The sequence below is a fragment of the Micromys minutus genome (genome assembly GCF_963924665.1).
Source record: "Micromys minutus genome assembly, chromosome: 3".
Taxonomy (NCBI): domain Eukaryota; kingdom Metazoa; phylum Chordata; class Mammalia; order Rodentia; family Muridae; genus Micromys; species Micromys minutus.
Genome location: NC_137972.1, coordinates 92625264 through 92741261, shown reverse-complemented (window position 1 = coordinate 92741261; position 115998 = coordinate 92625264). Strand labels below are relative to the sequence as shown.

At 51.3% G+C, this 115998-nt stretch overlaps 1 protein-coding gene across 1 annotated transcript; it reads right to left on the bottom strand.

The window, feature by feature from the left end:
• Positions 1–5460: 5460 nt before the first annotated feature.
• On the bottom strand, positions 5461–106557 carry TTC7A (tetratricopeptide repeat domain 7A). The gene is made up of 20 exons (XM_080913916.1): positions 106118–106557; positions 98702–98865; positions 95913–96081; positions 81804–81934; positions 80193–80308; positions 68634–68712; positions 67761–67918; positions 67171–67234; positions 58183–58320; positions 57576–57659; positions 53123–53227; positions 47415–47532; positions 46841–46898; positions 45677–45749; positions 40718–40878; positions 28625–28741; positions 26273–26367; positions 24813–24947; positions 17812–18014; positions 5461–7232 (listed from the first exon to the last, which is right to left on the bottom strand). Exons 1-20 carry the CDS (start codon positions 106302–106304, stop codon positions 7011–7013), a joined length of 2577 nt encoding a protein of 858 aa, XP_080770042.1. The 5' UTR covers positions 106305–106557; the 3' UTR covers positions 5461–7010.
• Between the last annotated feature and the right edge of the window lie 9441 nt (positions 106558–115998).

The window sequence follows — 115998 nt, the reverse complement described above, 5'->3', positions numbered from 1 at the left end:
TGCTAAGGGAAACCAGGCTTGAGAAGGAGTCTAGGAAGCTGGGGGAGGTGTGCCAAGGACCTCTAGCTCCCTGGGATCCGGGGCTTCGAGACTGTCCTCATGCAGGTGACAGCCGTAATCTGAAGACCAACCCTTGTTTTTGAAACATGCCAGATCACTGCTGGTGTGCAGAAGAGGATTGTGACCTGCCACATGTGTTCAGTGGAGGGAGAAAGCAGGAGAGCCAAGCTCCAACACACGCAAATGGGAAGCCCAGCCAGGACCCAAGGGAGCCAGGAGCCTAGGGTGGGCAGGGAGACTGGAGAAGCCAGGCAGGGGCAAAGACCACCATCAGCGGAATAAACATTTGCTGAGGGGACAGAGGAAGAGTGTCCCTGCAAGAGTGAAGGGGGAGGGGGCACGGGAGGGACACGGATGCCAGAAGGTAAGACAGTGAGGGGGTTCTCTCCCAGGTCCAGGCGGATCACCAAATAGGTCGAAGACCTCAGAGAGAAAGAATAGTCCAGGGTTTTGATAAACAATTAAGAAAATCAAAACAACAAAAACCCTACCTGTTTGCTTTGATATGTTTAAAAAGTAAAAGGCACATTGACTCTCCGGAATTAGAAGCCCCTACAATGTGGTCTTCCTGTCTTCACCTTTGTGGAGGAAACTGCCGTCCACCCTGCAAAGCAGTTCTGGGCTTGTGACACAGCAGAGTTCCTTGCCTGCTTGGAGCAGAGCATGGTGACAGTGCAGGAGTGCAGGAGTTTCAAGGTTTGTTTGTTTGTGACTTTTTTTTTTTTTTTTTTTTTTTGAAACAGGGTCTCACTGTGTGGCCCTGGCTGTCCTGAAACTTGCTTTGTAGACCAGGCTGGCCTCAAACTCAGAGATCTACCTGCCTCTGCCTCCCTGGTGCTGGGATAAAGGTGTACGCCGCCACCACTACCCAGGAGTTTTATTCTCCAAATGGGCCAAAGTTCCTGTGTGATAGTTTTGAGATGAGGAAAGAGTGGATAGACCTGGTTTGACATTGAGTCTGATGACAAAAAACTACAAAAACACCCAGGAGGCAGAGGCAGATGGGTCTCAGGGCCAGCCTGGACTGCAGAGCAGGTCCTAGGACAGCCAGGGCTACACAGAGCAACCCTGTCTTGGAAACAAAACAAAATAAAAAGCGTTGAGGTTGGGTATGAGATCTGACATTGACACTTAGCAGCTAAGAGCATCCTGTGTATCATATGACATGTCTAAGGCTGACTTATGCTCTGTGCAGACACCATAAATCTATGGGGCACTATGAATCCTGGGATGGTCCCCACTCCGTCCTAACCCATCTTAAATTCCTGAGGGATTCTCCAAGGTCTTAAGAAAGTAATCCTGCTCCCCCTCCTCCCGTCCTCCATCTGCCGTGACTAGGACTTCCCTAGGTCCTTGTCCTGGTTCCCCTGAGCAGCTCTCTTCTCCTCCACCCCACCCTCCAGCTGCTCTGTGAATTTGGCTCCAACCAAAGGGCTTATGTCTTCTTGGCTGCAAACCTCTCCCACTGTGTCCATGTGAAGTTTCCTCTTCATTAGGCAGAGGGTGTCAAAAGTCAGAGCGCTGATGTGGGCAGTCTGGCCCCTTTCTTACTTTCCCACCCCTGTCCTGCCCCTGCTCCTTGGACCCACAGATGTCCTGCTGCAGTGGCTGTGTGGCAGGTGTGAGCACTGTGGCTAAGGACCACAGGTTGGCTGAGTGACCAGACCTCATCACCTACGGCAGTGTGTGTGTGTGTGTGTGTGTGTGTGTGTGTGTGTGTGTTTGTGTGTGTAGCTTTTCTAGTCATCTGTCTGTGGACACTAGGATTGCTTCCGTGATTTAGCTTCTGTAAACACAAATGTCTAGATATCTCTTTTGAGGACTCAACTTCTAATTCTTTGGGGAATCCCAGTAGAGCTGAAGGTTATATTTTTCATTTTTTACACTGCTGATGTCTTCTGTATCAGATTTTTAATATTCATGAGGTAGTCTTTTTTCCTGTTGTCTGGACCCTGATAGCCACGCCCAGGAAATCAGTCTTCAGAACATGTGTCCTAGAGCTTTTCCCCTGCTTCTTCTTCTGGGACTTTTAACATTTTAGGTCTTACAGTTAGGTCTTTGATATTAATTCTTGCCTAATTTCGAGTATGATTTTAGGCAGGAGTCCGGCTTCATTCATTTGCATGCGGATCCATGTTTGTCAGAAGGTCTGCCCTTTCCCTACTGAGTGGTCTCGGTATCCTTTTCCAGTCATTTGGAGGATGAGCAGAGGACTCTCTGGAGCAGTACATCAAAGGTAAGACAGTGAACTGTTTTTGGTTTGAAAGATGCACAAAGTGTAAGGGTATACGGCAGAGTATAAGTCCCCACACACGCAACCTCAGATGCCTTACAACCAAGCACATGGTTTGAAGGGGAAGGATGGGCATCTGAGAACAAGAGGGATGATGTTCTGCCCCTGGATAGGTTCCCTTATGTGCGAGTGCGCTGTCCGTCTGTGGAGCTGCACGTGCATCCACCACAGCCCATCCTGTCAGCTGGGCAGTGGGGTCTGTTTGTCCCCAGCTGCCTGGCATCTTGTTTGCATCATCACGGTCCCTGCTCAAGGAACCTCCTCTGGCTTCAGAGGGCTTGGGGGATGGGTGCCGTGGAACCTGTTGAGTTCCCTTCTTGCTAGCCAGCCTGGTGACTCTGGTAGCATTTTGGTGGCTTCTAGGTACTCAAGGCCCCTGGACTGGTGTAGTCTTCCCTGGGACACAGTCAGAGAATACCTCTATGGCACCAGCGTTCAGGACCCCACTGTCCTTCTGCTGTGGCAATGAGAAGTTACGTGTGTCTCTATCCTCAGGGGACAGAGCACAGACCCTGTATTCTCAGGCCCTGCTATACAGCAAGCAAGTGTGGGTAGGACATGGTCTTTTTCTCAGGGACAGAGTACCCTTACCAAGGCTGTGGACTACCAAAGGGGCCATCAGCAGTTGACCGGGAGCCCAGTGTCATGTGCATGGCCCAGTGCTGGCACAGATACGTTAAGGCATGTCAGTGTGACTTTCATCCCAAGGGAAGACACAGGAGAGAGGCTCCCATCAATGACAAAGAGGAAGGTGGCTGTGTCCTTCTGTCTGCCCCTCCGGAGGGATTCATCCTGTACCATTAAACAGAAGGAAGGACCGGCCCGTGGAGCATCTCCAAAGGGACTGAATTCTTGTTACATAGGCTGCTATATTTTGTGTCCTGAGACCTAAGGCTTTTGTCATAACTGACTGGGTCAAAGTAATGCACATCCCCAAGGAAGGCAGTCTATAGGATGCCAAGTGATCCATGCAAGTGGGCTCAAGTGGACCTTCCTGCTCAAGAACCAATCGCTCTTTTACTTTGTAGAGAACAGGCAGAGAGGTTAAGCAACTTGCTCGAGGCCATAGAACCTCCGATGAAATTCTTTACAATTAAAGACAGATTCAGAGGATCCGGCAGACAGCAGGGACTTTGCAGGCACCTCCCTAGGCTCCCAGAATCCTTGGCTCAGCACTGTGGGGCTGCTCAGCGGGAGGAAGTTAGCAGGTGGAGTGGACAAATGGGAGGCCTGTTTAATGTGAGGCTTCCGAGGCCAAGAAAGATTTGCATGTTGATATTTGAGCAGCAGGCCAGGGAACTTGTTCAACAGTGAGCTCAGTACCCCACAAAAAAAAGTTGGAATACTGGCAACTGAAATTCCATTCATATTCGTGTCTGCCGATTAACACTGTTACTTCATATGTGTGTGTGTGTGTGTGTGTGTGTGTGTGTGCGCGCGTGAGCGTACATACGTGTTGTGTATGCTTCTGATAATGGTGTGTGGGTTAGAGGGTCATCGTGAGGGAACACAAAGCAGCCCCAAGCCTTGTCCCCAGACTTAAGCCCTTATACAGGCACAGTGGGGTTCAGAACGAAGCTGGCTTTCTTGTTCTGCAATGAGGGCTTGTGAACAGTCTGTGGACTGGAACAGGGTGGGGTTGAGTGGAAATACCAGGATTCATGGAGTCTCCACTGCTGGACCCTACAACATTTGACAACACTTGACTAGTTGCAGGTCTGCTGAACCGGAGACCGAGTCTCTCCCAGTCGGGCAGACACCGTCATTGTGTCTGGTGTGCCTCTGACAGTCTTAAAGGGAGAACATTGAGGGCCTAGGTGTGTAACAACAGGAAAGCAACGGTCAGTTACTAGAATGTGTGTGCTGCCTGAGGAAGAGGTGACAGCTAAGGAAGCTGCCCGGGAGCTAGGTAGAGCAGTGCATGTCTAATCCCAGCACTTGGGAGAGACAGACAAGTGGACGGAGAATCCAAGGCCATCCTTGGCTACATCCTGATTTCAAGGCCTGGGGTGGGGGTGGGGTGTCCCATGAAATCCTGCTTTGCAAATAAGTGGAGGAGGGCTAGGGATGTAGTTCAGTGGTAAAAGGCACAGTCTCACTATTCTTAGGGCCCTGGGTTCAATGTGCATCCCCACTTCTTCTGAAGGAACAAACCAACCAACCAAACGGTTGGGCTCCCCACAAAGCTCCTAGTCTCCCAATGTCAGGTCACATGGGTAAAGGTAGAGAACAGCAGAGGGCTCTGGAGGAGACCAGCTCTAAATGCTGGGGGAAGTCACAGAATGGCTGTCCTCAAAGTGTGGGGGCTGCCACTCTGGGAGTGTAGGAGTCAATCCCTTGGGGGGGGGGTTCACTGACATAATAGAGCTTCTGTTAACTTACATCAATTTTTGAAAAGATTTGGTTCAAGGTCTGTATAATTATACGATCATAATTGCTAACCTACAATCACCTCAGTGCACTGCTATGGGCTTCTTAGCACAGGCCCACCTGGCCGTGGTCCAGTCATCCCACTGTGGCCTAAGCCATGGACACCACAAAGTCACACCAAGCAACAGATCTCACGTGGGAGAATTATGGGGGAGCAGAACACAGAGGCTGCCTCTGGGTGAGGGTGGAGGGAAGAGAGCAAAGGGAGGGGGAGGGGCTGACCTTTCATAAGGGGTCACGCACAGGGGGAGGAATATGTCTTATCTCGGCAGCTAGTGATGACTTGTCCTGTTGTCACTGGGTCTCTGGGGCAGACAGTGGAGATGTCTGACTGCTAACACCCCCAGTCCTCAAGGTTTGCTAGTGAGCAGGCTTATTTGAAAGACAGGCCATAGGCCAGGCCCAGCTCTTGGAGCAGGCCCAGAATCCTCTGCCTCCTCTGAGAACCTCCAGTCTCACTGCTCCCCCGATAGAACTCTACCTTCTCGGAGGCTCTTTCTTCCTCACTCTTCTCCCACTCTTCCTCAGCCCTCGCAGGTTCCTGCCTCCCGGTTTCTCCTCTGACATGATCTCTCCTCCAGGACCTGGGTCACCGCTCTATGCTGAGCACCAAGTAAATGAGCACACTTTTCAGACAGTCCTGTTTCCCCTTCACGGGTCTTTTATTCAATTTCCAAAGTCACTGTCAAGTATTGGGCCTGTCTCCCATGGCCTCCAAAGAGGAAATGCATCTGCTGTCTTTCTTTCTCACTGCCAAGACTGACCACCAAGGTATATGGATAGTATCTGCTTTTTTTCTTTTTAAACTCTAACAGAATTCCATAAAAATATAGATCTCCAGCATATCTATATTTATATACACATATACACATAGAGACCCTTCAACAAAGGGCAGGGTAAGTCAGTAAGTACACCATGGAGCCAGGCTCCAATGGCTTTCTCCTTCCAAGGAGGCTGTGGTCGGCCATGGTAAACCTGAGCAGCTCTCAACCCCTTTTTACACATTCTAACTCAAGAACAAGGTGGACCTGGAGGAGATTCCACCTAGAGAGTGGGGAAGACAGAGAGGATCTCTGCTGGGCCCTGGAGCTTGGCTTCCTGAGGGATACTTGGTTGATGAGCCAGGGAGGGACATCCGCCCAGCGTCCTGACAAACAGAGCGCATGGGCACAGAAAGATGAGGTTCTTCTTCCATGTCTGCCAAGCACGGCTTCTGTGGCAATCTGGGTGGGGGGAGGGGCGGCACAATAGGCCAAGCTGGGGCTTTGGGTCACTCAGCAGAGCCTAAGGTGAAAACTGGGCAGTGGGTGATCAGGTGTACTGGGCTGAGGCCTATACACAGTCACTTGGATGTCACTCACCAAGTGGACAGGGCCTGCACGGTAGGAAAGCCTGAGGGACTGTGTTTCAAGGCACCAGAAACGGCTGGGTCAGAACCCTGTCCCGTATTCTAAGGCCCATCCTAGAGGCCACTGGCAGAGGGCCCACACAGTGGCTGGGACGTCTCTAGGGAGATGACAGTGAATGAAAATGGAACCCGGACGAACTGTGTGCAGAGGCCTGACACGATCCCCAAAGGCACTTGGTGGTACGGAGAAAGCAGGTGTAGCCCCTGGAAACTTCTCCATAAAGGAAACATCAACAGCTAATTCCGTCTGACAGGAGCCCAGGAGCCCACTGTCCTCCCTGTGTCTGGGACCCCAAGCTGTGCCCGTCCTGGGCAAGGCTTCAAGCTTGCACTGCCCTGAGATTGGTTGGGGGAAATGTATCCAGGTTCTCTCCAGCATCCCTGCTCACAGCTCTGCGAAGTCGCTTAGATCCAAGCCAGTTTGTCTCCCGAGGCACCAAGAAAGGCATCCAGAAAAGTCTGGCCAGCCAGAGGATGGCTGACAAGCAAGTTCATCTCTATAGTACACAAACTCAAGATTGGTTCACCCCAAAGCAGGAAATCCAGGGGGCCTGGATGGGGCTTGGCTCCAAGACACACCTTTTATCTAAAAGGCCCTCAGCAACAGTCAGCTTCCAGGAAAGGAAGGCATTTGCTTTCGATGCAAATCTTTTCCTCCTGGCTTCAGATGGGAGCTCAGGGCCAGCTGGGCCTGCAGGGTGTGGAGTGTGGGGGAGAAGTGGTACTGAGGCCCGCGGGAGTGTTCCCTGAGGCCCCACATCTGGATGCATGCCCTTCCCTGCCCCCGGCCTGTGGGCAGCCCGCGGCTGCTGCAGAGGCTCACAGTTCTCTGGCAATGATGGAGAAGGGAAGCACAGGGCTGCTGGCTTCCAGCTCCAAGGCGGTGAGGAAACAGTCAACTGCAGCTTCGTTCTGGCCTTGGTCCTGCAGCACCTCCCCCAGGCCCTGCCATGCGTCATGGTAGGTGCTCTGCCTTTCCACGGCATCCCGCAACACCTTCTGGGCCAGGCTTTTGTGGCCCAGCTGACTCAGCATCAGACCCTAGAAGTGAAGCAAAGGACAAGGTTTTAGGCCACAGGGGCAGGAGGAGCTTAGCAACCAGGATGCGAGCAGCAGTAGCTTCCTCTGGACACCAGGCCTGGCTGGGCCACAGACAAACGACCCTGCCCTGTGCTCATGCAAAACCTATCTGTCCCAGCCCAAGTCCACTTTAACCCCGTAGGAGCTAGGTTCCTCTTCTCTTCAAAAGACGGGCCTTCAAGTCTAGACCTGACTTTGAACGGCCCCGTATGGGGAATTCTGAGCCCTCTGTTCACTCTTCATCAAATGGAAGAAAAAAAATAACGCATTTTATCAGGGCATGACCATCTAAGCCGGGTAGCAGCAATGCGTCAGTGGATGCAAAGCGGTTTAAGACCGCTCCAGCCGGAAGCATGCTCCCTGCAGCGGGGAGCTGCCCCTCGCTCCAGCGGGCAATGAGAGCAAGAAGGCTATCTAGTTATGTGACAAAGAGGGGGCTTCTCTGCCTGCCCCAGCAGCCTGTCTTCCGGGGGACTGCTGGGTCCTGAGACCAAGCACCCAGCAGAACCAATCCTGGCAGGTGGAGACCCAGGAAGGCGAGGGCCAGGGTGCAGAGCAGTTGCTGAGAGACTGAGTCAGAAGAGGCTCAGGGATCAAGGACCCTGGATGCCCCAGGTCAGGAGGCGGGAAGTATGGCAGCTTAGCTCAAAGGACAGTTTCAGGAGAACTGGAGGTGCCAGGAATTGTCACAAAGGGGGTGGGAAGTGAGACCGGCAGCCTTGAGTATCCCCTTCCTCCACACCGGGGACAAGGGAAGGCTTCAGGTCCCAGAAAGGCTGCTCTGTACCATTCTACTGACTTGTCACTTCTCAGCATCCCAAGAGCGCAGGTAAATCTTTAACTCTGACTTCCTGGGTAGACAGGGCACCAGGGTGGGGGCAGGGAGCTGTCTTTGTGCTTGAAGCCCCCTCTCCGCAGCCCGCCCACTGATGGCCATGTACATTTTTAGCTGGATTATTTTCCTCCTCCCCAAACTCCCTAGAGTTAGGCCCTTGGTTGCTATGGAGACGCACCAGGAAAGATGTACATGGCTGACTTCATAAAAACTAAGAGCGCTTGGAACATGACCAATTAGGCACGAAAGATGGTGCTGCGGAGCACTGCGAAGAAAAGGCTCTGTCTCTAGAGGTGCTGGCTGGAGGTCCTGGGGCCAGAAAGCAGGAACAACGACTTCTAGAGTAGCACCCTCCTGTGACCCTAAGTATAGACACGCCTCGAGGAGCTGAGGCTGGAGAACAGCAGGTGGGGGCAGGGAGGAGCCTCACGCAGGGCTCGGACTAGATGCTCACAGCAGTGCTGACTCAGGGTTACCAGAACCAGGGGCAGTTCTCGTCTGTCTGGCCAGCAGTGCCCAGGCCACACAGGTCTGCTCACATGGCCAGGGCAGGGAAGGGACTAGCCGACGGCTGCCAGACACCAAAATGAAGTACCAAAAAAAGGGAGCTCTGAAGCCTTTGAAAGCGGCTCACAGGGGGTGACTGAGGCTAGAGATGGCCGGCAGGGCCCATGGAAGGGGCAGGGTAGGTCTACTTGCTTCTTTCTCTGAGATTTCTTTCTGGTGCTTCCTTCCACCAGAAGCTTTACTGGCAAGAAGAGTCTGTTGCAGGGGAGTCCAACCCCACCCCCATCTCTAGCTGAGTCTAGTGCAAACCTGTCATTCTCGTCACTTGGGAGGCCAAGGCAGGAGGATTGCAGGTCGAAGGCCTGCCTGGGCCACAGAATCCCTGGCTAGCCTGGGGAACTTAGTGAAACTATATCGAAATTAAGAGAGAGCAGGGGTGTAGCCCGGTGGTATATCACTTGCCGGCTTACATTCAATCTTAGGGTGACAGAGAAGGTCTGGGTTTTGGGAGGAGCCAGGTTCTGCAGGCTGAACGTGTGTCTCAGTAGCGGACAAAGGCCAGGACTTAGCAGCCAAAAGGTCTAGCTGGGTTGAACTCCAGCTCTGACACTGATATGTCCTGTGACCCTAGCAAACGGCCACTGGTCTCTGAGCTGATACCCTTATCTGTAAACTGGGGGGTGGGGGGAGTCCTTCCACACAGGGCTGCTGAGAATTCTAGAAGGATGGATCTGGATGTAGCCTGACACACAGCAGGCGGCTAGCAAACGGTCACCTCTCTTGGAGGAGCACAGACAGAGGTGTGGGGGCAGGGAGAGGCCAGCACTGTCCACTTCCTTAGAGGGAGGGGGATGGCGGGGTCCTCTGTGAGGAAGGCTATTTGGTAGGGCTGGCTCATGTCCCCCTGCCCCAACATGCTGACCTTAGAACCTGAAAGAAGACACCAGGCCAGGCTGGGGTCAGGCTAAGGCCTGGAGGCCCAGGGCCTGTAACAGGATCTGTGGCCACCTGCCCCTGACACCAGCCGCATTTGTGTTTGGTAGCAACCCTGTGCTGTTTGCTGCCTAACAACTGGGTGGGACCCAAGCACAGGAAGATGCAAGGTCTCACCTGCTGTCCCCAGCCTGGCGCTGTCCCCAGGGTCCATCAGCACCCTCCTGAGGCTTCACTGACTGTAAGAACAGGTCTCCAGGGAGACAGTGGGAACACAGAGCTGGTCTCCCTGCTATTCACATGTCCCTGCAGAGTCCCCCCCACCCCCCGCCTGTCCCTCATCTGCTGGGAGGGATCTAGTCCTGTGAAGAGGCCCTTAACTTCCGCCCCTTCATCTTGGTGCCATGACAGGGCTGCCCGTTCTCAGGGATTTGGTAGCCGTGTAAAAGTTATCTGTGAGCATGGAGCACTGGTTGCAAGGTTCACTTGGGCTAGAGACAGCCACTACTGGGGTTTCTGGGAGGGACAGGACAATGGTCAAAGTCTCCAGAAATCTCCATCTCTAGTCCCTCTTTCTCAGCTCTCAGAGGGGCCTCTGCCTACACTGCTCTTTCGGGGCTCCGTTCTTCCAGGAAGCCTTCCCCGAGTTCCGCAAACCTCAAGAGACGCCACCTCCACATCATATTTGGTTTCTGTGGGGCTCTTGTGGACCTTCCCTGACCTGTGCTGACACACAAGGCCACGGACACCTGGCTCTGCCTTAAGGGCTTCCTGGCTGGACTTGCTGCCTCAGGGAGCTCAGGAGGCCTACAAGGCCCACGAAGCAGGTAGTCTGAGGAGCCTGTAGTTTGCTGAGGTCTGGAGACTGAGGGTCCAGGCATTTCCTATTAGGAGTTAGTTGTCTGTTGAGCTACAGGTAGGACTGTGGCTTCAGCTGGATATGGAGAGGAAGAAAGGGCCTGGCTCGCCCTTTCTTATGTTTGCCTTTAAAACCAGCTCACCCCATTAATTCAGTGCTCCTTGGTTTCCTAGCTGGCACAACAGGAAGGGTGGGTGGGGCCTTAGGGCGCCCACCCCGGGAAGTGGCACTTAGTGCTAGGCTAGCTGTAGGCCCAGCTGAGTGCTCCTCCCCACCCCTGCCCTTAAGTATTTATAGAAGTTATTTTGGGAATTTTCTTTCTGAGCTCCAGGCACATTCCTGGGATCTGTAACAGCCTTTCCAGCTGGGAAGCTGGGAATCATCTGCGAGGCTCTGGAGACTGCAGGTCCCTGGAGGCCCTTTGAAGAGCCCGGGGCAAGGTTGGGGGAGCATTGCACTGGATGGGTCTTCTTCAGGCAAATCTGGGGAGACTGCATGCTTCTAGGCCAGTGCTGGCTCCAGATTTGCTCAGGTGTGTCACCAGCCTGGACACACTCTTCGAGTGACATGCCCATTCTAGAACACAGCTGCTAGAGTCACCGGCAAAGAGCATAAGTTCTTCCAGATCCACCTAATATGCTAGCCTGTCATCTCTTGAAGAGGCCCCTGCTGAGAAGGTACCTAGAGTCACTAGACCAGCCTTGTAGGGGTCTTCTAAGAGTACTGGCGGCTGTCTGTCCCTCCGTGTCACCAAACCTACCCCCATTCCTTTCTCTTCCTGGGTCTCTGGGAAACAGCACAATCGTGCTCCCTGATTGGCTGGGGTTATCTGTCTTCAGAGGGGTCTCTAGGGCTAAGAGGCCAAAAGCACCGGAGTTCCCATAGCAGGTTCCGTCTCCACGGCTTACAGAGGACCAGGAAGTGAAGCCTTTGCAGCCCCACCTCTGGCCGAGGCTAGCCTTGACTCACCCTCTGGAGGCTGGGTCCACCTAAGTCTCAGGGTTAGCGTATGAGGCTCATGTTTAGTGGAGAGATCATTTAAGAAATGGCCACTTAAGGAATGGGTGGCTCGTGGGACAAGGGGCTAAGGGCCGCACCCTGGGGAAACCTCTAGACACAGCCTTTCCCATTCCTGGATTCTGGGGCTCCTCAAAGCATCTGTGCACAGCTGTCAGTGTGATCTGAACCTGTGCCCAGCCAGGCGGGAAATTCTGAACACTGGCCTGTCGCCTAGCAATGCCAGAACTCTCCCCTCCCCCATCTGTGTGCCACACGGAGCATGTCTCCAGGGAGAAGTGGAAAGAAACTCAACCAAATCACTTCATCGTGGATCAAATGGTCAGGACAGTTCCACTGGAGCTTGTCTGGCAGACAGAAGCTTCAGACCATTGCTACCCTAAGTGTTCCCTTCATAGTATCTCCCTCCCCGATCCTCCCATTCTCTCTCCCCATCCTCCCCATCTCTCTCCCCATCCTCCCATCTCCCTCCACCATCCTCCCCATCTCTCTCCCCCATCCTCCCATTTCTCTCCCCGATCCTCCCCATCTCTCTCCCCATCCTCCCCTTCTCTCTACCCATCCTCCCATCTCCCTCCACCATCCTCCCCATCTCTCTCCCCATCTCTCTCCCCATCTCTCTCCCCATCCTCCCATCTCCCTCCCTATCCTCCCCATTTCTCTCCCCCATCCTCCCCATCTCTCTCTCTCATCCTCCCCTTTCTCGGCGAAGGATAGATTTCTGGCCTTCCTGCTCCCCCAGCTGCCTGCGCTTCTCAAAGCCTCCTCTGCAGCCTGGCTAATGAGCAAGCATCAAACCACATAAAACTGCTTTGTCCCCTGAGATTCAGGACACACTCAGCAGAGGCAGATGGGTCTGGTCTGTGTCAGGGGCCCTGAGGCTTGGCTGCTTTGTATGCCATTGCTGTGTGGAACATTAGAGAGTCTTCACAAATCACCGGGCACCGAGCTTCACTTCTCGCCTCTTAGGACACTCATTCTTCCTCTGTAATGTCATCAAACAGATGGTGACCAACCTGGCAGGGTTGCAGCCCAGAGTGCAGGGCCAGCAGGGCCAGCAGAGTGCCTCGCCAAAGCCTGCCACCACAGCACCGCTTCAGCTACCTGAGATCAGTGAGACAAGACTGCAAATCCCTCTCTTCCCTCTGGATCCTCTTGGGAGCAGCCACTCCTCCCTTAGCTGAGGTCAGCACCAGGATTTTGCACTATATTCACGAGGTCGCACCCACAAGCAGGGGATCCCATGTCCTTGGCCACCTTTCTCTGGGGGCCTTGCAAAGAGCCTCTGGGCTTGGTTCAGGGTCCCCACCTCCCTCTGCAAACCAAGGGCAGTTGAACATGCAGCAGGAGCTCTGCTTCAAGGAGAGAAAGGTAGACAGCTTTAGCCACTAGCCCATAAAGCTACATGACTAGTTAACCGCACTCTAACAGTAGCCCTGTGCACTTGGCATAGCCACCCCCATTTTACAGACAGGGATTCTGAACCTCTGAAAGGCAGAGGGATCTTGGCCAAGGTTAAACAGTGAAGTGGACCTCACGTGTAGGCCAGGTGGGCTGGAAAGGCACACGTAACTTCAGGTTGGCGCTCCCTGCGCCAGCTCCTACGCTGGGTTGCTAACCAGTGCTAGAAGCAGTCCCAAAGGGAATTCTGACCTCGCTGGGTCAGTCTTTCTCTTCCTCCCTGTTTCCTCAACTCCCCGCTGATCATAAACTTTCCCTGTTTGTGCCAAAGACTCCTGTCCCCTTACTGATGCAATGTGGCCCAAAACAAGTCTACCTGGCTGAAGGTGGGGCTTGAGCTTAGGCTGCTTGTTGCTGCTAGACGGTCTGTCACTATAGTGACAGAAGTACCCCACACTCTTTCTCATGGCTTTCAGTTCATCTGAACCCGAAAACACGCTTTGAAGTCACAAGGATCAAATTATTATTCCGCTTGACATAAGGGGGAAAAAACCAACCCTAGCCCATCCAGTGACACAACGCTCAAACTCTCTCATAATTTGTGGGTACTCAAGGCTGGCCCCCGCTGTCTGTCTGTCACCTCTAGAATCTAGTACCGCTTCTCAGGACTGGGATGGCTGGGTGGGGATGTTATACAGGCCTTTAGAACCAAAGTCCACCTCTCTGGCCTCAGAAACAAGTCCTATGGGACTCTGGGAGCACCTGAGGGCTCCACCCAGAGCCCAGTCCTCAGAACTGTAGGTCGGGGATGAATGTGGTTGCTGTACACTGCCTTAATGACGGGATCCATGAGGAGAGTAGCTGAAGCCAGGCTACCGAGGAGAAAGCGGGGGTAACAGTGCTGCCTTCCCACCTGTCCAGGGCACGTGGAAGAAGAGATAACCTCAGAGACTGCATACCTAGGAACTAGACTGTGAGCCAAAGCTGCTACACACAGAAGGGTTGCCCACTGTGGCTGTGGTGCCCAAGGGGAAGAGGTTCTGGGAGAACCTGCAGCTTATAATAATAAAAGAATGCATCCTTGGGAAGACAGGGCAGGCACTGCCCACAAATACCCTGCATGCCCATGAACACACACTCACGGCTGGGAGCCTCAGGAGCAGACAGAGACACATCCACATCCTTACCCTTTAGGCAAGCCAAGGGTGAGGGGAATGAGCCCATCTTGGGCTAGATTCTTCTCTAGTGCAGCTAACGGGGTGCAGAACATGTTACCCCGGATATGCCTCCCTGGTAAAAAAGGCTATTCTGAGCTAAAGGCAACTGAAAAGAAGCAGGCACAAGGAAACTCTGTCTTCTGCCTATTTGCCTAAAAGCAGTGAAACTTAAAGACCTCCTTCATCTCTGTCGAGAGACAAAGGCTGGTTACAGAAAACAAGTTCAGGTCCTTATGCGCCCCTAGGACACACAGAATTCCACTAGTGAGCCTCTGTCCCATTTGTCCTCTCAAGTCTGTGTCCCCGAAGACTCAAAGTCCTCCCCCACTGTCTCTCACCTCTCTGGACACTTGTTTTCTGTTGAAGACTGTCCGGGTGGAGTCCCAGACGGCCTGTGCAATCCACCGATTTCCCACGAACTCACTCGCTCACGACCCTTTGCTTCCTCTCTTATTCACTTGCCTTTAGTGTGGTGGGGGTGACTGACAGCAACTCAGAAATATGGAAAGGAAATGACCTTTTCTTTCATTACGCTGGGAAACTGAGTCAAGCTTCTTAGCTTCAAGAACAACCAACGCCCACCCCGTTCAGGTGCCAACACAGGAAAACCCTCCTGGAAGAGCTCTCACTGACGCGGCCGTCCTTCGCCCACTGCCTTGGCTCCTACATTCCCTTTTTTATTGGGGATGTCCAGCGCTCCTCAGAAGTTCTGGGACAGAGATGTAGGGCAAGTCTGGGGTCCCTTCCTGCCGTCCCCGAAGAGCAACAGTCCTCTATGATACTGTTAAAGACCCTACTCATGTTCTATGGGCAGGCAACATTAGGCTACCTGCTCAGATCCTTCTGACAACACAGAGTCCCAAGGACTGCAGCTCAGAGGGTCTTAGGTGGCGAAGGTCTGAGCCTGCCTGGCAGACACGCGACCACCTGCTCCTGTCATGTGATTTCCCTGCAGAAACTACAGAGTGTGGCACAGGAGACAACCTCCAGGTCTGAGGGATCACGGGTCATCTTGCTCTGGACTTGGCTGTGGGCACTGTAGAGGGCTGCTGTTGTTGTTTTTTGTGTGTGTGTGTGTGGTTTTGTTGTTGTTACTAGATTTCTGTTGTTTTTCCGGCACAGAAGCATGAAGGAGTATTGGAGGGTGGGGCTGGAATCAGGAAGGGCTTTCCCTTCACATCCAGGGAGAGCTGCACCTGCCTTAGAAAGCTTTGCAGCCTTTGGCTCCCAGCGAGCTTTCCCCTTCTGCTGTTTGCCAGCCCCACCCTGTGACTGCAGGCTCAAACCCAGCCCCCACACAGTACCCTGGGAATATCCCCACCCTCCCCTTTCCAGACCCCAGGGAGGGGGACTTCCCCATGACATCAGAGAAACTTTCCATCCTGGGCTTGTATGTGGCTGAGATCCCACAGGGAAGGACAGCTCCCCTCTGTACCTATTACCTCTACCTGAGGCATTACGGTTCAGTGGTGTCCTGTAGCTCCCATGTCTCCCTAGCAACCTGCCTCGGTAATGACTTCATGGGGACCAGCATCCACCTATCTTCTTTTCTTTGGATATTTCTCTAAGGATGTACCTATCCCAGAAGACACGAGATGATGCCCCCTCGTTCTCCACGGATGCTTTCACAGTGAGTTCTCGGTATGAATACCAAGCTGACTCAACCTCCTGGAATATTAAGAAAGATCCCAATCTTCACTCAAGCCTGGGGGGTGCTATGATTTCAATGCCTGGCGGCGAAGGGGCCCAGACGACAGTGGTCTTATGCTAGCTGGTCTCCTTTCCTACGTGGGCATTATCTCATTTGATAGAAAAACACTATAGCCTTGGGAAATTTATCATCCACTAATAAAATGGATGATAATGGAACAATGGAAGTTAACTCTTGTCCCGTGTCACTCAAGTCAACCAGAGCCTGAGCCAGGATGAGAGCTCCGATGTCCTGAGTCACAGGCCAGCAACACAAGGGAGACATTTAGATGAGGGGAACACTTGAGATCGGCATGCTAAAGCGTTCACACGTCTTTAGGAAAGTATGCGTAGTGAGTCTTCTCCAGGCCATTTGCTACTCTTTATGCTGGCAGGAACAAAGCCTGTGGAAAAGGCATAGGCTGCCCACTCAGGAGCCGACTGCCCCTCTGGCTGCTGGTGACTGAGAGTGGGCACCCCAGGAGGAGAGAAGGGACCGTTTCAGTAACATCTGCAGGGAGCTACTCTCAACAGTTATTCGGTTACCATAGAAACCCATGGTTGGAAACTGCCTCAATTTCAAGAAAATAGCTACAAACAATAATGAGCATAAATGAAAAAATGGGCCGCTGTTACTTCAAAATTGTACTTGTTACTGGGTTTGGAGGTTGGGGCTGCAGGCTCAGATCCACAAATAATGGCTGCCCAGTCCTCCTTAACAATCCCGTCTTCTAGATACAACCTCTAGTGAGGCACTAACCTGCAAATCCAATGGCTGAAACGCAGGAGGAAGGAGAAGGTGTGCCTTGTGATAAACCAGCCACTAGCTGGGTTGACCACAGGACAGGAGGGAGCCATGGAAAGGGACAGGGTGTGACATCGTGGCTTACAATTTTTTTTTTCTCCTTAGCTGGGGCTCAAAATGCACAGAGCCTAAGAAGAAACCTGGCAGCAGAAATGGGAACTGAGCAGGTTTGGTTCTGTTTTCAGGAACTAGTGGGTTACGAAGGATATAAAGATGCTTTGGTCCAGTTTCTACTGGGGTCGGGTTCCTATCCTCTCAAGTGATTCCTGAGCCTGTGCCTAACCTCCTCAAACCCAACTTGAAATCCATGGCTTCCTGTCAGAGATTAATAAGATCTCTCTGGTAACGGAGACCCCCGACCACACGGAACCCTTCCCATCCTGTGTTCTCCAGGGCCAGATGTTAGGGGTGCTACAAGAGTCATTCTCAAGATTAGGGGGTGTCAGTCTTCGGTGGTCCTTCAGGGACCACTCTATGTGTCCTAATCTCTGTTCTCTGGAAGCAGAAAGGAAAACGGGGGTGAAAGATCACATGTAGAAGAAACACCATCAGTACTTCCCTGACAATAGCATCTTTACTAAGAGATAAGCAAACTCAAGGGTCGGAGACAGGCTCGGCTGCCCATGATTACCCATGGTCAGAATGAGGGCTTCTCAGCTGCCCAACCTCCCACAGGTGAGGGCCTGTCACTGTGTCCTTGGTGCTCAAGTCCTATGTCCATGTCCTAGAACTGGGGTCTGGTGAGCCCTTTTACAACCCAGGGGCCATTCTCAGTGTACACTCATGTCAGACCTGACACGGTCACCTCTGAGAACCTTGATTCCCTTAGGCAAACCGAGCTCCCCTGGAAAGGAAGAGGCAGCCCAGTGACTGGATCTCATACAAGGTGTTTCTGGAATGGCCTAGAGTCTGGATTAGCTCCCAGGGTAAGGCTTTAACAAGTAGCCATAGAATTTTGGGATTACATCACACACAGAACTTCACAGCAACATGAAAGTCACAAAAAAAAAAAAAAAAAAAAAAGCTAACCATCCCTTCCAGATTTTTCTTTCCCCAATCAATTCAGACTCCAATGAGAGGGAAACAACTCATACCTACAAGACACATACTGACAGATGTCTCTCATAGCAGAGCTGGCAGGAAGCCACCTCCTAGAGATGCCTGGAAGTAGCATCAGCACAGCATCAGCACAGCATCAGCACAGCATCAGCCGGGTGTGCTGGAATAAAGGGTGAGGGGGATGTGAAGGGAGGTCGTGGGAGGGGAGTGTGGCTTACCAGGCTGTGCATGATGCACACACCGTCCGGGTTTACAGTAAGCGCCTCCTTGTACAGCTGCTTCGCCTCTTCAAAGCTGCCCTTCACCTGAGCCAGCCGCCCTCGCATGTAGAGCACCGAGTGAGAGGTGGGAAAGAGGACAGCAGCCTCCTGGATGCAGAAACCTGCTTCCTTGAGTTGTCTCTGCTCCATGAACAGCTCAGCTGTGAAAACAGAGGGGTGAAGTGTGAGTGGGGGGAAGTCACAGGCAGGGTGCTGTCAGTGGGCACCGTCAGTCACCACGCTGGGGATTCACACAAACTGCTTTAGTCAATGCCATAGAAACTCTGGAGAACGTACTTCCACCATCCCAGAACAGAAACCTGGAACAGGGGCTGGAGAGATGGCTCAGCGGTTAAGTGCACTGGCTGATCTCCCAGAGGTCCTGAGTTCAATTCCCAGCACCCACATGGTGGCTCACAACCATCTGGAATGGGATCCGATGCCCTCTTCTGGTGTGTCTGAGACAGCTACACTGTACTCAAATAAATAAAATAAATAAATAAATCTTTAAAAAAAGAAGAATTCACATGTATTTAAAAACAAGTCTCAAGCAGAAAAAAGAAAAGAAGAGAACCCGGAACAGCAGAGGAGCGAGTAACTGACAGGGTCAGTGTGTCAGGCTGTCTGACTTCAGACCTGGGGGGCGGGCGGTGGGGAATGGCGTGGCCCAGCGTTGAATGCTTGCTTGTGTGTCTTTGACGCGTTTCGGTGTCTGTCTGCTTCTCTGGGTAACTTTTCTGGAGGTCCCTTAGTCACATTACCCGAGGGGTTTACTAGGCCCGGGCATGATCAGGATGGAGTGGGGGTGTTTGAAACCCCAGAGGAACCAAGCCCTGGGAAGAATGGAGGGAGAACTCCGGGGACTCTCCTGAGGCCCACAAAGTGACAACCAAGAGGTAACAATGGCATGGGTAAGACCTGTACTAGGGAGGCCAACTTGGGCAAACCCCAAATTCACAAGCTATTTTGTCTCATTAGTTCTGAGAAGCAGTCTTAGAGGAAGGGTGTGTAATTAGGCTCTTCCCTCTGTTTCGTTAAGCTGAGGGGGGAGGAAGGACACCACAGAGCTGGCCTTCCCTCCCCCTCAGCTTCACTCTCAAGCTCACATATGCATGCACACTCACACACACATACACACTTGCACACACACACTCACACACTCACACATACACACACACATACACACACACATACACACACTCATACACACACTCACACACATACACACACTCATACACACACTCACACACACATACACTCACACACTCACACATACACACACTCACACATACACACACATATACTCACACATACACACACTCATACACACACTCATACACACACACACACACACACACACACACACACACACACACACACACACCTTTTGGCCAGCAGGCAGCTTCAGATTATCCCGAGATGCAGATGTATGGGAAAAGGTACAGTTTCTCCCATTTCTGGGCAGCCCACAGAACTGCGCATTTCAGCCCCACACCGGTGGCACAGGCGCTCGCCCACCACAGACACTTTTAGAAAAGCTGCTCGCTGGCCCACTCCACTCTGCCTTTCTTTCCAAGCAGCCCCCAGAGCTCGGCTGCCCCCTCCCGGAGCTGGTGCCCAGGCGGAAGTCACAGAAGGATGGTAACACAGATGGGGCGCGCGGGAGGCCAGCAGAGTCTGGCTTGTGACTCTGCCAAGAGCTTTTCCTAGCACGGGCTGAACGCTGGGGTTACACCAGTTCAGAGCATGTCTGGGGTGGGGAAGGCAACCGACATTTCCAATGGAAACTCCCAGGAAGAGGTGGACAGACCTGCTCCGCCAATCCCTTCTGCCTGTCAGGAAGGCCTTGACTGTGGTGCAGAGCAGCAGGGCTTCTTAGCAGGAATGCTACCTAACGTGCTCTGTAATCCAAGCAGCTTGCCTCATCCAAACGTTACAGAGAGCATTTGGAGCACTTTCAGCTAACCGGTGCTAAGGAGCTGGATAATCTGAGAAAGGAAACCAGAGGAACCACATTCCCATACCATGGCTAGAGAGACAGGTAGACACTCAAGGGTCCTATCCTTAGAGACAGAGAAACACCAGGGCCTCACAGGGCGGGCGGGGCTGGCCAGAGGTCGTGGATTTGGCTGAATCCCTCTCAGCTCTCCTTATTTACTGTCCTGCTGAGCTGCCTCTGGGGCCTTTGAACAGTCTGTATTCATAGCTGAGTGTACACTGGGCAACCACCGACCACGTGTCCTGTCCCGTAAGGAAAGTGAACGAGGGAAGCAGCGATGGTAACCAAGCCACTAAAACACCTGAGAGGGTAGGGAAACCACAGGCACCATTTCTGGGTGTCACAGGTACGGTGTGGGCCGGGTGGTGCCATACTGGTCAGGGAGGTTTTCCTACAGGAGTCCACAGTTAAGTAAGCAGAGAGAAGAAGGGCCAGGCTGCAGCAGGCTCTACTGTGGCGGGTCTCCAGGGGAATGGTGGGAGGCTTGGTGCAGGGTGGATGCCCACACCGCACATGCCAGCACCAGTGGTGGTGGCTCTCTGTGGACAGGAGCTCTGAGGATCCAGGGTCAGACTCACGGTGCCTAGATCTTTCTCTCTCAGCAGCCCCAGCCAGCCCTGTCATGCCTCATTAAGCTGTTTACAATTTGCTGCCCTGTCCTCCAAGTCCTCAGGAGACTGTCCGTGGTCCCTGCCTTGGGTGTGTTCACATCAACAGATTTCAATTAGAGGGAGTGCTAGGGACCCTGGGGCTTTCAGAAGCCACTCAGTAAGGAACGCTCCTTGAGAAGTGGGCCGCCCTGCTCTCTTCTGGGTCTTTGGCAGGAAGCCAGGTGACACAGCCCAAAGCCAGAGAGGCAGGTCTCCTGAGGGCTCTGGCCATGCTGTGAACAGCCCCTTACGTACAGGTCCTTGGCGAAGCCTCAAATGTGACAATGGCTACCCGGGTTCTGGAGGCTTCACTACAGCACGTTTCGGAACCTCAGTGCCCATGGGCAGGTGCCCCAGCGACTGCCTGCTGTTTTACCAAACATGGTGTTCTTAGCCAGCCAGCCAGCCAGCCAGCCAACCGCAACTGCAGCAGGAGCCTGGTGGCATGGTGCCCACCACCGCCTGGATCCTCTTCCTACAGGCCTGGCTGCCAGGCCCACCAATGCCTACACCCATGTGCTCCCTTGGCTAGAGCTGGACTAGTTAGTACTCACCACTACGAGCTTAGGCTTATCTGGGGCAGCTAGCACACCTCCGTTCTTCCCTCCTCCCCCAGCTCCTCCCTCTCTTTGCTCCCATCTCATCACCCGTCCTCCCTGCCTCCCTCTTACCCTCCTCTTCATCCTGTTTCTGGTCTTCCTTTCAGCTCCAAGGCTCTCTCTGCTCCCTCCCCTCTGTTCTCTCCACGGGGTACAAATGGAAAACATCTGCTCCCTGGAGCTTTGCAAGCTTCCCTTCTATTCTTCCTCTCAGAGACATCTGATCTAACCCTGCACCCAGTCTTGGCGGCTCAGTTAACTCTCATTTAGCGCCCACTGCCACACTCGTGTGCAACACTGAGGCTCCCACTGCCACACTCGTGTGCAACAATGAGGCTCCCATCGCCACACTCGTGTGCAACAGTGAGTGTCCTGGCCTCAGGCTGGCCTGGTGGTCTGTGCCTTCCCACGTGAGACCCTGCCAAGGCTCCAGAAAAGGGAAGCATTTAGGAAGGGCCTGGGGACAGGAGAGAAAACAACAGGGTTCTCAACCTATGGGTCACAACCCCTTTGAAAGTTGAATGATTCCTTCCACAGGTCCTGTATCAGGCATTTACATTACAAATCACAACAGCAGCAACGTTACAGTTAGTAATGAAATAACTTTATGGTTGGGGTCACCACAAAGTGAAGAGTTCTATCAAAGAGTCACAGGATTACGACGGTTGAGAGCGACTGATCTAAAAAGGAGCTCCGCTGGCTGGTCTTGACAACCACAGCGAGGCGGTTTAATCCATCTCAAAGGAGGTCCGTATGGCTTGCCACAAAGCAGGCCCTGAGGAGGTATCAGATGCTCAGAATAAGGATAGAAATGTGTGAGTAGGATAGAGAAAGGCCGGAGGTCACGTGCCCCTCCAACACTGAGTTCCAGAAAGCATGGCAGGGGTGGGGCGGGCAGGCAGGGCCCAGGACTCCACTAGTCCTGACCGTAGGGGGAGGGGAGCACGTGGAGATGCCTTCCAAGACACCGACGCCAAGAGGAACCAGCAGGGTAGGAGCCTGGCAGAGAGCCAAGGAAGACAGGCAAAGAATGAAGAGCGAAGATGGTTCAAGGGAGCTGAGGGCCACAGGAGCAGGCGGCTCTTGTGGCCTTTTCTGCTCTGTGCTCTCAGCCTGGCCCTGCCCTAAGAGGCAGGAGCCTTCTAAGACCAATTCAGACACACACCCCGGTGGCATGACTGAGCGGGGACTGCAGAGCAGGCTGGCCTCAAACACAGAGAGCCTAGGTCACTCAGGAGTCCTTGAATCTCCAGGGCCGGGGAAGTCTGTTTCCATACCCCTCTCTGTCAGAGATGATATCAAGTAGTGAGGTGTGTGTGTGCCTGTGTGTGTTTGTATGAGTGTGTGTGCATGCCTGTTTGTGCATATGTGTGCATGTGTTTGTGTGCATGTGTGTGTGCATGTGTGCATGTGTGTGTGTGCTCACGTGTTTGTGTTGCTCTCAGTGTCCCTCTTTACACTGAAGATTCTGTAATACCCATGGGTCTGGGGGCAGGATTCCCATTCTCATGGACTCACTGCCCAGGAAGCAAGATCTCTACAGCCTCTGGGCAAACTCTCCCTGAGTTCGGGAGACTTGAGGGAGAGGAAAGAGTAAGTCTGGAGAGAAGGACGTGCTTTCCCAGCCGGAGCTGTCTCACAGTGGAACTTATTGGCCAGACTGGGCTGCAATCTATCCCTAACCAAACTTAGGTGGTTAGCTCCCCCAGAAACGATGAAGGATCCTCTTCTTTCCTGTTCACGCACAGCTTCTTTCAGGATCATTACCATTGTGGAGGGGTTACTGAATGCTTAGCCTGGGTCGGATGGGACAGTTTGAGAAGGTGTGCCCATGGCGGGCTGGTCCTGGCAGCTTTTCTTCCAACAAGGACTCAGGAGATGCTGGTGAAGATGGCAGCCAGGGGACAGGACACAAAGGGGTCCCAACATGCTCACAATGAGACCTAGGACACCTTCTCTTACTCCCTTCTTGAGCATGAAAGATGTACATTGGTAAGGCACCAGAACAAGCAGGATAGTGCCAGAGCCCATTGCAGTTAGGGGCAGTCAAGTAACGAAGCCCTGGCCATGAATCACGACGTAAGGGGATGTGTGCAAACTCTAGTCCTTACAGAAAGAGGGTGCTTTCCCCTCCAGTTTATCTTGGGTCTCAGAATGTTGCAAGGGGCCACTGTGAGCCACATAGACGTGAGCAATGCCCTAGGGAGGGCAGAGCGCCTCCTACGGCTGTTGTTTCTGCGCTGTTGAGATAGGCTTCTCTCTTGTATACGACATACATCCAAGTACAAATTCAAGACACATCGGTAAAACAGGAGGCCTAGGGGTCATGGACACAGCCCTTGAAGCTGGTGCCGGCCCCAGCATGGGTGTAGTTTTCTGCCCTAGGGTGTTATGTCTCTCGGAAAGCTAGTGTGACTCCATGGCTTCCTGAGGGAACAGAAGCATCTCTGCTCTTGTGCCTGTGCGTCCTCTGATAGTCCTCTTCCAACTGTGCTCTCCCAGCTCCTCACACGGCCCAAGAAATTCTGACACGTTAATCGGGGTAACATGTGCATGATCACAATGCTGTCCTGTATGGGCTTTCCGTGAAGTCTGGGCCAGTATCGTTTTCTCCACATTTAGAATCCAGGACAGGAAAAGTGGGCGCAAGCTGCAAACTACTGTGCCCGTATGTGGAAGCATGCCGGGAGTAACCTTGGGGTCTCAGTAGTGAGCATCCCGACGCTGGCTTGCCAGGGAACTGGCCATCTGCTCTCTGCTGCTTTCTACTCTATACCCCATCCTTGGGGATTACAGCCCAGCCCTGTGAGGTCTGGGGCGAAAGTGAGACTAACTCAGAGGAAATGGGGTCCAGTCTTGGCCATTTTGGACCAAGGCAGGCGGCCTGCAGAGGTTCGGGTCTCTCATCCTCCTCTCTTCTGCCACAGACATCTTATTCTACTGGTTTTTAAAAAAAGATTTATTTATCTATTAGATATAAGTACACTGTAGCTGTCTTCATCTACATCTTGATTTTCTTTCCCCTGGAATCCACCACACCACGGGCAGTTGCCGAACACTTTCCAGCGAGCCAGTCATTTGCATGTCTGCGCCAGGCACAGTCTGTGGGTGCTTCTCAGCCTCTGGCCCACCGTGACCCCAGAGACGGCTCCAGAAGCCGTGGAATATCTATGGAACACCCACTATGTGCCCCACCAATTGCTCCCACGTGAGTCATTTCAGACTGGGGCTAGCCAATTGTCAGGCAGTACAGGACTCCAATCTGGGTGACCCAAGCCAGGGCTTCCGGAAAACGATCCCTTCAGCAGTCCTTTGCTTGTGGGAACAGTGCTGACCCCACCCTGTCCCCGTCTCATTAGCCCTCGGAATTGTTTTATCCACACCTCTCCCGACCAAGCACTCTCCCCGCTGGGCAAAGATGGAAACCTATAGCCAGGCAGATAACACAAGCAGAAACCTCAGAGACAGGGAGGTGGGTGGTTTTGTTCTTCTGAAGCATGCCTCTCAGTCTGACGATCCTGGGCACCAGGACAAGATCCCAGTGTCTGAGTTCTGACCACGCACCTTCTCTAAGGGTAGGACGAGCTTAAGGAGGAAGGAGAGTGAACGGTAGAACGATAGAACTCAAGTGTAAGCCACATCAGAAATCGCCACCCCCATGCCACACAGGTGAGCATTCTTGGGAACAACAGCTGGGCAGGGGACACTCACCAGCCTGCAGCCAGATCTGTTCCAGTGTGGTCCACAGCTGCATGGGGCCCTGCTTTAGGACTGAGGTTGTTATGGTTAGTTCCGACATGGCCTCCTCCAGCCTTGAGGCAGCAATAGATGATGCCCGTCTAGAACCTGCAGAGCAAGAGAGCACAGGTTTGAGCGGAAGTCAGGATGTCACATGCTGCAGTCAGTGTCCAGCCAGCATCCAGACAGGGCATCCAGAGCAGTGCAGGGCAGCTGCCAAAAACGAAACAACCAAACCAAAAAACCAGCTCACAGACCCACGAGAGAGGACCTTCTGCCCACTCCTCTCTACAGCTGGGCAAGCTAGCTTCTTCAGGGGTAATTTAGTAAAATCCCACTGAGAATTTATCCCCAGGGAAAATAACCACAGTGTCAGCAAAGACGCTCATGTGACTCCCCCTTTACTATGGCAAACAGGAAATTACCGAAATGTTCAACAATAGGGGCTGGTTAAACTTAAGTGGAAGTGTAGTCACACAAGGCTCTGAAGACACTGCAGCTACATATTTAAGTGGCCCCAGTATGCGCAGGTAGATGCAGACCAGCTCTCACAGAACACACACCTCTTCTTAGGTTAAGATCCCTCTCATTGAAGCCTCGAAGCAAGAGATAATCGGGAGATGGCTCAGGCTAACCTACACCGACAGGGAACCTCTCCTGCTGTGGCTGTGGATGGAATGGACCCTGCTCTGGATACTGCCGACATTTAAAATTCCCATGCGGGTGAAACACATCACTTTCTCTTTCTCAGAGGCAATGGAGGCTCCAATAAACCCAGGAGGCCTCGGGACAAACCACAGACAACTTCCGGTTATGAGACAAGCACACAGGAAGTCCTAATAACTGGATACAATTCTCTCTCTAATTGCAAGGAAACTTGTGCCCTTCTTTGGGTTCGGTGGTTCCCCCAACTGCTGAGCACCCCTGCTCTACGTGTCTCTGGGGTCCCTCACAGCTTGGCTCCTGTCCCTGAAGTATGGGGATAAAAGAGCAATTTTACCGAGTCGACTCCACTTGCACTCTGGCAAATTTCTTCGTGTCTTTGAGGAATGTGCTCTGCTTGAAGCAGGCCCTGGCCTTAAAGGTGTACGTAATTCTTAAGGGTGTACGTTTGTAATTCTTGAACTCTTTCAAATTTCACCAGCCCTGGACTCTGGGATGAGTTCTTGTTTCAGTCAACCCAGCTTCAAACGGAAATGACCTCGGCCCATTCCTTTCTGTTTGACTCCTGAGCCGGACACTGGGCAGACACTGGCCTCTGGCCTTGGTGTAAGGGGCAGCCGGCTCTGCCCACACCAACTTCCTGTTCCACTCTCCTCTTCATTATGCCTAGGAGGTGGGGACCTCCTTTCTGTTGCCCACAACGGGTGACCACCACCGATCTGTGGCCCAGCTGCCAACCCCACCCAGAGCCAAATCAACCCTGATCTTACCAGAGTCTGCATCATGGGCGTCTGGTAAAGTCAGGTGAATACCATTCTGTTTCTTCACCGTGAGGCCTTCAAAGTTGCTGTCCCTCTCCAGACCCCTGAAAGACAAAGGGGGAAAGAGCTCCAGGACCAGCAGGGGCTGAGAGGAAACCCAGGCTCAGAGACTGAGTTCGGGCTCAAGAAAGGGAACCAAGCTAGAATAGCAGGGAAGGGCAGAGACAAGCAGGACAGACAGACCAGCATGGGTCCTGTACCACTCTGTTTGATGGAAGGACCCCCCCCAATGTCGGTGCCTCCTTGAAAGTGAGACCTCCAGGAACCGGCACTGTGGGCTTCTACAGACAGCCTGGGTGGTGCTGCCCTCTGCAAAGGAATCCTCAGACTGCCACCCCCCAAAGCCCTGGTTAGAGAGGATGGAGGGACAGACAACACACCTGGTGATCCCCTGTTCTTCCTCATCCATCTCCCTGAGTCCAGGGTCTCCCACCTGCTGAGAACTTTCTCTTTGCTCAGAGTAGGAGTAGGGGTGGGGAGGGGCAGAAAGGAGGCCCTTGCTCAGAAAGGCAGTAGTTGTCACTCTCTTAGACGGCCCCTTCGCACCGCCAAGGAAGCCAGTTGCACGTGGCATGGGCAGGGGGTGGGAGGACTGAAGAGAGCCAGAAGGTATGTTCTCTTTGGAGGTATACCAAGATGCTGGCTCCACAAATGTTCCCACAGCCCAGGGTATCTTTGTTGTCCTGACTCACACTGGCCCTGACGTGGTTTGTCACCATGACAAGGCTCACAAGGCCGCTGACTGGCACCTGTGCAGGAGCCAACTTCAGGCTCACTTCCATGTAGGTGCCCATCAAACTTGTTCTCAAGAGAGATCCTTTCCTAAGACACGGAAACAGCCCATCATGGGGGACTGTGCTGCATAGTTTAAGGCTAGCGAGTCGCATGTTACTTTGAAGATCCCTGGACCAGAGGGGAGACTGGCCAAGCTAAGCAAGTCATTGAGACTGTTATGGAAAAGGCTGAGTGGCTTCTGGGTGGCGGGTGGTAGCTTCATGAAGGAGGGACTGGGGGCAATGAGGACATGAGTGTGGTTTGAACAGAACCCAGGGGTGTTGGGTGGGATGGCGCAGGCTGGCTAGGGTGAGTGGGCAGACCAGACCCTCAGACTCTAGATTTCGGTTTTAGTTTATGATTGTCCAAAATTAGACTTTTACAAGCCCTGGGGTCTGGCTTACAGCTCTAGGTTTCAAAGAAAAGCCTTTCCTGTCTCCTGAGGCAGCCAGGAGGGACTGGATCCAGGCTTGTGGGGCAAGTAGCAACCTGGCTGAGTCCTGCTGAATATTGGGGTGAGAGAGTTATGGAAGTTTTCCTACATTATGAACCTGAGCGGCCTCTCCGGACAGAATGGAGTGTGTGTGTGTGTGTGTGTGTGTGTGTGTGTGTGTGTGTGTGTGAGTGTGTGTGTGTGTGTGTGTGAGTGTGTGTGTGTGTGTGTGAGTGTGTGTGTGTGTGTGAGTGTGTGTGTGTGTGTGTGTGTGTGTGATGACTTGGGACATCAGCTCAATTGTCCCTATCCCTATGAGAACACCTGGCAGCTCCACAGCTCCTCTGAGCCAAAGCTACCCCCCTAAGGGACCTTGTCTAGACTGACCACTTGGACGTGCAGTCTACTCGCCTGGCAGATAGGAACAGCAGGTTCCAGGGCAAGCCCCGTGCAAACTGGGCCAGTCTGTGTACCTGTTCTAGCTGCTACAGCCAGAGGGTCTGAAAGCAAAACCCATTTGCATACAAATACCTCAAGGATGATCCTTGGCCTTCCAGTGCCTACCACCAGGGACTGTCTCTACTCCCTCTGTGAAAAAATCCACCTGCACAGCTTTCTGGAAGTTTCTACCTGCTCTGGAATCTCCCAGGCCGATTGGCCTGCAAAGAGAGGGCTGACTCAGGTTTCTCCACTCCTTCTTACTCTCCTGGGTCTCCTCTGATTTCACTAGGAGAGAGGGCTCTCAGAGGCAGCGGTTCTCAGCGTGGGGGTCACATAACAGACAAGTGACCGGCACATTAGATAAGGGCTGAGGCCATCTCTGATAACGGAGATGTACATGGCTGGCGCAGGACCAGACGTAAGCAAGGAGCGCACGGCCTCTCTCAGATGCCGTCTTCTACCTGGGTCTGTGTGTGGGTCCAGAGGACTGCCAGGAGACTCAAACCAAACTGTGAACAAGCCCTAAACACTGAGTTCCACATCTCCGTTCAAACCACCAACCACATTTTGTGGGTACTGTGGCCTTTCAGGCCACCACCCGCCAACTCTGCCCGGTATCCTGAGCAAGCCAAGAGGCAACGGCAGCCACTTACCCCAGCTGAGAGAAGTTGTAGAGGGTCTGCCACAGGCGCAGCATTTGCCTGCAGGTCACCAGGGCTTCCTCCGGGCCTTTCAGCACCTGCTCCAGCTTCACCTTGGTGAACATCAGGCTGTGGGAAGGAGAGCTGTAGTCAGCAGGCCCTGGAGAGGCTTCCCTCCAAGGGTGGCTTCGGGGATTCTGCACCACCTGCTCACCTTCACAGCCCTTAGAAGGCACAGCCTCCACCACAACCACCAGATGCTAGCCTTTTCTCTGTGCCTCAGTTTCTCATCTTTACAGCCAAACATGAGATACCTCCCCGCCTCGATCATACGGCATCTCACCACCTCCTAAAGCAGTCGACTGACTCGCAGCTCTGCCTGGTGTATTCTTTACAAGCTCAGCAAGTAACACCTTGAGTCCTACTAACACACGGCCAGGATTTATACTTCTGTGCCCCAGAGCGCACAGGATCAAGCCTCAGCAAGAGTCACAATTGGAAAGCAGCCTCTTATCCTGTCTCACGTGTGTCTTGCATATATGTCTGGGCCATGTTCCTGTAGTCAGAAGGCAGCTTTCAATCAATACACAGAACACATCCGTGGAGACCAGAGCATTTAACCCAGATCATTAGTACTCTTGTTCACTAAAGGGGTAGGGAGGGCCGGGAAGCCTTGCAGAGTTAAGTGCTAGTCCTTTCTTGTCGGGGAGTCTGCCTTTGCTGGGAGAGGGGGCAGGCAGCAGGTGTATGGGTGTCAGAGATCAACACACTGGCAATATATTTTATACAGCTGCTACCTAGACAGCCTTTGCTGAGCCCTGAGCCTCTGTGACACAAGGCTGTGGCCTAGTCCTCAGGGGCCCTGAGGCCCTGTGACCCACCTTACTCCTGCTGAGAGAGTCAGTGGTGGGAACCATCGGGCCAAAAACTTGACAACGAACATGGCTCATGTGGCCACACAGGCCTGCTCGGGGGAGGAAGAGCTGCACCGTGAGCCCCACTTGAGGTGCCCAACCTTACTTTTCTCTGTGCTGAGACTTGGGCCACCACGGCCACTCTCTGGGCCTTTTACAACTCCTTTTAAACTGTGACTTGGTAGATGATAATGAAGGAAGTGAAATTTACCCTAGTGTGCTGTTCAGAAGAGGGTCTGGGTTCTGGGCACTCCCTGGGTTTTTCCCTCACTCTTTCTCAAAAATGCCTTTTGTGTTGCTGCGTTAGCGTCCACCCCCTCCCTGCCCTGGCCTCCCCTGTCCATCATATGCCCCCTCCCCTCTCCAAATGCCCCCTCCCCTCTCCATCTGCCCCTTCCTTTCTCCATCTGCCCCCTCCCCTCTCCATCTGCCCCTCCCCTCTCCGTCTGCCCCTCCCCTCTCCATCTGCCCCCTCCCCTCTCCATCTGCCCCTCCCCTCTCCATCTGCCCCTCCCCTCTCCATCTGCCCCCTCCCCTCTCCATCTGCCCCCTCCCCGCCGCACCCTCCCCTCTCTGTCTGCCCCCTCCCCTCTCCACCTGCCCCTCCCCCCTCTGTCTGCCCCCTCCCCTCTCCATCTGCCCCCTCCCAGCCGCAGCCTCCCCGCTCTGCCCATCAGCCTGGACTTATTTCTGATAGGCTCTCATGCAGCTGAGGAACTCACAATATGGCTGGGAATGCCCTGCCTCTCGGATCCTCTACCCGTACCTACCACAGCTGCTGTGATTGCAGGTGTGTGATGCCCCTATGAACAGAAACTTCCAAAGAGAGTTGTGAGGCAAGAGCCCTGGAAAGGGGCCTGTCTGCAGAGAGGACTAGCCGATTAGAATCAGCACTGTGGAGAGACTGGAATGCTGCAGGCCCAGGGGCTAAGTACCTGGTCTCAGAATAAGCTCCAGGCATTCCTTGCCCACATCTATGTTGGACAATATCTTGCGACAGTAAGGAAAGAGCTTTTAAGGAATCTATTGACTAGCCAGCATCTGAAAGCTAAGAACATCAGCAGACAGCATCTTAGGCCGACAGAAAAGCTTCCCCCATCTCAGTGAGCCCGTCTCTATGAGGTACCCACTTGTGTATTCTAAACATTTCCCCGATTTATGACTTTCTCTGTTCTGTAAAACCTTAAAATCTTTTAAAAACTGTTTCCATGTTGGAACATAGAATTTGGGATAATTTAAATCTGTGCTCTAGGATCATGGTCACTCAAAATGGCTCCAGGAAAAGCTGACTCATTCATTCCCTTTTGTGTAATATTAGGGTCTGGACCCCAGGCCTCGAATGCTACAAAACCATTTCTACCAACTTTTTGGATTTTGTTTGGTTTGGCTTTTGAGACAGGCTCTTGGTGTGGCCTCCTGGCACAGCCGGAACCCTCAGTATAGACTAGGCTTGAAGTCCTGGATAAGCCTGCCTCTGGAATCACAAACATGCACCACCATGCCCAGCGCAACCTTGACTTTAAACCCCACGCTGTCCGGCCCTTCTGCAATCTTTCTTGAACATCATGCTCATGACCCATCTTCTGCCTGTCAGGTCCTGAGGGTAGAAGCTGGGCAGAACAGGGCTCAGCCAGGAGGGAGGAGCTTCAGGGGTCAATGGGTGCCGCCTGCCTCTCCTCCGGACGTCTGCAGAGGCCAATATGCCAAACGTTAGGAGGTGCTTCTGCCTTCGGGAATATGAAGTCGAAGATACAATTTCTGCCTTAATTAGAGTGCTATATAAATGTCAGCCTGCCCAGAGAATCATGCGCTGTGTTTTCGGATCTGACTCCAGAGCAAGAGAAGGAGCGGTGTCTTGCTGGAGCTGGTGTCAGATGAAAAAGTGGGGAAGTGAAGGAACACGGGCCAGGCAGGAAGAGAAGAGCACTTCGAGCCAAGAGTTATGGAGGTTCAGCCTAAGTCCATCTTCTCCTAGGGAGCCAGAGCATCAGAGTTCCCAGGGCAACCCAGCCCCCGGCCACTGGGACTCTCCACAGACAGCCTTCTTGGTCACAGCCCCTTCCCCATTGCTGCCACTGAGTCACACCTAAGTTCCAGTCTCAGATTTAGGGTGAATTCCTAGAGGACTGGCCAGAGGTCGCATGTGCCTGGGACAGAAAGGATGAGCTGGATAAACAGCCCCCATCAACACAGGCAGTATCTTCCCTCCCGGTGGCCAACATTCCACTAGCTTGAGTGACCTGGAGTGGAATTTCTCAGCCCAACCACATCCTCTCTATGTTGGGCAAGAGTCCCAACAATCACCCCTGGGTGTGAGCCTCAGGCTGAGGGTCCTGGGGGAACTTCCTTGGTTGGAAGTTGAGCACTGCCAGAGAAACCAGACACCAAAGCCTGTCCTGCCTGATGCCCACACCATCAGCACACAGGCCTCAGTGTGGTCCTTAAGACCTTCCAGTTTAGGCTCTGCCTCCTGTTTCTGCCTCTTCCCCTGTAACCTTGGGCCGATTACTTGGTGGCAGCGGCTCCTTGACAATTTCCCCAGCTTTGCTTTATGAAGTGGCTTCTGCTGGGGCTAACCTTCTCCCTTGTCACATCTGGCCAACTCCTACACTGATGTCTCCCTCCAGCTTTCTCTAGCTCCATGTGGCTGTACGGAGGACACACTGATGGCTTATCTCACACTCAGCGTTAGACATAACGCTGGTTTCAGGATCTACAGACTCGGGTCTTTAAACGGCTTCAATCCGTCTCTCACCAAGGCACTTGTTATCAATGAAGACTACACAGGTTCCTTCCTGTCCAGCTATTCACAGAGACCTTGGTTCACCCTCATGACTGGCTGGAGTTATGGTTCCAGCCTCATCAGAACCCTGTGCTTTCAGAGGTGATTCTGGGAGGAGCGGCAAGGCAGATTCAGCGAGCCTGGGTTTCTCCTACTTTCAGACCCATCATACGTCGTACGAATGAGCCTAAAATGTCTTTAAGTGAATTATAAAACTTTAGGAAAAAACTCCAAGGCTGAGGTGACTGTGCATGCAGCTGGCACTTAATTATGTGCCACGAACCTCTTATTAAAAGTTTAATAATGAGGATAAGTTCATTTGGAGTATTCTAGCCAGATACCCCAGGAAGAGGTCTGTGGCCAGGCCTGGTGTGGGTGGGAAATTCACCATTTATCTTGTGGTCTGCAGTTTGTGCCCACCACCGGCTCACTTACTCCGTCAGCAGCAGTGTGCCTGCTTCCCCAGTTCCTGGGTTGGTACTTGGCATACATGTTTAGCTTGGAAATTGGATAACTCGACTTCTTACACATACTGCAGTGTGGAAGGGAGTCATAATGTCAGGTAGACAACACACTGGCCAATTCCATCCCAAACTGTTCACAAGCAAGGCCTTACTCAGATGACAGGCTCTGTGGAGGTGTGTTCTAGAGGTGGCTCTTTCTGACTAGTGGGTTAGGGGTTCTTCATCTCTGGGGTCAAAGACAAACATGTATAACTGAAAATTTTCTGTAGGACTGGAATGTCAGGAGCTATTCCAGGAGACAAATGGTCAGCTCTGAGCCTTACTGTCCTTAAACTACACCATGAAGACTGGTCTGGGAGACAGAAACCTGAACCAAAGTCCCACCCCTGTTGAGTGTGTCACAGGTTCCATACCTGTAAAATAGGAGGGAAATCACCCAGGAGAATGAAACCCTGATGAGCTGTGACCAGCAGCTGAAACCCCAGGGAAGCCACGGCTGTCCTTAACATCAGAAACAGCTGAGACCTTGGGCTGGAGAGATGGCTCAGCAGTTAAGAGCACTGACTGCTCTTCCAGAGGTCCTGAGTTCAATTCCCAGCAACCACATGGTGGCTCACAACTATCTGTAATGGGATCTGATGCCCTCTTCTGGTGTGTCTGAAGACAGCTACAGTATACTCACATATAATAATAAGTAATATTAAAAAGGAGGCATAGGAAGAAGAGGAAGAGGAGGAGAAGCTGGCCCCCGGTGCACATCTTAACTGTTACTACATGTAACAAGATGAGGGAGTTACCCTGGCTCACTCCCAGGCAAATGACAAGCGGGGTACTTCATTTTCCTAGCTCTACAAGCATCCTCTGTAAAGAGCCCCCGCCTGTCCAAATGTGCCTACGCAGCCACAAAGTAGAGCGGGCCAGGTAACGACCTTGGCTGTCCAAAGGCTGCAATGGTTCCCCTTGAGAACTGCTATCTGCTATTCTCAGACCTGTCTTCCTGCCAGACCCTGGTTTCTCAAGGCTGGCTAGTAGTCTCTTATCTTCCTGTAGCTTTCCTCCATACTCAACAAGCAAGTCTGAACCAAAGCACAGAAGAAGGTAGTTGAATCTGGAGGATTCCTCAAAGCCTCTGGATGTCCCCAGGGACCAGAGCAATTTCAAGGAAGCAAGTCTTCAGGGAAGCTTCCAGAACATTCCATTCTTCCTGTCCCCACCGGTCCCTACTGTGCTCTTGAGGTCCTGGGAGGCTTTTCTTGTTCTCCCTGGCTCCTTGAAGGGTGGTGGCAGGTGTGGTGAGTATACGGAAGGGGACATTACCTCTTTAAAGGACAGTAATTAGTAATTCTAGTCGGTGGCCTGCCGTGCCGTTTTAATGAAGAGTTCTATTTTTATAGAAAACATATAATTGAATGGAGAAGCAGGGTGTTCTCTGAGCGAGGGCCACACTGCTTTAAAGTCTAACCCCTCAGGCCAGAGCCTGAATACAGTGGAATCTATGGAGCGGGGTTCCCTGGCTTCCCCAGCTTGGCCTCAGAGAGCTGAGGTGACTTTAATGGCAATGACGTCCCTGCTCGGAGCCATGGAGCCTGGGTGGGGTAGGACCTTGAACTCAGAGCCCTATCCATGACCTCATTTGTAAAATGCAAACGCAGTTCCGGTCACTCCAGGACGGTGAGAGGACGGGATCAGTGCAGGGATGATCCCAGGGTTTCAAGCAGGTCCCCTGGCCACCCCTCACCAGGTATTTAGTCTTGCTTGATAGGTCATCTTACTTTGCCATTAACTTCTTCACGTCAGTTATAAGGTCAAATTATGGTGGTAGTGAAAGCTTATGCTCCAAACACTCAGGAGGTAGAGGCAGGAGGATCAAGTAGTTCAAGGCCAGCCTAGGCTACTCGAGATCTTGTTTTTATTAAAAACATCACCAAGAAAAAGTCAAACCAAAACAAGTGCGGCCAGGGCTGTGAGTTGCCCAAATCCTCCAGCCTCACACGCAGCCTCCTCCCTCCACTGGGGCAGCAGGAAGAGAAGAGGCTAAAGTCTCTGCCACAGAGAAACCTTCAAACTCAAATAATACATGGGGAAAGATTAGCATCAAGTCTGCAGGTCAGTAAGCTTAGGTCTGAAATGTGAACGCTCAAGAACAGGGGTGTCTGTGGGGACCAGGAATTAGGATGCCAGAGAGATCAGGGGGTAACCAGAAGGGCTGAAAGGCAGAGATAAAGGTCTGGAATAGGTACAGAGGTCCCCACTTCATGACAGAATAACAGGATGGGCGCGGAGACAGAGAGCAGCTGTCCTCCCTCCGCCACCCACAGCACCAGCCTGTCTCTCAAGGTCCCCACTCAGCCTGCAATCACCAGGCTTTTACAAGGAGGCCCAGACCTCGCCTAGGATGCCAGGGTTCCCTAGATCCTGTACATTCCACTGCTCTGGGAAAGTCAGGAGGGTGAGAGGCTGATTACTCGGGCACATGCTCTTTGAGGGTGTGATTTTTATAGGAATTCTAACAGGGATGGCCTCCCTGAGAGGGGAGGCCCACCCCTAGTTTTATTACTTTCCCTCAGACTAATCTTTGACACTCAAGGGATCCTTTTTAGCAGTTCTTAACCTTAAAGCTAATGGTTTTTCCCTGGTGCAGAGGATTACTGTGACCCATGTTCCCTAATCCTTGAAGGCTCACAATGATCCTCTACCTCTTAATAAATTTAACTCGATCCGACTTTGAAGCCTTAAAAAGCAACAGTCCCAAAGTCTCAGCTTCCTGGAGTAGCTCCTGGCCTTCAAAGGCCCCCACCCCACCTGGTGAGAAACCTCAGCCTACAGATCTGGCACATCTAGCCTTGACCGTACTATTCCCATCTGTGCTGACTGCTGGCTGACCCACCCCACTAGCCTCCCAACATCCTTCTATCACAGGTCACTTAACAACCCCCCTAATAAGCTCTCCAGCTTTGGACACAACTCACATAACAAAGGGCCTCACCACGTCAGGTAGACTGCCCCAGAAGCTCTTAGGTAGGAGACAAGGGTAAGTTATGGCCTGGTAAAGAGCCTCAGTCTCTGCATCTAAGTTTTCCATCCAGTGTGCTAACTCTGGTGGCTTCCCGCTGAAAAGGCAGACTCTCGTGGGCAGGGAGCAGTTAACGAAAATACAGGGCTCTGTCTTGGGTCCTCTCAAGTCACACAGAAGGAGACCAAGGAGGTGCTCCTGAGAGAACAGAGGAGAAATGCTGAATGTCAACCCAGCCCAGCCAAGGAGGAGCTGACCTTTGAGAAGGATCCGAGGGTGCCAGTGATTATGCCTGGCTTAGCACTTCCTCGGCCACATGGCCAGAGAGTCCTGGCTGCTGTCCCCACGCACTGTGGCAGCCAAGCATGTTAAATGAACCCAGCAGAGTGATAAACTATGTTTGTGTTAATACCTTTGATTCCAACCCCCTCCTCAAGTGTTGGTATTTTAAGCATCCTTTTGATGTGCCACAAGTCCTTAATAAGAACAATCAAATAAACACACTGGGTTTAAGGCAGAAATGTTAACAGAAGTCCCAGGACTCTGATCCCTTCTGCTTGGTGGATTGCTTTTCCAGAAATATGTCACATGCAACCTGATAAATAGGTGTGTGTGTGTGTGGGGGGGTAGCTCAGAGAAATGCCCTAGAGGTTCAGCTTCAGCCTTGACTGGTTCTAGCTACAGTCTGGCTCCGGCTAATACCTAGTTATATCACCTCAAACATTTTCCAAAACAGCCCTGGTTTCCCGGGCAGATGGATGCAGCAGTTCATGTGTTTATCTGGGGCGAGGAGTGGCTTGTGGAGAGAGCCATATTGTTCAAGCTCCTCTGCGGTTCTGACACACATTCCCTCAGGACTTCCCAAGTCTCCTAGGACTAGGGGCTGGGACAGCAGGGGCTCTCAGGAATGCCTATTGTGTCAGATAAGGGGTGGGGAGGTGGCCCCGCCCACTGTGGAGCTGGGAAGAAAACACATTTACTCCTGTGTCACTTGTGGGCCCTGGGTCCTCAGAGTCAGCCTGGCAGGCTGCCAGGGCTGGGCGGGGGAATGACTGACAGCTTGCTTATTGGAAAGCTCCCATCCTTGGCCTAGGAACTTTGTTTGGTTTCCATGGTGACCTTCACTACAAGGGCCTGACTAATGCTGAAAGAATGTGTTACCTAAAACCATTTCCCTACAGTGTTCACGGTGGTCCCATTCCTCCCCACCCCATATCCCTGTTCCTCCTGGTCAGGCTTTCGAGCTGCCTCTTCATGGGAAGGCCCAGCAAAGACAACTCTGGGACTTCTAACATTCTCACATTCCCCACAGGAAGCCTGCGGACGGCCTGGCCTTGGGCCTTCTGGCTGCCTGGTACGTGTGTTCAGGGCTTAGTGGGAAGTCCATAGGATTTCAGGAAGCTGATGTGGATATCTGGTTCCCCTCATACTAGGTTCACACTGTCCCCGTGGAGGACTCAGTCTCTGCCTTGTCATGTTTCTGCCTTTTTAAACCTGAGCTGTGCCAACCAAAGGCCATTCTCCACTGGGCTTCCTAATCCCCGAGAAAGAAGGGCTTTCAGACACTGGACTCACCTGAGGTTCTGCCTTGCGTGCCTAGACAGTGCCTGTGTGGGCACAGTGACTGTGTCCCCGCGCCATTCGCAGCCCAGCCTCATCCACATCCCTTCCTTCAGCTCCTGGCTCACTGTACCCTGTCAGTACCAGGTGTCCATGGGGCCTTGTGGCCTTCCCTCCACACTGGGACACAGCCCATGACCTTCAGTCCGTGTCTCACGGTACACTTGAGAGCAGAGACTCAGGAAAGACTTTTTAAATGTATTTTATTTAAAGAGAAATGCTCTGCTGCGGGTGGCACATAAAAATAAAACTGACTGGCTATCACACCAGGCTAAACTCCTAAGACGGGGTCCGCTCAGCGGTCAGCTTCCTCCTTTGTCTAGGCCTCCCCCAGGCAGAAGCAGGCAAAGCAGCTACCCCTACGCTGACCTGCTGGCTTCTGTCCTCCATGGGGAACAGTTCTGGGATCCACTGAGCTGATGACTTTGCAGAAAGGCAAAGCCTCTAGAAGGCATGGGCACCAGTATAGCCGCTGCAAGGTACTTGGTGGGAAACAACCTGAGAATATACTTTGTTAGGGACGATGAGGTCAGGCCAAGGTGGGTTGGTCTGTGTAGTTTTGCTGAGCCATATTTACTGGACTGATGGTTTAATTAACTGCTAGTAACAGCTGGAATGCCACATGGCCTGCTCCTAGCAAAGGAGCAGCTGGAGAAGCAGGGCTCATGGTCAACCGAAAAGCAATGACATTTCCTGCTAATCAACAGGCTTTTGCACTCCAGGGTTTCATGTGTGGGGAACAGTTTTAATTTATTTGCAAAGGGACTTGGTCACTGGACAGAACTGTTGTGGGTGTGTGTAGTTTTTGTTTTTTTGTTTTGTTTGTTTGTTTGTTTTTTCTATAAGAAAGATTTATTTTCTCACACTCTGGTTTGTAGTCTTTTAGGGCCAGTTCAGATCAAAGCAGAGCTTTGGGGTCTGGGAGCTGATAAAGAACAACTTCTCCACATCATCTGACCCCACTGACTGAGTAAACTGAGTTCTCCTTGGGGTAGATTACCCTTGTGCTCTGCAGAACAACACTCTGTAGTAACAGGGTCTCACACCCTAGAGCTAGCTCCTGCTGCCCCTCAGTGCAGTCTCTGTCAGTGAGCAGTTCTCATGGCATAGGCTGCCCCCTTCAGGCTCTTCCTGCAGAAGCGGAGAAACTATTTTCCAGGTGGCTCCATACAGACACAAGGGCAGGAAGTGGAGACAGGCACCAGGACAAACACCACAGTCTAGACCAACACCCACTTCCACCATCACCACGGCTCTGGGGTCGTGGCCCCTTTAAGAACTTGCTGAAAGCTATCTCTTTGCAAATAGAAGAGGTTTCATTCATGTGCACCCATGGGGCTCCTCCTGAAGGGATAAGCGTAGAGTGGTAGCTATCGAGCTCAAAGCCCAAACTTAGCCATCTGCCTGTGAGGACACTCAGGGGAGAACAGGGCACGTCCCGGGGGTGCAGTAGGACAGAGCAGTGGGGCTCACTCACACAGGGAGTGAGGGGGCTGCCCAATCCATTCCAGAGAGAAGCCAGGGAAGGAAGCATCTCCCTGGGGTGGTCCCGGAAGCAAAGGGTCCTAGCACACCTCACACAGCGTGGGGTTCAGCAGACTTTCAGCAAGGGAAACAGCCTCCCAGAAGGCCCGGGAGTGCACTGGGCCAGCAGAGCACTCAGTGCTGAAGCCATGGGAAGATGCTGAAGAGTGAAGAGGGAGGGCCAAGGATGAAGGTGTAGCCCTACTCTTCTTCCTTCCCAATTGGGTTTTCATGAAGGATCTGTTTGGACAGGACTTGAGGCCAAAACAGCACTTAAGGCTGCGGGGCCAAGGCTCTTCGGTCCCTCTGCCCAGGCCCGACAGTGGGAGGACCTTCCTTCCCTTCCCACCCAAGAGTTCTAAACGCTTTCCCTTGAGTGTTTCTTTTCCCACTTAGTCCAACCAGCAGAGTAAACAGGCACACAGATACATGTAGGTGCGAGGAGACACACGTACTAGCACGCAGACCGGCAGCAGTGAGTTGGGACCGGCCAGGCAGGTGAGGATAGTCTGGGAAAAGCAAGGTACCACTGTGGCGAGCAGAGGCCTCTTCTGGCCTGGATGTTTTTACTGTCTGTAGAAACCACGGGGTTGGGAAGATAACATTGAGTGGGTAAAGGCATTTTAAAGGCATTTGCCTGAAGACCTGAGTGTTGTCTCCGGGGTGCGCCTGACAGAAGGAGAGAACTGACAATCTTGATGTCCTCTGACATCCGCACATGCCACTGCATATGTGTGCCACCCCCACGAATGTAGCTTTTAAAAGTTAAAACTAAATAAAATGAAACTACCACCTGGTATTGCTGTGTGACACCGGGTTTCCCGTTGCCCGCAACTGGTTGATCTGTGTTTTAGAATCCCTAAGGTGTCTTAAAAAGTGAATGATCATTTCTCCAAGGCTGGATGGAGCAAAGCTCAGAACCCAAGCTGTCCCCAGTACAAGGATGGGTTATCAAAGTGGACACACACTCTATACTCTCGGAACAACTGGGATCCACCGGACAGGAGAGGGGGCGTGTGGAGAGGACCAGACAGGATCAGGAATTGGGCTGGGCATGGTTTTGATTACAGACAGCAGTCTGGGAATGGAAAAGCAGGAAAGAGTCTCGGGGCTCATCCAACATGACCCCAGATCTCTTCACAGAGCCACGGTGTGGCTTCTGCCTTGGCTGGCCCTCTGTCCTGGTTTGACAATAGTAGGTCGCTTTATAGTGGGCAGGGGAAAGAGACTAATCCTACCCTACCCGCTGCTCCCTGACCCAGTGCAATGTGAAACCTGCTCCAAAGAGCAGGGCATATGGTTAGTGCAGTAAACACGGTCAGGGCCACGCTGAAGGAAGATAACTATTCCCTCAGCTTCCGGAAAAGGATGCAGTTCGGATGGTTCCTTTACCCTCCACCAGCCCAGCTAGCTTTAGGATTTCATCCTTGGCTGGCTGTGTCAGGGTCATGATTACATCACACTCCTTACCAAGTGGTGCCCTCAGGACTAGAGGGTTGGGTGGAAGTGCGCTCCTGCACACGTGCAATCCGGCGGTGCTCCCCTTGAGCCCACAGCCTTTATGCGAGGGCCAGAGCTCCACAAGTTCACTAGTCCCCACCAAGCACCCTCTGCATAATGCCACAGCCCTTTGCCCTTCCTATGCCTCCCTGTCGCCCTGCCCACAGTGTCCATGCGAAAGACACCATACTCTGCACTGGCTGGCAAGGTGACAAGCTGAGGTGTGTGCACACAGCCATGCAGTAACCAAGCCAGCCCTCCACCCAGCAGTGACCCCGGGAGACTCACTTGAAATTTTCAGGATGCTCGGTGATGGCCATATTGATGACGTCCAGGGCGTGCTGGTAGTGCTTCTGGGCAGAGAAGAGCAGTGCCAGCAAGTGGAGGGCATTGGCATCATCCCTGCACATCGTCAGGGCCTCCTGAAGATGCTCCATGGCGCTGGGGATCTGCCGGGAGAGACCACCAGTTTAGGGGCCTTAGTCTCTGATCCCAGCACGATGTAGCCCAGCCTGGACCAGACATCTCCCATCAGACAGCCCGACAGAGGGCTGGGTGGGGAGACTAAAGCAAGCATCCTGAATGAAGGAGTAGAAGCCTTAGGTATCGGCTGCCCGCCACAAGGGAGGCCCTTCCCAGAGCTTGGCTAACAGGGTCCTCAGAGTCCCACTGGGGGTGGGGGGCTCCGGCTAGGTGGTACAGTGTCACCAAAGGCAGAGAGGCAGCAGAGATGAACTGCGGTGTGCGGCCGAGCTAGCCAGCAGTCTTGGTTTGTATAGTCTGTTTTTCAACCTAATGATTAAGTGTTGTTCTATAGTCAGATTAGATAGGGAAGAGGAGGTCAGAGCACACAGGGCCAAGCTACCAGAGGTGAGGCAAAGCCTTTCCCTCAGGTGGGGCAGACCTGCTGCCACACAGAGGCCCAGTGCTCTAAGTCCTGCAGACAGCAGACACAACCCTTGCTCTGCTGCCTTGCCAGACCCTTGCTCCTCCTAGTTGGGACTGGGAAAATTCTGATAGTCTCGTATGTTGAGGAGGTTGGACCGAGCGCAGCACAGCTCTGGATGGATCAAGATGGATCTGCGAATGCTGTTTTCCTCCATCCAATCCTACCAAGTACCTTCACCCTTCCCTGGCTGGACCGCAGAGGTCAGTACGTTCCTCACGTGGGCTGAGCTGAGAACTCTTGGCAGGGTCTGGGAAGTTTCTACAAATATTAAGGAGTGAAAGAAAATCTGACAGCCACCAGTGGAAACAGGCTCCTACCAAGGAGGCTGGGTTGCCCTGGTGTCTACCCGTCCTCCACTAGCTCCTCCTCCTCCAGCTCCCAGCTCACCTGGGGCTACCTGCCACTTGCTATCTGAATCAAAACAGCATGCTCTTTGGGGACTGGGCGGTTAGAGAAAGCATCACCTTATTTGTGAGTTTGAAAGATCTGAGTCTCTTTTCCCTGGGAGTTCCTGCCTCCTGGAATTCCATTTCCTACTGGTTAGTCATATGCCTTATTGAGATGAATCAAACTCGTAGGGTACACACAGTTGGACAAGCTTGTGTATCTTTTAACCCCTTGTCTGCTCAAGTATCCCCATCCTGAGGGGCTGGCATTTCAGATCTGGTTAGGACAGGCTGCTAAGCCCACACACCTGCTAATGTGGGGCTCAGTGTAGGGCAGTGGCAACCTTCCTAAGGTTGCGACCCTTTAATACTGTCCCCAACCACAAGATTATTTCGTTGCTACTCCACAACTGCATTTTTGTAGTAATGTGTTTTTGCAGGAACGAATCGTAATAGCTGATCTGCGGAATATCTAACGCACAACCCCTGTGGCAGTTGCAACCCACAGGTCGAACATCTCTGATGAAGGCTAACTCTCCTAAACCGTAGATTCAGAGTGCCACGGTGGCATCCGGCCCATCATCTCCTTCCTCAGCCAGTGTTCCAACTCAGCTCAGTTTCCCAGAATGCATGCAGCCTCAGGTGCCCTCACTGAAAGGCCCCGCTTCTGTCGGAATACTCATCCATTCCGTCCCCCCCACAGCTACCTGCCTACCCCTGGTGGTTCTCCCTGCAGCCTCAGGTGCCCTCACTGAAAGGCCCCGCTTCTGTCGGAATGCCCATCCATTCCGTCCCCCCCACCCCCCAGCTACCTGCCTACCCCGGTGGTTGTGGAGGGCTGTGGCTACACAACCAGAAAAGAGGGCTGGGAGAGACTCGGCACCAGGCAGGAAGGGAGAGGTTAGGACGGCCTGTGTAGGCAGCGTGCCAGCTACAAGCCCGGCGCAGACCAGGCCCCTCCGTCACTCTGTCTGTGGGTACCACAGCAGGAAAAACAACCTTACAGGACATGGATGGAGAAATACCTTCCCACCCACATTCTCATGGGCTCTTCCACTTCTCGGCTGGTACCTAGGGTGAGGCAGGAACAGCCCTCTGGTCTGCATTTCCTCTGCAGCAGGATGTGGTCAGACAGGCAACCCGAGGATGCTCGGAGGCTGAGGTATGATACACAGCCTACAGAGCACTCAATGGGTTTTCTAAAGCCTATGTTTCCTGCTTAAGCCTCCCAAGACCCCGTAACAAAGGAACTGTAGAATTCTTCCTGCTACCCCAAGGGGAGCCCACTGCGGGCTGCATTAGTTCTGCTTTAGGCTCTGTACACAACAGGGCTCGATTTCTTTTTTTTTAATGCTGTTCTGCAGGCTGAACCCAGGGGCTCTCATATGCTAAGCATGCGTTCTTCCACTGACCTATGCAGAGCCTTCTGAGAGGCTTGCTCATACCAGCCCTGTGGTGCTTCCCACTGGGCCGGCCTATCAATGGTCTCCTTATGGCCTCTGAGGTGCCTGGCCTCACAGGCACCAAGAGCCAGGTCTAGAACTGTGCAAAGGCCTGGAATGTAAACATGAAGAAGCAGCTACGGTCGGTGTGGCTACCATCTTAGTTTATGTGACTCTCCAAGTCTGGTCCCGCCCAGTGATTCACCAGACCAGACCCCCAGATATTACAGAGCAGGGCAGCCAGCCCGGCTCTAGGCAGAAAGAGCCAGAAAGTACGGTCACAGAGACCCGAATGGGCAATGATTCTAGCTTAAGAATCCACTCAAGGCCCTCAACCTTCTAAGACTTTCTAGACTGGGTGTCCCCCCGCTGTTTTTGGAAGACAGGTACTATTCATCAAAGACAGGTGAATAATTGAAGAGATTAAAAATGCACCACCGAAGGTTTATTGTTAATGAAATTGGCAAGACAAGCACCAGGTTCCTTTACAGATGGCTAAGAATAGAGCGGACTCAGGTAACTTTCCATCTGTTTCCAGAAGCTGGGCGATGTCTTCAGAGGAGAGGCATGCAGTGAGCGGGGAGCACAGCCTAGCCACGGCCTCGGGGGTCAGGGTGGTGGATAAATGGCAGAGGAGGCCAAGTGATGAATGAATGAGTGTTGTGAGAGGGAGGGGTGTGGGAGGGAGGGGGTGTGGGAGGGAGGGGTGTGGGAGGGAGGGGTGTGAGAAGGAGGGGTGTGAGAGGGAAGGGTGTAGGAGGGAGGGGGTGTGGGAGGGAGGGGGTGTGGGAGGGAGGGGGTGTGGGAGGGAGGGGGTGTGGGAGGGAGGGGGTGTGGGAGGGAGGGGGTGTGGGAGGGAGGGGTGTGAGAGGGAAGGGTGTAGGAGGGAGGGGGTGTGGGAGGGAGGGGGTGTGGGAGGGAGGGGGTGTGGGAGGGAGGGGGTGTGGGAGGGAGGGGTGTGGGAGGGAGGGGTGTGGGAGGGAAGGGTGTAGGAGGGAGGGGGTGTGGGAGGGAGGGGTGTGGGAGGGAGGGGGTGTGGGAGGGAGGGGGTGTGAGAGGGAGGGGGTGTGGGAGGGGAGGAGGAGGAGGAGCAGACAGCAGGAGGAATAGGCGGAGCTACTGGGTCCAGAAGAGCTAAGAGGAGGGGCTCAGTGAGGAAGATGGAGGGTTCAGACTGACAAGTCAGGCTGGACAGGCATGAGAAGTCTAGGGTAAGGCAAGAAGGAAGGGCTTTCAGTAATGAGGTCTAACACGCAGTGAGAAGTCCAGAAAAATCGGGCTCCAGGGGAAGGAGAGGAGAGGAAGGTGGAAGGCAGGGCCCCACTGCCCTTGGGCCAGAGGAGACAGCTGCTCAGAGGTTAGGTATAGTGAGTCCAGCTTCCTGGCAGGAAGGCCCTATCTCCAAATGGGCCAGGAGCTTCTTAGCTGGGACAGCATCTTTGGAGCAGAGACCCCTGGCTCCACCAGTTCCTAGGTATTAGACTTAAGAGGGCCTCAGTTTATCAGGCATAAAATGAGGTCATGTCCCTATGCGGGATGCTTTAGAGGAAAATGAAGCAGCTTCCGCTACCAGGGGCATCGTCACTTGTCTATGCATGAATGTAGATTTCTTTTTCTCTTTTGCTTGATTTCTTGAGATAGCGTCTTACAGTGTACCCCAGACTAGACCATGCTGGCCTCGATCTTAAGAATTCTGCCTTAGCCTTTCAAGTGTCAGGACTGCAGATCGCACTACCATGCCCAGCCGTAGACAGGGTTTATGAGACTTCTCTGAGGCAGCCTGGAGTTTAGCATGTTTCCCAGTGGCAGGAAGGGAGATCTACAGTAGTACCATCAGTCAGGGCGTGTGAGAATCAGCATGCACTGGGTCCCCAGAGATGCCCAGAGCACTAGCCTGAGGTCTGCAGGGTGCACGAAGCCAGAGACTCTGAAAGGCCCGACTTAAGGAAGTGCTATGACAGTTGGGGTCCCCCAACACTGACCTCATGGATGTCTATGGGGAAAAAAGGGCTCTACCTGAAGAGCTACAGGTGACAGTGTTGGTGGTGGCCTTGGTAGGACAAAGGTGGACAGAAGAAACCGTCTGAACCCTCCCCCCCAAGGCCAGGGCCTGCAGTGGTGTGTCCAGGGTTGAAAGAGAGCTTTGGGTCACACAGTAGCCAATCCAGAAATAGCCCCACGTGCCAATCACTCTTACCCTGAGTTAGGAATAGCGTGCAGGACACAAGCAAACAATGCAGTCCCTTACCTGTTCCTTACCTGTTTCTCAGACTGCAATAGTCTACGGAAAATCGGGGTGGAGACTAACTTTTCATGTGCCTACCTAAGTGGGCTGAGGTGTAACCACACTGACAGAATCCTCAGTAGACCCCTCACTAAGAGATGCTCATATGAAAAATAAGGACATCAAGGGACACAGAGAGAGGGTAGAAGCCCCATGGATCTGAGGGTAGAAAGTGTGGTAACACACCTGTCGGACGAGGGCCAGTTGCAAGGAGACATAGAAGATAATCTGGGGGTCATCGGGTGCTAGTTCCTGGGCCCTGAAGGAGAGAGAGGCAACAGTCAGTCACTATCAGCTGAGTGGCACGCCAGCCTTGTGCTGGGTGCTGTGGGCAATATGGTGGGAACTTCTGCCAGCCCCTCTCAGATGGCAGCCGATGGATCACACAGGTGACAGATGTCAAAGGAAGGGAAGGACAGGGATGGGGGAAGTCGCTGCCTGACTGTTTCCCTATGAGCGTCTGTCGGCCTGACTGTGGCTCTCCTGCCCGAGCAAGAAGCCTCAGGTGCTACTTAGGACTGGAGTATCTTGTTTTGTGGCTGGGAACAACCTGACCCAGAGGGTGGCTGCTGGGTCACATGCTCCAATCAAAGCAGTACGAGAAGTCCTAGGCAGGCCTTCCCTGTCACTTCTGTGTGGGGGATGAAGGCTTAGAGGGAACACATGGGTCAGGCCAGGGGAGGGAGGCCCAGGTGGGCTGGGTGTGAGCAAGGTGGGGCCTGAGGAAGAGGATTTATTGCTTTCTTCATTCCGTAAGGTGCAGGCTGTGAGTGGGAGGTTCCTGCAGTTCTGAAAAGCTCAGGCAGGAGCTAGGACTCGGTTCTCAACCTTCCTAATGTTGTGACCCTTTAATACAGCCCCTCGAGTTATGGTGACCGCCAACCATAAAATTACTTCATTGCTACTTCTCAGCTGTAACTTTGCTACAGTTATGAATCATAATGTAAATATCTGATATACAGGACATCTGATATGCATCCCCCAAGGTGACCCGCAGGTTGAGAACCACTACCATACAGGCTGATTTTTCTGCCTTTTGCCATGCATCTCAGTGTGTATCATAACACGTATCTCAACACCAGTACAAGCCCGAGAGCCCTAGGGTAGGGCCTGGCCGGTGCAGCAACCCAGCTTGGAGCTGACCACAGGGCTCTCCAGTGCCCTCGGCTAAGGGCAAAGTCACCTGACCATGACATCACACTCCTGCCTGCTGGGTGACCTCCTGGCAATCTGGTTTCCTCATCCATAAAGGGGAGACAGAAACGCCCATTTCGGAGAGCGACACTGCATCATGGGACCCTCCGTTTCCTCATTCTGCGTGTAAAGAAGCAAAGGGTTGGGCCTCCTCACCGCTCCAGTGTCTGCAGTGCCTTGCGCTGAAGTTCATCTTGCTTGGACTTCAGGGTGGCTGCAGGAGACACGACAGATCAAGGGGTCACTAAAGAAGTGCAGGTCTCTCCCTGGCCCGTCCCCAGAGCACAGGAACTTGGCAAGGAAGGAGCCTACAAGGGCCTCATCTGCAGCCTCAAGGTGCAGTAACAGGATACAAGGCAAAAAGGCTGCTGTGACAGAAAGGACTGATGACCACCTCACTAGTCAGAACAGTGCCTAAAGGTACTGCAGAGCTGAGGGTGCAGGAGCAGAAGGAAGCCACTGTGGGGTGAAGGACAGATGGCACTGGAGACAAGAAGCACTACAGCCAGTGTGGCCCGGGGAACACCTACATGGTGACACACCTGGGTCTATGACGAGGAATGGCACAGTAGTGGTTGTCTGAGCACCAGTGGAAAGTCTCGGAACGGAGAGACGTGTATGCACGTGGTGGGGAGTGTATGTGCATGCACATGTCTGTGTGGAGAAGCAAGGACAGATCACTAGTGGAATGAGCCGCTTTGGGCAGACAGGCCTGAGGCCTGGTACTCACCGTCAGAGGCCTGCAGGCTGTAGGTGAGGCCCAGGGCCAGGTAGCCTTTAGGCAGGAACTCTCCTGCTTCCTCTCCAAGGCCAATGACCACCTTGGCAAACTGTTCTGCCTCCTCCAGCTGCAAAGAGGAGAGGTAGTGGTCACTGGGGTGGTCCTAAGCAGGGAAGGTGACACAGTCACCAATTTGGGACACTATCAGCTCCAAGTACAAACACAAAGTTCCTTACACTGGAATTGTAGGCAACGTGACTTATCCAGGCCATACGACTAGGCAGGAGAGCCAGCTGTTTGATCTACCAGGAAATGCCTCGCTGGACCTGGTCCCCTTCCAAGGAGCCAGTGCTCAAGGTCACAGGTCCAGCTCTTCCAGGACAACCCCCAAAGCCTGCTGGACTGAGAGTATGAACTCAAAAGGCCAGTATGTGCGGTTCCCCCTCTCGTGGCCTCTGTAGGGCCTGTTCAGCAGACAGGAAGCCAGACCTGGTGCTGGGCCTTGGGAACAGGCCTTGTTGAACCTGGCCAACCTGCAGAGTGGGCAGGCATCCACACAGGCTAGTCTAGGGCCCACTCCCTCCCTTCCAGAGCAGGATGCCAGAGAGCTTGAACATTCAAGGGGAAAAAGGCCTTGGGCTGTTTTTGTCCTGGGAGCAGGGGACTGTTCCAGTTGGAACAGGGCCAACTGGCACAGGCCACACGGGCACACATTATTACACACAGCATGGGACACAAGGAGAGGGGCCAGGAGGTAGAACTTATGACACCCTGTGGCACCCATGGCAGTGAGGTTGGCTAGGGTGTAGGGCTGGGGGTAAGGCTTTGTCCATTCTCATGAGTTGCCATCAACTCTTGCCGAGGTGCCTATGGTGGTTTGAAAATGCTTGGCTCACGGGAAGTGGTACTGTTAGGAAATATGGCCTCGTTGGAGGAAGTGTGTCCCTGTGCAGGTGGGCTTTAAAGTCTTCTCATTCCCAAGCTCCGCCCAGTGTGAAAAAGACCCTCCTCCTGGCTGATTTTGGGTCAAGATGAAGAACTCTCAGCTCCTTCAGCGCCATGTCTGCCTGCACGTTGCCATGCTTCCTGCCATGACAAGGGACTGAACCTCTGAAACTGTAACCCAGCCCCAATGAAATGTTTGCCTTTATTAAGAGTTGCCGTGGTCACGGTGTCTGTTCACAGCAATAAAACCCTAATTCAGTGCCCCTAACCTATGTGCAAAACACAGCAGAACATCGACTTTCAGGAGCCCAGGGTTGCTTCCTTCAACATCTCCCTCCCACTCGCACACCTCTTCCACAGCACCAGACAGGCAGCCAAGCCCCAATCACAGGTATTCCATCCAGCCAGAGAACCCCACAGGCAGTTCAGTGGAGCTGAGATTCACGTTGGCTTCCAGCACTGCCTAACCCTACCAACATCCTGACTTAAGGCGATCTCCCCACAATAAGTTGGGTAACTCTGACTGCCGGCCACGGCTGGGGAGGGTGCACAGGTTAAGTTTCTCTGCTTGGATTTCGGTGGAGTTGCCTGAGCCGCGGAGCAACGGGTGAGATAAGTCCCCAGTCTGGACACAGCTATGATGAGCCATGTGCATTAAAAACAAAACAATAAAAAGCAAACAAATCCCCTAAAACCTGAAGGGGCAGAGTGTCCACTGTGCAAGCAATGAGAAAATTCCAGAGACTCATGACTGGTCCTGCAGAGCCAACACTATTCTCAGTTCTGGTGCCACCCACAAGGTAGGCTTTCTGCATGTGGACTCACTGTGGTAATTATAAAGGAAAATGGTATTAATTCCAAGCAAGTTAATGTACTATACAACTACACATGGTATTGATAGATGTGGGTACTTTAGCTAGCAAAGGGAGGGCTGTCATAGCAAAATGAAAACTAAATAAAAACAAAACGTTTTAGCGAGCCCTGTCTCTCTTCGTCTAAAGCAGGTGTGGCAATCCGAAAGCGTTAGATTTTGGCCCTGCCACCCTGCCTCTGAAGTGCTAAGACCCCAACTAGACTTGGAACCAGCTCCGGAGTCGAGTCAGCTCTTCTCATAGAGGCAGAGCCGTGTGGTGATGAGGACGGAGCACCGGGCACGCTGCCTGGTTTCCAGTCCTCTGAGATAACCCTGCAGGCCTCCGTTCCTGCTTCTGTAGACTGGGGACAACAGTGTCTCCCTCAGAGGGGCGCTGGGAAGGCGCATGCCACGATACCGTGATGTCTGGTGTGCTTGACTAACTGTCAAGATCAGTAGCAGTGACTAAATGTATTATGGCCTGTATCTGGTTCTTGGCTTCCCAACTCTCTACCTTTGCTAGCCTCCTCCTGCTGGGGACCTCAGGTCCAGACTTCCTCCTTGCCTCCAATTATGGCAGCCAGTGGTCCTCTGGAGGCTGCGGCACGGGGTCCTCTTTCTCTTCAGAAAACACGCAGATGAGGCTTTCGCAGTGTCGTCTCCTGACCCCACACTGATGCCAGTGCTCAATCTTACCCAGAGCAGCCCCGGCCCCCAGGGAAGGGCCTTCCTGCTCCTGGGTTTCTAAGCATCCTGAGACCTGACAGCCATGTCATAGCACCATGGCGGGAGGTTATGAGGCCTGGGCAGCTTGTGTGACCCCCCAACCCCACGGTCAGCCAGTCAGCAAATGCTAGAACTGTATGTGGCTCCAGCCAGACCAGTCAGAGGGGTCCCTGACTACCCCTTGCACTCTCTGCTTCCTACTCTGACACGTGGGAAAGCAGGGCGCACTGTACGGGGGTGACTCTGGTGGCTCCATTTCGCTCTTCGTGAGTAAGGAAACGCTGTGTGCTTTCCCAAGCTTCTCTGTCTCTGAGGGTTTCCTAATTTGGTCTCTGCACGGCAGACTCGGAGCTGAGCTGGTACATTAGCTGGGCTCAGGGTTGCCTTCCATCTCCTACTGCCTCAGATGCTGCTGTTGCCTCTGTTCCCAGGGACTGGACAAAGTTCCTTTCTGAGACTGTTTAAAGACCTCTGGCTTCCTCTGGGCCCCTACCTGTAGGGCCTGGAGCTGCTTTGTGGGAAATCTGCTTTGTTTCTTTTGCTTCGGGGAGTAATAGGCACTTTCAAACTTCTACAAGGCAGAGTGGCTAGAGAGCTGGTATGCTTCCGGCTTCGTGAGCAGCCCAGCTTCCTGGGCTTAGAAAGAAAAGCAAAGCCATGTCCTTTCTAAGTGCTTAGTACTTTGAAGTTGCCGTAAGCAATAATGGCAACCATTTGTCAGATGCCTGCAATGTGCCAGACACAGACACACCATCTCCTAAGGCTCACAGCCGCCTGATTATAGATGAGGGAACTGAGGTGCTCACAGAGAGAACCATTCCCTCAAAGTCACACAAGCTAGACTAGAAGACTTGAACCTTATCTATTCTCCATAGCCTAGGCCCCTTCTGGCACCTGTTCTGCTCTCTCAGGGCATACAAGACCCCATGAGAGGCATGACAGACCTTTGCACAGTGTGTTTACAGATATCCTATTCTGAAACAAACTTCTGTGCGGCATACAGGATGCACGCATGCCCTGTCTTCTATGTTTCCTGAAGAGGTTCCAACTTTTAAAAGTAAATCAATTTTACATGTGTTTGGAGGGAGCCAAGAAAATGTCTACATCTTCTTTTCTATCTGTTCCCCAAATTTGCCTTGTGGCCAGAAAGCAAGGCAAAGCAAGTGCAGAAGGCACTTACTTGGAAACACTAGGCAAAGTTTATGGTAAAGAGACAGAGTTCCTGGAGGGCAGGGACATAGGCATTCACCAGCATCACCCATTGGCCTCAGAAAAGACAGAGTTCTGCCCTGGAGAAGCATACCACAGTTTAATCCATGCCCAAGGTGAGTATAAACCAGATTTTAAAAGGTCCAAAGTGGGGCTGAGAAGATGGTACAGCAATTAAGAGCACTGGCTGTTCTTCTAGAAGATCTAGGTTAGATCCCCTACACCCACATGGTGGTACACAACCATCTGTAACATGGCACACACAATTCACAGACTTACATGCAGGCAAAACAGCCACAAAGAACAGAAACAAATGAAAACTAACTTTAATAGAATAAGAGGGGGTGAGAGGGGTCCAGAGCGTTCAAGTCAGGAAGGCTGCCCAGCTCAGCCTGGTCCCTACAGCCTGAAAGAGCCTTACTGACCAGCCAACACTGAAACTATTCTCAGCCGCTGGTAACAGCCCACCTTTCTCCCATTTTCTGATGGTAAGTCTTCGTGTGTAAGCTTCCGTTTGGGCTTTTCTATTTATGTTGTCATTGATTACTTTGCTCCTAACTCATCTGATTTCAATTTGGACTGATTTGATCCTAATTTTATTACCATGTAATCTGAATGCACATAATCACTGTAATTATGCTGCGGAGGGAAACAGCTCCTCCGTGGTGGGAAGACCTAAATTTAGGGCTTCCTGGCAAGGGCGCCACTGGTGGACTCACAGCTCCTTGGAGCTGTCAGCTCAGGAGAGCACATGTGCCCTCCCCAGCCCTGCCCTCAGAGATGTGGGTATTTTAGGCTTCATCTAAGGGATGAGCCCAAGGTTCCCTCTCAGACGCCCTGAAATAAGGAGTCAGAGCTGGGGGTGGGGTAACTCAGCTCTCTACACCTTCAGCTCCCAGCACCCTTTGCTGCAAGGATTTGGCCTGGGACTCTGCAGCCTGCAGCTACATGCCACCTACAACAGAGTGGGCGCTTGCTTCGGATCCAGAATGCAGAGGGAGGGGTGGGGGTTCCTTGGCGTGCTGGGGGTATGTGGGGTACAAGATGACAGGTGAGAGGGATGATGAACTTGCTCTGTGTCACTCAGAGTACAGAAAAGGGACTCTCCCTCACACTGGGAAGCTGACTGGGACCAAAGTGGAGATTATCTGGGGACAGTCACCAGTTAGAGCAGCGCCCGCTACGCCCTGAGACTGAGCCCATCAAAGGCCTGGGGCTTAGGTCTGCAGACCCTTGTGTTCTCACTGCTTCTCACTGCTCCCAGATACTGACATTTTGGGGATACTTACTTTCCTTTTCTTTTTTTAAGATTTATTTATTTTTTATTTATTTATGTGAGTACACTGTAGCTGTCTTCAGACACACCAGAAGAGGGCATTAGATCCCATTACAGATGGTTGTGAGCCACCATGTGGTTGCTGGAAATTGACTCGGGACCTTTGGAAGAGCAGCCCGTGCTCTTAACCGCTGAGCCATCTCTCCAGCCCTTGGGGACACTTTCATCAGCTGAGCAGAAATACCCCTTGAGCTATAGTTTTCTCCTAACAGCTGCCTCAGCAGAAGTGGGGAGCAGACAGCAAAATCCAGGAAAGTCCAGGAGTTAAATAAGAACTACGAAGGGGCTGCGAGGAGGCCATCTTTGATTTGTCTCAGGCTAGGGTCAACTTTGATCCCTCCCCATTCTTTATAACTATGAAGTCTTATCTGCAGCCTCTTTTCTGCTCTACCTCCAGTTGGGTCTTACCTCACCCTACCCTGATTGTTTGACTCTCTGAAGATCACATTTCAAAGCTGAGCCACGGTCAGATAGCATCCTAACTCGGGCTATGCTGTCAGATTGAGGTTAGTGGGCCCTCCTGTCTCTGCATGAAAATGGCACCCTGTCTTCTACTGCAAACACCCCCACATCATTCCCACTGTAGAGTCCTCCCCAGGAGGTCATCGAGCCTGGGCTCTGCCTACCATACCCTCACATGTCACTCACCCAGTGCAGGGACCCAATGCAGACCTTGGCAGCCATCAGGGGCACTGTGGGGTCCGAGGGCTGCAACTTCATGCACTCACGTAGCAGCGACACAGCGTAGGCTGACTGCAGGACAAGAGCAGGGAACACAATCACTGGCCACCCTCGGTCTCCATAGTCTACGGTGCCCTATGCCCTTAGGGAAGTTCTCCCAACAGTCCTTGCTCTGTACCCCAATGGGAGGAGTCCCCGTGATGTTCACTATGGGAGAGTCCTCTGAGCCTTGTTTTCCCCCCACTGGAGAATGAAATCCACGAAGCTCACCCTCTGGTGACGTGACAACACCTAAGGTGATCACAGACAAAGAATTCAGATGAGAAGCAGATTTGAGAAGAGACGGGGCTCTAACCCCATCCTTGGTGAAGAGAGCTGGTACAGGACTGGACAGATGGACAGATGTACAAAGGGTGAGAAGAAGGTGAGAGAGTGAGGGAGTCAGGGAGACCTCCAGACGGGAAGCTGAAGCCCCAGGGGGCTCTAGGACTCAACCAGGATTTGCTGAGGAGAGGTGGGGAGGGTCAGAAGGGAAGGGCATCCAGGCCCAGACATAACATTCCAATTAGGAATGACAGATAATATTCAATATTTTATCATGTGCCAGGCATTTTTCTAAGTGGGCGGAAAAGAGCCTACAGGCTGAATCTAACGCACCGGTTTTGTAAATAAGGTCTAGTTGACAATGACTCATGCCTATGACTGCATATTCTGTGCTACTGCATGACCCCACACTGGGGCAGACTGGCTGCTAATAGTCAGTTCAAAGTGACTGCCGACTGACCCTTTCCAGAGCATCTGCTAACTTCTCTATCAGAGTGTGGGATTTTCACAACATCCCTACCAGACAGGCAGCATCACAACTGAAAAGAGAGCTGAGCAGTCAAGCAGCAGGTTCAAAGTCACAGAGCCTGGGCCTAACTCTGAAACACTACCGTATGGTCTCTGTGGTGATGACCTTGGCCAGAAGAAGCTGGTTTCCCGGAGGGGGGGAGAATGTGTGTGATTTCAGTTCCATAGTCTGAAACCTGAAACTTTAGGCTTTCTGAATCCAACATTCTGAAGAAAGGAACAGTAACTCTCCTAGCAGGTAAACGCCTAACCACTGTGACCCTCAGGTAGATGTGTGTGCCTACAGCAATTACCAGTTTGGGTTCTACTGTGGGTTGAGCTCCTTTAACTTGGCTTTCTTCTTCCCTAGGAACTCTGGGGGTGCCACTAAGGAAAGGAGGGTTCTGGCAGGCTCATCTGCCTGCAATAGGATATGACTGGAATGTGTGTTTCTCCTGCCCCCGGGTTACCTCTCTGTTCCCCACCATCTATGGAAGAACTTTCTTCCACCCGTTGCTACAGATTTCCTGGGGCTCTGACTGAGCTATGGTTTGCATACATTTTGAGTGTGTTCTCCAAGAATCCATGTGCTGGAGGTTTCATTGTCAGAGTGGTTAGCCCCAAGTCGTAGAACCACGAAGAGATGGGGTCTACTGGGAGACGCTTAACGGTCATTGTGTGTGCCCTAAAAGAACCGGATATTGTCCTCCTAGTTCTTGCAAGGGAACTAGTATAAAATGAACATGACTTTCAAGTACTTCCCCATCTGGCTTCCTGTCATGCTGCACAATTTCTCCCACTTGTTTTCACTCTTGTTACGTCATCTGTCTTGAGGTGGCCAATGTTGGCACCCTGTCCTTGAGCTCTGAGACTATTGAGGCAGAAAAGTTTCTTTTCACTATAAATCCTCTAGCCTCAGTTTTATTGTAAGTAGAAGGAAGCAGAGCACTGCGGCTAACTGTAGGTATATGTGTTCGGGGTCTGCCACAGGCTCAGCACTGAGCTGAGGTGATGGAGTCGGATGAGACAGACAGACAGACAGACAGGCCCTCCAGGAGACCACAGAAAGCGGGTGGTGGGGGAGACAAACGCCCAAAGCCAGGACCACGGCACAGCGGGAGGTCTCAGTGTGGATGGCAGCAAGGAAGGCTGTGTGGTAGCTGCCAGGCCCACCTCCTCGGAGATGCTTTCCTGGGAATGACAGGCTAAGTCCCTCACCACTGTCCCTCCATCCACACACCCCAGCAAGACTTCTGACCTTTGCTTCCTAAAAACACGGGATTCTGTGGTCCTGACCCTCCACAGTCCATCCACTGCTTCCCACCCCACTCCATCCCTTCCCACCCCACCCCCATGCAGGCAGAAAAACACTGCTATTTAAGGAGCCATCTGAGGACCCAGCAGTAGGAGCAGCAGACTTCTTTTTTTCCCCCTGTCATGCTGGTTACCTAGCAACGCAGCCAGTGCAACTGCCTCATGGAGACCGAGGGAGCAAACGACCTAAATCATGCCACAGAACTCAGCCGTTATTCCTGTGAGGTGAAACGCCAGGCATATTTATATCTGCCCAGCCGCACCTTCTGGAACGCATAGAACCTGGATTCCTACCTTGGGCTCAGCAAAGACAAGCTTTGGCCACTTTGAGGTCTTCCCAGGATGGTCAGGCAAATGGTTTTGACACAAAGGATTCCGGGGGGCAGGGGTTGGAGAATACCTTCTAGAACAATCTCCCAGTGCATGGGTGCATGGGTAGGTGAAGCCCAATGCAGTCTGTGAGCCTCAGAGACCAGGAATTCACTAACCATTCCAACTCCCCGTGCCCACTTTGCTCCATCATGAAGGAGCCAGAGTAGGGAGGGCTTCCTAGAGGCTGGGGGCTGAAGCTCTTGGGGCCAGCTTCCCCAGAAGGAGGTGAAAGACCCCACATTTGTGTTTCCTTTTCATGAGGCTGAGGCCTCCAGGAACTCTTTCAAAATTGAAGCTAAGTTCCATGGATAGTTTTTTGTTTGTTTTGTTTTTTTTGTTTTTTAAGGTTTATTTTATTTATTTTATGTGAGTACACTCTCTCCAGACACACCAGAAGAGGGCATCAGATCCCATTACAGATGGTTGTGAGCCACCATGTGGTTGCTGGGAATTGAACTCAGGACCTCTGGAAGAGCAGTCAGTGCTGTTAACCACTGAGTCATTTCTCCAGGCCTTTTGTTCTTTGTGTTTTGCTTTGTTTTGATTTGTTTGTTTGTTTTAAAGAGGGTAGCTTTAAAAAAAATCCACAACACACTAGCAGTGCAGGCTCTAGGCTGTTCCTCATCTCTGCTATTCTAAGGCTAAAGGTGCTTCCTGTTTGGCAGAGGCAGGAAGATGCTCGATGCTGCTGTGTGTGCAGGATCCTAATAAGGTCCAGCCACAGCTACCCAGCCTACTGCTACTACCTAGGCAGGCTGGTGCCTTGGAGCCCTACACACCTCCTTCCTCCCCTTCTTCATTTTGGCCCCTCCTCTCCCCCTTCTGGTTCACACTCTCCCCTCTGCCTGGAGTTCCCACTATCCTCCGCCTCCTCATTTATCCGATGCTGCTTCCTCCTTGGGAGCATCTCCTTGAATCTTGCAGGGACTCTCCTGGGGTTCTGACAGCACCCCGCTGAGCAAAGCCAGGAGGTCATGCTGTGACTTTGAGATGCTTTGGGATGTGGGCCCTGTGATGCAGAAGGGATGGGAAGACCCGGTGCCCAGCAGAGGATGTCCAAGGAGCCTCCCCGCTGACTTTGGCTAGGCTCTGCAGACAGTCTGACAGGACTGCGCACCTGGCCCTCTTCCCCCTCCCTGCCAGGCCTTGGCCTGTCTTATCGCAGAGACCCAGGGTTGGCTGGCACCCCTCCACCTGCGGAGGCGGCATTGGCACATTGGGAGGGCCCTCCTCCTAGAGGCTGTGGGGCTAGAAATGGAATGTGACACAGATGGGCAGGGGGCGAGGGATTCCCTCAGCCCCACGAAAGGGCTCTGGGTATTTACAGCTCCTGGAACAGTCTGTGAGCTCAGAGCACCTTATTCCCTGCACTCACAGCGTCCCCAGCCACATCTCCCTCAGCCCCCAGCTCCGGAACGGTTTTCCTTTCATGTCGCTGCTCAAAATAGAGGCTTACATAAGTGTAGTTCTGATCTGAGCAAAAATCAGGAATGCTAGAGCAGGGGCTGGGCAGATGGGGGGCTAATGCCTACCCTAGTGTAGCAGGCTCTGGGCAGAGCTGGCCTCTTCTGCTGTCTCCACTCAGCTAGCCCTCCTAGGCATGAAACCAACTCACAACTACATGAGGCAGGAACAGCGTTCCCCTCTTCTAGAGCCAATAGCAGAAGGGCTGCAACACTCTGGTGGACCATAGGCAGAGGGAAACATCCAAACTCATACCCGCACATGGGCACGCGGACCATCACTAGCTCATGAACACAGAGCCTTCCCCATCTGCCTCAGAACGTCATCCCAATAATGGGTCACACACAGTTCCTAATCAATACCCACTTCTCCAGCACAGAAATCTGAGAGGGACCAGAGTGGGTGTTTAAGCCACAGTCCCCACAGCCCTATGCCTTACCTTCCCACAAGCCACCATGGAGAGGGCCACTTGGTACCAAAGGTGAAATTCTCCAAATGCACACTTCATGGTTCGCTCCAGGCACTGAGGGGGAAAGACGAGGTCAGCACTACCCCGCCAGCCACCCATTTGCCCAGGTCATCCCGGTCCCTCACAGGGTAACCACGACCCGAGTCACGGCCTTCAGAGAGATGTGAGGCGGCCTGGGAACATGGGGAAATGCAGTCTCTGTCACACATGCACCGTCATACTGCACAACAGTTGTCCCGCCCTCTAGTCCTCAGTTCCCACTTCCATAGCACACAAATGACCTCAGCCGGCCATTCGATGTGCAAATGAAACAAGGCTTACGGAATAAAATACGATGTTTATTATCAGGGCGTGGTAAGGCTCTCTGCTTTTTACACATGTCAGCTCAGCCCTTCTTCCTGACCACCAGGAAGGTCTCCAATTACCCCCATTACACAGAGAACTGTGGCTGAGGCTGGAGTCACAGGGTTAGTGAGAGGCAGGCCAGCCTGAGAGAGAAGGGCCAATGGTTGTCTTGAGTCCCGCTGTGAATTAGTAAACTCCCAGGAAGTGAGGTAGGTTGAGTGACTGACCCTACCTCAGAAAGCATGACATACTGGCCTCGCCGGCCCAGCGTGATGCTCAGGAGGTCATAAATGGCTGAAGCATTCTGCAGGCTCATTTTCCGGTCCTTCTCCTGCTCTGGAGCCCGACTCAATACCACATCCCGAGCTGCCTGTGGGTGAAATGTAGTTTGGGAAAGACGGTGAAGGTAAAACCATCCGATAGCCTCACAGGAGCCCAGCCTGCTGACTCCCCTGGCTTTTACTGTTCACTGTTACCACAGTGAAACTGACACACCCTCGGAAACAGCCTCCCCTGTCCCTGAAAAGCTTGATCCAGGTCAGGGAGAGGTCAGCCTAAGACTCAAAGTCCTAGTATCCATTTTGGACCTCAGCGAGAATTCAGACCTACAGAGAAGCTGCCAGGGCGGTGCTGCGGCCATGTGCCTTTCATGTGAATGTCGACTGTTGGCACTCAGCACGCGCTCTGCTCCACACGAGATCATCATCAGATCCTCTCTCATTCACGCCCACTCTGAGAGTAGCTAACCAGTCATGACAGCTGTGGGGACCTCTGGGCAACAACAGGGCAGGGACATCAGGGTCTGCAGTGCCTCTCATACACTCCCATGGCTGTGCCCGGAAAAGCTGAGATCTAGCCCCACACTACTGCTGATACCTCCCAGCATCCTCTCCTTCAGCCAAAGCAGTCTTTGTCTGGCTCTGCCTTCCCTGTCTGAGTCCGCTTTGCTTCCCGGAGGCTGCCGGGTCAACCAAGGACTGGCCTGTCAGATAGAAGGAAGGAGCCTGACTCGGAAACCTGAGTATCACACCAGACCCAAGGCCCCTCCTGCCCACCCTCAGTGTTTGCTCCTGCCTGGAGCCACCCTCCCTCCTGTAGGCAAGGAGCTGAAGCTCCTTGGTGATCTGTATTCCTCCTCCTCAAGAAACACAGATGGCCCGGGAGAGGATGCCTGGGAGGAGGTACCAGGAATGGTAGGAAATCCTCAGAGAGATCGCTGTTAGAGCCAACCTTAAACCTAGCCAGGAACTGCGAACAGTTAAGGCCGGGAAAGTGCCAAGAAATCCTCTCCCTCCCGGTGAGACCCACCCACACGGCCACGTGGGAACACAACCTGTGCTTCATCCCCGGCAATGTTCCTCCCCACTCCTCCACCTCCAGCAGCTCTCAGCTGCAGGCACCCGGTGGGGACCGTGGGGGAGGGGCTCCTCCAGGCAGCAGCGGGGAGGGAGGAGAGATGCATCTGCACGTGCAGACTGGAATCTAGGGAGGAAGGAGGATGGAAGGGATGGGCCAGGAGTTCTGTAAGGGTGGCCTCTCTGTGATAGAGGGAACCTCACTGGGGCGCTTTCAAGGGCTGGGGAATCCACCATGCACGGAAGCCATGTTTGGAGCACAGTACGGAATACACTGTCACCTGCCACCGGTGTCCTCAGAATGACTTTTAAATGTCTTTCTCTGTCTGTTCCTCCCTACCTGCCTTCTCTCCAGCCACAGAGCACTTACCTCACTACTGTTTCCTGTCTTCGAGGTCACTGCGCAGTTCTGTGTCAGCTGACGACCCCCAGCTCAGATGGCTGCTTTCCTAGAGCTGACCCACCTCTCTGCCTCCCTGGGCCTCACACACCAGGACACTGGCAGCCCCAGCCGGCTCAGCACCGTGTGACAGGACACACCATTTCTAGGCTGAGCTGCTGAACACAGGACTTCATAAATCCACCTTTGCGGAGCAAGCAACACCCCAGGAAGACTACTCTGGGCTGGCACAGAAACTACTTCTTTGTCTACTCTAGAACCTGCCCTAAGAGGACAGGCCTCTGGATGTGTCTGGTGTGTGCACTGGGGGTTAGGGGGTAGATTTCCAGAACTGGGTGTGATCAGGGCAGATGAAACATAGACAGGGCAAGTCCCCCTGATGACTTGGCCCCTCAACAGGTTGACAGCAGTGACAGTATGCTCTTAGGGGTCCTTAGAGTTTTTGTGCAGGGTGTGTGGGGGGATATGGTTACCACAGGATAGCCAGAAGCAGAATTCTGCCCAGCTGTTACCATGGCTCTGGGAGCAGGGTTAAAAAAACTACAACATGTTGGGCTAGTGCTGGTTGCTGGGCAGTGCCTGTGCATGTTACCATAGTAACAGGGTTGGGCGGGGAAACCAGAGTGGGTGCTTGGCCTGTGAGCCACAAAGGAGCTTGAATTCATGTGTGGCTTAGAAGCCAGAACAAGCCTTAGAGGCAGGGGCACCACAACTTGGCTTGCAATTCCTTCCCAGGAGCGCAGCTTTCCCATCCTTCTTCCTTGGGCCCACTGACTCTAGGCCACTGAGGCCCACAGTCTTCACAGGTAGCCTTCCCAGAGGTAAACCAGCCCACTCTTTCCTTTTCCTGTCTACACACACAGCCTGAGTCCCAGTTTCATTGGGAAGACTTCAGATCCACTGGAGACTTCCAGACCCATGGCACTGAGCGATGTGAACACACTTGTTGGTATAGCGACTGTGCTGTCTTCTCTCCCATCATCTTCTGTGCTGTTCGTAGGATAACGGTGACTATTCTCCCCGTTTTTCTCCCTGCCCACCCTGTCTACTATGTGCTCCTGTGTCTCCCACACCCAGCCTTTGGCTCCTGCTGTGGGATGTTCTGCCCTTATTTAAGTCAAGCATTTGGTTCTTACGAAGGACCCCAGCGGTGTCCTCACCCCTGTCTGGTAGTTTTCCCAGGATAGCCTCTCCCAGACTAGAGCTTTCAGATCACCAGGAGAGCACCCGCACTCCCATCATCTGCCAGCTAGCTCTACAGCCATCAGGACCCACCAAATGTCCTGAGACAAATGCTGAGACCGCCCTCTGTGTGTAGGCCTCGAATTACCCTCTCAGAAAGGGGGTTCTCATTCCCATCAATTTATCTGGCTCATGACCCCGGACAGCCAAGGGACAGCCGAGGGACAGCCGAGGGACAGCCGAGGGACAAACATAACCTTCCCAGAGGAGGGCTGAGAACCTGAGGATGAACATTTAAATGCCAGACCAGGCCCCAGTGCTTTCCTGAACACAAGTAGATGATCCTGGCAGTTCCCAGTCTCAACAGGATGTGGCTGAGCTGGCTCTGACCTTCACCTCTGCCCTGCCCTGTCATCCTCTTAATCCTGGACCCAGACAGGTTTCCATCTAAGTGGGGGAAATGGAAGACTTCCTAAACAGCACCTGATTATTCCCATAGCCCTCTTGCCTTCTCCCGTCCCATTTTAAAGATGAGTGAGGAAGGTGAGGGAGGCCGAGTAAACTGACCAATACACCCCGAAGGCAGAGAGACAGCTAAAACACCGACATTCTGACTTCACCCCAGCCACTTCCCCAGTCCAGGATCCCCTCCAATACTTGACTGACAGTATTGGAGGCCCTGGGCTGGCTTAGCTGAAGAAGGAACCAAAGCAAAATGCAGACAGGGTTGCCCCAATAAAGTCTTAGGTGCTGTCTTCTTGCAAAGACTGGGTTCCTGGAGCATGATGCTCAAAGCCCCACTCAGAGGCTTCACTGAGACAGCCTCAAGCAAGCGAGCCTCAGGACCTGCTGTTGGCATCCCAACAATCACCCCAGAAAGGCTCGCCCAGGAAGCAAACGTACCCAGGGATACTCCCCCTCCCTGGAGGACACGTCATGTTGTTATGTGCGGCTCCTGGTGGTGTATCCCACTGGCAGACATAATTACCACCAGCTCTTAGGCTGCCGGTCCACAGAGCCAAGAGCTACCGTGCTCTGTGACAGGCTTCATCTACCCAGCAACACAGTTCCTGTGGCAGATGTCACAGTCTTCCTGTCACGGGTACTGAACCACGGGCTCTGAGCTGGCAGCCTTCTGCAGAGCAAATCCTCGCCTTTGAGCAAACCAGGTGCCAAAAGCTGGGACACCGTGTGTGTCATCCGCCGAGTCCCAAATGGAACCACGCCTAGGAAGCCCCTTTCTTTAAAACAACACCCTAATGCATTCAATCTCCAGCTGGATTAAAGCCTACATGTTTTCAAAGATAACTAAGTCAAAACCAAGGTTTCCCCCACCTCAGGACAAAAACACACATTGAACAACCCAAAGAGGTAGCTCTGTGATCATTCTCTTAATCCGCCCAAACTCCTCTCTGGAGGAGTAACTCCATCTAACAGATGAGAAACATGTTCAGGGAGTGAAGATTCTTGCTTAGCTCTGAATGACAAATACAGGGTCCACAGAGCCAGGTGCCTGGCACCAGCACAACACAGAGCTGATTTGATAAGGTGCAGGGTCCCTGTCCCCGGAGAGACCCCCAACCTCCACACTTGTTCCATATCAGGCCTCTGTACCTTGCAGTTCTGAGCGGCCATGCTAGCAATGAATTCTTCCCCAGCTCAACAAAAACAGTAGCAACGATTCGGCTGGCTTTAACCCTCACTGCACAATGGGACAAGGACTTTAATGTTGAGCACAAGAACAGACTGTGGGACAGTGGACGGACAGGTGGGTGGGCAGACAGAAGCACACGTGCACAGACTGGCTAGTGGGTCACGGGTAGCTGTGGACAGCCGAGTGGGAATGTGAAATACTCTAAAAGCCCTAAAGACACAGAACTGGGTCCAAAACACAAATCTTCAAGCATTCATAAACCAAACCCTTTACGTTACTAGGAAAACTGCAGTGATTTCTATTTATCTCTTTGAAGACTTGTCCCCCTCATTTTATCACACGGGTTAGCCCATAACGTAAGCTGTCTGCTGGCACCTACAGGGAGGTAGATCCTGTACAACCACTCTCCGACTCTGTAAAAATGGGTCTACTACACTCAAACAACAAAACAAAACCCACAACCCCACCCCACAAATATCCTCTGTCACGGTGGTGGGGGGTGTGTCTGCATATCCTGGAAGTGAGGAGCAACGGTGACAGTGGCCGTGGCTGCACTGCAGGATGGCTTTTACTGCAGTCAGCCTAAGAGATACCGCAGTCACAGCCAAGGCTGCCAGCGGCTGCTCTAGAGGTTTTCCTACAAGCCTGTCATCTACAGACAAGACGAGCCAGCAGCAAAAAGGTGAGGAAAATCCCTCAGGTGCACAGAGGCCACACCGAACGTTCACGGAACCTTACAGTTGAACTGGGGGTCAGGGCAGGACCTGACACAACCCACAGTCCACTTTCTGGCCAATCAACTACGCAAATGAAGGAGCTGGCAGGATGGCTCAGTGGGTGAAGGGGGTTGACTGATGGATTCTCAGGACCCACATACTGAGAGACCTGGCTTCCTCAAGGTGTCCTCTGGGCTCTGAAATCACACTATGATGTGTGCAAGCTCACATACACAAAACTCAGATATTATAAACAAAGTAATAAAAGGAATGTGCTAGGCATGGTGGTGCGTGCTTTCACTCCCGGCATGCAGGAGGCTCAGGCAGGTGGATTTCTGTGAGTTCAAGGCCCACCTGGTTAACATAGTAAGTTCCAAGCCATCCAATGCTACATAGTGAGACCCTGCCTCAAAACAGAACCATACTTGGTCACCAGAGTAGTCAGTGGGCTACTCTCAAAGCAAAAAGGGAAAGGCTGCATGGGGAAAGGTTTATATTCAGGGAAATTCACCAGCACCAGGTATGGGCCACATTCTCAGTAAGTCTCTGCTTTGAGACTTTGGGCAGCTTATGGTATCTGGATCAGTGGCGTCAATAACCTTTCAGGAAAGTCACCTGAGCTCTGGTCCTGGGTTCTGATCCACAAAGCCAACATCGGTGGTGGTGGTGTATGTGACAAGAGCATCTTAAGAGAGGTAGGAAGGGCCAGCCAGGGGGTACAGTTTGAGGCCAGCCTGGTCTATAAAGTGTAGTGGTTCTCGACCTTCCCAATGCTGTGACCCTTTAATACAGTTGCTCATGTCTCGATAACCCTCAACCATAAAATTATTTCATTGCTACTGTATAACTATAATTCTGCTGCTGTTGTGAACCGTAATGTAAACATCCGATGTGCAGGACGTCTGACGTGCCACCCCTGATGGATCTGGCATAGTGACTACAACAGTGACAGAGCCACAATGTTGAGACCCTGTTGAAGGACAGCGAGAGAGGCACAGACAGACAGACAGCTGGTTGAACAGAGAGACACAGGAGTAGGGACTTATTTTAGCTTACAGTTCCAGGTTACAGTTCATCGAGCAGGGGATTCTCAAGAGAGCTGGTCACATCACATACGCAGTCAGAAGGGGGACTAACGACACAGGCACACCTGTCAGCGCTCAGATCATTTCCTCCATGCTTACAGTCCTGAGGCTCTGCCCAGGAAATGGTGCCACCCACGATGAGAGGCTCCTCCCACTCCTCACAAACACTGCCACAGGATCTGATCTGTACAATCTCTCACCGAGAGTCAACCACCTCAGTGTCCTCCAAGGGGACCGATGACAGCGACTCTCCCACAGTGTCGTGCATTTCATTTTCAAACTTCCCGCACTGGCCCATTTATGGATGAGAAAAGTAAGGATCAGAACAGGGAATGGGGCAGATCCAAGACTTAAATCCAGGAGCTTGAGCTCTGGGTCCTGTGCTTGCAGGAACCCGTTAGTGAGAGAGATGTGGTTCATATCATGAAAACAAAGCTTATTATTATGTGACCTTGACCAAGATATATACCCATCCTTCGGTTCTTCCCTTAGCTCATCTGTAAAATGGGGACACTAGTATTAATCTGAGTTATACGGAATGACTGGCACAACTTTCTCCTGCCTTCTGTTTTTAAAAACAGGTTCTCAGGTAGCCTAGGTTGGTCCCAAACCTCTTTTTAGCTGAGAATAGCCTTGATTTTCTAATCCTCCTGCTTTTCCTGAACCCATCTGGGTGCCAAGATTACAGGCATAAGGCAGGTTTCAAACCGTGTTGGAGAAAAGCCTGGGGCTTTGTGCATTTTAACAAGTACTCTCCCAACAGAAGGTCATCTCAACACAGAAAACTGCTTTTGTAAACCATAAATAATTGAAAATAGATAATTTCCTATGATTCAACATCATGTTTAGGGCTGGAGAAATGGTTCAGTAATTAAGAACACTGACTGCTCTTCCAGGGGTCCTGAGTTCAATTCCCAGCAACGACATGGTGGCTCACAACCATCTGTAATGGAATCTGGTGCCCTCCTCTGGAGTGTCTGAAGACACTACAATGTACTCATATGAATAAAATAAATAAATCTTAAAAAAGAATCATGTTTACCTAGTGAAGCAGTCCCCTTTGTCCCTAGCAGAGAAAGGGTCTTGCATTTGCCTTTATCATTCGAAGCACTGTAGTCACACTGCACACAAGAGTGACATGGGCCCATATCTCCGGAGACAGGTAATCTCAGTGCAGACTCACAGGAGGGGATAGGTGGTGCCGTGCTGGGGGAGGGGCACACACTAATCCCAGCACTAGGGAGGCAGAGGCCCTGTCTCTCTGAGCTCAAGGCCAGAGTTCTAGTACAGTCAGGGCTACCCAGAGAAAACCTCTCAGAGAAAGAAGTCATTTCCAGTCTCCAAATCTGGCTAAGCCACTAGGTGTCTCTCCCCATGAAGCAACAACAAGAACGAACCCGGGATGCCTGTTATACTTGGTAAGCTGGTACTTAGCAATGTTCAGATGTAGAGTGGCCTGGCTGAGGACGGGCAGTCTCCCTGCCTTGCCGGCCAGTAGCCTTCCACATACGTACTTATCAGGAAACCTGGGCAGCCAGAGGTGACCCACCCATGTACCTGGGACAAGCACTGGCATCATCCACACACAGTCAAAGAAACACTGGTGGTCGTGAACGGCCCAGCTCAGGGCATCTCGGGTTCTCGACCTCTGCCTCCCTATGGCTCATCTAAGGCACCAAAGGACTTGGACCAGGCGGTGCGCACACACCTCCTCACTCCAGGCTCCTATAACCTGTGCTCACCCTTCTTGAGCTTCCCTTGGAGCCTGAGGCCCATCGTTCATCTTGCTCCTCCAGGGCTACCCACCCATACCATGCTCTCCTTCGAGGAGCCGCCAAAACGCTCTGAAAACATTGCCAAGTACCGTGATCACCATGGCAGGCACCCATGCACTCTCTCACACAGTCTTCCCGGGGTTTGAGAGATGGATTTTATTTTTCCATAGCATGTAAGCCTGTGGAAAGCCTGGGTACTGGAGTCATTCACTATTTCATTACCGCCACCCCTTACTAAGACGGGAACGCCATGAGGGCAGATAACCACAGCTGTCACAATATAAACTCTATCTACACTTACCTGTGAGTTACCATCGTACGAAGAGGACCCCGAGGCTCTCAGAAAGACCGAAGGACTTGTCCCTGGCCCTCGGCTAACGGGATCCAGGTGCTGAGCCTCCAAATGCGTACTCCTTCAGCTCCCTATCAGTTCCCACGTCAGGACAGCACCCAGCACACGGCTGCTCAGTGCAGGCTGCTGACTTGTGACAATCAGTTTTTGTAATCCCAGCATAGGCCAGCACAGCTTGTGAATGAGCCAGACATGCTGTGTGTGTGTGTGTGTGTGTGTGTGTGTGCGTGTGTATGTGTGTGTATGTGTGTGTGTACGTGTGTGTATGTATGTGTGTGTGTATGTGTGTGTATGTATGTGTGTGTGTGTATGTGTGTGTGTGTATGTGTGTGTGTGTACGTGTGTGTATGTATGTGTGTGTGTATGTGTGTGTGTATGTGTGTGTGTGTGTATGTGTGTGTATGTGTGTGTATGTGTGTGTGTATGTGTGTGTATGTGTGTGTATGTGTGTGTGTGTGCGTGTGTATGTGTGTGTATGTGTGTGTATATGTGTGTGTGTACGTGTGTGTGTATGTGTGTGTGTATGTGTGTGTATGTGTGTGTGTATGTGTGTGTGTGTGCGCGCGCGCGCGCACGAGAACGTAAGAAGAAGCTCATACCTTTAGGGCATCCCAGGGAGGCAGAGCTTGACGGGCCATGCAGAGCCTATCCCAGCACGCTCCGTAACCTCAACCCACTGGGGTCAGTGGTGCCTGGCTTACCATGGACTCACTGATGAGCAGCAGCAGGAGGGCCTCCTCTATGTTGTCCTTTGGGCAGTAGAGGCTGGAAAACACAACAGCATCCCTGGCTGCAGCCCAGCCCACACCAACGGCACCTCTGGCCTCCAAACAGTCTTTGTGTCCTGAGTCAACATCAGCCTGGTAAGGTGACCCTCTCCTGCATAATTCACAGGCACCGAATACCATGAGCAGCTCCTAACAAGCCTCGGAGTTCAGAACCTGAAAGGCTGCGGCTGTCAGAAGAAATACCTCATCCATCTGTCCCCAGCCTGAGGCACAGGGAGGAAGCAAGAGGCCCTGCTGGTGACTATAGATAGGCTCCCCCTTCAACTAGTACATCAAAGGGGTGTGTGAGGACAGGCAACCTCCAAATGTGTGGCCTCAGGAAGCCATGAAGAATTCTCCCCCAACCCCACCACAGACCATCTTTCCTGAGTCTCTAAGATGTCTGCCCGGTCCTGTGCAGGGTGGAAGCTGTGAAAGCGGGGTACGATGGCAGGCCACCGGCAGGCAGGAGAGCCTTACACATCGTGAGACCAGCGTGCTTCAACAGGGGAGGCGGCACTCACTTGTCTCCTTCGTAGAGGTGAGGTTTCCGAAGGGTCTGAGTGACGAAAGAATTCTCCTCCTTGCTCATGAACTCAGGCAAAGGGTGGGACAGGGGACTCCAGTAGCAGTCCTCACTCAGGGAGTGCAGCAGGACTCCTGCCAGGTGCTTGGCTGCCACCTGGCCGAGAGGGAGAGACCCAGGCTGGTCTCAGAGTCTTCCTTGCCTGAGTGACCCTCTACTTCCCAACTGTACACATCCTCAATCCTGAGGCCCTCACTGCTCAGCCCCTGTAGCACGTAAGCCCCCACACCCATGGGGATGGCCTTGCTCCATTCCATTTCCCCTTCTTCTCTGTCTGCCTCCACCCACGGAAGACCATGCAGCCCCTTCTAGAGGTGGGAGGCCACAGGTACAGGAGGCTCCCTCCCAGACACTGTCTAGAGACTGACAGTTGACCCCAAATTCTCGTGAGAATAATAAAAACAGCAGAGGCTCTGATTTTTGGAGGAACAAAGGTCTAAAAACACAGATCTGAGTTGGGTCACGAAAGGAATTTATTAAGATCATAAAGAAGGGCTGAAGAGATGGCTCAGAGGTTAAGAGCTCTGCTCAGTTTTGTTCATGCAAGGGATGGTGGTAGATTTCAATTCTGTTCTAAGGCTAGGAGTCATTTGTCTTCAGTGCCCTGATGAAGAATAGATGAAGAGAATACCTCTCAGGCTTGGTGGGAAAGTACTCTGGGATCAATTAATAATGTCTGCTGAGAGCAGAAGAGGGTAGGCACAGGCATGCATGTGACACAGTTAGGCCAGGGGCTTCCTGCTAGGGCTTGTGCTGTCTCCCATCTAAATTGACCTCTGCATAAACCAGCGGTAGCCAACAGCCACATTACCACTTTGAAATTCTGTGTTGCTTTGGTCTCCACGGTCCTCAGAATTTCCCGGAGCTCCCTCATGCCTTTCACGATGTTCCTGGGGGAAGACAGCAAAAAGTGGGACTGTTACTAGCTAGGCTCCACAGATAACCTCATAGCCCAGCACCTAACAGGCTTCCCATCTGCTTGAGTTTTTTTTTTAACACCTTCAATCAGTGGGGTGAAAGCCAGGGTTGTACCTTCAGGACCCTTGAGGTCTAAGACAGATAAGCAGAGAAGAAAACTCCTCCAGAAACTTGGGCTTCTGATTTATAACCAACTGGACACCAAGACACCAGTACTACAAACAAGATGTCATCTTGGCCCAGGTGCCTTGGGCTGTGTTAAGTTTCTGGCCTCTTCATTTTACCCATGGTGCAACAGGTCCATGTTGAAATCCAACCTCATTGGTCCATACGACCAGGGCCTCCTCACCGTGATGACCATACCAGCCAGGTCTACTCCTTCAGGGTGTTACAGTATGACCCACACCGAGAAATAAACCTCATATCACAGCTTTGTAATCGACTCCAGGTTCTTGACCCAAACATGTAGTCAACTCTGACACTCTCCAACCCATCCCTCTGCCTATTCTGTTTCTGAAAAACGTTGGCTGTAGCATACCCGGTCCATTTTGCAACCCAAGTAGGTTGTGTCCTACAGCCTGAAAGTGGATCTCATGATCTTTGGAGGTTTCTAGCCAACAGAGAACCCCCTGGAACATCCACCAGAGGCTGGGCCCTTTGGTGGAATGCCCCATGGCTGTCTCAGCCTGACCTTCTGGAACTGTCTGGCTTTTCTCACATCTCAGCTCCCACCACACAAGCAAGTTTCTGCTGGATGGCCATAGTTCTCTCGCTAAGTCTCAGGACACACCCTCCAGGGCCTTCAGCCTTTCCCTGCCATCCTTGAAAATATCAGTTCCAACATCACTCCTTGCTCCATGACCCTCTCCTCACTCCCACAGCACTGTGTATAGGTTAGCTTCTCTCCTGAATCACACGCTGACACACAAGGTCACTTTCCACGGCTGGTGAGACTCAGGCCGTGGCTTCCTGAGGCTAAGAGCTATTTCATGTGTTCCTGAAGCCCTGGGCCACCATAGCTCCTTCTATGAAGAAAGCGTGTGCTCATCAGGAGATGACTGAGTCTGGCTCTGTTCTCCTCAGCAGAAGCTTCCTGGGGCCACAACAGACAAGGGAAAGCAGAGGCTGCTGGGCCATCACAGAGAGGGACCAAGCTGTAGCTGGTCACCAGGAAGCTACTGTCACCCCTACCTTCTCAGTCCCCAGAGAGCCTAACAACAGAACAAGTGAGCAGATCAAGTAAATTCTTTTGCCTTCAGGGAAGCTTAAAAACCAGCCAACCAACCAAACAACAACAACAACAACAAATTCCACACAAGCTCCCAAGGTTATAAATGAGGTCTTTGTAAGCCTGAGAGTGTACCAATAGACCTGGAGTAAGGTCGGTCAGTAAGCAGAAGCTGGCAGAAAGCAGGCAGGGAATCCCAGCCTCCTGACAGAGACCTCAAGGCCCGATGTTGCTACCCCTGTCCCGTATCAGGGAAGCAAGCTTACCGCTGTGGCCTGTGATCTCATCTGCAAATTACGGGCTTACGTTCAGCTCAGTGTTTGCAGATTCCTGTTGGCAATTCAATTGTTGCTGACAGACCATCACAGTATTTCTGTCTAGGTAATACTTTTGTTATACTTTCCTCCTTTTTACCTAGTAGATATCTAACTCTAATTTTAAAACAGAATACTTGAAATCATGGGTTTGTTGTGTTGGTGGTTTTTGTTTCTGCATCTCAAATATATATATATACTGAGCGCAGAAGTATTTTTAAGCAGAGAAATAATTTTCATAAGCCAGTGTGTGTGCGCTGCTTAATTCCGCTATGCTTCTCACTGAAGGCCCTCTGTCTACACGCTAGGAAATGAGGGCTCAGACCAAAGCTTTTCAAAGAACCATCAGTCCTTGGACCAGCAGCCTAACAAGTGTAACAAGGACTTGTTAGCATGACACTGCGAGAGCTGGGAAGATGCTTCAGTGGTTAAGAACACTCCTTGTTCTCAAAGAGGACCCAGGTTCTGTTCCCAGCACCCACAGGTGGCTCACAATCGTTCAGAACTCCAGTTCCAAGCCATCCGACGCCCTCTTCTGACCTCCATAGGTAAATATGTATTATACATGCACACAGGCAAAACACCCGTACACGTAAAAACAAATACATCTAAAGAAATTTTTAAAAAACAAGAAGAAATCAAGTTCTATGCCCCTAATCCTCAACAAAACTCAGGAAGCAAAGAGGAAACAGAAAGTTTTGTAAGAGCCAGAGGCCAGGGAGGACCGGACTGAAGCAGTATTTTCTAGACGTGGCAGGACTTCTGTACTTCAGATCTTACAGTAGCTGTGGCTGCATGAACAGGAAGAAGCCCACATTCCAGCACAGATGAAGAAGCCCATGAGCCCCCACCCCTAACTCAGGTTCTGGAGAAGGGAGAGTCTGTTTTCTTTAAGGGTGTGGCTACTGGTCTGACCAATGGATGCAGGTGTATGGTCCCACACCTAGGAGTATCTATTCAACACAAACTGAATGGATCATAAGAGAAAAAAAAAAAAAAAATGTGAGGTGGGAGCCAGTTATGGAGAAGGGTGGACAGTTGAGTCCACAGGCTGAGGCAAGCTGGTCCCTGGGGCTGCCTAGGGCTCTGTGGCTCCGAGGAGGCAGGCCACTCCTGGGCTGTGGGTGATTTTCCACTCCACAAGAGACCTGGCAGCCTCTTCCTTGGCAGCCTGGCTCAGGCTGCTACCAGGAGAGCAGAGCCAAGAGTGCCTAATGGTTCTTCTTCCCCAGCCGCAGGAGGGACTGTCCCCTCTGTCACTGCCAAAGAGGCTTCACATCCCAAGACCAGCAGACAGGCTGCTCCTGACGCTGGGGAAGAGGTGCTGACACCCAGGCACTGACCATTCCCGGGGCCAGAGTGCTGCATTCAGACAATCCCGTATCAGGAAGGTTTTTTGCTTGCTCTTTTACTAATCTTCAGATCCCAATGAGATTTTGGCATCTGAATAGGCTCCTGGGAATTCTTTTGCAGAGTAAATCATCACCCTCAGGCAGGTTCTGAGTAACTCCCAATTTATATTGACTATTTTTAAAGAAACAATCATACAAGAGGCCAGGACCACACAGGAGATTTGGGATCCTAGCCTGGCTCTCTGGTGTGGGAAATGCCCCCCTGCCTCAGCTTGCCCCTCTGGGAAATGTCTAGGTGGGAGTTCTCAAACGGCCCAGATGGAGCCATCCTAGCCCAACCTGCAGCTGCCTGTGCTGGGTGGAGCCAGGGGTTTTCCCAAGTCCTTTTGGCTGTCCTGTGAGAAGGCAGCTTGAAAGATCTCTTTGTTCTGGTCTCTCCTGCTGACCTTTGTGAGCCAAGCTGCCCACTTTTAACAGTATCCAAACAGAGCCTCAAACAAACCCTGGCCCAGAAACAGGCTGCATGGGGAGAAGCCAGGAAGCCGGTTATTCCAACCAAAGTCAGGTCCAACTGACCAAGAGGCGGGTCGGTGCGGTGTTAGCAGCTGAGCTAACAGGACTCCAGGAGGAAGGTGGGACACAGTAGGACAGCAGTTCTCTACCCCCAACCCCTGGAGCCAGCAGCGCAGCCCCCCCCCCACCCCCCATCCCCAGCAGCACAGCCCCGCCCCCCATCCCCAGCAGCGCAGCCCTGCCCTCATCCCCAGCAGTGATGCACTTTTTCCAAAGCCCTTGACAGTTTGCAGTCTTCAAAACTTCTCACTAGGCTCCATGGCCCCAGTGTAAGCAGAACTTTTGTGCTCAATGCCCTTAAGAAATGACTATTGTGAGCTGCTGGCAGTGGCTCACACCTCTAATCCTAGCCATAAGCAGATCCCTGAGTTCAGCCTGGTCTACAGAGTGAGTTCCAGAACAGCCAGGGCTACAGAAACCCTGTCTCTAATTTATTTATTTATCTATCTATAAAAACGAAGCAACCATTGTGGGATAGGCTGCAGCTCAGTGGTAGAGCGCTTGCCAAGCATGTAGGTGGACCTGCAATCCCTCACAACACTAGCAAATATAACAAAATAAAATACTCCCACCCAAAACCTTCTAATAGAAAACCCAAGCCTGGAAAATGCAGGGTTTTTCTGCACATCACCTGCCCAAAGCCTAACACCCAACACTTTCGACTCTGAGACCCTGGAGAAACACACCCGTCTTCTCTCCTTCTCTCCGTACGCTCACACTTCCCTCTACTGGCCACCTGAGCTCAGGTCTCCTGGAACCCAATCCACCATGCCTCCTGCTGCACTGTTGTCATCGGCAGTCATTGGGACCAAATGGAGAGAGGCTGAATGAGTGACTAACACACCCGTGGCTGCATAGAAGGCATCCGCATCCTGCCGCTCATCTCATTTCCTGGGAACTCATTGAAAACAAAAGTGTTTTGCACACCGTAGGCGCTTAATGATGAAAGCATGATTTGAAATAGAATGATATATTAGTAAGAACGGATCTTGAGAGGCTACTGGTACAGACCGGTACAGACTGGTACATACTGGTACACACAACCCTAATTAGAGGTCCCCATATGAGGTCTGTTCATGGGAGACTTCCGGTCAAAGTACCCAGGATAGTGGGACAAAGTGGCAGATCCCAGCCACCGGAGGACAAGATCAGGGGAAGTTCCATGGTTATCCAGCTGTTCCTTTTCACCACAGACCCAGATCATCTACCTCAAAAACCAAAGCCTTCCACCTTGAGAGTCAAGCTAAGCATGAAAGACAGAGGTCGCCAGGTGCAGAGTTCACGCAAAAGGTGGGCTCTCTTTCCCAACGCGTTGGGGAAGGTTCAGGAAGCGGGCACAAACAGCAAATGCAGGCTGTGCCCTGACGGAGGTCTTCCTGTCCGCCCAGAGCAGACACAGGAAGCAGAGAGACAGCGCGAGCTTTGTCGGTGAGTCTTCCACATCTCTGAACCCAGTGAGAACAACCTGGCCCCTCCCCCAGGCTTGCAGACACATGCACGCGTGCAGTCACCGGAAACACTACTGCCAACGATCTAAAGTGACACTCACTCTTGTAGTTCGCTCCTAACAGACGAGTTAGGGTAACTTGGGGGTAAGGGGTTGATTTGTTGGTTGATTGATCAATTGATTGCAGGGCTAAAGGTGCCACCTAGCCAGGGCAGCAGTGAGGAAGGCACACCATTCTCTCGTTGGGGTGCGCTATAAAGTGCGGATTGCCGTAGGAATTAAATCAACACAGTATAAAGCACACAGACCACCTGGCCATCTCACTCCAAGCTGAGCAGAAAATGGGTTCTGCTGGCTCTAGACAGAAGGAAGGGGAACAACGACCCAGAGAGAAACGTCCCGTCCCCTTGCCTATCACTGTGTTTTTGACAGATGCCTGAGGGCACTCCGTCTTGTTGTCAGAGACAGGGCTGCCAGCTTTCTCAGCTCGCTTGTGTTTCCTTGCCCCCTCCCAGTCCTCTGCTGCCTAACCTCTAAAGCTGCTCATTGCAGGCCCAAGCTCCTCCCTTAGGCTCCTCCACAGGCAGGACTCTAGGCCCAGCTGGCTACCAGTGCCCTCTCCAGCATTCAGTGAGGTGCCCCCTCCCGGAGGCTCAGGAACCACCAAACTGCCTGGGGCCAGACTCCAACTGGAATCCGGGCCTGCCCTCTAGTGGCTCAGAGGGGAAGCGTGAAGAGAGTGAAGGCCTTTCTGGCCCCATCCTGTTCACAGGATGCTTTTTATGCTCAGGTTTTCTAATTGAGCTCCTTTAGTTAGGAACACTATTACCTAACACAAAGGACAAGATCATCCGGAGAGAATCAGCTGCTAAATCAGTAGGGCAAGGCCCTTGGAAAACATGAATGTCACTCAGACATATGAGTAACTGGGCACCAGACTTGGCCAGGATCACAGAGGCGTAGGCTTCTGGAAGATCAGAATATGAAGAAAGCTGTGGGGAGGAAGTGAATGCCACCTACTGTGCACAGTGGACAAGACCCGACTGAGCAGGGGACAGCAAAGGCAGAGGTGGGGGTGGGTTGAGTGCTCTGTGAGACCAATAGGGTGGCTTGGTTCGGCTCCACCCCCAGGGCTCAGCCAAGGCTTCCACCGCGGGCACCAACCCCACACCCCTCATCCACCTCATCCCAGGCAGCAACCCACTTCCCTGCTTCTTTGGCCCTGCCTGAACCGGTTCACAGGTCCAACCACAGAGCAAGGGTGCACAGAGGGGGCTGGGGCTCGTAGGGAATGAGCTTCTGGGTCTCTGGGCGGTCTCAGACCAAGTCTGTTTCTCCACTGCTGGGGAAACCTCCTGCACACTGAAAGGGCTTTTCTTACTTTCCCAAGACCCCAAGAACTCAGATGTGCAGCGCCATAGCCAACACAGCTAGACTTCACCCTGGAGCATCTTCACGTTAGGCTAAGACAATGGCTGTCTGCTTCCCGCCTCAGCCTCCACGGATGCCTGTGGATGCACTTTTGGTTGTCATTCTTCGTGGGGCACTTCTGGCATGCAAAGGTAAAGGCCAGAGACATTGATAAAACCTACCATGGCTGCCAGATAGTTTAAAAACAGTTTTAAAAGAAATTTTGGGCTAAGGAGACTAACACATCTGTTTAAGAACAATATTAGAGTCTGGGATTCCCCCAGGAGCATACGACTCTGGCCAAAGGACAATATGTGATTGCTCAGATCCCTAATGCAGACCTACTGTGGGCAGGGTAAGCTGTGTTGGGATTACATAACTTGCAAAACTTTCGGTGGAGGCTCAGACAGGCTCAGGCACATGCCAGCTTCCACGGCCACCCAAGGACCTGTGGCTCCGGACAAATCCCCTTCCTCCTCTTTTCCTTAGTAAAAGAAGGAGTATATCTGTTCACAGACTTACGCGGAAGGCAGCACCCTCTGCCTGTCATGCAGAGCCGAGAAAGAGTTCCAAGAAATCATCTGTAGCCCAGGGGGGCCCAGAGCACCGTAGCTTCCGCTTCGAAGAAGTCTGTAAATTCAGAGGCTGTGGCTGGTCCTCATGGGCCACAGGAAACCGACAGAAGCTGAGTAACTGCCACGTGTCCCCGGGACTTGTACTTACTCCCAGGCTGTTTACTTGGCACGGAGTGATTAATTTCCACTCCTCTTTATGAGCTGTGGCTAGGGTGGAGCTGGGCTTCTGGGAATGTGTGCTTCAGGGGCAAAAGGATGAAGGGAGGGAACTATCCCAGTCACATGGAACGAAAAAAGCATCGGAACGGACTTGCCCTTTCAGAGGGAGTGTGGACAAGGTAACACCTCTACCCGCTGGGCGTCCCCTGTACACACACTCTCACACACATCTTCCTTGCTTCAGCATGCAGACGCAGATGGGAGTAAGCAAGGAGCTAGAGAAAGCAGGGAGGATGGAAGACCTCCAGCCAGAGCCGTCCTCTGAGCATGTGACTGAGTCACAGAGAAACAAAAGGAACCAAGTCAGTGCACTGAAGATCCATTCACAGGCACCAAATACCAACCAAGAGCGCAGTCCTTTCCATACCCCAAACCTCAGAGACAGGTGGGGCTGACCAGAGTCTCAGGGCATGGGGTTGGCCCTGTCCCTCAGGAGTGAAGTCGGGCCACATGACCTTCTTCAGAGGTGTATCTACAAAGCACTCGGTCCAGTCTGGCACTCATCAGGTCCTGATAACTGCTCTCTCTCCTTCCTACCTGGCTGTCCTTGATGCTTTAACTTCCACACCTGTGGAATGGCGGTGAGGAAAGGGGCGTGGGAGAGAGGAGAGGGCACCGTGGGGGTGTGTATGGGGGGGGGTAACAGCGGCACCTCCCCAGAAAGATAGAACCAGAGAGTAAAGGAACTCACTGGGGTTATAGAGCTGCCTTTGATTCGAGTCCCCTCGTGACTGACTTTCCACACAGGAGCCTGGCCACAGCGCCAGCCAAGCGTGAACAGGCTCTGGGAAGCTGCTGCTAAGCCCCAGGCACTTAGAGAGCTAGGTGGGACCATAGGAACAGGACTCAGGCTATGGGCAGCACAGTCTTTTCAGTAAGACTGCCAGGGCTGTTGTGGCACATGCCTGTAATGCCGGCACTCGGGATGTGCAGACAGAAAGATCGGAAGTTCAAGACCATCCTCAGCTGCGTAGAGTTCAGAAAGGAATGGCAGCTCCAAGTACCTGTCAGACAGACCAACGGTCATGATCTTGGCTCCAGCCAGGACAAACTGCTTTTGTTTTCTCTGCTTCTGTTTCCCACGTGAGAGGTAGAGAGGCTAAGTAAGGTCTACCTCAGAGAACTGTTGGAGGACTGAAATATGTGAGCAAAACACCTCACAAATGCCTGCTGGAAAAGAAACAAGTAGATGAGGACACCAGCTGCTAGAACAGTTATTTACTGCATGAATGGCTGGAGAGAGTTCATTAGAACTGTCCCTGTCTTACAGAGCTTATTGCAAAGGGATCTGTATACAAGACGCCCCACTTTCCTTTGTGTCCGGCTGACTCCTAGACCCCGTGTAAATAAAGATGGTAAAAGAGCAGGGAACAGTGGCACGCCCCTTTCATCCCAGCACTCAGAGGCAGGAGGATTTCTTTCAGTTTGAGGACAGCCTGAGTTACAGAGTGAGACCCTGTCTTGAAACCCCTCCACCACCTCAAACAAACAAACAAACAAAACAGGTAAATACTGGTTTGCTTTAAGGTCTCCAATCACTCAGATCTGCAGAAAGACAAGTTATGAATTAATGAATGAGTGAGTGAATGAATGCGTGACTGAATGAATGAATGAATGAATGTGGCTGTTCTAATGACAGCTTTATTTATAGAAACAGGCCAATCTGCTGTGGAAGCTCACACTGGGTTTCATAAGGGGCTGACAGCTTTAACAAACGACCCCTGACCTTCCCTCAAGGCTCCAAAGCAGGGAACTGCCAGAGGCGGGGTGGGCGTGGGAGGAATGTGAGACCCAGTGAGGTCAGGACAATGGCAGACCCAAGCTACAGTCTCTAGGCCGTAAAAAGAGGAACCAGATTGCTACACCACAGTCTCTGAAGCAACTGAAGAAACCAAAAAAACCCAACAACAGATGTGGAGGTGGGTGTGGGGCTCCAGGCTCCTCAGTGCCTCTGTGCTCCGGGGGTCCCTCCATAGCTACAGGTGATCTGGGGAGCGCTGTGGACAGCCCCACCCCGAGCAGAGAGCTGTCAGGGCTTTCTGAGCCTTCAGATCCACGTGTCTGTGTCAAATGGGGACCCCGACACTCCTAACCTTGTACTTAGGAGACTAAAGCAAGAAAAATTCAAGGTGTAGAACTTATACCCAGGTGAGCAGCCTATCCAACCATGAACTGCACTGAAAAAGAAACTAAAAGTGGCTGTCCATGTTCCTGGTTTTGACGTTCCAAGAAGTTGTGACAGCAGCACTCTGGGAGGTAGGTGCTCATTTATGGTTTAATACCCACAGTGCTGCACGGCAGACATGGTCCTGCCGCTATTTCACAAGCAGAGAAACAGATTTAGAGAGGGGACACGCTCCTGGCCATGCAAGCTCTGGCAGAAGGGTGTGCACTGGCTCCCAAGGTGCTGGTTTTCATGAAGGGCACTACGTAGGCCAGACCGGTTAAAGCCGGTATTCACTGCTGACCAACTTAACCTTCAGCCTGTCATTGACCCTTTACAGGGAAAACCTGTGGCCCCAGCCCTGGAAAACCACCATAGACATTTTGGGGTCTCTTGTCTGTGTTTTCCAATGCACACATGTATAGAATGAATGAATGAATGAGAATGAATGAATGTGGCTGTTCTCATGACAGGTTTTTTTTATAGAAACAGGTTGTAGCCAATCTGCTGTGGAGGCTCACACTGGGCTTCATAAGGGGCTGACAACTTACCTAGCAACACTTTTTTCTATAAAAAAAATTCTATAAATTCTAAAGTACATACTGCTCATAGCTATGAGCCGCTCACAGTCCTGTGCCCAGTGTTGGTGGGGAAAGGAATGTGGGTGCGTACATTACGCCTGAAGTCAACCCAGGGTTAGGTGGGCACAAACACGCAGTGACCTGTGGCCTGTAGCTGAAAGAAGGCTTTGGCTGGGCCCTGGGTATAAGCTGATCCCGGGAGAGGGTTCTGGCCAAATAAAGCTTATAAACAGTGAGTAGAAAGACAGAAAGACTCTTGAGACAGGAGGCCAAACAGAACAGACGGTAGACCTTTAGGACAGGCAAAGAGCTGTAAAGTTCTCTAGGCCTCATTTGATCTGGAGGTGAGGGTGCTCCAAGTGTCCTGTGTCTCCCACACAGCAGGGGTCAGTGTTTCTGTCCAAGAGCAGCCCTGTTGCACCAAACATCCCTGGAGAGTCAGGCTATATCACTTTCGGGATGCAGGATGTCTCTAAACTCTGTCCTCGTTACCTAAAATAAAGGAGTACGGCTCGGTGAGGCCACTCCCTGGAGGTAGAAGTAGCTAAGATGGATGTATGTAAGGATTTTGCCTGGGCCTTGGGGAGACCTGTGTCTGTCTCTCTCCCCTCCTACTCCATGTTGGGGGTGCTGAGAGGGGTATACTGCAGGAATTCCTGAGCAAGATAAAGGGTCCCAGGTGGAAACGGCTTACCTCCTCTTACCTCCTCACACTTCTCACGCCTAGTAGGGTCCCAGGAGAGGAAGCCCTGGAGCCATCACCCTTGGGAACTAATCTATATTCTGTCGCCATGGGCAAAGCCCCAAGTTCTCCAAACCTGTTTTCCTTGCTTGTGAAACAGCAGGGAGGGCCACGCCTGCCTCTCAGCATCGTGGATAGAGACCGTGAGTGGGCACCTCTCAGTGTGGACAGGGACCCTGAGTGGGCACCTCTCAGTGTGGACAGGGACCGTGAGTGAACACCTCTCAGCCTCCTGGTGTCACAGCTTAGAACATCCAGCAGCACCGGGTCTGGGAGTTTGGGGCGCCAGGACACGTGGAGGGTGGCTCATTGAAATGGCATGGAGCCTCCAGACCCTGCTGGTGTATCTCCTCTCCTGGGTCACTCTGTGGAAGCTGGTCATTTAGGAAGTGAACTGCTCCCAGGCTGTGGACTGCTCTAGCAAATCCCTGATCCGGAGAGTGGGCTGTGGAGGCTGCGGTTTGCAGCTGAGTGGGTGGGCTGGCAGCAGCTATTTGGGAGTGACACCTAGACTGATTGACGGCTCTGGTCTATTGGTTAACGTCAAGACTGAACTAAATTGTAAGTCATCATCGTAGATATGGTCTGTTTCAAGGCCAAGAGTAGAGAAAACACAATATTTGGTTTTCCTAACTAAACAGATGCCACATGCATCACAGTTAAAGGAGAAGAATGAAGTGACATTTTACAGAACATGTCACACCAAAAACAATGCAGGGGCTTTAAAGGTCTCCCAAAACTCCGTCCTCTGAACACCTCGTCTGACAGGGCCTGAACCAACCCAGTCATGTGCAATCCTCAGGAAAGCCCACACACACTTGGTCTTGCTGGGCCAGCAGCCACCTACCCCTTCTTCAGGTTCTTCACATAAGCGCTCTGGAGGGCAGCTTCCAAGAAGTAGGACAGTTCATAGTCAGCCGACAGACCACCTTTCAGGTGTCTTGATGTGCTGTTGTTTGAGGTCTGAGAAGGGAATAGTAAGGGAAAGTGGTCACCTAAGTGTCCAAAAGTGCGGCTTGCTCATCAGACACTCTTGACACTTGAAGGAGACGTCTATGAAAGAGACAAATGTCAAGATCTCCTGACATAGCTGACTGTTGATGACCCAAACAACCTTCATGACGGTCAACTCAACCAAATCTCTAAGCAACCTCTGCTAGAAAAAGGGTCCTGAGTCCTGACTACAGCCTCTCCTCCTCTTGATATCCAACCAAGCCAGGGTAGTTGGTTTCACACTCCAAAAAGGGCAACGTGGCCCTCAGAGGACATCTGATTGTTCCAGTTCAGGGTGTGAGCTTCTGATGTCCAGAGGTACTGACATCACACACTAGGGTGCTACTTACTTACAGCGAAGAAGATCCCAGACTCAAACGCCAACAGCATGGAGGTCAAAAGTCCCTTAACTAAGGACATGACTGGCCCAAGGTGGACCGTTCTGGAAGGGCCCACTATGAGAACAGCTGGTCGCTGACTCTGCCATTTACACAGCACAAGTTCAGATGTCTCCCAGACTCCCATAGCTTTCAGTTCTCAACAACCCCTTCCTTCAGGTGTAGTTCTAACTCATACTGGCTCACACCGACCAGATATCTATCCAGCAGTTCTGCTTGTGCGCCACAAGGATGTGGACAAGCATTAGAGATGTGCCTGATGCTCCTACAATGCTAACCATTGACTGCATGAACTTGGTGGGGGCGGGGGGGGGGTGGGTAACTAAGTTCAGCCCTCCTCATCTGAAAAACAGCATCTAATTTTTTATCCGACAGTGAGAAAGTTAAGTGACAGACCGTAGTGGTGTATGTCATGGGGTGGGGGGGCAGTGGGGGGTTCTCAATAAAGAGAGGAGCTGAGATTTCCCCAACAAGACTCAGTGGGCTGATACCACCCCATATACAGTTAGGACAGGTCACCATAGGAAGGTGGGAACTGTGGGGCTGAGAACTCACTCAAATCCTGCTGGGTGCCTGTGTCCACCTCTGACAGGCTTGAAGAATGGGCACCAAGCTCACCCTTCCCGGAAGTGCAGCAAAACTCTCCTGAGGTGCGGGAAAGCAGGGAAGGATGCTGAATGGCAGTCAGCCTGACCCTACACTGTCCTTTGAGGGGCCAGTAGCTTGATCTCTCTAAACCTCATTACTAGGCAGGGCTGCATGTGACACCTCTGTCCCAGGGCTGCTGACAGGAGTGATCAACTATAAACAGGGGTATGACATCTAGCCCTGCAAGTTCAGCTCACCATAGGGTTCCTGCTCCTCACAGGTGACACAGACCCATTTATTTATTAATTAAAAGCCTCCTCTTGTGGTAAAGAGGCCCTAAGAGAATCATGCACCATACTGAGTTTTCTAACCAAAGAAGTCGAGTGTCGGGAAAGGAGGTGCCTTCTGATCTCCAGGAGGACAAATAATGTGCTCACAAGGAAGCAACTATCTGTGTAGCACCCTATTTCCCCACTCACCTTCTCCAGCTCCTGCAGGAACACCTGAGCCACCCAGGAGGCCCTCTCAAAACAGGCAACCACTTCCTCCTCCCGCTCAGTCAGGCGGATGTGGGAGGCCACGGAGTTGGGCAGGCGTTCCAGGGAGAGGCCTGCCGGAGAAACAGAGAGCCTCAGACCTATCCAGCTTAGGCCTGGACTCCAGGCCCTTCCCATGGACACAGGGTAGGTGCATCTGAGGGGGTACATGGAATGTAACAGGCGTGGAATGTAGGTTTGTGGAGGGGAGGGAAAAGCTGAAGCAACAGTGGTGTTAGCAGGAGCCAGGACCAAGCCACGACCCAGGACTAGGCACTGGGTCCACGTGGTGAGTTTCACAGTACCATCTCTGCCCACCCTTGCAATGCAAGATTGTCCGTGGATCGTCCCTCTCCTGGGAGGTGTCTGTGTAGACAGGCTATCCACTTGCAGTGTTCACCTGATGCTCTGGCCCCTATCTTTTGCCACCAGCATCCCACTTTTCCACTGCCATCCCTCCACAGTCTCAGCATGAGGACACAGTCCCAGGTTAGGGGGATGAATATGGCCCAATGTGAGCCCATAGGAACCAGTCTCATATCACTACTCAATTCGGTGACATTGTTAAGCGGGTGCCAGAGGCTAACCTGGAAATGCTAGAGGGAAATCCACCTTAAAACATTTCTAGGGCTGGAGAGTCCACTCCGCCATTAAGAGTATTGGTTGCTCTTCCAGAGGCTACGGTTCTGTTCTGAACACAGTGTTGTGTCTCCCAGAGTGATCCAATGCCCTCTTCTTACCTCAGTGGGCACCAGGTGTGCATGTGGCTCACAGACTTACATGTAGGCAAACCATTCATACACATAAAATAGTAAATAAATCTAAAGAATAATCATAATGTCTCGCCAAACTTAGGGACACATCCTTATAATCTTAGCAGTCAAGAGGCTGGGGCAGGAGGATCGTGAGTTTGAGAACTACTCAAGACAACTTACTAAGATCTCATCTCAGGGAAAACAAAAAACAAAAACCTAAACCAGCCAAACAAAACTAATGTCTGCACAGAGTGACGATAAATGACACTACTGAACTGTACACACCAAAATGACAACATTTTATATCCTGTCATCTTCTTCACTACATCTAAAGTGTATTTAAAACAATACGCAGATAGCTCCGAGAGCCAAACAAAAGTGAATAAACCAATCTGCACCAGGCCAAGAAGGAAACACATTGGTGGACATATAGAGGTGGAGGAGAAAGTCCACACGGGATGATGATCAGACATGCCTGAAAAGAGAGAGGCCAAATACAGTTCTGGATGCCAGCATACTGTTTTCCCTGAAGCGCTACCATTTGAAAGGTCCAAGTGTGAGCCAACACCCATCCACACACCCACATACATGATGATTCCTGAGTTTCCTTCCTTCCCCTCTCTCCCCACTCCTCCCCCTCTCTCCTTCTCTCCTTCCCCTTCCTCTCTCCTTCTCTCCCCTCCCCTCCCTCTCTCCCTCCCCTCCTTCTCTCCCTCCCCTCCCCTCCCTCTCTCTCTCCCCTCCCTCTCTCCCTCCCCTCCCTCTCTCCTTCCCCTCGCCTCCCTCCCTCCATCCCCCCTCTTTCCCTCTCCCCTCCCTTCCCTCTTTCCTGTCCTTCCCCTGGTTTGTCAAAGTCAATTGCTAGCAGCTAACACAGACCTAACTAGAGAATGCCGGCCTTGGGGCAAATATTTCCCCTTGAGCAGAACCAATGTGTCTCTCACCTTTGTGTCCCACAATCCCTTGTGTGTAACTAAGGCTGAAGACAGCCATTAGAAACGCAGTCCCCTAAGCCTCACCAACTAGCTGATCCTCCACCCCTTCTCCAGGTTGCCTCTCTCCAGTGGGTAGACACCATAGTCTACTACCCCGACTGTACACTGCTTCCAGGAGACCTTTCCAAAGTCCCCAGAGATCTTCCTGCTACAGAGGAGGCTTCACACCATACCCTCTGAAACCTATCTAGATCACCTCTCCAGCCTTGTTTCCTACCCCACCTACTTCATCCATCCCAACTCCTGGCTGCTTGAGATACCGTCTCAGCTTGCCTGAGCTGTCCTCACCTGGACTTCGACACCCTACCAAGTCCACAAGGCTACCAATCACCTTCTGACCTAACAGATGCCACCTCTTCTGGGGGGTCCTTCTGGAACAAATCTCACCCTGGTTATACTTCTCAGGCCTCGCTGTTTCATACTCATTTTCAGTTTGACTCCCCAGGAGGTTGTAGGCCCCCTCTAGCCCCAGCCCAATGGTGTTCAACCGTCCCCCACCGGGCACAGACTGGGTACTAGACCAGCACAGGCTGTCTGAGTGAAGAGAAGCCCAGTCATGGCTGACAGAGCACAAAGTGCTCTACAAATACAAGGAAAGGAGTTAGCATTATTTTCCTTGGCTAGATATCAACACACATGGATTCTGTGACTTTGCTTTCCTTGCCAGGCAGGAGTATGACCATGTCTGAAGGCTGGGAAGCTCAGCCTGGGGGGAGGTAGGTGCAGAACGGGAAGGCCATTGCTCAACACAAAGCTCCAGTTACCTAGGTCACTGAGTGTCAACATGGTGCCTGCCAAGTGACTCACTATGAAGAGCAGAAGCCTCCTCACTCTTGAGGACCAGGAAGGAGGAAGAAAGAAAGAAGGCAAGAAGCAGACTTTGTGACCTCTTCCATAGCTGGCCCAAGCCTCTTTCTCTGGGTGTGCTGCGTGTCACAGTACAAGGGGGTGGGACGAGAACAGAGAAGAAGACCAGCCCAGAAGACTATCTCTTGGCTGATCCCAAGAGATACAGAGTGGATCTCCTCCAAGGCAGCAGCCCTGAGGTCCCCAGAGAGGTGTTATAGTGGGCTCCCTTCTGCACACTTCTAGTCAGCCTGCTGGCTTCCACAGTCTGGCTCCTGAAAGGGTAAATTGAGGCCTCCACTTTCCCTGTGCTATGGCTGTCCCCGCTCCCTGTTCCCATTTGAAGCTTGCCACCCTGTTTTTCCAAGAATTGTAAACCCATTCATTGTTCCTAGTATGCTCAAAGCTAAGACTACCTCTTCCCTGAGACTTTCTGCAATGTTTAGTATAGACGGGTACAGTGGTAACAAGTTGAGCACGTCTAAAAAAATAATTTTTTGGACTGTGTAAAGTGAGGTAGAAAGGCCCACCTCAAATGTGGGCAGACTGTTCTATGAGCCGTGGTTCTGGAACAGTATTCACTGCTCTGTTTCCTGACCCTGACCAGGAAGGTGCTGTGACCTGCAATGCCTTCGCTCGCCATCAGGGGATCTCTGTTCCAACCTTAAGCTGGAATAAACCTGTCTTCCTTGACTTGCCTTTATCAGAGATCCGTCTCAGCAAGGGGGAAGCAGCTAATCCCCTCTCCTGGTTACGTTCCCTTCCCTCTGACTCAGCAGAGGATGTGAACTTCATTTCCCACTTTGTGTTCGGTTGTCTGGGTGGTTCTCAGATGAAACCCAGTCTGACACATCCCAGGCGGAGCTCTCTAGGTCTCCTGTCCATGTGGTTCCTTGAATCGCCACTGTGCTATTTATTGATCTCTCCAGCCCAGTGACAGCTCAAAGCCTGTTGCTTAGAAAAGACACGGAAAGGAGCACACAGTCAGGCATGCTGACTGTGTGCCCAGCAGGGAGAGCCTCCTCCCTCCGTTAAAGACGAAAAACAAAATCCCCAAACAAACAAAAAACAAATCAAAACAAGCAATGCTTCTTGAAGAACTCACTAACAAACTACTGCAGATTCCTGAGGTCTTCTTCTCCATAGCCAGGCCTGTTTGCTGAGCTCCAGACCCTTGTCTCAAAAAATGTAGATGGCCTGGGATAAGACCCAAGACTCTGGCATGCACACGCATCAACAGAACACGCATGTGCAGCCACACAATACATACATGCACACAAACATAGAAACACAAAAATACACACGCGCAGATTAATTTCTTAGAAATTATAATTGTTGGTATCAAGAATCAGCTTACAGTTGGTTGCAGATCGCCTCTGAACCCAGCGATGATGGTAACCTCACACATAGGCAACATCTGTTGCCATGGCAACCGCCATACATTCCCATTCCCAGCGTCCATTTGGTTTACTTTTCACCTTTACCTGTGAGCCTGAATAAAAGACAGACCCTCTTGACCTCACTCTCTCTTCTTTCTCTTTTCCCCCTTCATCTCCATTGCCCCTTTTGTCCTCTTCCCCCACAATAAACCTCTCACATGGAACTACACTGGCCTGGTGTGGTGTGGCCTTTCCAGAGCTGAGATTCTATCACAACAATAATAGTCAAGGCCGGAAAGATGATTTAGAGGTTAAGAGCACTGGCTGCTCTTCCAGAGGACCCAGGTTCAAATCCTAGCCTCTACATAGCAGCAAATACCTGCAATCCCCCAAGACTGGAGTTACAGATGGTTGTGAGCCACCAAGTGGGTGCTGGAAATTGGGTGTGGTCCTCTGGAAGAACAGTTTGTGCTCTCTACCACTGAATCATTTCTCTCCAGAGCCTGTAAGATAACTTCCAACATGTTTAAGACCAATAAGGTTCCCAGAGCTAGAAATCCTTGGGTCTAACTGCTAAGAAGACCCACTTCCTGCCCACAGTGTTAGGAAACCCACACCAACCCTGAGAGTTCTCCCCTTCTCCTGAGAGTCCTTCTGCATAAGTGGCCAAACCACACCACAGCACCAGGTCCAAGCGGAGGACTGAGCCCACTGCAAAGGTTCCTGGCAGTTGTGGACCAACCCTGTGCTCTGGGCAGACAGCCAATAGCTCTCAGGAAGTGCCGGGCACTGCTTCCTGTGCCACACTGGCAGATGGAAACTTTCTGCGAAAGCACACAAAACCAACAAGGAAAAGCCCTTTTCATAGCAACTCTATTTTCCAGGTCCTGCCCCAGGCTCAGAACATGGTCCTGGCTCCTTCAGTGTAGCTGACTTCAGAGCAGCTGACCGTTGCACAGGCCTTCCAACAAGGCACACCCTTGAAGCCATGCGCCCCAGATACATACGTGGAGACAAGAGGTTTTCATTTGCTTCCCAAAAGGTCGCAGACTCCAACCACCCACTTCCCAATGAAAGAGTAGCCACAGAACCTAAGGAGATGTTTAGCCTTGTGTTTTCCAAGCTCAGGTATCCTGTGTGGAAGGGAAAGGGGGAAGGAAACACAATTCACTCGTTAACCTAGTCGGTGGGCAATGGGTGTCACAGATCACACTCTAAAGTGAGCAGCTGCGGGGACAGGAAAGGACAGAGAACAGTACGCACAGGTAGTTAGCAGGAACATCACAAGCTCCGGGATCGTGTGCGTCAGCTTCATGTACAGACACACGAACTGAATTGAGAAGGTTTCTGTGTCCAGACTCACAACACTATTACTTCTAACAGCCCTAAGAGGGAAATACACCAAGTATCCATTATCAGCCAGACAAAGAGATAAATACTATGCAATTTTCATTAAGTAGATTCGAATTCAGAGAGTAAAATAAAAAGGAAATAAAAAGGTGGTCACCAAGGGTAAGGGCGTGCAAAGAAGAAGTGCTGTTTAATGAACACGGGGTTTCTGTTTTACAAGAAAGAGTTCTAGGGGCTGATCGCACAGCACTGTCTAACCAAGGCTGGCACGCCCGCTTTACTGTTTCATTGTTTGCTTCTTTGAGCCAGAGTCTCAGTATCCCAAACTCCACCGTGCTATACAGCCTTGAGCCCCTGACCCTCCTTCCTCTACCACCCAAATGCTGGCAATCCCAGAGTGTACAGCTCTTGGAGTGTTTGTTATATATACATGGACCTATATATATTTGGTATTGGAAATTAAACCCACGGTCTTACTAAGCATGATTCTACCGTTAAATATATAAACCACGATGTGTGTGTGTGTGTGTGTGTGTGAACATGATTTTTTTTATTGTCTTTTGGTTTCATGCAGCCCAGGCTAGCTTTAGGCATGAGCATGAACTTCTGGTCCTCCTGGCTCCACCTTCTAAGCGCTGGGATTACAAGCATATGTTAACCTGCCCAGTCTTATTATGTGCTGCTGTGGAACAAAACCAAGCTTTTATATATGCTAGATAAGCATTTTACTGACTGAGTTACATTCTCAGCCTTAATACTGTTTTTTAAAGATTTATTTATTTTATTGTATTCTGTGTTCTGTATGTTAATATTTTGGTGTGTGTGGACACCAGAAGAGGGCATCACACACCCTGGAACAGGTGTTTGTGGGCCACCATGTGAAACCTCGGAACAGAACCTAGGTCCTCTGCAAAAGCAGCAAGTGCTCTTAACCACTGGGCCATCTTTCCAGACAAAGGTTTTCAAAAATTATTTTTAAAAATTAAAAAAAAAAATCCGAACAGGGTCTCTGTGGTGAGCCTCAGCCTCTGCGGCAGCTGGGGTTGCAGGTGAGTGAGCACCTCTGTGCACCTTCCCAATTATCAGCTTCTCACAACAGCTGTCAAAGCACTGGAGAGACATTTCTACTTTCCAAAAGTCCAGATAAATCTGTAAGAAAAAGTGACTAGGAGAACATATCTCAAAATGTTCACAGAGACCAAAATCTGTGTTTTTCCAAACAAAAGGCGGCGGGGTGGGGGATTACTAATAAAGCCTAGCTTGTGATGAGGCCATGCCAACTGAACCAAATATTACAAAGAACGTGTTTCACAATGACCTACCAGTGAGCACACTTCTCTCCAGACTCATGGGTGAAGAGAGCTAACTCGGGGAGAACAGTCATCCCAAGACCCCTGAGGGAAAAACCCCAGAAGGAAGAGCAGATGTGGGTCCTTTGCCCTCAGCACCCACCAAGGCTCTCCGGGCCCCAGGCTCTTCTCTAACCTACACCTGGGTGTCTGATGGCTGAGCTACAGCTGTCTACCGGGCTGGAGGCAGGTCCACTTCCCAAATGCACCCTCCAAGCCCTACCTACGGCCCACACCACAGCTACTTCTGAGGACAGAGGAGAGGTGTTATGGGTTAAATGTAAAATGTCCCATGCAGGCTCCTGTGATCGGATACTCTAGTTGGTGGTGCCATCTCAGAAGGCTGTCAAACTGTTACAAAAGAAGGTCTGGCTGCCAGAAGCAGGATCTCTAGGGGTGGGCCTTTAGGGTTACAGCCTGGCCTCAACTCTTGTCTGGTTCTCTACTCCTTGATCAGCCAGTGTGAGCAAACAAGCTTTTGTCACCAGGTGTGGTGGTTTGAATGTGCTTGGCCCAGGGAGTGGTAGTATTTGGAGATGTGGCCTTGTTGGAGTAGGTGGAAATGTGTCACTGTGCGTACGGACTTTAAGATCTTCATTCTAGCTGCCTGGAAGCCAGTCTTTTCCTGTTTGCCTTCAGAACAAGCTGTAGAACTCTCAGCTACTCCTGCGCCGTGCCTGCTTGGTCGCTTCCACGTTCCCAGGCACCATGCTGCCGCGTGCCTTCTGCCTCCCCAGCCCAAAGCTTCCCTCCTACGCAGCCATGTTGACTTCACTGCCACAGCCAGTAGAAGATGCATCTTTAGCCTGTTTCCTGTCTCTCGGCCCAGTTGGCATTTAGTGTGATCAGGCAGTAAACACACCCAGCCTCCTCCTCAGCGCCCCTGTCTCTAGCTGGAAGCCAGCCCCTCACTGTGGGGCCCACAGCCTGGGGCCAAGGCAGCAGTATCCCTCCCCCAAAGCCAGACAGCCTACACCTTGGGAAAGAAGCCAAAGCCAACACCTAATTCCTGCCACGCCAGGGCAATGAACAGAAGAAGAAAAATCAGACATGCTACCCTATCCTGGGAACAGCTTAAGCCGTAAAATCCCTCATGAGAAGGGGGCATCTTAGGATTGTATTGGCAGAAAGTGAACAGAAACAACCACCATCAGCAAACCTAAGTCCCTGAGGAGGAAGTGGGCCGGCTCAGGCACCAGGGCCCTCATAACTGCTTAATTGGCACCCCCCCCCCCCACAGAGTTCACTACCTGTGAACGAAAGTCACATTTCTTCGGAGCTAATGAGCTGGCCAAATCTGGGCAGGAGAAATGGAACCAGTTTGGCTGAAACACAGGACAGTGCTGATCCTGAGGGACCTCCCCATACCCACCGCAGTCCCGCCATAGATGGAGCAACAGTGATTCCCAAATTAGGAAGCAATAGCTAATGTCTGGAAGGCTGAAGACACAGTGTATGTCTGGAGAAGCAGAGGTTTCCATTGTCAGCACATTGACAAACCAGAAAAATGGAACGAACAGGCTTGAAGAGAAGGGATGGAAGCCAAATGGCACTCAGCCTTCTGGTACCTGACCACTGCAGGCCCAAGATGCCGAGGACAGGCCTTGAAGTATCTCAGAGCTAGTTAAAGCCTTGGGGCTTACACACTCAGAAAGGAGCTTGTTCCCTGGGCCCACGGAGGTCTCCGACTCAGACCTTTGAAGTGGGGGAACAGATCATGGAAACCTCTATGATGGGGCAACCCTTGTCCAAGCCTCTAGGACACCAACCAAGATACCTGAGCTTCTCTGCCAGCTCTGTTCTCGGTGCTCTCACTGGGACGGCTGACCCCTCCCCATGCGGCCATCATTCCCTGGGCCTTCTCCTTGTTTGTAGCTACCAATGGTCCATTCCAGGTTCAGGTCATTTTCCTGGCTCACTGGGAAAGTCAGTCAGTCCCTCTCCCACAGCGGCTCCCAGTGGTACTGCTTGAACAAAGGGGATGAGCCCAAAGCTAGTCAGAGAAAGCTGGGCTCACATGGTGACTGTGCTGCTCAGAGTGTGACCTGAGAGGGTCATTGCAGCCTGGTCCCAGAGCTTTACCTGTTCCTTTTACCTACTGTGGTACCGGCACCCTGATCTCCCTCTGAGGAGTCACCCCTACCAAGCAGGCCAGAAGATCAGACAAGGGAATCTCACCCCGGCCCTCACCGGCATTCTGGTAGTGATTCACCTTAATGGGCATTCCGAAGTCAGATGGATGAGAACCTTCCACAGACACTTTCTCCCTCTGAGGGTTGTAAATGCTGGCCTGTAAGACCAGTAAACCTGAAGATTTCCCTATACTCAGTTATACCTGATTCCCTTCAACACTCACCCTAGACCACAGGACACCTGAGGTGTTCCGCTCACACTAGACCACAGGACACCTGAGGTGTTCCGCTCACACTAGACCACAGGACACCTGAGGTGTTCCGCTCACACTAGACCACAGGACACCTGAGGTGTTCCGCTCACACTAGACCACAGGACACCTGAGGTGTTCCGCTCACCCTAGACCACAGGACACCTGAGGTGTTCCGCTCACCCTAGACCACAGGACACCTGAGGTGTTCCGCTCACCCTAGACCACAGGACACCTGAGGTGTTCCGCTCACCCTAGACCACAGGACACCTGAGGTGTTCCACTTACACTAGACCACAGGACACCTGAGGCGTTCCACTTACACTAGACCACAGGACACCTGAGGTGTTCCACTTACACTAGACCACAGGACACCTGAGGTGTTCCGCTCACCCTAGACCACAGGACACCTGAGGTGTTCCGCTCACACTAGACCACAGGACACCTGAGGTGTTCCGCTCACACTAGACCACAGGACACCTGAGGTGTTCCGCTCACACTAGACCACAGGACACCTGAGGTGTTCCGCACACACTAGACCACAGGACACCTGAGGTGTTCCGCTCACACTAGACCACAGGACACCTGAGGTGTTCCGCTCACACTAGAAGGGAAGCTGTTCAGCAGCAGCAGCCCAGCCTCTACAATCTGCCCCCTCAAATATTCAGAAGGCTGAGAACCAGGACAGAGTCTTCCACGAAACAGGCCTGGGTCAGCCAAGCGGCCATTGTGACCACGCAGAGCCCATGGCTATAAGCTACCGACCAGTCTTCTCCGTGGGTTTCTATGTTCTGCTTTTTAGGAACAGCAGACGTCACTTAAGACGGACTAAGACTGGACAGGAAGGAATGACACTAGGGGGCTCACGCCCCCCAGTTTTGGCGACTGCTTCCCTGGCGCATACCACACAAGGCAGGCCCTGCTCACTTGCCCACCATTTATACAAGGGAACTGACCTGGCTGCTCACCCTTGGCATCCCTAACAGGTGCCTGCTTACTCAAACGCCAGCAAATCCTAGTTCTTAGTGGAATGTGGGCCAGAGACCTCAAGAAACACTAGAGGCCAGACCCCAGGAGGAAGAAGCCCACTTCGTAGACAAAGTAGGATGGACGCACTGCAAAGGCTCCAAGTGAGCTCTGTGGAGGAGAGATGTTATACACTGAATAACCCAGGGAGGTGCTTATGCAGGAAATCCCTTAACCTGCCCAAACACAATGTTGGGGTTCATGCCTAAAGAAAGAAGGATAGGACCAGCAAGGACAATGACTCAAGAGAAAGCAAGGGACAGAATCTCAGAAATGACAGGCGTTTTCATAAAGGCCTTTTCCTCTTCTATTTCAGTGGTGCAAACGTATTTCTCCACTGTTTGAGGCTTCTTTCTCTATCTGTTCATTTATGCGTCAGCATGAAAGTCAGAGGACACCTGTCAGAAGTTAGTTCTGTCCTCTCACCACGTGAGTCCCAGGGACTAACTCAGGTCACGAGGTCGCCTGAATGAAAACAGCCCCATAGGCTCATACATTTAAATGCCTAGTCACCAGGGAGTGGAACTCTTTTGTTTAGGATAAGGAGGCGTGGCCTGGTCAGAGGAAGTATATGGTCAGAGGGGTGGGCTTTGGGGTTTTAAAGCTCATGCTGGGCCCAGGCTCTCTCTGTTTGCAGATGTAGCTCTTAGCTCCAGCTCCACACCAGCCTGTTGCCATGTTGACAATGAACTAAGTCTCTGAAACTGTAAGCTGGCCCCCAATTAAATGCTTTCTTTTATAAGAATCGCCTTGATGGCTGTATCTCTTCACAGCAATAGAACAGTAACTAAGACATCTTGTTTGGTGGCAAGAGCCCTTATGCACTGGGATGCCATCACACAAGAGAGCCATCTTGCCTGCCCTCTATTGCTTCTGAATGACCCTGACATGGATAATACTTCTTTTTGCCCTTAGAGAAATTGGATGGCCATGTATTCCCTGTTCTACAGACATACATGTGTCAAATGCTGCTCTTTGGGCAACAGAAACCCAAACTACTATAACTAAGGCCCCTGCCTCGAGGTCCCTGGGAGCTTTAAAGTCAGTACCTCTGGCACCCTGAGAACAAGAACCCCAGTCTGAGAAGGAGGCTATAGGATGCCCAAGGGCCACAGCCCAGTCCCTGCTTTAAAAGGAAGCTATGAGTAGGTATGTCCTCACGTCTTTGAGGATGGGGATGGAGGGACCATAAGCTAGTCCTGAACCCCAGAAAAAGAACAGCAGCTCACATTTGGTCCCATCGAGTCTTCCAGGCTGGCTGGCTCAGGCTCCCCTCTAACAGAAGCTCTGTTCTCTCCCTCATAGTCAGCAGGGTACTGGGTGGCATCAAAAGAAAGACCCCCAGAAAGTGGGGTGCTAAGGAGATTGCTCAGTGGTTAAAGGACTTGCTGTACAACCAGAAAGAACAGAGTTTGGATCTGTAGAACCCACATATGCGCTGGGTGGGAACGGCGACCTGCTGTAATCTCAATCTTAGAGGGTAGAGACAGCATCTTCAAAGTGAGCTCTGTGTCCGAGAGACTCTACTTCAGTGATTACGGAGAAGAGCAACTGAGGATGGCTCCCAACACCAACTTCAGAGCACCACATACACGCATGCCCACACGTGCATGAGGACCCACATATATACACACAAATATGCATCTATACAAACATGCGTAAAATTTGAGCTCGTGCACACGCACATGCGCACGCACGCACACACACACACACACACACACATACACACACACACACCCCACACACGTGCATGCACCAAAGTGGAAAAAGAATAAGAAAGCTATAGTCTGACAGCCAGAAGTGCTGGAACTGGGCCAGGCTGGCTCGTTCAGAGGTCACCCAGAAGCAGAAAGAGAATTGCCAGGCTCCTGGGACATGGAGGGTCCCATCAGAAACGAAGTGATATGTGTTCTGGGTAAGCAGCTTCCCTCCCATTGCCTCTGTTTCCTTTTCTAGAACTCAAGGATTTGGTGTAACTCCTTTCCACCTACAATTCTCAGTACTACGCCAGAGGTTGTCTGGCTGTCCAGGTTAAAACCCTGCTCCGTGAGCTCTGGGGGGAGCCACTGCAACCTCCGCTCCTCATGTGTAACCTGGGAAGAAGAGAGTACCAACTCAGGGGGCTGCAGACTCATGTGAGGCTACACCTGACTTGAGAATGTAACAGCCATGATGACATCACTCTGTGAGCTTGGGACTCCTGCTGTCACTGCCCTCATGCCCTCAGATAAAGCCAGTCCCACAGCCTTTCCCATCTCCCTGTGTACCCTCTGGGTGAAGAGACCCACAAGATCCCACAGCCGTGGTTAGGTCACAGCACACACACACACACTGATGGCTTTGCGCATGGTCGAGAGTACACTCAGGTTCAGGCAAACCCCAGCATGCCAAGCAGCAGGTTTGGTCACTGCAACAGGACAGGGAGGACAAGCAGAGAAGTCAGGCAAGTGGCAGGACAGGACGCATGCAGTCATCGAGGGATGGGGAAGCCAGCACAGCCTGCAGCCGAGCGGCCCGGTTGACCCATGCAAGCAATGGCGGATCCTTACCTCCCTGGCAGGACCTCTGACCACCAGGACTGTGTTCCCCCAAGAAGCTGGAGGCATGCTGGAGAGAGTAGAGAGCAGGACACAGAGAGCAATATGTACTGAGCAAGGCTGGTAGGAGAAAGGCCTGAGAGGAGCCCCAAGGGAGGATATTCAGTTCAGGACATCCACAGCTGAAGAGGTTCCCACGAAACCCCAAAGATCTGAGCACCAAAATATAATTGCTCCCCAACACTGGCCTGTGGCATAGGGTGTAGGCAGACCTTCACAGGCTGGCCTAACTTATGGGTACCTCAGCCTACCTGTCCAGGGAAACTAACTTGGTAAGCTTCCTATAGTAATGTGGGCTCTAGAGGCAAAGGACTCAGGGACCTCAGGACCCCTCCAGCCACAGTCCTGGTCCCCTACAGATGTCACAGTTACCCAGTGAGGACCCAAAGCCTACAAGGGACTGTATCTGTGTCAGGACAGGGAGGGAACACTCATTTTCCTATGCCAGCATCACAGACTGGAGGTTCTGGTCCTCACTCTAAATGGGTACGTTTGGGAAAGGTGCATTTCCTCTCTAGGCCTCAATCCCCACGTAGGAAGAAAGTAACACACACTCCACCAATGTCAGGCCCTGAGTCCCTGTAGAGGTACAGGTGGCTTTTCTAGACTTTTCTCTTAGGGTTGATTTTACTGGAACAGAGAGATGTTCAAACATCCCAGGATTTCAGCACCCATCCAGGAGGATGGCATCTCATTGCCTGTAAGACTAACACCAGGCCCTTCCCAGGGTTACAGATGTAGGGAAGGAGTCTAAAAATACAGTGTGGTGTATGCGCGCGTGTGTGTGTGTGTGTGTGTGTGTGTGTGTGTGTGTGTGTGTGCGTGCATGTGGTTGTCAACACAACTAGAAATCAGTCCCCTTCATGAAATTCTCCTCACTGATCCTGTGCCTCTGAGATTCTTCTAAAGTGTTCTTTGCCTTGGAAGGGTTTGGGCTCCTCCAGGACAGGATCCAGATTGCAGGATCCTCTCTGCTCACCTCAGAGGCCCTGCACCTGGAGAGAGACACAGCAAGCCTGACAAGAACTGTCGCACCCTTTAAGGTCTTCTTGACCTGCTTTTACAACTCATCTGGTCATGAGAACCCGGGAAGGGCTGGTATCACAACCTCCTTTTACAAATAGGTCAATCGCAGCCAAGAAAGGTAAAGAGGCATCCAGTGTGGTAACTACTTGTCAACAAAGCCCAGGCGAGAACCTGACTCCACCAGTCCCTGAGCACTAGGCTGCCCTGAGCAGCATTGTGTAGCCGCGGCCTGGGGTTAACATCTGGACACTGCCTTGCAGCTCCACCCCCAACACTGCTCCAGATGCCTGAGATCAGAGTGGACCAGCCAGGCAGTGGGGAAGACCAAAGAGGTGTGCACAACTACCTTTGATGACAAAGGCTTCTGACAGCAGCCGCATCTGATACAGGGGCTTGTTCTCCACGGACATGTCATCGATCCCGGCCCGGGCATACATGCTGACGGCGTCCCGGTATGAGCCCTCCACATAATGCAGTTTGCCCAGGATCAGCATGGCCTCACGCATGTACTGTGGCTGAAAGGACAAGGACGTGTTAACAAGTTTCCACTCCAAAGCTCCTATCCCTCTCCTACTGAGCCACAAGCCACGACTTGCACAAGACCCTGTTCAGAACTCTTCCTCCTCCTCCAGGCAGTCTTTCATGATGCCTGTGCTCCACTGTCTCCACAGCCAAGTCCACAGACCACTGACTACACTGTGGCTCTTAACAGAATGCTTAGACTATCCCTAGTTGCTTCTTGTGTTGACTTCAGGCAGCTATAGAATTGGGCCCTGTCTTCTCTCTCCTGAAGCCCTCACAACGCTCTGATCCAGGCTAGACCCACCCCCATAAATTAAGTACTTATTCTGAATACTTGGGGGCAGATAATGAGCCAAATTTTATGGAGCCCAAAATTTATAGTGTGTGTGTGTGTGTGTGTGTGTGTGTGTTAGGTAAAATTAGAGAAATTATGTAAAAGCCTTTAGAAAGAGCTCATGAGGACCCTGAAGCTGTCACCTATGTCACCTAGATTCCTGCAGCAGATCCTTTGGAAGGGGAAGCAGCCACTTTAGCAGCACAAGACAGGAGGTGAGGGCCTGCTGGGCCACCATCCTCTTCAGAAGTAGGGTTAAGTGCAGAGCCCGGGAGACCCAACATACCAAACCCTGCCTCTCTTTGTATGCAAATCTCCACCCACTTAGAGGGCTCAAGGCCTCCTGGGGAACTCAGCTGCTCCCTGCTTAGCCCTGGCCAAGCTGCCTGGCAGGGCAAGTGCTCACTGCCAAATCACCCAGTACCTCCAACTGAGAGCTGAGCTGGGTGCCGGAGCCTCTAGTGCACTGCTGTCTGTCTCTTCTGCCCCCTCAGAAGGGCTGCCTGCACTCAGGAGCGGTCCGGTGAGATCTTCATTAGTCTGAACTTTAGTGCTAGACAGGAGTCTACTCTGAGATCTACCTCCGGGCGGCTTTTGCTACAGCCTTGTGCACAACTAGCCTTAGGCCAGGCTCTGGCCATTGCCCTTGATCCGAGGGCACCGACCACTGTAAGGCTCCCTGGAGATGCAGCTAAGCTCTCCCACTGGCTGGAGACTCCCAGTCTGCACTGGGTAGGTAGGTCGGGGAATCTGTGATCCCAGGAGAACCTCTTCCATGCTTATCACTATCGTCCTTCTAAGGGGCCAAGTAAGAGAGACAGGGAGAGACCAAGTCAGGCCCTGTGGAAGCCAGACTTCCATTCTCCATCCCCAAGAGGTTTTGGTGAATTCCTATCCTTCATTGCCTTTGTTCACTCAGAACCTATGCCTGTCCAGATTGTCATCTAGTCCCTCAGCCCCACCTCCTTCTGGAAGCCTCCTCAGTCCCAGGAAGCTCCCTTCTGTGAAGTTCCCACAATGCCTTGCGATGCCTACACACCTATTCTGTTCTCAAAGGCTGATTTTTAAAAAGCCATTTGTTAGTTTCCCCCAAGAAGCCACCTATGTCCCCAGCCAGGGTAACACATCCCCAGCAGGATCCGGCCCACGGAACTTCTCAACTGTGTCTTTGCCTTTCCACATGCAGTGGTCTCAAGCTACAGGCTCACTGCCCACCCCCGCCCCCAGCCCCATCTTCCTTGTGGTGAAGGAGAGATAATAACACCCATTCCCTGCCTCCCATGGCAGGGAGGCCAAGGGCATTAACAGGGCAAAGTCTAGAACACAGCTCTGAACTGCCTGAGAGAGAAGCGAGATAAAAACAGGCCACGGGCAGTGATTATGACTCTGCTCATGGGTGATTGGGCACAAAGACTCGGAAGGACACACTCAGGCCATAAAGAGTGGGTGTTGCTGTTGGCAGATCCCTGTGGACTAATAACAGTGTACAACAGGGCAGCCAAACACTACAGGGACAGTGTCCTTCTCTCTTATGGAGCAATGCTAATCACATAGTTCCACCGCTATGCTGTGATTTCTCCAATGTCTCCACTTGGCAACATTAAATGTCAGCGACCTTGTGGCTGAATTTCAAGTCTTTTTAAAATTCTGTCGACCTAGCCAGTCAGGATCATACATCCTGGCCAAGTAGCAGGTTGCCTGCAAGAATGCCTCGGCTTAGGATAAAGATCCTTCTGCTAAGGAGATCTTTAGCCACCAGTCACTGTATTGTCCCAAAGGTGCTCAATAGGAAATAACAGAGGAGACCGGCTCACTCTGAGAGTGAAAGCCCTCGAAGCTGTCCTTCGACCGGCCCAAGTCTCTTAGTCATTATTTTACTCCCACTCCAGGTCTTTGGGCGTCTCAAGAGCTTGAGATGTCACAGTAAGTGGAACCATGTTTGCTAAGTGGTCACCTCTCTCGGGCCACATAAGTGTGGGCTAAAGGCATCGTAAAACGTACGTAGGAAGCCTTAATGAGATGTGGCAGTTCTGGAGCCCAGTGGATAGTAGAAGCTAGGGCAGTGGCTTATGGTCTCTGATCTCTACAGAACTGGGCAAGATGGGACCTCAGGAATCAGATTGTAGGTCCTGATTAAAGGAGGAGGCACCTCGCCTCGGGACTGCCCTCCCGCCTTTTCTCCACATCCATCAGAGCTACTGGGGTACTCCAGAATCCACCTGCTGCCCAGAGAGCCCTGCTCTGCCCTGACCTCGAAGTGAGACAAACCGAAGACTCACCGGCAGCTTCCCGTTGTTCAGGATGCTGCTTAGGTGGTCCTTGGCTTGGCTCAGCCTGGTGTCGGTCTTCTCCAGCAAAGGGATGGAGTCTTTTATTTTGTCATGGTTGTCCTTCAGGCACTGTTCCAGAAGGGCCTCCGCTAGCAGCAGTTTCCCAAAGTCATCTGAAAAGCAAGACAAGGATCCTTGATGCGTAGTAGATATCCTGAGCCCCAAGCCACCCCTACCCAGCACACGATGGCTCAAGAATGGGAAAATAAAAGTGTATTTTCCATAAACTTAAATCGTCTTTGAGGACTGAAGGGAGTTCTAACCCAGTCCGGGTGACAGAGCGAGAAGTCATGGAGAAACAAAAAGCACCCACCCACTCCAACCACGGAAGGGGCGAACTGTGTGGTGAGGGCTTCGGAAGCCATTTCATGCTCTCCTAGTTTCTGAGGTTGCGTTAGTAGACTTGCCCCATCTTAAGGGACTTTAGCGTGGCCTGGGATGACCTAGCAGCCAAAGAGCGAATGTGCCATGTACGTTTCCTGTGTAGCAAGACAATTCATTTTCAAGAGTTCTCTCCAACTCGGAGCTGGAGAGAACAAGCTTAACACTTGTCAAATAGCTTTATACTACCTGCTTGTGAGTCTCCAACAACAATGAAATTGTTGTCATTACAACATTTCTGCTACTTGTGACAAGCGCGCGCACACACACACACTCACACACACACTCACACACACACACTCACACACACTCACACACACACACTCACACACACACACACTCACACACCAGGGGAGCCAGGTATTTGGGATGCATTACCTAAAGTCCAACAGTCTCATGAGGTTGTGCTCACTGCCTGCCCATCACTCAGAAGAACAATTCAATGGATGGGCCTAACAAATACCTGTCAGGTGAGTCAGACCTTCCAGCTTTCCAGAGCGGAAGCCAATAGGTTGGGGAGCTACGCCAGTTCCCATAGTATCTCTAGGAGCATTTGCTCTGTTCCACCTTTTCCCAGTGCTTTCAGCTGCCACACTACTCTCCGAGAATCTACTGAGCCATGGCTCAGTCCCGAGGCAGTATCTGCAGCCCTCCTGTGAGGCTCTCCCTCCCTAACACCAAGCAGCCCTAGACCTGAATCAAGCCACAGGGTTTGGCCCCCGAGGAAGCATCATCAGATCCTTTGCTGCCAACCTTGGGATTTTAAAAATCAATTTTGAGGACTTGCCTTTACAAGTACCCCTTTCCAACTATCAATAAGTTGAAGAAACTTCTAGAAGGGGCTACTTGGCAACATCCTACAGAATGTCTTTGCAAATGTGTAAAAGAACTCATAATTCCTCACACAGCAGCATTACACTAGCAAAAACAGCAGAGAGGCTTTATGTCCATCGATGGGTGGCTAATTAAAATTCTGTATGTCCATAAGAAAGGGCATCCTGAGTCACAATGGACTGCAGGTGTTTTGTATGTGCAACTGTGGGAAGAACTTCAAGCTAAGCTGGTAACAGAGTGTGGAAAAGGCAGGCAGATCTCTGAGGTCACCCTGGTCTACATAGTGAGATCATGGTGAGGCCCTGTCAAAAGAAGGAAGCAAGCAAGCAGAGTCATGGTACTGACACCCTTTAATCCCAATAGCAGCACCAAGATCTCTGCAAGTTCCGGGCTAGCCTAGTCTAATATTAAATTCTTGGCCAGCTAGAGATCCTGCCTCATTTAAAAAAAAAAAAAAAAAAAAAAGGAGGGAAAGAAAAAGGCAGCGCGCACAACAGTGCCAGCAGTCGCAGAAGGCGACCTTCAATTTCCAAATCTCAGCCGGAAGTGCCTGGGAGAGCAAGGATGCGTCATCAGCCGCAGCTCCATCCAGAGCCCTGTACCTCTGCAATTGTGACTCGGCTTGGCCTCGGAAAACCCACAGCAGGGTTCCAAGCCAGCTCCAGGGAACAGCCTGCGTCGCTCGCCGGCTCGCCGGTCTCCTCCGGCGAGAGCCCCGCCCTCCGCTCCAGATCCTCTCCCTGGGCAGCTTAACTCACTACCTCACCTCGGCCAGCCAGCCGTTCACCTAGCCCTCCCAGAACTACAGGCCCTGATCTCAGACACCGTTCATGACAAGGGAGACTTGGGAGCCCCTTTCCACAAACCGGAGTGCCATTTGAACCCGCGCCGCCCAGGGCGGTGTGCAGCAGCGCGGTCTCGGGCTTGTGACACCTCCAGGTGTGGGAAAACTTGAGTGAACGTGTAGAAACTACACAAAGCAATGTTAAATTCGCTGGATAGAATGATTTATTAAAAAATCGGAAAGAGGGCGCAGAATTTTGCATATTTTTTCTTTCTCGGTTTTTTTTTTGGGGGGGCAGATAGGAGACAACCAAAAAAACCCCCGCTCTCGAAGTCTGTTTGATGAGCACTGCTCTGAGCTCTGAGGGAGTAGCACTGTGAAGGGTCACCGATATTTGCCATGAGCCCACTAAATGTCAGGCATTTATTATATAATCTTATTTAACCTGCACAGTCCTAAAAGGTAGATAGTCCCATATCAGTTCGTGAAGATTAGCGATTGTGTTAGGGTCAGGCAAACAAGAATGTCTCTCCCGCATCTCCTTCACAGCAGACAGCTTGATAACTTAAAAAAAAAAAAAAAAGTAAAGTTATTTAATGTGTTACTCATTGGTCTGGCTTGTGGCAGTTTGAGGACAACCTGTGAGAAGTCCTTTGTGTCTCACCTTTCACCTCCTAGGTACAAGGATGGAACCTCGGTCATCGGGAAGCACCTTTAGCCCCTGCCGCCTCTGAGAGTTTAAACAAAGATCTTGGGTGACTAATCTAAAAGTAAATCCCACAGAAGGGTTAAGCAGAGCTCCTCACTACAAGGGCAGGCAGGACTGCTGTGTGTGGTGCTAGGGTTGGTACTGAACAAGCTTCTACCAGAGCCACCCCTGCAACCCCTCTGGCTGTCATATTTCCTGTCTCCTCTACTAAATCAGTGGGTTTAGGGGGCTCATTCAGCAGGAGGCAGAATTCCCTCTGCTTCCTTAGCTGAGCCATCCCTTTTCCCTTCCTTCTTCCTAACCTACTGTGCTCCTGATAAAGCAGTGAAACTCACGGGCCTCTGGGAATTCCAACTCCTGAGTTTTCAGTTGTTAAGTAAGAGTCTGCGTGAATCAGCTTACTCCTGTTCTCCCAACAGCCAAACCTGCTCCCTGTCCAGGTCTGGATCAGAGGACAGCTCCTCTTGTCAGGGTTATGAAGAAGTCTTCCTGACAGGTCCATGGAGCACACCCCCAGCCCCCACGCAGTGCTTGCCCTTAGCAGAGTGGCCACCACCTCTCTGAGTGCTTGTGGCCACTCAGGACTCTTAAGCTCTCAAGTGACAAGTTCCAACACTTCCCCTGGAGGCTACCACCTCCAACCGTGCCCATTTGCCACTAGGAAGTGTAGATCAAGTCAGCCCTCTCTCTCCTCCACACCAAACAGGCAAAGGGAGGCTTCTCTCCCTCACAGGCTTGCAGTGACTGGGGCTTTCCAAGCATAGACTTGGGAGAAGGTGAGAGAGGCCACCTGCCTCACACACTTAAACTGCAGCTGTTTAAGGCAGTCTTCCGGCTTTACAAAAATAAATAAATCATTCAGCTGATAAAAACAAGCCAAAGGAAGATGGCGGTTTTGAGCAGCAATTATGGTCGTAAGGTTATATTTTTAATAGGTTCCTTTAAAATAAATTTTCACTGAAATAATAAAGCAAGAGAGAGATATGGGCTGAGGAACAGCCTGAAAAATGGTTGTTAATGATGGACATCAAGATGGCTTAGCAAGTAAAGAAGCTTGCTGCTAAATCTAGCAAGCTGTGCTTGATCCTAAGGACCCCGTGGTGGGAGGAGAGAGTGACTTTTTGAGCTGTTCTCTGACAAGAGTGCATGCGTGACACCCCCCCAATACACACACCACACAAATAAAATGAAATGTAAGTTAATTTATTAAAAAGATTGTTCATGAGCTCATGAAAGTTGGCTGATAATAGATGGGGTTCCTTCTCTCTTCTAAAAGTATTTTGTAAATGTTTCATAATAAAGTGTTCATGTCAGCTCAAGCAAACGTTTTCATCTTGCTTGTCAACCTAAGTTAGGACCCCAGAACCTACACGGTGGGAGGAAAAAGTGACTTCCTGTCAGTTTCTAACTTTCACAAGAACGGTCTGGCTCAAGTACACCTGCCCCAAATAAAATAAATAAAATGGGGAAAGTGGTTTTAAAAAATCAAATCAAAATACTGGGACGGGTTTGTTTCCACACAGCTTCAATGCCAGGCTGGGCTGTGCAGTTCTTGGCACTGGGGCTCACCAAATCACCAGATGTGAGTCTGAAGAACACACACAAAGATAGTAACTACCTCCCCCATGGGAGGAGCAGCCTATTCAGACTAGAGAAGGCCTGGGCTGGGCTGCATTTGCTCCTTCAGCCAACCTGCTCAGGAGCCAGCTCCTCCCCCTCTGCATCTTCTGGAGTCTCCTTCTGATGTCCCTCTAAGTCTCCATAGAAAGCTCTGACACAGTAGGACCTCAGGGCCTCGTGGAATGTGGATGTTTGGGGTTCGGCCACTCCCAGCCCCCTTAGTTCCTTCTGTCCTTTTCCTCCCTATGTCACCATCAGGTCAGCCACTGCAAGAGTCTGACAGGACACGTGAGGTCCTAATGTTCTAGGCTAGAGAGATGGCCCAGTGGTTGCAGGGAACCCAAGGATTAAAGCCCTTCTTCCTACCTCTATGGGCACATCCATTCATGTCCACACATCCACGTGCGTAATTAAAATGCACAAAAAAATTCTTTTTAATTTTTTTTTTGGGTCAGGGTCTCAGTATGTACTATGCACTATCTGACTTGAAAGTCGCTAAGTAGCCCAGGTTGGCCTTGAACTTATAGAGGTCCTTCTGCGTCTGCCTTCTCTCCAGTGCTGAGATGTGGTGTGTGCCACCATAGCCACAAAAAGATAAAAAGATTCTCCTTCTTAGATGGCAGTTAGGGGGATGAGCACCAGCATTATATTTTTCCCAAAAGAGGTTCCTACTCTGAATAACTTCAGAATCCAGAGAAAGAGAAATAACTGTCCATCCAAAAATTTTGCTCTTGCATGCTCTGGGCACTATTTGCCTTCCTTCCTCTTGTGGTGTGGTTGTTGTTGTTGTTGGTGGTGATGGTGGTTGTGGTGGTGGTGGTGGTGTGTGCATGTGCACAAAGTGTATGTTGTGTAGGTTGGAATTGTGTATCTAAATTTAACAATAAGAGAAAAGTCTCCCACAGAGCTGTGCAGAGGAGGCCATCTGTTTTTACTGGTCAGCCGTGTTGTCGTTGCCCATGTGGTGTCCCTGTGTCCATTCTTGTCCTTCTATCCCTGTGCTCCCCTTACCCCCACACCGTCAAAGACAAGTCAAAACCCAAGCTCCAGGTCCCTCCTCATAGCAAGTGCCAGCTCTTCGGCAAGGACAAGTGCACAAATGAACACAGGCTCTACCCACATACACATCATGTGACCTCTGCACCTCGGTGTCCCCATACCGACCCTCCTCACGGGTTGTCAGCAGGACGTTAACCAATGCTGTGCCTGCTCCCAAAGGTGTTCCGTGGAAGACGGTCCCACTAGGAGTGGGAAACATGGCATTTATGTTTGAACCTTGCTTTCACTTCACACTGGATGATCACATTAAGAATCTGCAAAGTCCCGAAAGGTTTTGTTGGTGGTAGTTACTGTGGGTGCTGGGCATTATTAAACCTAGGGACTCTGCCGCTTAGCTCCATGGGATTTTTCTTTTCATCCTTCATTTTTCTTCCTTTCCTTTTTTGTTTCTGAGGAAAAAAATGCACCAATACACACAAAGCCCAGACTGGCAACAAACTCAAAACTGCCCCGTGCCTTTGCCTCCCATTTGATAGGACACAGGATACCATGTTTAGCAGTCCTGCAGTCTGCTTTTAAAGCCCGTCTTTGAATCCGTTCTTCTCTCACCTTTCGGACTCCCTGACCTTTTTCCTCCTGGGATACTGATTAGCTAAGTGCTGAGCCTCCCCGGAAGCTCTAAAGAAGAATGTAGGAAAGCAAGCCCACGGGCCACGGGGATAGAAGGAAGCTCTGCTTCCTGTCTGAGGCCCAGCACCTTGCTCTGTGGGGCCAGCTCACTCATATTCCTACACGAGGGGTACAAGGTACCAACACTTGAGTGTTCCCCACTCTCACCAGCCCAGAAGATTCCTGTACATTTCCTGCTGGTGCCCTGGAACAGGGAGGAACTGACAGTTGCCTCCTCTACCATGCTCAGACTTCTTGGCCTCCTGGGGTTCTGCACCCAGGACTTTCCGTGGGCAAACAAACCTTGCCCTTCCCAAATACCAGGTAGGTCTATTGCCAAGTCTGCAACTACTCTGAAGCCTGCTGCCCTTCCTCTGAGCTCTACAGTCTAAGCCACAACTGCCTACCACCCTGCCTCCTACCCATTCTGGGTGCTCTGCAAGGTATGCATCTTTGAGAGAACATAGCACCAAGGAAAAGAGGTACTCCGAATCTCGAGTTCAGATTTCACAACTTAATTGGCTGATGAAGTTATTCACCTATACATAGAGCAAACACAGCAAACAGCACTATATCAACCAGGGTATGACTGTTGCTGTAATCATCCCATCACTCCCACAGAGGCGTCCTGGGCTGGGTAGTTTTGGAAAACTCTTTATATCCAGACCTATTCTCTACCCTCTTCGGAAAAGGTGGGTGTGTACACGCGGTGGGCTCTGAACGTCTCTTGAGGCAGAGAGCAAGACACCCGAACAGGATCTGGGTCTGAGACTGGGCGGGGTTCTTTCTCCACCCCATCAGGGTGCTTTCCCGCCCCAGCACAAGAGCCCAGCCCAGCTAAACCAGCCCTGCTGCTAAAGCCACAGGCTGCCAGGAATGGATGGGGCCGGTGTCCGCCACTGGTGAAGAAACCGAGGCTTACCGGCCTCTTCTCCGACCTACCCAATGCTCAACAAACACCTCGGTCTAAGTCTGCTGTGGACGGAGCTTGGTCTCAACTTTATTTGAGGGGAAAATAAGAGAAGACACAGAGGAACAAATTTAACACGAGGGAGTTTCAGCAGTTTAGGGAGGCAAGGGTCCGGTCCAATGAACTTCTCTGATACCCACAGAAACCTCCATTTCACGGTTGGGTACCCACGTGACCTTAAAAGGCAGAGAGCACAAACTTTTCTTTCTCTCTCTTCTCTTCAAACACCCAATATGCAAAGCGATTTTTCTCTTGGGACAGACGACTTTCCTAACAGCCTCTGCAAGCTGAAGGTAGCGCCCAGCGCCGGCTCGGGACGGTCGGTCGAGTCGCGCTTCCCGGACGAGGCTGTGCTTTTCGCGCGCTCGCTCCGGGTGAACCTGCCCTTCCCTCACTCACCGGTGTCCAGGGAGGTGAACCTGCCGCTCGGGCTGTTTCGCCGGTTGCTACTGCCGCCGCCGGAAATGCCCAGCATCTGCAGATGCCGCACCAGCTCGAACATGCGGTCCCACTGGCCCTCGGCGCGGCAGCGCTCCATCTCGCTCTCCACTTTCAGGTGGGTGCCGTGCGCGCCCTTCGCAGCCATCTTCGAGCAGGGGCTGTCATGGGAGGTGCGGCAGAAGAATGAAGACCGGGCCGGGGGCGGCGTCCAGGCTGGGGCGCACTTTCCAGTAGGTTCGACCGGAGTGCAGACGGCATCCGGGGCCCCGGTGGCAGAAGGGGCCCGGGTAGCGGCGGGGAGCCCGCAGCAGCAGCAGCGGCTGCAGAGCCCAGCGCACCGCCCGGAGCCTCTGGACTGGGGCTGCGGCTGCGCGACCCCGAGGCGTCCAGAAGCAGCCTCCGCCGCCGCTGAAGCAGCTCCTGACGCTGCTGTCGTCGCCTGTACTGCAGCTGCTGCCACAGCCCCCGCCCCGAGCCTGGGCGTCTCCAACAGCGGAGCCTCCCCGGACTATGGCTCCACCCCCAAATGGGCGTGGCTATCCCCCTCCGGGCCCGGCGCGCGAGCGGCCAGCGAGGCCACAGAAGCCAAGCGCGCGCAGGGCGATCTCGGCCAGCCCTCCGCCGGCCCCCCGCCGCTGGCTGAGTGCTCACTTTAATGCTGCGGAGAGCCCGGGCGCCCGGGGGCGCCTCGCTCCCCGTTCCCTCCCATCCCGTCAGGACTCTCGGCCTGGGGTCCTCCGCCCGGACCACCCGGCTTTGTGTGGTGGCCCCGTCACCGCCACAGCCTGCGGCACGTCACAAATCTGAGGAGCGGCCGGCGGGACAGCCGTAGTCCCGGGCTCTCGGGGATCCCGGCCGGATGCAAAGCGCCGCGCCCGCGGGGCTGCTGACAGACAGGCGGGAGCAAGTCCTGAGCTCTTTGGACGTCCCCAACTCCGGGAGGGCTTCTGTTTGTTTTAACTTCGGAACTCCTCTTTCCACCGGACTCCCTACTCTGGCTTCTAAAAGAGGATCTCAGCTGCTTTTCCATTTACTGCTACTTCGTTTTTCGTCTAAAGACTGACTGGTCAGAACTGCAGGGAGTGCCCGACTCCACTCAGCTTGGCTCTAAGGCCAGCGGTGCCCAGAAGTTCAAAGGACCCAGGGCGGGGCTTGGAGGGAGGAGCCCCGACAACCCGGCTGGAAGGCAAGCGTCGTGACCCCGCCCTCGGCGAAACTGAAGCTGTCAATCCTGCCTGGGAATTGAGGATGTAGCTCAAACCACAGCCAACACTGAAAAATCCCCTGGGCCTGTACTTCAGTCACTTCTTGTGAAGTCCAGTCTGAAAACTTTCTAGGATCATAGGGTTAAGGCAACCTTTTCTGTAAAAAGTTCGAGAAACTGACCGCTGCTTCCTACCTCTCCTGGAGGTCCTTCTACTCCCTGCCCCTCGTTGCCCTGGAAATTCACAGCTTCAAGTTTCGGAACAGATCTAAGGGCAAGCTTTTTGGGTTTATCAGAGCACAGGCTCCAGCCGCCCATCATCAGGGCCGGTCCCTATCAAAACCGCAGCTATTCCGTTTGACCTGAATGAAGCCCCTTCCTTTCTCCCTGGAAAGGCAAGATTCCCCGCCCCGTGCGCAGAACCTGGCGTTCTGCAGAACTAGGTTTCACCGAGGCGGCGGGGGTGGGGTGGGTGGGGGATGTGAGGGGGCAGAAAGAGTGAAAGACTGACTTGGGCGTCCTGAGAATGCACTTTGAATTTACCTAGACAGATTGTTTGTGGGAGCTATCCCTGGGGCCAGAGCGAACAGCAGGATTGACAGAAGGGGGGAGGGTAGACTGACAGAAACCGGAAACCCCCTCTTTTCTTCCCACTCCTTTGTCAACCACGGCGGCAAATACTAGGGGACTGGCTGAAGAGAGCATTGTTACTTGTCTATTTGACCTTGTCATTAAGTTGAGTTTGGGCACAGGGAAGGCCACGGAGTTCACGCTTCAAATACAAAGCAAGTGTTCCTCCACGTGCCTGATCACGGCTCAGCCTTTTTTCCAGCAAAGCCAAGTCCCTCATCTTCTAATCACCAACATTTTGTTCCAAGAGAGTGAAAACCTAAAGGGAAAAGAATAAACAAAACAGTCTGAGCTGTGACAATTACACCTGCTGAGATAAAAGGCAGACAACAAACCGGAGTCTGTTGGATGTGGTGGTCCACGCCTGCTGTCATGGCATTTGGAAACTAAAGGCAGGGGCATTAAAAAGGATTCAGGGTCAGCCTGAGATACAGAGCAAGATTCTTTTTGAAAGGGGTGTTATTATTTTTTAAAGTAATCTTGAATCTCACAGGTGAGAATTTAGGATAAATTCTAGTCAACCCTTATGCCAGCTTCCCAAAGCTACCACACAGCATCGTGGTAGCCTCCCAATGATTTTATTGCTTCTCATGGAGAGGAAGAGCTTTGACCCTAACATTCTCACTAGTGTTTCTAAGAAAGAAAATAAAGTTTGTGGGGGGAAGTAAGGGAGTGGGGGCAGGTTGGTGTCTTGTTTGAGACAGGTCTCACTATGTTGCCCTGTGTGGCCTGGAACTCACCATGTAGAACAAGCATCCTGGATGCTGGTGATGAAGGTGTGCACCTCCACAATGAACAAGTGTGTGTCTTTTAGTGGGCAACAGAAGGCAGGAGGAGTGAAAGCTGCCAGAAGCTCTGAAGCTTCGGCAGCATCGAGAAGGCTCTTGACTGCATCGTCAGAGCTTACCCTAGACCTAGAGAGAGTTTTCTTCCCCAACTGTGAGAAAGACTAGCAGGACACTGATAATAGGTATGAAGGGCTCAGCCAGATCTCTCATATACTCGGATCTTGAAATGTTTATGATACTGAAGTAGGCCCCAAAACATACAGTACTGGAGAGCTAATTCTAACTCCCCCAAAGCCTTGGATCCACTATGGAAGGGTTACTAGGGACTTGGTTAGGTCAAATTAACAACACAGACATTTCAGTAAAGGTGGCATCATGCTGCCTGCACTTGTAAGAGTCAGAAACCCTTGTAACTGCCTTTTCTCTAGTTTGTCTGGGACCCTTTGGGGTGCCTGGTTTTCTAGAACAAAGGGTTTGCCTCCACAAAATAAAACTTGCCTTTCCTTATAGATTAACCTGCATGTGGCACTTTTGGCTCCTCTCTGAGCTAAAGAAGTAGGAGGGCGGCTCAGTCTTACCAAACTCCTTTGCAGGAGTCAAGAAAAGGTCCACCACAGTGAGCAAGAAGAGAGTCCCAGGGACACTGTAGCCCTTGGGTTCTTGGGTGGGCACTTGAGAAAAGGAGAGGGACACTCCAGAGTGTCCGAGACATAGAAACCGTGTTGATTTCCTCTAGAGAAGACAAATGGAACTGTCGAGGGTTTTGTTGTTGTTCCTCGTTTATTTTTAATCAAAAGAGACACCATGAAAAGCAAGGCACATGACAACTGTGAAACTCTGGGACCTCATACTGACATCTGATTGGGCCCTGGAAGCACGTGGAATGAGCATTTTTTTTTTAATTAGACACTCTCTGTATTTAAGTTTGAAATGTTATTCCTTTTCCCCAACCCATCCTCCCTTCCCCTCCACTTGTCTTCACAAAGGTGTGCTCCCTCTAATCACCCTCTTCACCTCAGTGCCTTGGCATTCCCCTACATTGGGAAAATGTGCCCTGCCTGGACCAAAGGCCTTTTCTCCCATTGATGCCGGACACTGTTATCTTCAGCTACATATGCAACTGGAGCCATGGGTCTCTCAGTGTGTACTCAGTGGTTGGTGTTTTAGGCCATGGGAGTTGTGGAGGGTTTGGTTGGTTGATAATGTTGTTCTTCCCATGAGGTTGCAACCCCTTTCAGCTCCTGCAGTCCTTTCTTTAGCACCTTCATTGGGGTTCCCGTGTTTAGTCTGCAGGTTAGCTGCAAGCATGCTTAGCTGTATCTGTATGACTTGCCAGAGCCCCTGAGGGGGCATTTCTATCTGGTTCCTGCCAGTAAGTACTTCTTGGCATCAGCAATAGTGCATGGGTTTGGTGACTGCATATGGAGTGGATCCCCAGGGGAGGAAGCCTCTGAATGATCTTTTCTTCAGTCCCTGTTCCTCTATTTGACCTTGTTTTGTTCTCCCTCCTAAGGACTGAGACATCCTTCCTTCTTTTTGAGCTTCATAAGGTCTGTGAATTGTTTCTTGGGTATTCAGAGCTTTCTGGGGCTAGTATCTGCTTATCAGTGAGTGCATACCATGAGTGTTCTTTTGTGACTGGGTTACCTCACTCGGGATGATAGTTTCTAGTTCCATCCATTTGCCTAGGAATTTCATAAAGTCATTGTTTCTTTTCTTTTTTAAAGATTTATTTATTTCATGTATGACTACACTGCCGCTGCCTTCAGACACACCAGAAGAGGGTATCAGATGTCATTATAGATGGTTGTGAGCCATCATGTGGTTGCTGGGAATTGAACTCAGGATCTCTGGAAGTGCAGTCAGTTCTCTTAACTGCTGAGCCATCTCTCCAGCCCTAAAGTCGTTGTTTCTAAAAGATGAGCAAGTACTTCATTGTGTAAATGTACCACAGTTTCTGTATCCATTCCTCTGTTGAAGGACATCTGGGTTCTTTCCAGCTTCAGACTACTATAAATAAGGCTGCTATGAACATGGTGGAGCATGTGTCTTTGTTAGATATTAAAGCATCTTTGGGGTATATGCCCAGGAATGGAATAGCTGGGTCTTCAGGTAGTACTATGTCCGATTTTCTGAGGAACTGCCAGACTGATTTCCAGAGTGGTTTTACCAGCTTACAACCCCACCAACAGTGGAGGAGTGTTCCTCTTTCTCCACATCCTCTCCAGCATCTACTGTCATCTGAGTTTATCTTAGCCATTCTGACTGGTGTGAGGTGGAATCTCAAAGTTGTTTTGATTTGCATTTTCCTGATGACCAGAGATGTTGAGCATTTCTTTAGGTGCTTCACGGCCATTTGATATTCCTAAGTAGAGAATTCTTTGTTTAGCTCTGTACCCCATTTTTAAATAGGGTTGTTTGATTCTCTGGAGTCTAATTTCTTGAGTTCTTTGTATATATTGAATATTATCCCTCTATCAAATGTAGGATTAGTCAATCTGTTGGCTGTCATTTTGTCTTCTTGACAGTGTCCTTAGCCTTACAGAAACTTTGCAATTTCATGAGGTCCTATTTGTCAGTTCTTGATCTTAGAGCATAAGCCATTGATGTTCTGTTCAGGAAATTTTCCCCAGTACCTATATCTTCTAAGCTTTCCCCACTTTTTCTTCTAATAGTATCAGTCAGTGTACCTGGTTTTATCAAAGAGATTTTTGATCCACTTGGATTTGAGCTTTGTACAAGGAGAATAAGAAAGGATTGATTTGCATTCTTCTGCATGCTGACTGCCAGTTGAATCAACACCATCTGTTGAAGTGGTTGTCCTTTTTCCATTGAATGTTGTTAGCTCCTTTGTCAAAGATCAAATGACCATAGGTGTGTGGGTTCATTTCTGGGTCTTCAATTCTGTTTCATTGATCTGCTTATCTCTGTACCAATACTGTTGCAGTAAATATAAAAAATATTAAATCGTTTTTTCTCTTTACCGGCCCTGAGGTCTCACTCCTCAGGCCTGATTTTAGTTAGGAGCTGTGCACACCTCTGGAGCCCAGTCTGAGCTGCCACCACGGCCCAAATTATCTGTGCAACTCCCTTCTCTGGCAGTTTTCTACCATCTGTTTTCTGCCTCTGTCCCGGGATGTTTCTGTACCCCAAATCCCATATAAATACAACTCTACAGCCTGATTGCTTTTCACTCAGGTTTATATATTCAACTCTCAATCCACAAACTCTCTACACAGCAAGACTGCATCAAATAGACAAAGATACAAACTGCCGTTCTATATGAGATATTAGACCTCTAAAATCCTTAATGATCATAGTTTTTTAACACCAATCAATCCCACCTGGGTCTAGCTGGTCCTTAGGAAGCTCTATGTTGCCACGATCTTCCCCCTCCGTTCTCTGACCTCCACAGACCCCTCAGTCCTCTCTACCTCCTCACCCCACCCAGTCACTGGCTTTCCTTTATTTTACTAATTAAAAGGGGAAGGTTCAGTTGGAGTCACTTGACAAGGCAGCCCTTCTCTGGGAAGTGGAATTAACATTAAAATACTAACAGATTCTGGACAATCTGCACAGTACCAGGAGGTTTTTATCACAGTTGCTTTGTAATATTGCTTGTCAGGGATGGTGATTCCCTGCCCCCTCCCCCAACTTCTTTTATTGTTGAGAATAGATTTTGCTATCCTTGGGGGGTTTTTTGTTTTTTGGTTTTTTTGCTGTTTTTGTTTGTTTGTTTGTTTTGTTTTGTTTTGGGTTTTTCTTTTTGTTCCAGATGAATTTGTAAATTGCTCTTTCCAACTCTATGAAAAATTGAGTTGGAATTTTGATGAAGATTGCATTGAATCTGTAGATTACTTCTGGCAAGATGGCCATTTTTACAATGTTGAGCATGGGAGATCTTTCCATCTTCTAAGATCTTCTTCAATTTCCTTCTTCAGAGATTTAAAGTTCTTGTCATACAGATCTTCCACTTCCACTTCACACCAAGGTATTTCATGTTGTTTCTGACTATTGTAAAGAGTGTCTTTTTCCTAATTTCTTTCTCAGCATGTTTATCCGTTCAGTAGAGTAAGACTACTGATTTGTTTGAGTTAATTTTATATCCAGCCCCTTTGATGAAGTTGTGTATTATCTGTGGGAGTTCTCTAATAAAATTTTTGGGGTCACTTAAGTATACTCTCATATCATCAGCAAATACTGATAGTTTGACTTCTTCCTTTCCAACTTGTATCCCTTTGACTTCCTTTTGTTGTCTAATTGCTCCGGTCAGGACTTCCAGTATTACGTTGAATAGGTAGGAAGATAATGGGCAGCCTTGTCTAGTCCCTGATTTTAGTGGGATTGCTTCAAGTTTCCCACAGTTAAGTTTGATGTTGGCTATTGGTTTGCTGTATATTGCTTTCACTATGTTTAGATGTGAGCCTTGGATTCCTGATCTTTCCAAGTCTTTTAACACAAAGGGGTGTTGAATTTTGTCAAATACTTTCTCAGCATCTAGTGTGATAAATGATCATGTGGCTTTTTTTTCCTTTGAGTTTGTTTATATGGTGGATTACATAGATGAATTTCTGTATATTGAACCATCTCTGCATTCCTGGGATGAAGCTTACTTGGTCATAGTGAATGATTATTTTGTTCTGGTCTTAGATTCGGTTTGCAAGAATTTTATTGAGTATTTTTGCATCAATGTTCATGAGGGAAATTGGTTTGGAAGTTTTCTTTCTTTGTAGGGTCTTTGTGTGGTATAGGAATGAGCATAATTGTGGCTTTGAAGAATGAATAGGTTAGTGTTCCCTCTGTTTCTATTTTGTGGAATAGTTTGGAGAGTACTGGTATTAGGTCTTCTATGAAAGTATGATAGAATTATGTACTGAACCCATCTGGTCCTGGGCTCTTTCTGCTTGGGAGGCTTTTGCTGACTGCTTCTATTTCTTTAGGTGTTATGGGACTGTTTAGATGGTTTATCTGGTCCTGTTTTAACTTTGGTATCCGGTATCTGTCTAGAAATGTGCCCATTTCCTCTAGATTTTCCAGTTCTATTGAGCTTTTGTAGTAGGATCTGATGATTTCTTGAATTTTCTCAGTTTCTGTTGTTAGGTCTCCCCTTTCATTTCTGATTTTTTAAGTTTGGATACTCTCTCTGTACCCTCTAGTTAGTCTGGCTAAGGGTTAATCAATCTTGTTGATTTTCTCAAAGAACTAGCTTCTGGTTTTGTTGATTCTTTGTATAGTTCTTTTTGTTTCTACTTGGTTGATTTCTGCTCTGAGTTTGATTATTTCCTGCGGTCTACTCCTCTTGGGTGTATCTGCTTCTTTTTGTTCTAGAGCTTTTAGTTGTTCTGTCAAGTTGTTAGTGTATGCTCTCTCCAGTTTCTTTCTGGAGGCATTCAGAGCTATAAGTTTTCCTCTTAGTGCTGTTTTCATTGCATCCCATAAGTTTGGATATGTTATGCTTTCCTTTTTGTTAAATTCTTAAAAATCCTTATTCTTTTTCTTGATTTCTTCTTTGACCATGTTATCATTTAGTAGAGCTTCCATGTGTATGTGGGCGTTTTGTTGTCTTTGTTGTTACTAAAGACCAGCCTTAGTCCATGATGATCTGATAGAATGCATGGGAGTAGAGTATTTCAGTCTTCTTATATCTGTTAGCCCTGTTTTGTGACCAACTATGTGGTCAATTTTGGAGAAGGTACCATAAGGTGCTGAGAAGAAGCTATAGTCTTTTGTTTTAGGAGGAAATGTTCTTTAGATGTCTGTTCATTCCAATTGGTTCATAACCTTTGCTAGTTTTGCTGTGTCTCTGCTCAGTTTCTGCTTCCATGATCTGTCCATTCATGAGATTGTGGTGTTGAAGTCTTCCACTATTATTATGTGTGGTGCAATATATGCTTTAAGCTTTAGTTGGGTTTCTTTTATGAATGTGGGTGCCCTTGTTTTTGGAGCATAGATGTTCAGGATTGAGAGTTCATCTTGATAGATTTTTTCCTGTGATGTGTAAAAGTATTCTTTCTTATCTTTTTTGATAATTTTTGGTTGAAAATATATTTTATTCGATACTAAAATGGCTACTCTAGCTTGTTTCTTGGGACCATTTGCTTGGAAGGTTTTTTTCCCAACCTTTTTACTCTGAGGTAGTGTCTATCTTTGTTTCTGAGATGAGTTTCCTGTATGCAGCAAAATGCTGGATCCTGTTTATATATTCAGCCTGATAATCTATGTCTTTTTATTGGGGAATTGAGTCCATTGATAAGCGATATTAAGGAATAGTGATTTTTTTGTTTTCTGTTATTTTTGTTGTTAGAGATAGAATTATGTTTGTATGATTTTCTGTCACGCGCCCACGCTTCCCGTCGATAGGAACAGGCGTGCAACAACCGGATTCTTCTGCGGACAACCTTTATTGTACAGCACTCTGAGTAGGGGATCTCTTGAGCAGGAAACTTCTCTCTGAGCCGGGGACTCCCTACCGGGGTCTACTGTATAGGCAACCTCTCATGTGCAGTCTCCCACGTGCGATCTCTCTGCCCAGTCTCTCTCCACGTGGGATCTCTCCGCAATCTCTCTTATCGGGTCCCTCTCCACGTGGGATCTCTCTGCCATCTCTCCACGTGGGGTCTCCCGCAATCTCTCCACTATCTTCCTCTCCTCCTCACGTGGGGGAGAAATGCACTGCTATATATGCCTAGGAGACTCGTGTTGCTACCTGACTGGTGCGCCCTCCAGTAACTTAATAGTATGCCCCGAGAGCGGGCTATGACGTATGTGGCGCATGCGCATTAAGTCTCTTGGCTGGGCAACAGCTCTGCTGAGTTCTCGGCGGGAAGCCGGCGCCATGTTTGGGTGTGGCACAAACGGCTCCCTACAATTTTCTTCTTTTGGTTTGCTTGCATAATTATTTTCTTGCTTTTCCTATGGTGTAGCTTCTCTCCTTGTGTTGGATTTTTTCATCTATTGTCCTTTGTAGGGCTGGATTTGTGAACAGATATGGTGTAAATTTGGTTTTGTCCTGGAATATCTTGGTCTCTCCATTTATGGTAATTGAGAAATTTGCTGGAAATAGTAACCTGGGTTGGTATTTGTGTTCTCTTAGGGTCTGTATGACGTCTGTCTAGGATCTTCTAGCTTTCATAGTCTCTTGTATAATTCTGATTGGTCTGCCTTTGTATGCTACTTGTCTTTTTTCCCTTACGGCTTTTAGTACTTTTTCTTTGTTT

Excerpts from the sequence above, each read along its gene's own strand:
- TTC7A (XM_080913916.1), bottom strand. The coding sequence starts at position 106,304 with ATGGCTGCGAAGGGCGCGCACGGCACCCACCTGAAAGTGGAGAGCGAG. Across the intron at positions 53,228-57,575 it reads CCATGGTGGCTTGTGGGAAG|TCAGCCTACGCTGTGTCGCT; the intron begins GTAAGGCATAGG and ends CTTGTCCTGCAG. Across the intron at positions 28,742-40,717 it reads GAGCATCCTGAAAATTTCAA|CCTGATGTTCACCAAGGTGA; the intron begins GTGAGTCTCCCG and ends TCCTTCCCACAG.